The sequence below is a fragment of the Lagopus muta genome, chromosome 29 (genome assembly GCF_023343835.1).
Source record: "Lagopus muta isolate bLagMut1 chromosome 29, bLagMut1 primary, whole genome shotgun sequence".
NCBI classification, from domain to species: domain Eukaryota; kingdom Metazoa; phylum Chordata; class Aves; order Galliformes; family Phasianidae; genus Lagopus; species Lagopus muta.
In genome coordinates, this window is record NC_064461.1 from 985,080 (window position 1) to 1,116,722 (window position 131,643).

General features: G+C 56.9%; 15 protein-coding genes across 47 annotated transcripts in view; 10 read left to right on the forward strand and 5 right to left on the reverse strand.

Annotated features, from left to right (window-relative positions):
* The first annotated feature begins 1,592 nt into the window (after positions 1-1,592).
* Positions 1,593-3,646, forward strand: S100A10 (S100 calcium binding protein A10). Of its 2 annotated transcripts, XM_048928946.1 has the most exons (3): positions 1,593-1,697; positions 3,107-3,255; positions 3,447-3,646. In XM_048928946.1, exons 2-3 carry the CDS (start codon positions 3,124-3,126, stop codon positions 3,606-3,608), a joined length of 294 nt encoding a protein of 97 aa, XP_048784903.1. In that variant the 5' UTR covers positions 1,593-1,697; positions 3,107-3,123; the 3' UTR covers positions 3,609-3,646. The 2 variants fall into 2 exon arrangements, with proteins under 2 accessions (XP_048784903.1, XP_048784904.1); XM_048928947.1 differs by lacking the exon at positions 1,593-1,697 and having other exon boundaries at positions 3,082-3,255.
* A 439-nt stretch (positions 3,647-4,085) lies between these two features.
* Positions 4,086-7,023, forward strand: LOC125685670 (acyl-coenzyme A thioesterase THEM4-like). 2 transcript variants are annotated; one of them, XM_048928943.1, is made up of 6 exons: positions 4,086-4,807; positions 5,740-5,869; positions 6,031-6,199; positions 6,267-6,380; positions 6,587-6,711; positions 6,886-7,023. In XM_048928943.1, exons 1-6 carry the CDS (start codon positions 4,739-4,741, stop codon positions 6,936-6,938), a joined length of 660 nt encoding a protein of 219 aa, XP_048784900.1. In that variant the 5' UTR covers positions 4,086-4,738; the 3' UTR covers positions 6,939-7,023. The 2 variants fall into 2 exon arrangements, with proteins under 2 accessions (XP_048784900.1, XP_048784899.1); XM_048928942.1 differs by having other exon boundaries at positions 4,088-4,807; positions 5,716-5,869.
* A 5,516-nt stretch (positions 7,024-12,539) lies between these two features.
* Positions 12,540-16,294, forward strand: RORC (RAR related orphan receptor C). 3 transcript variants are annotated; one of them, XM_048928932.1, is made up of 8 exons: positions 12,540-12,665; positions 13,083-13,412; positions 13,691-13,812; positions 14,242-14,320; positions 14,685-14,792; positions 14,868-14,978; positions 15,423-15,532; positions 16,009-16,294. In XM_048928932.1, the coding sequence occupies exons 1-8, from the start codon at positions 12,653-12,655 to the stop codon at positions 16,162-16,164; spliced, it is 1,029 nt and encodes a 342-aa protein (XP_048784889.1). In that variant the 5' UTR covers positions 12,540-12,652; the 3' UTR covers positions 16,165-16,294. The 3 variants fall into 3 exon arrangements, with proteins under 3 accessions (XP_048784889.1, XP_048784890.1, XP_048784891.1); XM_048928933.1 differs by lacking the exon at positions 12,540-12,665 and having other exon boundaries at positions 13,219-13,412; positions 14,188-14,320; positions 14,603-14,792; XM_048928934.1 differs by lacking the exon at positions 12,540-12,665 and having other exon boundaries at positions 13,219-13,412; positions 14,603-14,792.
* A 543-nt stretch (positions 16,295-16,837) lies between these two features.
* On the forward strand, positions 16,838-21,352 carry TDRKH (tudor and KH domain containing). 13 transcript variants are annotated; one of them, XM_048929064.1, is made up of 14 exons: positions 16,838-17,058; positions 17,234-17,340; positions 17,414-17,603; positions 17,708-17,847; positions 17,928-18,165; positions 18,462-18,628; positions 18,708-18,880; positions 19,017-19,081; positions 19,161-19,312; positions 19,394-19,513; positions 19,643-19,751; positions 20,142-20,525; positions 20,632-20,695; positions 20,810-21,050. In XM_048929064.1, the coding sequence occupies exons 1-13, from the start codon at positions 16,935-16,937 to the stop codon at positions 20,649-20,651; spliced, it is 1,989 nt and encodes a 662-aa protein (XP_048785021.1). In that variant the 5' UTR covers positions 16,838-16,934; the 3' UTR covers positions 20,652-20,695; positions 20,810-21,050. The 13 variants fall into 13 exon arrangements, with proteins under 13 accessions (XP_048785021.1, XP_048785027.1, XP_048785022.1 ...); XM_048929070.1 differs by having other exon boundaries at positions 20,440-20,525; XM_048929065.1 differs by having other exon boundaries at positions 20,939-21,049.
* A 159-nt stretch (positions 21,353-21,511) lies between these two features.
* Positions 21,512-24,274, forward strand: MRPL9 (mitochondrial ribosomal protein L9). The gene is made up of 7 exons (XM_048929203.1): positions 21,512-21,645; positions 21,780-21,939; positions 22,490-22,614; positions 22,754-22,801; positions 22,981-23,082; positions 23,234-23,317; positions 24,038-24,274. Exons 1-7 carry the CDS (start codon positions 21,565-21,567, stop codon positions 24,167-24,169), a joined length of 732 nt encoding a protein of 243 aa, XP_048785160.1. The 5' UTR covers positions 21,512-21,564; the 3' UTR covers positions 24,170-24,274.
* A 62-nt stretch (positions 24,275-24,336) lies between these two features.
* LOC125685791 (uncharacterized) lies at positions 24,337-27,012 on the reverse strand. Of its 2 annotated transcripts, XM_048929202.1 has the most exons (3): positions 26,952-27,012; positions 25,425-25,501; positions 24,337-25,036 (listed from the first exon to the last, which is right to left on the reverse strand). In XM_048929202.1, exons 2-3 carry the CDS (start codon positions 25,445-25,447, stop codon positions 24,337-24,339), a joined length of 723 nt encoding a protein of 240 aa, XP_048785159.1. In that variant the 5' UTR covers positions 25,448-25,501; positions 26,952-27,012. The 2 variants fall into 2 exon arrangements, with proteins under 2 accessions (XP_048785159.1, XP_048785158.1); XM_048929201.1 differs by lacking the exon at positions 26,952-27,012 and having other exon boundaries at positions 25,425-26,709.
* A 14-nt stretch (positions 27,013-27,026) lies between these two features.
* Positions 27,027-36,524, forward strand: CELF3 (CUGBP Elav-like family member 3). Of its 3 annotated transcripts, XM_048929198.1 has the most exons (13): positions 27,027-27,909; positions 28,832-28,914; positions 30,501-30,549; positions 31,086-31,214; positions 31,475-31,554; positions 31,822-31,965; positions 32,456-32,594; positions 32,875-33,024; positions 33,097-33,162; positions 33,736-33,834; positions 34,200-34,343; positions 34,921-35,051; positions 35,141-36,524. In XM_048929198.1, exons 1-12 carry the CDS (start codon positions 27,765-27,767, stop codon positions 35,046-35,048), a joined length of 1,356 nt encoding a protein of 451 aa, XP_048785155.1. In that variant the 5' UTR covers positions 27,027-27,764; the 3' UTR covers positions 35,049-35,051; positions 35,141-36,524. The 3 variants fall into 3 exon arrangements, with proteins under 3 accessions (XP_048785155.1, XP_048785156.1, XP_048785157.1); XM_048929199.1 differs by lacking the exon at positions 33,736-33,834 and having other exon boundaries at positions 27,029-27,909; XM_048929200.1 differs by lacking the exons at positions 33,097-33,162; positions 33,736-33,834 and having other exon boundaries at positions 27,030-27,909.
* Positions 36,525-37,759: 1,235 nt separating this feature from the next.
* On the reverse strand, positions 37,760-53,493 carry SNX27 (sorting nexin 27). 3 transcript variants are annotated; one of them, XM_048929266.1, is made up of 13 exons: positions 53,179-53,493; positions 46,526-46,757; positions 45,591-45,783; positions 44,814-44,878; positions 44,348-44,452; positions 43,848-43,926; positions 42,493-42,656; positions 41,260-41,349; positions 40,362-40,511; positions 40,073-40,201; positions 39,583-39,642; positions 38,638-38,700; positions 37,760-37,893 (listed from the first exon to the last, which is right to left on the reverse strand). In XM_048929266.1, the coding sequence occupies exons 1-13, from the start codon at positions 53,451-53,453 to the stop codon at positions 37,846-37,848; spliced, it is 1,653 nt and encodes a 550-aa protein (XP_048785223.1). In that variant the 5' UTR covers positions 53,454-53,493; the 3' UTR covers positions 37,760-37,845. The 3 variants fall into 3 exon arrangements, with proteins under 3 accessions (XP_048785223.1, XP_048785225.1, XP_048785224.1); XM_048929268.1 differs by lacking the exon at positions 53,179-53,493 and adding an exon at positions 46,861-46,883; XM_048929267.1 differs by lacking the exon at positions 38,638-38,700.
* Positions 53,494-54,233: 740 nt separating this feature from the next.
* Positions 54,234-67,161, reverse strand: TUFT1 (tuftelin 1). 5 transcript variants are annotated; one of them, XM_048929381.1, is made up of 13 exons: positions 67,063-67,161; positions 63,628-63,702; positions 62,639-62,743; positions 62,320-62,406; positions 61,038-61,118; positions 60,440-60,511; positions 59,481-59,594; positions 58,399-58,527; positions 57,517-57,611; positions 56,897-57,002; positions 56,457-56,540; positions 55,760-55,860; positions 54,234-55,350 (listed from the first exon to the last, which is right to left on the reverse strand). In XM_048929381.1, exons 1-13 carry the CDS (start codon positions 67,132-67,134, stop codon positions 55,296-55,298), a joined length of 1,176 nt encoding a protein of 391 aa, XP_048785338.1. In that variant the 5' UTR covers positions 67,135-67,161; the 3' UTR covers positions 54,234-55,295. The 5 variants fall into 5 exon arrangements, with proteins under 5 accessions (XP_048785338.1, XP_048785337.1, XP_048785339.1 ...); XM_048929380.1 differs by having other exon boundaries at positions 59,481-59,597; XM_048929382.1 differs by lacking the exon at positions 67,063-67,161 and adding an exon at positions 64,170-64,545 and having other exon boundaries at positions 59,481-59,597.
* An 886-nt stretch (positions 67,162-68,047) lies between these two features.
* CGN (cingulin) lies at positions 68,048-81,143 on the reverse strand. Of its 4 annotated transcripts, none has more exons than XM_048929035.1 (21): positions 80,944-81,143; positions 75,720-76,577; positions 75,504-75,604; positions 75,205-75,274; positions 75,039-75,134; positions 74,836-74,966; positions 74,555-74,654; positions 74,271-74,483; positions 73,717-73,865; positions 73,496-73,637; positions 73,224-73,424; positions 72,817-73,002; positions 72,284-72,541; positions 71,620-71,790; positions 71,368-71,529; positions 70,637-70,726; positions 69,542-69,625; positions 69,082-69,200; positions 68,893-69,001; positions 68,610-68,773; positions 68,048-68,473 (listed from the first exon to the last, which is right to left on the reverse strand). In XM_048929035.1, the coding sequence occupies exons 1-21, from the start codon at positions 81,019-81,021 to the stop codon at positions 68,332-68,334; spliced, it is 3,624 nt and encodes a 1,207-aa protein (XP_048784992.1). In that variant the 5' UTR covers positions 81,022-81,143; the 3' UTR covers positions 68,048-68,331. The 4 variants fall into 4 exon arrangements, with proteins under 4 accessions (XP_048784992.1, XP_048784995.1, XP_048784996.1 ...); XM_048929038.1 differs by having other exon boundaries at positions 75,720-76,572; positions 80,944-81,005; XM_048929039.1 differs by lacking the exon at positions 80,944-81,143 and adding an exon at positions 77,094-80,918 and having other exon boundaries at positions 75,720-76,572.
* Positions 81,144-81,223: 80 nt separating this feature from the next.
* On the forward strand, positions 81,224-83,719 carry PSMB4 (proteasome 20S subunit beta 4). Its single transcript, XM_048929040.1, has 7 exons — positions 81,224-81,385; positions 81,590-81,796; positions 82,224-82,370; positions 82,546-82,627; positions 82,721-82,837; positions 83,179-83,267; positions 83,599-83,719. Exons 1-7 carry the CDS (start codon positions 81,264-81,266, stop codon positions 83,609-83,611), a joined length of 777 nt encoding a protein of 258 aa, XP_048784997.1. The 5' UTR covers positions 81,224-81,263; the 3' UTR covers positions 83,612-83,719.
* A 110-nt stretch (positions 83,720-83,829) lies between these two features.
* On the reverse strand, positions 83,830-112,033 carry POGZ (pogo transposable element derived with ZNF domain). Of its 4 annotated transcripts, none has more exons than XM_048929033.1 (18): positions 111,930-112,033; positions 104,768-104,892; positions 96,648-96,823; positions 95,970-96,078; positions 95,090-95,383; positions 94,139-94,345; positions 93,469-93,578; positions 92,792-93,126; positions 92,104-92,258; positions 91,780-91,880; positions 91,169-91,315; positions 90,206-90,340; positions 89,704-89,873; positions 88,999-89,139; positions 88,440-88,499; positions 88,032-88,144; positions 87,297-87,321; positions 83,830-87,182 (listed from the first exon to the last, which is right to left on the reverse strand). In XM_048929033.1, the coding sequence occupies exons 2-18, from the start codon at positions 104,889-104,891 to the stop codon at positions 85,610-85,612; spliced, it is 3,975 nt and encodes a 1,324-aa protein (XP_048784990.1). In that variant the 5' UTR covers position 104,892; positions 111,930-112,033; the 3' UTR covers positions 83,830-85,609. The 4 variants fall into 4 exon arrangements, with proteins under 4 accessions (XP_048784990.1, XP_048784991.1, XP_048784989.1 ...); XM_048929034.1 differs by lacking the exon at positions 111,930-112,033 and adding an exon at positions 105,923-107,622; XM_048929032.1 differs by lacking the exon at positions 111,930-112,033 and having other exon boundaries at positions 95,204-95,383.
* Positions 112,034-114,781: 2,748 nt separating this feature from the next.
* LOC125685825 (methanethiol oxidase-like) lies at positions 114,782-123,840 on the forward strand. 2 transcript variants are annotated; one of them, XM_048929256.1, is made up of 14 exons: positions 114,782-114,934; positions 115,050-115,088; positions 116,870-116,923; positions 117,496-117,608; positions 118,445-118,630; positions 119,769-119,889; positions 120,284-120,466; positions 120,567-120,745; positions 121,033-121,111; positions 121,526-121,647; positions 121,764-121,856; positions 122,876-122,994; positions 123,155-123,321; positions 123,408-123,840. In XM_048929256.1, the coding sequence occupies exons 2-13, from the start codon at positions 115,085-115,087 to the stop codon at positions 123,315-123,317; spliced, it is 1,416 nt and encodes a 471-aa protein (XP_048785213.1). In that variant the 5' UTR covers positions 114,782-114,934; positions 115,050-115,084; the 3' UTR covers positions 123,318-123,321; positions 123,408-123,840. The 2 variants fall into 2 exon arrangements, with proteins under 2 accessions (XP_048785213.1, XP_048785214.1); XM_048929257.1 differs by lacking the exons at positions 114,782-114,934; positions 115,050-115,088; positions 116,870-116,923 and adding an exon at positions 116,962-117,082.
* A 2,207-nt stretch (positions 123,841-126,047) lies between these two features.
* Positions 126,048-130,250, forward strand: LOC125685735 (methanethiol oxidase-like). Its single transcript, XM_048929058.1, has 12 exons — positions 126,048-126,216; positions 126,765-126,845; positions 126,968-127,080; positions 127,261-127,455; positions 127,614-127,734; positions 128,064-128,246; positions 128,419-128,601; positions 128,732-128,806; positions 128,918-129,039; positions 129,134-129,226; positions 129,364-129,482; positions 129,597-130,250. The coding sequence occupies exons 1-12, from the start codon at positions 126,213-126,215 to the stop codon at positions 129,757-129,759; spliced, it is 1,452 nt and encodes a 483-aa protein (XP_048785015.1). The 5' UTR covers positions 126,048-126,212; the 3' UTR covers positions 129,760-130,250.
* A 1,301-nt stretch (positions 130,251-131,551) lies between these two features.
* The window catches only part of LOC125685648 (methanethiol oxidase-like), a 9,194-nt gene continuing 9,102 nt past the window's right edge, over positions 131,552-131,643 (forward strand). The window contains exon 1 of the mRNA XM_048928904.1: positions 131,552-131,643. This exon is cut by the window's right edge and continues 20 nt beyond it. Coding sequence (XP_048784861.1) covers positions 131,552-131,643 — 92 coding nt within the window.

A 131,643-nucleotide genomic window follows, 5' to 3' on the forward strand; every position in this document is an offset into this window, starting at 1 on the left:
GGCGCGGAGCCATATTGGATATGGGCGAGAGGATGAGCACTTCCGGAGTACGGGGCGTCGGCTTCATCGCTATTTCGGAACATATGGGACTGCCGCCATGTTGGGTAAGGGCGGGAGGGGTGTGAGGAGGCGCCGCCATCTTGAGTGGGGACAGAGGAACAGTGAAGAGGATAGCGAAGAGATAGGAGGGGATCACGGGGATAACGGGGGGGCAGAGTCTCAGTTTTTGGGGAGGCCTTTGGGGAGTGGGGGTGAGATGTGGAGAATGGGGACCATTTGGGGTAGGGAAGGGCTGGCCCTGGGGGCAGGGCGGGGGCTGAGAACTGGGAGGGCCCCAAGAAGGCCCCGTTTCACTTCAGGGCTTTTTTTTGGGGGGGAGGAGGGGGGGAAGGGATTAGGGCAACCCTCCGGTAATTAGCTACACTAATTGTCACACGTGCTGCGTGGGCAGCGATGGCAGAGTGCCTGCTGGGCACTGCCAGGCACCAGCTGCAATCAGTAGTAACAAAGGGCATGTGCGACCTCAATGGGAGAGGAAGCTGTCCTCAAAGGGATTGGAGCCGTCACTGTCCCCATGTGCGGCCCTGTCCGTGTGGTGGCGCTGTCCTACAGGTGACCCTGACACCAGCTGTGGTCCTGTCCTCAGAGATGGATCTGCCCACAAGTGTGGCTGCATCCCCAAAGACAGTCAGGTCTCCAAATATAGCCTTGTCCCCAAAAAGGGTGGCCATGTCCCCAAAGAAAGCCATGTCCCTAAGCACATTCCTGTCCCCAAAGGTGTCTTTGACCCTAAGGATGGCTCTGTCCCCAGGAGTGGCCATGGCCCCTGAGGTGGTCCTGTTCCCAAGCATGGCCCTGTCCCTAGGGTTAGGGCCACATTTAGGGACCTGGCTCAGGGATGTGGCCCTCACCCTGGGGATGGCCCCGTACCCGAAGGTGGCCTTGTCCCCAAGGTCAGTTCTGTCCAGAGCTGTCCCCATCCCAGGAGTGTCACGAGGAGGAATGGCATTCACAGAATCACAGAATTGTAGGGGTTGGAAGGGACCTCCAGAGATCATCAAGTCCAACCCCCCTGCCAAAGCAGTTCCCTACAGCAGGTCGCACAGGTCGGCATCCAGGCAGGTCTTGAACATCTCCAGAGAAGGAGACTCCACCACCTCTCTGGGCAGCCTGTTCCAGTGCTCCGTCACCTCACTGTAAAGAAGTTCTTGCGCATGTTTGTGCGGAACTTCCTATGCTGCAGTTTCCAGCCATTTCCCCTTGTCCTGTCTCCACTCACCACTGAAAACAGTCTGGCCTCGCCATTCTGCCCCCACACCTTAGATATTTATAGACCTGGATCAGGTCCCCTCTCAGTCTTCTTTTCTCAAGGCTGAACAGACCCAGTTCACTCAGCCTTTCCTCATAGGAGAGATGCTCCAGGCCCTTCACCATCTTCGTGGCCCTCCGCTGGACTCTTTCCAAGAGATCCCTGTCTTTTTTGTACTGGGGAGCCCAGAACTGGACGCAGCCCAGAACTGGACGCAGGTGACACATGGGGGGGGCGGAGGGCAGGAAGGGGTTAAGGCGCAGCGCTGCGGGCGGGAGCGGCTGAGTCAGCCGGGCCCCCCCCGGGTCCCCCCCCGGGCTGTCCCGCCCCCTCCGTGCCTATCCCGGGCGGTGCCATCGCCCCGCAGTGCCCTGATCTGCGCTGCGCGGTGAGTACCGACCCTCCCCCGGACCGAGGGGATCCCCCCGGCTCTACATCCTCCAGCGGACCTCCCCGTTGGACCCCCTCCCTTGGCAACCCAGCCCCCCCCAGGCATTGACCCACACAGGGGTGAGGGCCCCCTCTTATTGAGGACCTCCCTACATGCTTAGAGAGGACGCCCATTCATAGAGGTTACCCCCATCCCACCCCCTCCATAGGAGTACCCCACTCCATCATCATCTCCATCCAGAGGGGGGGGGGTCCCATCCTGCACTCCTCTTAGAAGAGCTTGGCTCTTTCCCTCCCCCCGCCCCCCCATCACCCCATAAAGTTTGGGGTCCCCCTCACTCCCTCCCCCTTCACTCCATAAACTTTGAGGGCTCCTCACGCCCCGCACATTGCCCCATGAAGTTTGCCTCCCTCCCTATATGCTCTCCCATCACCCCATAAAATTTGGGATCCCCCAGAGATGCTGCAGCTTTTTTTTTTTGGTTGGGGGGGGGGGGGGGATTCAGTGCAAAGGGTGGGACTCCCCCATTATTTTCCCTTTGGGGTGGGATGCCATTTTCCCACTTTCCTCCCCCTCCCTTCCCCCCCCATTTTTTTTCCCCTTTACACGCACAGAAGAGCGGTCCCCAAAATTGAACTGTATCCCCCCCCCTCCCCAAAGCACCAACGCTGAGCCGGAGGGACACCCCCGTGCCCCCCCCCCCCCAGGGTGGAGTCTCCCTTCCTGAAATGGAGTCGGGGGGGCACAGGGGGAAGCAGCTCTGGGATGTGCCCCCCTCCCCACTGTTGTAGGGAATCCAGGAGGGCCCCACCCTGGGAGGAGGGCCGTGACTCAGTGTGCCCGGGGCGGGGGGGGGGGGGTCCCGAGGGTGTCCATAGGGAAGACCAGGGCGGGGCGGGGTGGGGTGGGGGGGTCGGAGGGGGGACACGGCAGCACATCCCGCCCCGCCCTGTGGCCGTTGCCCGGAGCTGAGTCACCGCGATGGGACAGAGGGTGCGGGGCGGGCGCTGAGCCCCACACACCGCATGGAGCCCCACACTCCCCACGGAGATGCTCCAGAGCCCCATGGAGCCCCACAAATCCCCTCTGACCCTGCATCCCCACCAAGTCCCATGCACCCCGCAGAGACCTGCAGACCCTATGGAGCTTTTAGCCCCATACGTCCCACTAAACCATGTAGACCGCAGAGAGATCCAGAGACCCCACTGTACCCTTCCAACTCTGCAGACCCCACTGGATCCCCTCTGACCCCATTGAGCCTCACACAGCTTTTGACCCCACAGACCTCACTGACTCCCATAGATCCCACTGTACCCTTCCAACCCTGCAGATCAAACCAAGATCCTCTGACCTCACAGGACCCCAGTAGCTCCCACAGACCCCACTAAGCCCTTCTGGCCCCACAGACCCCACAGCCGCTGCCATGCCGTCCCAGATGGAGCACGCCATGGAGACGCTGATGTTCACCTTCCACAAATATGCGGGTGACAAGAACTACCTGAGCAAGGAGGACCTGCGTGCACTGATGGAGAAGGAGTTCCCTGGATTCCTGGAGGTGAGGGGTTGGACAGCGGGGTCACACCCACCCCACGGCCCTATAACCGCTGGATTCCATGAGGTGGTAGGGGACAGAGCAGGGACACACCTACCCCACGGTCATATAACCTGGAGGGGGGCAGAGCGGGGTCACACCTACCCACAGCCCTGTAATCCCACTGTGAGGTGCTGACAAGCTTGTGCCCCCAGAACCAGCGTGATCCCATGGCTCTGGATAAGATCATGAAGGACCTGGACCAGTGCCGGGATGGCAAAGTAGGCTTCCAGAGCTTCTTCTCGCTGGTGGCCGGACTGACCATCGCCTGCAACGACTACTTCGTGGTGCACATGAAGCAGAAGGGGAGGAAGTGAGAAAGGGCCCTGCAGCCCCAATAAAGTGTTTTGTATGACTCTGCTGTGGCCTCTGCCTTGGGGTGGGTCCCCTCAGGTTCTCTTCTCTATGGGGTTTTCATCCCCATATCCCCATCAGCATTGGGTCTCCATCTCCATGGGGTTCTCATCCCCAAAATCCCTTCACTGTGGGGTTCCCAGCCCCATATCCCCTTCCCTATGGGGTTCCCATCACCCCATGTCCACATTTCCGTGCTTCCACCGTTATGGGATCCCTGTTCCCACGTCCCCATAGTTCCCATCATCATGGGGTTCTCTCTTTCTTGTTCCCATCATTCTGGGCTGCCCATCTTCGTGTCCCAGTCTCCACATTGCTACCACTCCGAGGTCCCCGGCCCCATATCCTCACCGCGGGGTTCCCATCTCCACGTCCCCATCAACGCCGGCTCACCTGAAGAACCTCCAGGGGCCCTTTGGGGGCAGCATGGAGCTGCCTGAAGGCTGTGCGAGTCTCCATGAGCGCTGCGCGGCGGTATAGGGCTGGCGTGGGCCCGTGCGGTGGTTTATGGGGACCTATGGGCTGCTTATGGGGATCACGGGGCTCTGCAGCGTTCCGCAGGGGATGTGTGGGGTGGCACAGCGCGGTGTGAAGGAGATCAGCGGGGGCAGCGCGGGGCTGATCGGGGGTCTGCGGTGTGTCATGGAGTCTAGTGCTGCGGGCGGCTGCACGTGCTCCACAGGAGCTCTGTGGGTCTCTATGGGTTCCTGTGGGCCTCTGTGGGTCTCTACGGGTTCCTACGGGGTTGTGCTGGGCCCCGCGGGCCCCGCGCGCTCTGTGGGGCGGGGCCGAGCCCCGCGCTCACCGGAAGCGGCCGAACGGAGGCTCCGCCCCCATCCCCGCCCGCGGCACCTCCCGCGCGGGGTCGGCGTCGCGGTTCGCAGCGCTGCGGTGGGGCGGGGCGCGGCAGGGGGCGCCGGGGGGGACGCAGCGGTGCGCGGAGATCCCTGACCTCGGGGCCCGGCGCGTCGTTGTGACGTAATCGCGGCGGGACAGCGGCGAGGAGCGGGGTCACGCGGAAGGCGGAGTGACGTCAGCGCCGGAGTGACGTCGCCACGGGAGTTGCGTCATCTCGGTGACGTCACCTCGCGCCATGTGGCGGAGCTGCGGGGCAGGGGTGCGCGCGGTGGTGGCCCACGGGTTGTGCCGGGTCCCCCCCACGGTGAGTGCGGGGCGGGGGGACCTCGGTGGGACGTGGGAACATCATGGGGAGATGGGGACATTGCAGGGACGTGGGGACATCGTAGGGACATGGGGACAGGTGGTGGTGGCATCGGATAGAGGCATGGGGACATCAGGGGCGAAAATGGGGACACAGAGCGAGGACATGGGGACGTAGAGCAGTGACACGGGGGCAACACAGGGACAAGGGGATGTGGAGTAGGGACACCAGGACATGGAGCAGCAACATAGGGACCCAGGGACACAGAGCGGTGGTGTTGGGTAGTGGCACAGGGACATGGGTCAACGACACAGAAACAGCATAGTGACATGGGGACATGGAGTAGGGACACCAGGAAATCAAGCAGTGACACTGGGACATGGGGCGGGGCATGAGGACATCAGGCAGCGACACAGACGCCAGGCAGTGACATGGGGACACAGGGTGGTGACATGGGGGTATTGTTTGGTGACATGAGGACATTGGCTGATGACATGGGGACAAGGGGAGGTGACGCAGGGATGTGGGGCAGTGACATGGGGATAGGGGTGGGAACATGAGGACATAGGGCACTCCAGGGCAGTGACGGGCCCAGGCTTGCTGTGGGTGTTGTGACACATGGGGATGACATAGCATAAATGTCCCAACCCTGGGAACCTGGTGACATAAGAGGGCCACTGGTGGGAGGCAGGGGCAGGAGGGAACAGAGAAGGATGGGCGGGATTGGGACTGGTGATCCAAACCCCAAATGTCCCCAGTGATGTCAACCTCCCACAGCTGTGCCACCAAACCCCTGGTGTCCCCACTGCTGTCCTTGTCCCCACACCACACGGTGCCACCATGGCCCCACATCGCACTGCCATGACTGTCTGTGTCCCCCCCATCCCCGTTGCCGTGTGTCCCTGCAGGCTCTGTGCTCGGTGTCCCCGCAGGACTTGGCTGTCCCCAATGCTGGGTGGAGCGTGGCCATGCGTGAGCAGTTCCAGCATCTGCTGCGCTGTGCTGCTGACGGCTCCTGGCGCCGCCTCCCCTCCTACCGCCGCGGCCTTGACCACCTCCCAGGTGACCACGGTTGTCCCTTGTGCTGTGTCAGCACGCTGTGTTGTCAGCACCATCACCGGTGCGGTGGGCACCAACACCATGTCACCAACGTGGTGCCACCCACACCACACCCTCAGCAGTGTCACCAACACTGTGACACCAACTCCACGTCCTGTTGGCAGAGGTGCTGCAGATGGTGGTGGGGCCGGTGACGGGGCCGGGGCCACGGCTGTTCCTGCGCAACCTGGACGCAGAGGGTGCTGGCTTTGAGTACGCCATCTTCCTGCACGCCTCCGGCCACCGCACGCAGTGCCTGTGCCAGCTGGGACCCTACCTGGAAGGCCACCATGGGTAGGTGATGCCGTGTCCCCATTCCCGTCCTCATCCCTGTCCCTGTGTGCTCACCGTGTCCCCACAGCTTCGCACACGGTGGTGCCATCGCCACTCTCATTGACACCACGGTGGGGACGTGCGCGCTGGCGGTGGCCAAAACATCGGTGGTGACGGCCAAGCTGAGCATCAGCTACCTGGCGTGAGTGGCACTGTGTGGAGACACCACTTCAGAGTGTCCCCACACTTCGCGGGACTCTGCGTCATTGTCCCCCCGCCCCATTCCTATCCCTTTTCCCATCCCTGTCCTTATCCCCATTCCCAGCTGTCCTTACCCTGCTCCTCTTTCTGCCTCCGTCCCTATCTCTGTTCCCAGCCCCACACGTTTGTCCCCTCCTTGTCCCTCAGCCCCATGCCAGTGGGTGCTGTGGTGGTGGCCGACAGCTGCATGGAGCGGCACGAGGGACGCAAGATCTTCCTTTCCTGTCGTGTGCGTGACACCAAAGGGGACACGCTGTACGCCGAGGCCACTGGTGAGGAGCTGTGATGCTGCAGGGACGGGGCCAGGGACACTGAGACCATCCCAGAGATGTGCTTCTGGGTGACATGGGGGCTCCCCATAGCACATGGCACTTGGCAGAGGGCACTGTGAGCCTGCTGCCACGTGTTCACATCGTCACACGGCGTCACTCCTCTTTTTCTTCCAGCGCTCTTCATCCAGGTGGAGGACACCAAGCCCTCCCTGGCCGCCTGTCCCTAGCAGTGACGCTGTAACGCTGGAGGGGGGTGGCAGCGTGGTGTCCCTGTGTCACCTTCTGGGATCAGAGCGTGGCACTGCAGTGGCATCGGTGTCCTGTGATGGTTTTTTGGGGTTTGGCTGCGTCTGGGGGTGGTGTCCCCTTGGTGTGTGTTCCCGTCCCCATCCCTGTCCCCAGTCCCACTGCTTTCTGCCTCTGTCCCATCGCTGTCCCCAGCTGCAGCCCCCTCCCCTTGTGCTGCAGGCAGGAGGGGATGTGGAGGGGGGGGGTCCAAGAGCGTGGGCGGAGCGAAAGGAACCGGGAGGGGTGGGGGAGCTGTGGCTGCGTGGGCGGGGCCATGGGGTGGGCGGGGCCAAGAGGCAGGCGGAGTCTCCCCGCCCCACCCCTCCCGAATGTCACCAGGTCCTGGGGATGTGGGGACCTGGGGACACAGGGATGTGGGACATAGGTATAGGGGGGACAGGAGGGGGGACGCAGCCCCAAGCACACTGCACTCAGGCATTCCTAAGGCTGTGCCCTCCCATCCCACCCCTTGGGGTCCCTGGGGAACCCCATGTCTGACCCTGTAGCTCACCCATGGATTTGCCTCATGGCTGACCCCATGGCTGCACCATTACTGACCCCATGGCCTTGTGGCTGCCCTGTAGCCGACCCCATGGCTATCCCCATTGCCAGCCCATGAGCGAGTCCCTGACCCTATGGCTTGCACCACTGCCAGCCCTATAGCTGCCCCACAGGCACCGGGGGTCTCATTGGTGCCCCCATCCCCGCACAATAGGGGACTGCAGAGCCCACATGTGGGGGTCCGACCCCTCCCTCTGCCACCACAATCCTATGGATCCCCTCCCCCCCATAGTTCTGCAGCCCACAACTTGGTGACCCCTCATCTCCAAGGGCTGCAGCCCCCCCTCCACAACACCCTGGAGACAGCAGGGAGGCAAAGCGGGGTCAGCAGGGTCACACGGGGGAGGGAGGGGGTCACTCTACATCCCCCCTGGTTCCGTGTCTCAGTTCCCCCCCCACCGTCACCGTGGAAAGTCGGAAATTTCCAGTGCGTGGGGCCGGGGGGGGCAGGATGCTGGGGGGGGGGGGGCAGGATGCCGGGGGGGCCCCGCGCCCTTATAACGCCTGGCCGCACCACCGCGCCCCACACACCACAATGCGAGGTACGGGGCAGGCGTGCAAGGGGAGGGGTTGTGCAAGGGGTGGGGGGGTGCGCAGGGCTGTGAGCACGCGAAGGACCCGCGAGGTGGGGGGCAGAAGTGCAAACGGCCGGGGTGGGATGCGTGGTGGGTGGGAGCGTGCGTGGGAAGGGCAGGAGTGTGCAAGGGCTGTGTGAGTGTCTGTGCAAGTGTGTAAGGTGTAAGGGCAGGCAGGGGGCATGCAGTCCTGCAGAAGTGGGGGGGGGGTGCAAGGTGCGGCTGCTGCAGGTGTGCGAGGTGTGAGTGCAACGTGTGGGGAGTGCATCCATCTGCAAGTGCGGGAGGCATGCGAGGGTGTGTACAAGCAGTGGGTGCCAGTGAGCACAGAGGTGTGCGCGTGGTGTCCTGCAGAGCGAGGGTGAGCATGCAATGTGTGCACACGGTGTGTAATGAGGGGAGAGCATCTGCGTGTGGGAGTGTGCAAGCGTTTATGCGAGTGCACGAGCAGAGGCGGATCAGGAGAGTGGAGGTGTGTGCATGCAAGCTCACAAGAGCAAGGATGATCGTGCAAAATGTGGCTGATGTGCATGCGCACAGTGTGAGTGTGCAACCTGTGTGTCTCTGCAGATATGGAAACGTAGGTGTGTGTGTGTAAATGTGTGAGTGTGCAAGCAGTCGATGCTGCCGAGCGTAGAGGTGTGTGCACCCAGTGCTGCAGGAGTGAGGATGAGCATGGAACGTATGGCTGCTGTGCATGTGCGCAGTGTGCAACGTGTGGAGCGTGTGCATGAGTGTGCAAGGGGCCTTGCAGGTGTGCAGTCAGTGTGTGCAGGTGAGCGCAGAGCTGTGTGCATGCAGTCCTGCAGCTCCGGGTGTCCAAGATGTGCTGTGCTCAGTGTGCACAAGTGCAGGCAGTGTGCATGACACATGCGTGTGCAAGGGTTGGTGCTGCACCCCGTTCCTGCTCCCCGGCCCTCCCTGCCCCCAGTGGTGCCCCTGCGCGGCTCCGGGGCCCTCAGATGTGGTCAGGGCCGGCGCAGGTGGCGGGGATGGGGGCACGCAGGTGGCACCGCGCAGCAGCCGCCGTCTGTCACCATGCTGTGTCACCATCAGCTCTGCAGTCCCCGTCTCCCCATGGTATCCCTGTGTCCCTGCCATGTCCCTGTGTCCCCACTGATATCCACATACCCTCCTGTCCCTATGTCTCCATGTCCCATTGATGTCTCCCTGTCCCCACATCCCCATGTCCCCATCCCCACTAATGTCTCCATATCCCCATACCCCTGTCCCTTTATCCCCGCTAACATCCCTGTGTCCGCATATCCTCCTGTCCCCATGTCCCCATCACTGTCCCCGCTGCTGTCCACATGTCCCCACGGATGGCCCCATGCTGGGGTTCTCTCACCGCAGCCACCCCCACATCATGTCCCAGAGACCCCCTGTCCCCATCTGACCCCGTTGTCAGCCCTGTGCCAGTGTGGTGGGGATGCTGCAGTCCCATGGGTGGTGAGGAGGTGCCACCTCACTGCATCGCGGCGTGCAGGGACGTGTTGTTCCATGGCATGACGTGTTACCCCATGTCCTGATGTGTTGTCCCATTTTGTTATGTGTTGTCCCGTGTTTTTACATGTTGTGACATGTTGTCCCGTGTCATGGTGTGTTGTCCCTTGTCCTGACACGCTGTCCCATGTCGTGGTGTCTTGTCCCGTGTCTTGACATGTTGTCCCAGTGCTCCTTTATGTCATGGCACATTCTCTCATGATGCATTGTGCTGTGCCCTGCCATGTTGTTGTATGTCATGCTGTGTTTTGCCGTGACGTGCGGGGCAGTGCCGGGGTTGGAGCGTGGCTCTGATGTCGCTTCACTGTAAGGTCAGTGGGTGCCCATGGGGCACTCGAGGTCCCCATGGGACTTATGGGAGCTATGGGGTTCCCTGTAGGGCTGAGTGGATTCTGAAGGGTCCCCATGGGGCTGATGGGTGCTATGGGGTCCCTATAAGGCTGAGCAGATTCTGTTGGGTTCCTTGGGAGCTATGGGTTGTTACTGGGTCCCTGTAGGGGAGCAGGGTGCTATGGGGTCCCTGTAGGGCTGATGGGGGCTGTTGGTTCCTCATGAGGCTGTGGGGTCCCTGTAGGGTTGTGCGGTTCTTTTGGGCTCCTTTAGGGCTGTGGGGTGCAGTTGAGTCTCCATGGGACTGATGGGTGCTATGGGGTCCGTATAGGGCTCAGTGGATTCTATTGGGGCTGGAGAATGCTACTGGGTCTCCATGGGACCGGTGGGTGCTGTGGGGACCCTTTAGGGCTGAGCGAGTTCTGTTGGGTTCTCCATGGGGCTGGGGGGTGCTGTGGGATCCCCGTGGGGCCAGCAGGGGCTGTCGGGTCCCCGTGGCAGCGCCGTGGGAGCGCTGGTTCCGCCTGTGGGGGGAGACCTCACCGACCTCTCACTGCTGCTTCCCGGCAGGAGTGGCCCCAAAACGGCCCCGAAACGGAGCAGCGCTTCCCGGCAGCGGCGGCGCGTTGAGTAATGCTGGGCTGAGTCAAACGCCGCATTCCCAGCGCCGCGCGTGCCTGGGTGTGCGCCGGAGTGCACAAGGGCGCGTGTGTGCGCGCACCAGAGCGTGCAAATGCGCGCAAACCGGCACAGCCCCGTGCGAGGGCGGGAGGTGCGAGCTTTCACGAGTGTGCACAGCGTTGTGCAGATGCTGGTGGGTGGCACAGCCCTCTGCAAGCGTGCAAGAATGCGTGCAAGGCACGCAGTGACGCTGCGAAGGCCTTGGGGCTGGAGCTGCCCCCCATCCCCGTGTCCTCTGCCCCCAGTGTCCCCATCCCCACTGTGCTTCAGTGACACCACATTCAGTGTGTCCACCCGTGTCCCCCACCCCTCTGTCCTCATCCCTGCGTGCCCCCAACCCAAATGTTGTCCCCCTCCTCATTGTGCCCTCCCTGGGTGTCCCCATTGCCCCCACCTCGCAACCCTCACCCCACTGTTCCCTCCCTGCTGTCTCCCTCCCCATTATTCCGCTCTCCATTGCCCCCTCCCCACCATCCCCTCCCTGTTGTCCCCCTCCTCATGGCCCCCACCCCGCTGGCCCCTTACCTGCTGGGTGTCCCCTCCCTGTGCCGGTCCCTTCCTGCCCCCCCCCCCCCCCCCCCCCCAGGGCTGTGTCCCAGTTGTGGCTTTGCCGCCGTTCGCTGTGGTTTCAGCATTGCCGTCACTGTGCCCCCCCGGACTCCAACGCCCTATGGGGCCCTATGGGGATGTGAGGACGTGGGGATGATGACCCACAGGGGTGGGGGACATGGGGGGAGAGGGGGATGTGGAGCCCTCAGGAACTCTTGGGGCAGCGGGGGCACAGGAGCTATAGGTAACAGTTGGTGACACGTGAGCCCAGGGTGACACGTGAGGCAGTGTGGGGACACGTGAGCACGTGAATCTATAGGGACCATGAGAGCCTGTAGGGACTGCATGACCTTATAGGGACTAGGCAACCTCATAGGGACTGCATTAGCCTAGAAGGACCATGGCATTCTTTAAGGGACCGTGCACTCCTATAGGGTCTGTGGAAGCTCATATGGGAACCATGTGAACCTATGGGGACAGCGTGAGCCTATACGGACCATGGGAACCTATAACAGACCGTGTATGACCCTATAAGGGACTGTGGGATCCTGTGGGGATGGTGGGAGCTCATATAAGGACCGTGTGAGCCTGTAGGGACTGTGTGAGCCTATAGGAAGTGTGCAATCCTATAGGGACTGTGGAGTCCATATAGGGATCATGCAAACCTATAGGGACTCTGTGTGAGCCTATAGGGTCTTGGAGAGCTTGTCTGGGCAGCAGGTGAGCCTGCAGGTGACACGTGAGGTCCTGTGGTGACACATGGGACATGTGAGGTCCCACAGTCCATGTGACATCACAGGCACCACGCGTGGTCTGTGCGGTTCCCACAGGTGACATGTGAGGGGACACAGGAACTAGGAAGATTACACGTGAGCTGTGGGGACACGTGAGGCCACAGGGGACGTGGGGTCCTATAAGGACCCTGTGAGATTTCGTAGGGGCACCGTGAGGCCTATAGGTGCCCCACAGTTGCCTTGTGAGCCTGTAGGAGCCCAGAGATCTTATAGAGGCCCTGTGAGCCCATAGGGCTCATGAGATCCCATAGGGACATTTTGGAAACATGAGATTCTGCAGGGACCTTGTGAGCCATAGCGGCTGGGGGATCCCATAGGACCTGACCCCCAATTCCCCCCCTACCCCACAGCCCACATCGAGGCGATCCCCTGCAAGATCTGTGGGGACAAATCCTCGGGGATCCACTACGGCGTCATCACCTGTGAGGGCTGCAAGGTGAGCGCTGGGGGGAAGAAGTGGGGGGGGAGGTTGGTAGTTGGGGTTGGGGGATCTCAGGTCGGTGACCGCCCTCCTCGTCCCCCTCCTTGCAGGGCTTTTTCCGGCGCAGCCAGCAGAGCAGCCTGAGCTACGCCTGCAGCCGTCAGCAGAACTGCCCCATCAACCGCGCCAGCCGCAACCGCTGCCAGCACTGCCGCCTGCAGAAGTGCCTCCGCCTCGGCATGTCCCGTGATGGTTCGTGCCCCCCGCCTCACCTCGTGGCCACAGTGCCCCCCTCACCACTGGGATTGTCCCCCCCCCATCTCCCAGCGCTGGGTGTACCTGTCGCATCAATGGGTGCACCCCCTATATCACCCAGTGCACCCCTTATCACCAGGTTCCACCTCACCTCCATCCGTACGCGTGCTCCCGTATTATGGGCTGCCTCCCGTCACTGGCTGCCCCTCAATATCACTGCACGCAGCCCTCATTAATGGGTCCTCCCACCACCGGTGCCCCCCATATCCTTGGACACCCCCACAGTAAACACTTAAGTGCCACTGCCCCGTGCCCCATAACGCCTCTGGGGACAGCCGGTGGGCTCAGCCTGAAAGCCACACGTGTGTCCTGTACGTGAACATGGCTGAACACGCGCGTGCACCTGCCCCATAGCCGTCAAGTTTGGCCGCATGTCTAAGAAGCAGCGGGACCGACTGCATGCGGAGGTGCAACAGCAACTGGAGCAGCAGCGACGGGACCGGGACCGGGACCGGGACCAGGACTGGGAGCGGGCGGCCCAAGGCACACCCAGCTTTACCATAGGGCTGCCAGGCTGCCGGGGCCACCCACTGCCCCCCAGCAGCCCGGGGTGCCCCAGTGTTACAATGGAGAGTGAGCGGAAGGAGATGGCCACGCGGGATGGGGACGGAGATGGGGACGGTCCTGGTGTGTGCCCCCACCCCGCGATTGGGAGCATCCTGGAGTCACCTGCATTGGAGATCGGTGAGCGGTGGTGGCACAGGGCTGCGAGCGTCACCCAGGTTGTTTGGGGGTGGGGGGACATCACCGTGTCACCTGCGGGTGCTCAATGGGTTCAGGACCAGGCTCCATCACCCGTGGGTGCACAGCACTAATGGGATCTGGCTCCGTCACCCATGGGTGCCACATTCTGGTGGGACCTGGCTCCATTCGCAGTTGGCAGTGGGACCTGGCACCTTGGGGACCGTGTCCTCGGTCCCCCCCCCATCCCCATTTCCCCATGATGTCCCCACGTCCCCCAGAGCTGCTCACACAGAGCGTGCTGGCATCGCACCGTGAGACGTGCCAGCTGCATGCCGAGGAGCTGCAGCTGCACCGCGGGGAAACCTTCAGCCGCGAGGAGGTCTGTGCCTTCCAGAAAAAGGTGAGGGAGCATCGCGGGTCCCCACTGGGGGGTGGCAGTCCCAGGGTCTGACTGGAGAGCTGACAGTCCCCAGGGGTCCCTTTAAGGATGTGTGACAGTCCCAAGGGTCCCACTGAGGGAGTGACGGTCCCCAAGGACCACTCTAACCTCACTGGGGAGGTGACAATCCTGTGGGTCTGACTGGAGAGGTGGCAGTCCCGTGGGGAACCACTAAGGTGGTGTGACAGTCCTGAGGCTCCCACTGGGGAAGTGGCGATCCCTAAGGGCCACTCTGAGCCCCTGGGGAGGTGACGGTCTCCGAAGGTCCCACTGGGGAGCTGACAGCCCCCAGGGACAGCTCTGACCCCGCTGGGGATGCGTCCTGGGGTGCCGCAGCCGCCGGAGGAGATGTGGCAGCGCTGCGCCTGCCGGCTCACCGAGGCCATCCAGCGCGTGGTGGAGTTTGCTAAGCGGCTGCGTGGCTTCATGGAGCTCTGCCAGAACGACCAGATCGTCCTCCTCAAGGCGGGTACGGGGCTGTGCCCTGTCATTATCCCCTGTCCCTGCTCCCTTGTCCCCAGCCCCACAGCGATGGGATGCCCCGGTCCCAGTGGGAGGTGGCAGCCCCTACGGGGTGCTCTGGTTCCACTGGGGAAATGACAGTCCCCAAGGACTGCTCTGAGCGCGCTGATGTGGCAGTCCCAAGGGTCCTCCTGGGGAGGTGGCAGTCCCATGGATGCCCGTCTGGGGGGTGACAGTCCCCTGGGGTCCCCACTGGGGAGGTGGCAGTCCCTGAGGGCCGGTGCCACAGGGACACAAGCTCAGCCCCAAGCTGCACTGCGGGGCCAGTCCCGGTGCCACCCTTGCTGTCCCCATCCCGGTGGCGATGGCAGGTGCCATGGAGGTGGTGCTGGTGTGGATGTGCCGGGCCTTCAACCCTGACAACCGGACTGTCTTCTTCGAGGGCAAGTACGCTGGCGCTGAGCTCTTCAGGTCACTGGGTAGGGCTTGGGACAATGGGACGCTGGGGACGTGGAGACGTCTTGTTATGGGACTGCTAACGAGGGTTCCCACAGGCTGCCCCGAGCTCATCGGTTCCATCTTCGACTTTGCACAGAACCTCTGTGCTCTGCGCTTCTCAGAGGGGGAGGTGGCCCTTTTCAGTGCCATCGTCCTCGTCAATGCTGGTGAGGGACATGCCACCCCTGTCCCCCCTGTCCCCCCTTGGGGTGTGCCCAAACGGCCCAAGTTTTATCCCAGAGTGGGTGCTGGGTGGTGGGGCTGGGTGTTTCCATCGTGTGCTACCATCTCTGGTGCCATCCAGTGGATGTCACCATTGACAGCCCCATGTCCTGTCCCCAGGGCTGTCCCTTTTCTGTCCCGTTGTCCCCACTGCAGTACCCATCCCATGATCCTGTCCCCATCACCAGCCCTGCACCAACCTCATCCTGTCCTCGTCCCCATCCTTGGCCATCTCTGTCCCCATCCTGTCCTCGTCCCTATCCATGTTCCCCCCATCCCTGTCCCCATCCACAGTCCCCATCTTCGGCCATACCCATCCCTGCCCATGTCCCCATCCTGTCCTCATCCCCATCCCTCCCCAACCTCACGTGCAGTGTCTATGTCCCCAGCCCGCCCATGGCTGCAGGACCCAGGGAAGGTGGCCCGGCTGCAGGGACGCCTGGAGGTGGCCTTCCGGCTGCTGCTGCGCAGGACGCAGCGTGAGGGGCTGCTGGCCAGGGTGGGGACACAGGGGGGGCACAGCGGATAGGGTGTGGGTGCTGTGGGACATGGTGTGCTGTGGGGTGCCATGGGGTGCCGTGGAAAGTGGGCTGCCATGTGCCATGGTGTGTCACGGTCATTAGGGTGTCATTGGGGTGCCTTGGGACGTGGAGTGTAGGGTGCCAGGGGTTGTGGGGCCATAGGGGTGCCACTGGGGTGCCATGGGACATGGGTGCCATGGGATGGGAGGCATGGAATCCTTGGGATATGGAGTTTCATGAGGAGTGGTTTCTGTGGCAATTGAGGCGCTGTTGGGGTGCTGAGGGACATTGCAGGGCATCATGGCATGCCGTGAGCATGTCACGACCGCCGGGTGCCATCGGGGTGTCAAGGGGCACAGAGTGTGATTGGTGTCCGGGGCATTGGGGTGCCGTGGCTGGGTGCCATCAGACACGTGGTGCTACGGGGGTCCCACTCTCGTCGTCGTCCCCCCAGCTGCCGCCGCCGGGCCGCCTGCGGGCGCTGTGCTCTCAGCACGTGGAGCAGCTGCAGACCTTCCGCCGCCTGCGCCCCGCCGCGCCGCTCACCGCCTTCCCCCCTCTGTACCGGGAGCTTTTTGCCCCCGAGCCGGAATCTCCTGCTCCCCGCTGAGCCCCGCCTTCCTCCCCCTTCTCCCCCCGCTTAACCCAGGGGGCACCTATGGGTGCTGCGTCGCCCTCCGGAGGCTGCAGGGGAGGCTGCGAGACCCCCGGCATCATGGCAGCAAATAAAACGTGTGCTGAAGGGAACGGCGTCTTCCAGAGTGCTGGGGCTGCGATGGTTTGATATGTGGGGTGGGAGGGGCCCGGGGTGCCACGATGGGCTGCAGGACGTCAGGAGTCGGACGCAGAAGAGCCTTTGGGCACCGCGAGACCCCCTCGACCTCCTCCTCTCCTGATCCCACTCTGAGGGCCCCCTGCTGCCCTCAGGCCCGGGCCCTTGACCCGCAGACCCCCCCTCCCCCCCACCGCAGCCCACCCTTGCACCTTCTCTCCCGGATTTAAGCAACGTCCGTCACCTCCCCCCTTCCCCCCCCTTCCAGCAACTCCCCTTCCCCGCAATGGTCCGTTCTGCCTCCAGGCCGCCCGATGATTGGCTGCGGGGCACCGGCCGGCGGCGTCGATTGGCCGCTTTATTCCTAGGGCAGGCGTTCGGCCCCGCCTCCCTTCCCCACCGTGCTGAGAGCGGACTGGCCATCTCCTGGCGGGCGCTGATTGGCTGGGAGTAGAGGAGAGAAGGTTTTGATTGGGTGGATGGCGGTCAGGGGCGGGGTCTGAGGCGGCGGCGGGCTGCGTGAGGTGGCGGCGCGACGGATCCGGGCCTGGTGAGGCCTGGCTGCTCTGAAGAGCCCGGAGAGCCGGAGGCCCAGTAACGGCGCAGTGATGCCGTCAGAGCGGGGCGTCTGGGCCGGGCTGAGCGGCCTGCAGAAGGTGGCGGTGCTGCTGGGCCTCCCCGCCGGGGCCACTGTTCTCTACATCGTGTACCGGCGATACCGGGAGGGCCGAGGTGGGTGCCCCGAGCCCTCCGTGCCCCCCGAGCCGTGCCCCCCGTGCCACCCCTCTGCCCCTCCCCCCCGTGCTCTCCGCGTTCCCCCCCGGGCTGCACCTCCTCCGCATCCCCCGGTTGAAGCCCCCCCACCAGTCCCTCACCGGGCCGCCTTCCCCCCCTCCCCGCCCCCCAGAGCTGCACGTACCCGCCATTGGAGCGGAGGAACTGCGGGCGGAGCTGCGCGTCCCGCGGGCGGCGGTGAGAGCCATCATCGGCCGGAAAGGAAGCACCATCCGAAGGGTGAGAGCCGCTCCCGAAGCAGGGAGGGGGGCGAGGTGTCCTAGAGGGTCGACTTATGGAGCGCCCCACGCAGCTGCAGCAGGAGACGGGGGCCCGCATGGAGCTGGAGGGGGAAGGTGACAGTGAGGAGAGGCTGCTGCTGATCTGGGGTTCCCCCAGCCAAGTGTGCAGAGCCAAAGCTGCCGCGCACCAGATTGTGGTGGAGAGCACGCCGGTGTTGGAGCAGCTCCACGTGCCGCAGAAAGCTGTCGGGAGGATCATCGGTGCGGCCCGGATCCCTTTGAGCAGCCCCCCTTAGGGTGAGGGTGCGGCAGGAGAGCCCTGGCGTAAATCCTCCCTGCCTCTTGGTTCTCTCTGCGCCCTGCAGGCCACGGCGGTGAGACGGTGCGCAGCATCTGCCGCAGCTCCGGAGCCCAGGTGCAGTGCCAGCACCAGGCCGAGGCCATGCTGGCTCCGACACGGCTCATCCAGATCTCGGGGACGCAGCAGGAGGTGGATGCAGCCAAGGTGAGTGTGGGGGCAGCCTCCCAGCCCCCCAGAGGGCTGATGGTACGAGACCCCCATGCTCTCCTCTTGTTTTCCCCCAGAAACTCATCATGGAGAAGCTGGTGGAGGACACAGTGTTCCGCCAGGAGCTGGCTCAGACCATGGTGCTGCGGAGCCACCGCAAGGAGCTCCTGGGCAGCCGTAGGGAAGCGTTGCTGCAGCCCAGCAGGGAACACGGTGCTGGGAATGGGGGCTCTCTGCCAGGGGGGGCAGCCATGGAGCTGCTGTGGGATAAGAGTGAGGCAGCGGAAAAGCTGGCAGCGGTGCCAAAATTTGAAGGTGAGAGGTTCTGGTATTGTCCTTTGGTTGCAATGAGGAATCTCTGCTGGGAGGGAGAAGGTTTTCCACACCTCGCCAGGCCCCCCAAGGTGCTGGACTGTCCCATGGGGAGTGAGGACTTGGTGGCTCCGGTTTGCTCCCTCCTGTCTCATTCAGGGTACTCCACGATGCGTCCTTGGGTGGGATCCGCTTTGTCATGGAATCACAGAACCATTTAGGTTGGAAAAGATGACTGAGATCATCCAGTCCAACCATCTGCCCCCTACCTCTGTCCCCTGCTGGTTCCTATCCTGCAGTCCCCAGTCCCGATTTTAGCTTCCACGCAGATGAGCACCTGGAGGTCTATGTCTCAGCCGCCGAAAACCCCAACCATTTCTGGATCCAGATCATTGGCGAGCGCAGCCTGCAGCTGGACAAGCTGATTTCTGAGATGACGCAGCACTACGAGGGCAGCAACTGCGTGGTGAGACTCCCAGGGGACACCATTCTGATCCCCCCTCCCCTCCTGGCACTGCAGGACGTGGCGTGCCGTGTCCCCGCAGGCAGAGCTGGCAGCCGTGCAGGCAGGGGACATCGTGGCTGCTCCGTATGCAGACAGCAGCAATTGGTACCGGGCCCAGGTGCTGGGCATGCTGGAGAACGGCAACTTGGACCTCTACTATGTGGATTTTGGGGACAATGGGGAGGTGCCCCGCGAGGCTCTGCGAGCGCTGCGGTGAGTGTGGGAGGAAGGCGAGAGGACGCAGCGGGGCTGGGGGGATGTCCCCAGGAGGGCAGCGTGCAGCCCAGCGAGGCCGCGAGGCGGGATTCGGGCTGCCCTTGCCCTCAGCCTGCCGCTTTCTCCCCACAAGGAGCGATTTCCTGAGCCTGCCGTTCCAGGCCATTGAGTGCAGCCTGGCTGGGATCGTGCCTGTGGGTGAGTGCAGGGGGAGCACGGGTGGCTCTTCAGAGCCCACGTCCCTCCTGGTGCTGCTCACCCCTCAGCCCTCCCACAGGGGAGCAGTGGGATGAGGCAGCGCTGGATGCTTTTGAGCGCCTCACCTGCTGCGCCCAATGGAAGCCACTGGTGGCCAAAATCTCCAGCTACACCCAGGCCGGGCTGTGCACATGGCCACGCATCACACTGTTTGACGTCCGTCATGGCGAGGTGAGTCCCGAGCCTCACTGCTCCCCTTCTTTCACCCCACGAGGGTTTGGTGTCCTTCATCTTCCTCTCATTTCCCCACAGAGCCTTGACATTGGGGCCGAGCTGGTGCGGCTGGGCCATGCTGCCCTGCAGCCCCACGAGGAGGAGGAGGCAGGGGGTGGATTCCCACTGCCAGCGACAGAGGCTGCAGTGGAGACACCGGTGAGCGGAGCTGCAGTGGGACGGGGCACAGCAGGGCTCTGGTGGCAACTCGTCTCTCCCCAGATTTTGGCTTGGGTCATCCCTAGAGTTAACTCCACGTTGTGGAGTTAACATGGCTCTTCCTCTCAGCCCCGTATGCAGGAAGACATGGTGTGCACCTCCCTTGAGAGCCTCCTGTCTGAGCTGCCACCGAGCCCCAGCGCCACACCGCTGACCCTCTCCTGCATCAGCCTGCTGGGTGAGCTCTGTGGGGCCAACCCCAATTCCAGTAATATCCCCGAGTGCAAAAGGGCTCATTTGGGGTGGAAGGAGACACAGGGGATGCCCCCTGGGGGCTGCTCGTAGTCCCTCCAGGGCCCTGGAAGCCACTGAAGCTGTGCTTCTTGGCCTCCAGGTGCTGAGCTCAGTACTGGGGGCCGTGCAGAGCCTCCTGCTCACGTTGTCTCTTTCCAGCTCTGGGTGTAGGCACCTGTAAGAGCCCCAAAGGGGTCTGTGAGCCCTGGGGAGCACAGTCTTCCATTGAGGTGCCATGAAGAGCAGCAGCAGGAGCTGCGGGGTACAGGGCTGAGCTCTGCAGGGGAAGCAGTACCTGAGCTCCGCTTGACCCATCCCCTCCTTTGGCCCATAGATGAGAGCCCCGAGCGGCTCCGGGGCAATGCAGAGCCCCCAGCCCCGGGGCTGCTGCTTGGCCCTTCCACTTCCTCACAACCTCAGAGGGACGACAGCGAGGCCCAGCCCAGCCCCGGCTCCTGGTGCCCCACAGTCCTCGGGGGCCCTGGAGCTCACCACTCTGTGACCCCTGAAGTGCCACGTCCAATCGCCTGGAGTGGAGCCCTTTCCACCAGCAGCCACCCATCCTCTGATGGGAACTCTGGTTCTGTCTTCTGCACCGACTCTGTGCGCTACACCAACTGTGTCTTCTCCAGTAGTGCCCAGCCTGGGGTCAGCCCCTTCCCCGGCCCCGTTCCCATCTGCTCTGGCGGTGAGGAGGAGGAGGGCAGAACCCCACAAGGTATGGCTGCCCCATGGTGGCATGGTAGGGCCATATCTCTGTGCAGATGGCACTGTAGGGTGGGTGTGTGGGTTGTGACACTGCTGTGGGGTTTGTCACTGTGCAGGCAGTGACCGGCAGCAGTGACAGCGCAGTGCCAGAGTGGAGCTCCCTGTGATGCTCTGACCTCGGTGAGCCGCACCGTCCTCTCTGTAGAGCTTCCTCCCTGCTCCTGGGGCTGGAAATGGGACAGTTGGGGCACAGAAGGGGGGAATGTCGCTCCCCGAGCCCAACCCTGCCTCCAGAGGGGGATGACCCTTTGTGAAGGGACGCTGCCCAGTGCCACCACACAGACGTGATCCCAAAGCTTCGGGGACAGGGGCTGATGGTGTGCACAGACCCCACAGAGCTGTTTCTACCCTTGCTGGCCGCAGTGTTGGATGCACTTCGAGAAGCTAAGTGCCTGCCCCGTGTCACAGCACTCCCTGCATTGACAGCGCTGGTTTCACCACCGCTTTCATCTGCACACTGACTTTGGTTTCCAGCTGCCCTCTGTAACCACCAGACGAGACAAAGCCGGCCCCGGTGTCTCCAGATCTCACCGGGAATGCCTCAGCCCCTCTCTGGAGGCCATGTGGGCACTGCTGTGTTCACAGGGCCCCTCCGTGCCTCGTTTCTGATGTGTCCCGTTGGGTCGGTGATGCTGTGGTCACCGTGGGGGTGCCTTTCACATTGTTGTCTCCACATCGTTGTGGTTCGGTTCTTGTTTTCACCCTGCTGAGGGGAAGAGCTGTTTGGTTTCCTGGTTGAATAAAGCCCAGAGGGCACAGGGGGTGCTGCTCGGTGCTGCTCGGTGCTGCTGGGACAGATGGCGTGTGGGGGGAGGGGGGGATAGGGCGACACCCCACGGTTCTCGGGTGGGGAGGGGGAGGATGAAGCGAGACCTCTATGCGCAGGCGCAGCGGGCAACTCTCCGTGTGCTTTTCTTCGCAGGCGCGCCGCGGGCAGCCCCGTGCGGGGTCCTCCTGGGTCCTCGGGCCGGGCCGGGCCGGGCGCCGCCATGTTGGGCCCGCTGTGGACGCGGGGCTGCGAGCTGCTGCTCGGGGCGGCGGGGCGGGCCTTGAGCCTGAGCCATGCGCGGGTGAGGGTCGGGGGGACCCGGGAGGTGTTACGGGGGCGGTTCTGGGGTCTGCGAGGGGAACGGGGTTCGGAGGGGGGGTGGGGAATGGGCCGTAACGGAGCGGGGTTCCCGTCGTGACCCGTTTCCCCACGCAGGACACGGTGGTGGTGGAGCGGTGGTGGAAGGTGCCGCTCAGCAAAGAGGGGCGGCCGCCCCGCGCCCGGCACCGGCGGTACCGCGTGTACCGGCTGGTGGAGGACAGCAAACATCTGCCGCGCGGGGAGCTGGAGCTGATCCTGACGCAGGCGGTGGAGGGTAGGCCGGGGGACTGTGGGGGCGGAGGGGGGGCACCGCAGCGTCCCGCCGGGCAGCCGTGGATTCATCTGGTTGCCGGCTGCTGGGCAGCCAACTGCCAGCCGGGACCCCAGGTCCTTCTCTGCCGAGCTCCCCTCTGGCAGCTCAGCCCCACCTGTGCTGATGCTGGAGTTGTTCCTCTGCTGTAGGCCCCGGGGGGCTGGTTGGACTCTTCCACCCCCCTGCACCCTTTTTCTTTTCAAAAGAAAACGTGATCTGTTGAAAAACAACCAACAAAACGCCATAAACAGGAATGCATGGTTTCTTTTAGATCTGCTTCTCTGAGTAGGAGCTTGCTGCTTGGGCAGGAAATTCGATGCCCGGACAATAATTTCCACTCAATTTCTGATTTCCCCATTCTGCTTTTTGCTCTTTTCCTTCCGATTTTCATTTTTCCCTTCATTTCCCCTCTACTACTATTTCTACATGCTGCCACAGTGGGATTTTGGATGGGGTCTGGGCTCCCCTCCCCCAGCAGGATGTGGGGCACTGCCCCTTGCTGTCCCCACAGGTCTGGGGAGCCGTGGGGACATCGTTTCTGTGAAGAAATCTGTGGGGCGCAACCGGCTGCTGCCGCAGGGCTTGGCTGTGTACGCGTCGCCCGAGAACCGCCAGCTCTTTGAAGAGGAGAAGCAGGTGAGCCACTGAACGCGCTGCTTCATTAGCCGCCCTGCTGTTAGTTAGCAAGGGGGTGGTGGTTTGGGGCAGGGATGGCTTTGGAGCACGGGGAGCCGCTGTGTTGGGTTTGTTCCTGATCGTTCTCTTCTTACTGCAGAGCCAGGAAGGGCAGATGGAGGCCGTCCAAACGCAGAGTGGAGAGAGGGTGAGTGTGTGGGGTGCCCCATGTTGACCCCCCCACCTCTATCCTGCCCCACGCTGATCTCTGCTCTCTACACATCAACTCCTGTCCCCCACACTGACGCCTGCCCCACGTTGCCCTTGGCCTCATACGACCCCCGCACTGCATCTGCCCGCTGCCCTTCACCGCCCCCTGCCCCACAGACCCTGCAGTTCCTGCGGAGCTGCCGCCTGGAGGTGGGCATGAAGAACAACGTGAGCTGGGAGCTGAACGCTGACATCGTGGCGCGGCACTTCCTCAAGAACGTGAGTCGTGCCCTCAGAGATGTGGGGGCTCCGTCCCCACGGCACGGGGTGGGGCTCCGTGTGCCACGGGGCTTCAGTGAAGGCCTTGAGAAGATGAAGGGAGCGGGACGCTGCTCCTGTGTGCTGCCCTCTGACTCCCGACCTGTCACAGCTGCGGGTGTCGGTGCCGCCCCACGCGCTGAAGCTGCCTGATAAGCCCATCACCCGCTGGGGCGAGTACTGGTGTGACGTGACGGTGAGTGCACAGCGCCCCACAGCCTCCCCATCCCCTGCCCCGTAGTGTGGGAGGTGTGGGGAGAGCCCCGTACCTGTGCCAGAGAGGAATCTGCAGTCCTAGTGGGGAGGCTGGGAGGAAAGATTTGGGGTTTTTCACAGAAAAAAAAACCTGGATTCCATCCCTGCCACCTACGTACGCGCAGAGCTGACCCTCTGTGCCATCAGTTGTTATCCTTCGGTTTCTGAGGTCCCCAAATCTGTGTCAGCGCCATGGGGCTCATTAGGGTCCTGATAATTGGAAGTGAAGCACTGACTGGGGGCGAGGATGGGGAAGGGGCTGCATTTCCCTCGCTGCGTGTGTCCTGGTGCTCCCACCAGGCTTGGGGGCTCGGTCCTGCCCCACATCAGTGGGATTTGAGGGGATGGGGCTGAACTATTTCAGTAGGATTTAGGGGATGGTGTTCCCACCCCTCAGTGGTATTTGGGGAATGGAGCTGCCTCACGTCAGTGGGATTTTGGTGGGATTTGGGGGATGAATGTCTAATATTTCAGTGTGATTTTGGTCCCCTTGGGGATTTTGGGGCAGGGGAGGAGGAGACTCCCTGCTCCCCCCTCCACTTTGTAAGGTTCTCCTTGGAGCAACACCAAAATCCCTGAGTGGGGGGGGTGCCCCCATCAACAGCAACATGTAGGGCTGCCCCCAGCCCCCTCAGCTCCCCTCCCTCTCTGCACCCCACAGGTGAATGGGGTGGATACGGTGCGGGTCCCCATGGACGTGGTGGAGTTCATGCGGCCGCGGACGAAGCGGCGCCGGCACTGGCAGGCCCAGCAGGCAGCACTGCTGGCGGCGCGGCGCAACGAGCTGCTTTGACCCACAGCCCCCTCCTTCTAGGGTGGGGGGATTTGGGATCCCCCGCTGGAGCAGTTCCCTATCGCTCCCCATCCTTGCTGAGTGAATAAAAGTGGTCGGAATGTGGGGTGGTGCATGTGGTTTGGGGGCTGACTCCAAAGCATCTGGAGATGACCCCAAATGGGTTTTCACGAAGTGACTCGAGAGGGCAGCAGGGTTTTGGGGGTAACCTCAAAGGGATTTTCGAGGGCTGACTCCAAAGGTGAGCGGCTTGTGGAGTGACAGCGCTGACAGCACCACAGCCCCAGCGCTGCTGTAGGACACACAGCACCACAAGCACCGGGTTCCTGTCCCTGCTGTGTCACACGGGGCGTCGCCATCACTGCGGCTGCTGTGGGGTCCCCAGCTGATCCCGAATCCTCCGCGGCAGCTCTGGGTCCGTGAAGTACCCTGCAATGGGTGGGAGCACCGTGCTCCGTGATGCTGTCCCCAAATGGATCCGTGCGCTTTGGTGGCGCTGCTCCCAGGTAGTTCCCCCACACCCCTCGGTGTCGTTGCCCCAGTGCCCTCTTGCATCCTGGTGCCACTGTCCCATCGTGTGCCCCCCACACCTTGATGTCCCTGTCCCTAAATGGTCCAACTGCCCCCCACACACCTTGGTGGTGCTCCTCAAATGCTCCCCCTGGTTTAGGGGTGTTGCTGTCTCTGAAGGGATTGGGCCCTGCTGTCACCATTCCTCTGATGCGTCCCCCCCATCCCCACTGTTCCACTGGGGTCCCCTTACACTCTGGGGCTGTCACTGTCCCCTTAATAGCTGTGGGGTCCCCTGGTGTCCCCCCACCTGCAGCGAACTCCAGGACGTTGTGGGGCCGTCGCATCATCACCTCCCTGCAGTGGGGAGGAAAGGGGGTCACCCCAAAAGGCAGTGGGGTTGGAAGGTGGCCCCTAGTGGGGTTTGAGAGGGTGGGGTGGGGGGATAGGGGTCCAGAAAGATTGTGGGAGTTTGGGGACGAGAAGGGGGACGGGGGGATCTGCAGGTAAAGAAGCTGTGGGGTGGGAATGGCAGAACCCATCGGGGGTTTCTGTGGGGCTGAGTGGGGATGGCCCATAGCATTGTGGTGTGGGGAACCACCCCGAGGGTTGGGGTTTGGAAACGGGGAGGAGAGGAGGGGGGTCAGAGTTAGGAAGGGGGCTGCGGGGGAGAGGGGGGTATGGGGTCGAGGGCGGGGGGGGATCGGGGTTGGGATGAGAATGGAGTCGGGTTTGGGGGTCTCACCGCAGCAGCCCCCGCAGCAGCATCGCCACCTCCGGCCGCTCCCGCAGGTACCGCTCCACGGCCGGGCGCAGGGACGGCTGCGGGAGACGGGCGGACATACGGACACACGGACACGGGTCACCGCGCCATCCCCCCAGAGTCCCCCTCCCCCCCCCTCGCTCGCACCCCCGCTCGCACCCCCCGCTCAGCTCCCGCTGCCGCCGGTCCGGGCGCCGCCATCACGGGCCGAAGTGCGGCGTCTCGGAGGCGGGGGGAGGAACGGGTAACGGCCGGCCGGGTGTGACGGTGCGCGTGTGACCACGTGACTGCGGGTCACGGCGAGTGTGCAACGGCGGGTGTGCGACCCTGTCCTGTGTAACGGGTGTGAGATGGGGGTCATGTGTGGGTGCGCCCCAAAACCGCCGTGTGAGAGTCGCTGTGGGGCTTCAGGGTGTGAGTGTGTGTGCAACCGTGTGTGTGCAACCGTGTGTGTGCAACCGTGTGTATCGGTGTGCGTGTAACGGGGCGCGTGTCACCGCGTGTGCTGTGTGTGGCCCTGTGCCTGCGGTGTGTGGTGAGGTGCGATGCTGTGTGCGGCGATCCTACAGCTGTTGCACTGCGTGTGACGGTGTGTGTGGTGTGACCGTCACTGTGTCACTGCGTGTCACAGGCTCTGTCCGTGTGTCCACACCCCACGTGTCTGTCTCTGTGTCCCATCTCCATGTACCCGTGTGCCCCTACGTCTGTCTGTCTGTGTCCTCACATCCCCACATCCTTGAGTCCATCTGTCCGTGTCTCCGTGCATCCGTGGCTGTGTCCTTCTGTCTGTCCCCATGTCTGTGTCCCCATCTGTTCCCACATCTGTCTGTCCATGGCCATATCCTCATGTCCGTGTGTCTGTCTGTGTTCCCGTGTCCCCAGATTCCTGTGTACGTCTGTCCGTGTCCTCTTGTCCCCGTGTCCAAGTTTCCATCTTTTCCCATGTCTGTCCATGTCCTTATGTCTGCATCCTCACGACCCTGTGTCCGTCTGTCCGTGTCTCCGTGTCCAGTTCCGCCCCACCGGCGCTCCGCTCAGCACCGCGGACAGCGCCCGGGGGTGCTGCGTGTCCCAGCGCTGCGGCGGTTCCACGCGCGGTCGCCTCCCCTGCGCCCCCCCTCCGCCCCGGCTGCTCCCGACCCCATTCCCGTCCCCAGTTCCCGTTCCCACTATTTCCCATTTTCCCATTTCCGTTCCCGTTCCCATCCCCCCCCTTCCGTACCGGTGCTATGGGCGGGGCCAATTCTGACCCCCCCATATCCCCATTCCACCCCACACCTCCCCCACATCCCCCCCACACCCCCCCATATTCCCCCCAATATCCCCACCCCATATGCCCGTATCCCCCCTCACACATCCCCCCCAAATCTCCACCCCACATCCCCCATAAAACGCCCCCATATCTACACCCGGCATCCCCCTCACGTTCCCCCTCCATATCCCCACCCCATATCCCCGCATCCCCATATCCCCACCCCCCACCCCCTGTATCACCCCGCACGACGGTACCCGGTGGCTCCGGGCGGAGCGGCGGTTGCGGGAGAAGCGCGGTCGGGCCCCGGAGCGCCGCCCCCGGGCAGAGCGCAGCCCCCGCCCCACCGCGCCCCGTCCCCGGAGGAGCCCTCAGCCCCGGGGCCGCCCCTCCTTTGTGTGCGGCGCCGCCGTCACCGGCACCGGAGCGCCGGGAGCACCGAACCGGGCGCCGGGAGCCGAAAAAAAGGGCACCGGGAGCGCCGAATTGGGTAACGGGAACATCGGGAGCACCGGAACGGACACTGGGAGCGCCGAACCGGCATCGGGGGTGCCGGGAAGACAGAACCGGAGACACCAAAAGACGGGAAAGGAGAACCGGGAGTAGCGGGAGTGGGCAAAAGGGGAACGGGAGCTGAGAAACGGGCGGCGGGAGCACCGGATCCGATCGCCGAGAGCACCCGAAGCACCGGATCCAATCACTAAGAGCGCCGAATCAGGCACTGGGAGCGCCGGGAGCGCCAGGATTGGGGCCTGGGAGCACCGAACCGAACACTGACAGCACTGGGACCACCAGGATCGGGCATCGGGAATCAGGAAAAGGGCATTGGGAGCACCAGGAGCACCGGGTCTGAGCATCGGCGGCACCGGCACCACCAGAACCGGGCAGCAGGAGCTCTGGGAGCACCAGAACTGGGAGCCAGAAGCAGGGAAAGGGCAGCGGGAGCTCCAGAACCGAACACCGACCGCTCCGGGAGCACCGGGATTGGGCACCAGGAGCAGCAGAACCGAACACCAGGAGCACCGGGAGGGCACCGGGCGGAGGGCGCGGCCCTGAGCGCCGGCGGCCCCATGAAGGAGCCCGACGCCATCAAACTCTTCGTGGGGCAGATCCCGCGGCACCTGGAGGAGAAGGACCTGAAGCCCATCTTCGAGCAGTTTGGGAAGATCTACGAGCTGACGGTCATCAAGGACAAATACACCGGGATGCACAAAGGTGGGGTGCGGGCAGCAGGAATGGGGAGGGGGAACAGGGGTGGTGAGCGGGCGCCAGGAGCTGCGCGCAGTCGTGGGGCCTGAGGGTGGCCTCTGGACACTGGGGATGGCCCTACATACAGTCCTACATGCAGCCCTATGGACAGGGGCAGCCCTACATACAGCCCTATGGCACGGGCACAGCCCTGAGTACAGCCCCATAGGCCCAAAGCCCCACAGGCAGCTCTGGAGCCCAAGAGCAGCCCCACGGCTGCAGAACAGCACTACAATCTGGGTACGGTTTGGTCTTACAGGGTGGGGGCTGTGCTCTACAGGGCAAGGGGTGCGGGTGGGCCCTGTGGAGCTCTTAGGACTGTGGTGGGGCAGCGCCTGTATGGATGGTGTGGGGTGTGATGGTTGTATGGGGCACGATGTCGTGCGATGGTTATGGAGGGTGAGATGCAGTGTGGGATGTGTGCAGGGTTGTGGCGAGAGAGCTGGGTGTGTGTGGGATCTGGTGGTTGTGTTTGGGGCGTGCAGCAGTTGTATGGGGTACAGCGGTTGTGTGGGGAGCGTGCAGCGGGCATCTGGGGGCGTCGTGGCTGTGTGTGGAGTGTGGGATGGTTGTGTGGGCTGTGATGGTTGTAGATGGAGCTCAGGGTGGGCACATGGGGGATGCTGGTTGTATGGGCCATGTGATGGCTGTTTGGGGCTGTGTGGGGTGTAACGGTTGTAGGGGTGCCTGGCGGTTGTGTGATGGCTGTATGTGGGGTGTTGTGCTGTGGGGTCTGAGCAGGCCCTGAGGCCGTGCTGATGGACACCACAGCTTGGGGCGGGGGGGTGGTGAAGGGCTGTGGGGACCCCACTACCACCCAAACTGCGGGCTGTGGGGTCGGGAGTCTCTGTGTCCCCCCCCCCCCAACACCCCTGTTGTTCCCCCATAGGATGCGCCTTCCTCACCTACTGCGCCCGTGAGTCGGCCCTGAAGGCGCAGAGTGCCCTCCATGAGCAGAAAACGCTGCCGGGGGTGAGTGCCCCCCCAAAAAAAACCCCCTTACGCCTCCTTTGGGGTGTAGCGTCCCCCCCTCCCCAATTTGCACACCTCGTGGGACGTGCAGGGGTTCCCATCCCGATGCACACACACACGCTTTGAGGGTGCACAGCACCCCATGTGCGCACGTTGGGGTGGTACAGTGACCCCCCCGCCCCCACTCCATATGGGTGCCCTTTCCCACTTATTATGGCCAGCGACACCCAACCCTCTCCCCCTCCCCCCCCCCCCCCTAAAAAAAAAAGATCTCTTTATGGGAGAGTTTAGTGGTTCCTGGGGACAAATGTGGGGAGGGGGAGTTCCCAAGTGTAAATACTGGGGGTACGCAGAAACCCTCCCCCCAATTGGGAATCCCAAAACATCCCCCTCAGGGCCAAAAATCCCAACAGACAGACAACAAAAGAGGTCGTGGGGAGGAAATGCCATTTATATGGGGGGGAGAGCAAAGCATTTTGGGTGGATTCTCCTCTTAATTATGGCCAGGGACCCCTAGACACCCCCGTCCCCACAAAGACTCATTTCTAGAGGGGAATTATGGGGTCCTCAGATATTACGGGGGGTTGGAAGCCCAGGGGGAGGTCATCACGCAATCCCCACCCCGAACAATCCCTCCCCTCACTGTCCCCCCCTTCAGGTCCCCCCCATCAGAGCCCCCTGGGATTTACCTTCTTTGGGATAATCTGAGGATTTGGTGGGGTTTATGGGGTGGGGGGGGTGGGATTATTTGCATGGTGGAGGGGGGTTGATGGAGGGGGGGGATTAAGGAGCGGCACGGCCCCAGCAGCTGCCCCCAGTGTGATGTTTTATGTGGAGGGGAACACAAATGTCACCCACTGTCCCCATCAGTGCCAATGGGGGAGGCTGTTAGATGGGGGAAGGATTTAGGGGGCTGTTATACTGGGGGGAGAGGGGGGGGGGGGGGTGATTTAGGGTGCTGGGAGCCCCTATTAGCAGCTCCCCCCCCTCCATTTCTCCAGTTCCATCCCAGGATAATCCCGGGATTAAGGAGGATTAAAGCAGGGAGCGGGGGGGGGGGGGGGTGCCATCTGGGCTTTATGGGGGGGGGTTGTGGGGCTGGGGGGGGCACCTTCGCTTTCTGCGTGGGAAATAGGGGGGAGGGTGGGGTGAGATGGGGACAACACCCCCCGCCCCTCCCCCACCTCCTTCAGCCGTAGGGGTTTCGGGGGCCCCCCCAAATCCACCCCCTCCCCCCCCTCCGGCCTTGTCATTGTTTATCGCAGCGCTGCTGATGTCAGCGCCGTTGCCAGGCAACGGGATGGGGAAATTGGGGATGAGTGGGCGGTTGCCATGGAGCACGTCCTCCCGTTGCCATGGTTACCGGGCATCTGCTCCCTGCCCCCCCCACGTTGCTCTCAGGGGGTGGGGTCAGCCCCCCAGCCCCCCCAGTTAATGGGGGGGGGGGGACGAAGGTGGTCGTTGCCATGGTGCCCGCTGCCTGGTAATGGGATGCAGGCAGCATTGCCATGGTAACGCAGGGCATCTTTGGGGTACCCGGGGAGCTTTGGGGGGCTGCATCCCCATCGCTCGCTGTGCCCCCCCAGATGAACCGCCCCATCCAGGTGAAGCCAGCGGACAGTGAGAGCCGAGGAGGTACCGCCCCCGTGTCCCCAAATGGGGCCCCCCAAGGGCCACCCCATGTCCCCCACAGGGCTGGCGCCAACCCCTGCCCCCTACCCAGTATCCCCAGTGGGGGTGGCTGTCCCCATCCCCGTGTTGTTTGTCACCTTATCCTCGTGTCCCCCACACATGTCCCCATGTCCCCTCTTCCTCCGCCCGTGTCCCATGGTGGGGATGGCCCCATCCCTGTCCTCCTCCCGTGTCCCCCATCCCGTTGGTGTCCCAAGTCCCTGGGGAGGCTCCAGCATAGCACTGTCCCCATGTCCCCAACCTGTACCCAAGCAGCCCCATGAGAGGCGTTCCCCCTACCATGTCCCCATCCCAGGTCTCAGCCTATCTTGGTGTCCCTGTGTCCCTGGAGGGGGGACACTTGTCCCCATCCCCATGTCTCCAGTACCATCCTGGTCGGGCACTGGCTGTCCCTGCACTGTCCCCATCCCTTGTCCCCATCCTGGCTGGGTGAGGGGGTGTCCATCTCCGTGTCCCAGTGTCACCACGCTGTCCCGCAGAGGACCGCAAGCTGTTTGTGGGGATGCTCAGCAAGCAGCAGGCAGACGAGGATGTGAGAAAGATGTTTGAACCCTTTGGGACCATCGATGAGTGCACAGTGCTGCGCGGCCCCGACGGCACCAGCAAAGGTGTCACTATGTGGAGATGGGGACAGGATGGGGTGGGGGTGAGGTTGGGGTGGAGGCAGGGGTTGGATGGGGATGGGATGGTGATGGCAGTGGGGACGATGGGGGTGGGGACAAGGATGGGGATGGGGATGATGAAAGTGGAGTTGGGGATAGGATGGGGAGGGGGATGGGGATGGGAATGGAGACAAGGATGGGGGCAGTCAGGGTGCATTGGGCTGGGGAGGGCCGGGCATTGTCCCTGCTGACCCCGCCGTCCCCAGGCTGCGCCTTCGTCAAGTTCCAGAGCCATGCAGAGGCCCAGGCTGCCATCGCCGCCCTCCATGGGAGCCGCACTCTGCCGGTGAGGGCCACCAACCCACCGCCAGCCCTGACCGCCCCACTGCCAGCCCCACCACTGTCCCCATGGTTCCCACCACCACTGTCCCTGTTGTCTCCATCCCGCCCCTCCTGTCGTGATTCCTATCATCCCCACCGCGGTTCCCGTTGTCCCTCCCAATATCCCCACCATTGTCCCACCATTATCTCAGTGCCATCCCCACATTGTCCCCACCATCCCTCCAATTGACCCCACCGTCAGCCCTCCGATTGACCCCTCCCGTCCCCACAGGGCGCCTCATCCAGCCTGGTGGTGAAGTTTGCGGACACGGAGAAAGAGCGGGGTCTGCGGAGGATGCAGCAGGTGGCGAGCCAGCTCGGCATGTTCAGCCCCATAGCACTCCAGTTCGGGGCCTACAGCGCCTACACACAGGCGGTAGGGGGGGCATGGGGATCGGGGGGACGTAAGCGCCTGGGCATGGGGTGAGGGCGTTGTGTTGTGGGGTGGCAGCTGAAAGGATGGCCCTACATTGTGGTGCGGTAGGGGCGATGGGGTGGGGGACATCAGTGGCGGATGGTCTCGGAGGGCTGCGCTGGGACATGGGGTGAGCTGATGGGCGCCCATGGGGTGAGGTGGTGGGTCCCCACATTCTGAGATGGCCGTACTGCAGTGATGGGCAACAGGAAATGGTGAAACCCAGTGATGGTGGATCCCGTAATCCAGGATGGGGTCACTGGGTGGAGTGGGGAAACATGGCCCTGCGTGGTCGGAGATGGGAACGGGATGCTGTGAGGAGACACCGGGTTCCCAAGTTGGGCATTGTCAACCAAATGGGCGACACCCACTGGATCACGGGGGTCTCGTGGGGACAACGCTTGGGAAAGGACCCTGGTGGCCGTGTGCGGTGCCAGCTCTGTCCCCACAGCTGATGCAGCAGCAGGCGGCCCTGGTGGCCGCCCACTCGGCCTACCTCAGCCCCATGGCCACCATGGCCGTCCAGATGCAGCATATGGGCACGGTCAACCCCAACGGGCTCATCGCCACCCCTCTGCCCCCCTCCTCAGGTAGGTGGCACTTGGGGATGTGGGGACATCAGGGCTGTGGGGGTCATCTGGGGTGGGAGATGTGGGACGCAGGACACGGGGGGTTGGGGGCATCAAGGATGGGGGATGCCAGAGGTGGGGACGCTGGAAATGGGGACACTGGGTTGGGTCCATGTTGGATGGGGACCCCAAAGATGCGTCCGTGTGGGATGGCGATGTGGTGGCCACCAGGGGATGGATCCACAGCCAGATGGGGACGGCGTGGTGCCAATGCCAGGGTGGTGACCCCGCTGTCCCCCAGGAACCAGCACGCCACCGGCCATGGCTGCCACACCAGTCCCCGCCATCGCAGCCCCACTGAGTGTCAATGGGTACAGCCCGGTGCCTGCACAGCCCGCGGGGCCGCCCGCCCCTGAAGCCGTCTACGCCGGAGGGGTCCCCCCGTTCCCAGGTGCTTGCTGCCCCCCAGCTGCCCCCTCGTTGCCCCCCGCCTCCCCTAACGGCCCCCCACTCTGTCCCCCAGCCCAGAGCCCCGCTGCCCCTGCGGACCCCCTGCAGCAGGCATATGCTGGCATGCAGCACTACACAGGTGGGGGCGCTGGGGGAACTGGGAGGGACTGGGAAAGCATTGCATGGCACTGGGAGCTGGGTGGGGACTTCGTGGCACTGAGGGCGCTGGCAGGTACTAGGAAGGAACTGTGTGACACTGGGGGCACTGGGAGAACTGGTGTGTACTAGACAGGCATTGCATGACTGGAAGTGGGCACTGGAAGGCACTGGGATGGCATTGAATGGCACTGGGAGGATAATGGAGGCTACTGGGAGCCAGTGGGAGGGCAATGGTTGACACCGGGAAGGCATTTTGTGGCTCTGATGGGCACTGGGAAGCATTGGGAGCACTGGAGAGTGCTGCAAAGGCATTGCATGACATCAGGGGAGCACTGGATGAGCACGACGTGGCACTGGGGGGAACTGGGAGGATACTGGGGAGAGCTGCATGGTTTAGAAGGCCACACCTGTAAAGGACTGGGATGGCACTGGGGGAAGACTGGAAGCACTGGGGGGCACTGGGAGCACTGGGGGAGCTCTGGTGGTAGTAGAGGGCACTGGGATGTGTTGGGAGGCACTGGGCTGTACTGGGCTGACCCAATTTCCCCTACAGCCGCCTACCCTGCCGCCTATGGGCTGGTGAGCCCAGCCTTCGCCCCCCCAGGGCCACTGCTGGCCCCCCCGCCCCCTCCCCAACAGCAGCAGCGCGAAGGTGAGGAACTTCCCCAAGCCTTCCTGGGGGCCTCCTGGGACCCTGAGACCAGCCCTGAACTCCCTCAAACCTCCTGCGACCCCTTAGGACTCTCTGAGACATTGGGACACCCCAGAACCTTCCTAGGACCCCACAATCCTGGGACCCTCTCCGAGTCCCCAGGACTCCCCCAGGATCCCCTAAGTCACCCAATGGAGCTGTGCTTGGGGTGCCCGTAGCCACGGGGAAGCCATGGAGCAGTGGTTTTGGGGTCATCCATTGGAGTCTGTGGGTGCCCCGTGGATGGGTGCACGGGGTTGGGTTGGGTTTGGGGTTTTTTGGGGTGCCCCGGGCCTGTGCCCGCTGTGACGCTGCTCCCTCCGCAGGCCCCGAGGGCTGTAACATCTTCATCTACCACCTGCCCCAGGAGTTCGCTGACACCGAGATCCTACAGATGTTCCTGCCCTTCGGCAACGTCATCTCAGCCAAAGTGTTCGTCGACCGCGCCACCAACCAGAGCAAATGCTTCGGTAGGGACATGGGATGCGATGGCCGGGGGTGGGACACCGCGGTCAGAGTGTGGGGACATCATGGCCATGGTCAGGACACAGGGACACCACAGATGGGGTCACCAGAGCCGGAAATATGGGGTCACCATGGCCAAGACATGGGGACACTGTGGTTGGAGTATGGGGATGTCATGGTAAGAGCATTGGGACGCTGTAGACGAGGACACTATCACATGGTCAGAGACAAAGGGGCATCACAGATGGGGTCACCAAGGATGTCCACTGACATCATAGATGTGGACACCATGACCAGGAATATGGGGACACAATGGCCAGAGCATGCGGACATCAGGGACTTCACAGATGGGGTCACCATGTCCAGGGACACGGGGACATCATGAGCAGGATATCAAAGTACCGTGGGGACACCGCAGCTGGAGCCACCAAGGCCAGGGGCACGGAGTTATGGTAGCTGGGGACATCGTGGGCCAGCTGCAGGGCCACTTCACCACCGTGACCGTGTTCTCACTGTCCCCACGTCCCCATTGTCACCACCATCCCCGTGTCCCCATTGTCCCCATGTCCCCGCTGTTCCCAGGCTTTGTCAGCTTTGACAATCCAGCTAGCGCGCAGGCGGCCATCCACGCCATGAACGGGTTCCAGATCGGCATGAAGCGCCTCAAGGTGCAGCTCAAGAGGCCCAAAGACGCCAACCGGCCCTACTGAGGGGTGAGCCCCCAGACCCCTAACAGCCCCCCAAGCCATTGGGGTCCTCCCCAGCCCCACTTAATGCCCCCCATCCTCTCCTTCCTGCCCAGGTCTGGAAGTGCAGCGCAGCACCCATGGGTGACCCCAAAGGTGGAGCAGCCCCCCTGGGGTGGGGAGGTCGGTCCTGCCGGGGGGGGCACACAGACCCCCATATGCTCAGGAAGGATGGCCCCCCCCCGGCAGGACCAGATGGATCCCCCCTCCCGGTCCATCCCAGTCCATGGGCTGAGGAGGAGGACCCAGCAACCCCAGCACTCCCCCCAACACCCCCCTATTTTGGGTAGGGGCACTCCTCTGCCACCCAGGTCCCCGCTTGGGGCTTCTTTCTCACCAAACAGGACCAAACCCAGCCCCAAGCTGGGGACGTGGGAGGCACCTCACAATGTGGGAGGAACATGGCCACCTCCCCCTTTCCCCCCAAATACCACCCCATGGGCGGCTGCGCCAGGGCAAGCGGGACCCTCTTCACACATACACTGCCACTCCGCTCTGCCCGGCCCCCACCTGCCTCAGTTTCCCCTTTTCTATGGGTTCCGGGGGCTGCACTCCCAGCACGGCCACAGCTGTATGGACATGGAGTGGCTGCACATGGGATAAGCCGGGATTGGGGCGAACTGGGATCAGGATGCTCCAAGATTGGGATGTGCTGGAATCGGGATGCTCCAAGATCAGGATGCACTGAATTTGGGATGCGGTGAAACTGGGATGCACCGAGATTGGGATGCTGCAAAATGGGGATGCAACAAAACTGAGATACTGCGAGTTTGGGATGCAGTGAAACCGGGATTCCGTGCTGTTGGGGTGAGCCCAAATCAGGATGCACTGAATTTGGGATGCCGTGAGAATGGGGTGCACTGTAACTGCCGTGTGCTGAAGTTGGGATGCGCTGGGATTTGGAGGCGTCAAGTTTGGAATGTGCCAAATGTTGGATGCAGCAAAACTGAGATCGAGATGCAGCAAAATCAGGATGCGTCGCATCTGGGATACCGAGAGATCCGGATGAGTGAGATTGGGATTTACTGATGTTGGGTCGCATCGCCATCGGGATGTGCCAGGATCAGGACGTGCCGACACTGAGACGCACCAAGATCAAAATGCAGCAACGTTGGGATGCACCGAGACTGGGATCTGCCAAAACTGAGGTGCAGGAAGACCAGGATGCTCTGCAATCAGGATTGCGCTCTGGATTGGAGTGCACAGAAACTGGGGTGGATCAACATTGGGACGCGCCAAAACCGGGGAGTCCTGAGAGGGGGATCCCCGCCCTTGGGACGCGGATCTCGGCCCCACACCCCCCGTGCCCCACGATCCCGGAGCCCGCAGCCCAGCCCGGCCGAGCGGCACCGCGGGGCCTCCCTGTAGATAATCCGTGAGCGGCACCGCGGGGCCGCTGCTCTCCTCCCCTTACCGGGGCTTTGGGACCCGCTGAGTCGTTGTGGGGTGGGACGGGTGGGGGGTGGGGGGGGGGGGCGGACCCCCAGGAGTCGCCGTCTGCGGTGGCGACACCGGCGCTTAATTTATTTGCTATTTATTGCGGTTCCTTTGGATAATTTAATTTTTTTTCTCTTATTTTATTTTTCTGTCTAAATAAAAGTTACCAAAAACAAAACAATCCCGAATGCTGGATCTGTTTTTGCAGGGTGTTTTTTCGTGTTTCTTTCTCTAGGTTTTTTTTTTTTTTTTTTTTTTTTTTTTTTTTTTTTTTGTGGGTTTCTTGTAGGGTTTTGTGTTTGTCGCCGTCGCCCTTCGCAGCGCTGTCGGATCCGTCAGACGGCGCTGGGGCCCCGCGGCGCTTCCTGACCTACTTACAGCGCCGCGCTTTCGGTTTCCTTAAGGAAAAAGGCAGAAGAAAAAAGAAAAACGACCCCAAAAAGCCCAAATGCCACCGCGGCGGATGGCAGTGGGGGCGCATGGGGCGAAACGGGGCTCCGTGCAGAAATGGGGTCTGGGCTCCGCCGCGGGAAGGACGGCGGGGCGGCGCGCGGGCAGCTGAGCCCGAACGGGTCCGACGGCAGCGCGAGCTGCGCCCCCCGCCCTGCGCCCCACCGACGACCCTCCGGCCCCCGCTGCCCCCCGGGGCCGCTCGCACCCCGTTCACGGAGCAGCGCAGCGTCAAACTCTTCATTTCACAGCGCCCATCCTCTTCATTTCTTATTTTTTTCCTCTTTTTTTTTTTTTTTTCCCCTCCATTTTTTCCCTTTTTCTCCCCCCCCCCCCCCCCCCTTTTCTTTTTTATTTTTTGTCTTTTTTGCTTCCTTTTTTTCCCCTTCCTTTCCTCCTTTCCTTTTCGTTTTTTCCCCCTTTTCCTTTCCCTACCCCTCCTTATTTTTCTTCTCTCTAAAATGTTCAATTCTTAAAACCAGAGTGGTTGGATGGAGGGACGTGTGTGCTAAGGCACCTTAACGAAGGTGCTGCCCCTGAGGCAGCCAGGTGCGTGGGGATGGGATCAGTACACACCACTTTTTCATGGTTTTTTTTTTGTGATTTTTTTGCCTTTTTTTATACATACATACATACATACGTCCAAACAGTGCAAATGGATGAATTCAATTTCCAGTCGTAAAAAATGGGATCAGAGCCGTCCATGGGTGCAGGGCTGAGGGGACGGGACGGGGCCGAGCCCTCCTCAGCCCCACAAAGATGACGTTGACAAATGGTGTTATTATTAATAATATTTAGTTTAAGGGCTTTAATACAATAACAGAATTTGTAAGTGTTAATTTGGGGTTGGGGGTTACGCTCTGCTGCGCCGCGGTTAAGTGGCTGCGTCCCTCTGCTGTGCCCGCACCGTCTGGAAGATGTTCTGCAAGAGAGGAGAAGGGAGCATCAAAGGGCGGCCTGCGCTGCGCCCCAGCAGCTTTGTGTTCGCTCCGCTGCTGCCCACTGCTGCATTTCTGGTTCAACTGGGGGTGTTCTGGAGCTCTGGGATGGCTCTGCCCCTTTCCCTAAACACCAAACACCCCACAGCACAGCCATGAGCAAGCCTATTAGCAACCCAAGCTCGAGCCCCCGATGCTGCATTTGGGGGGGGGGCTCCGTCCCGTCTTTATTTCACCATTTGCAGAATCGCTCCCTGCCCCACTCGTGTGAGGCTGGGGGGGGATGCATCAGCCAAGGCAGGGAGCTGCGAGTTGCCCCACAGAGCTGTGATGTGCATCAACAGAATGGGACCCAAAGCTTTGGGCCCGGCCAGGGGATGCTCAGTGCACACACAGCCTCCGCCCCACAGCGCTGGGGGTTGCCCTGCTGTTATCGCTTGCTCGGCATCCGTGGGGCAGAGGAAGCGGTGCGTGGGGCCGGGGGCTCCCTCTGCAGCAGTGCCACCATCAAAGGGCTCTGGGGGTGTTCCGCCCCAGTGAGCACAGCCGCGTGCAGCCCAGCGCAGGCGCTCACAGCCAGAGGCAGCAGCCACAGCCGCACGCAGCAGCACAGCCTGCAGCCATGGCAGGGCGCAGAGCAGCGCTGTGTGCGACAGGAGCCGTGCTGGGCGCAGCAGAAGGCGCTGCTCGGCGCTGCGGAGCTCCTGCAGGTGCTGCAGCGCCGTTACCTTGCTGCACACCGTGTCTGTGCTGCAGTTCTGGTTATCCTTGTCTGTTGCCTCCTCCTCCACCTTGACGAGGGAAAAAGACGGAAGGGGATAAATAAAAAAAAGGGGCCTGAGGGCTGGGAGGGGAGCGAGAGGCAGATGGGAGCGGCAGGAGGGGCGATGGCAGCACTTCTGCACAGCAAAGCAGCTCCAGCACCACCAGAACTTGCAGCCCAGCACAACCAGCAGCACTAAGCACCGCTTCCAGCTCCACCTCCGGCAACCAGCTCCAGAAATGCAGCTCCAGCTTCACCACCACCAGCTCCACATCTCTATCTCCATCCCACCTCTGGCCCCAGAGCTTTGGCCCCAGATTGCTGCCAGGATGCAGCCCTGAGCCACACAGAGGGTGATGCTGAGCCCAGGGCAGGGGCAGTGCCATCTGCAAAGCGACAGCGATGCCACGCAGCAGGGTCATGGAGCCCAGAGCTCGTGGTGCCTACGAGGACAGGGATGTCACACAGCGGGACCCTTCGTCCCACTGCAGCATCTCACGCCTAATGCTAGGCCCAGCCCAGGAGCTCCCAACCCCACAGCATGGAGAGCCCAGGGCAGAGAGGACGAGAGAGCTGGGTGGCACCAGCAGGCACAGGCAAAAGGATGGACCCATGGTGACAGCACGGCTCTGAGCAAAGAGAGCCCTCTCTGAATAGTTCTGCAGCCACAGAACTAAGGTTTTGCCACCTGCGGGCGACAGCAGAGCCCACCAACCCCAGGAGCTCCTCTCCAGACCGTGGCACACAGCACCCTGCAGCTCTGCAAACAGAACACCGCGCTCCCAGCAGAGCCAGCTCAAACACCTGCTGCTCCCTCTTCAACCTCCTTGCTGGGGACAGGCAGGAGCGACCGCCAGCAAAACGCTGCTGTGGGAGGTGAAGGCAATTCCCTGCAGCCACAGCTCCTTACCTCTTTCCTCCACTTGAGCTCACAGAAAACCCGCTCGAAGCACTCATGCATGTAGTTGAACTGCAAAGAGAAAGTGGGCGCAGCTCAGATCTCCCGCAGCACCCAAAGCCCAGCCTGTGCTGCTGGCTCCTCCTGGCGGCCGCGTCCCCACCGCAGTGCTGGGGCCGTGCAGCTCCCACGGAGACACGGGACGGCTGGGATGGAAGGGACACGAAAGCACAGAACCATGGGATCACAGAACGGCTGGGCTGGAAGGGAGCCTACAGGTCACACAACTATGGCATCAGCACCACTGGGTCGGAAGGGACCTCAGAAACACGGAGCCGTGGAACGGCTGGGTTGAGAGGGACCTTCAGAACCACAGAACGGCCGTGTCACTGACAAAGTGTTGAAGGTCACTGCTCCCAGGATGGGCTCCTGGGTGACACCACTTCACCCGGACGCAGAGCGGTTCTGGCTTCTCAAACCTGCCAGGAGTTGGGCTACTTACGTAGGGGGTGAAGATTTTAACCCATCGGGGTTTCTTCTCTCCTCGGGCATACTCAAAACAAAAGGCCATTCCCTCTTCGTCCGTGTCCCACCGCTGCATTTCGTCCCATTCGAACGCTATTACCTGGTTCTGAGGGGAGACAGAACCCAGGTGAACCCCTGGGGGGCAGGGGGGGCTCGAGGCACATTGGGTGGTGAAGCGAAGCCGCATGAAGAGACTCATGGACCGCAGCCCAGAGCTCCAGGCTTCCTACAGAGCCATGGGGCTAAGGGCAGAGCCCTGCTCTCACCTCCAGCTGTCCCTCCTCGGTGCAGGCGTGGAGTTTAAAGTGCTTAATACTGATGGCTGTGATGACATGTCCCTTCCGCCGAGAGTCACAGGAGCAATGAGGGAAGATGATCTCGTTGTAACCCTCGCACGTCCGCAACATGTTCAAATACTGCGGAGAGAAATGGGCGCCGGGTTACACCTTGGGACGGGGACACGGCCCTCCTCAGAACCCTGCAGCCCAAAACAGGGAACCCAAGGGCAGCAGGGCTCCTCAAAGCGTGTCCCCATCTGGGGGAACCCCTACAGCTGCCCGCGTCCCAGGACTCCCCAACTGGGCTCCATCCAAGGACTTCCAGGGCTGTGATTTCTCATTGCAAGGGAAGGTTTTCATGGAGCAGAACCACAACATGCAAGAGGGGACACGGAGGCGTGGCTTTTCCAAGAGCCACATCTCCCTTTGGAGCCACAAGTGGCCCAGTGCAGGAAGTGCCTGCTTGCTGGTCCTCCTGTTGGTTAATCATTAAGAGGTTTCAGCATCTCAGGTGACGCTTCCAGGGTCCGTGCTGGGGGATGTCAGAGCTGCGTATGGGCTGTGGGAGCCCAGCGTGGGCTGAGCCCTGGACTTCTGCCAGGCTACAAAGAAATGAAGGCACAGCAGCGCTGCAGCTGCACTGCGAGCAGCCGGGATCCACTCCTCTTTGTGAGGCCAATGCTGCCACCTCTGGGGCTTTTTGGATAGAAAAAGACCTTTGCCTCCTGATGACTGCGGAGCAGCAGCTCTCCCTGGAAGCTTCAGGGGACGGACTGCTATGGGCACCTCTCAGCACAAGGTTTTGTCTCTGCTTGGAGCAGTGCTGGGTATGGCACTGCAAGGTGCTCACTGGAGGAAACAAAGCAGGACAAGTGGGACGACTCACCATGACCATCTTTCTCTGCTCACAGAGCTTCTGTAGCTGGTAGGACTTCTCCTCTGCTTTGATGTAGCCTTTCTTGACATCATCAACAGCCTTAAACAGGGAAAAGTAAAAAAGGGGAAAAAAAGGAAAGAAAACCCAGCAGTCAGACTGCAGGATCCCATCAGCACACCCCAGGGCCATCATGAGCCTTCGAGCTCTGTCCAGGAGGACTTTGGAATAACACTCCTGGAGGAAAAGGATGGACCTGGACATCTGGCGCTTGGCATCCTGCTTTGCCTTTGGTATCCCCTGCCTTTTGCCCACTGTGCTGCTGGAGGGCAGCACTGGCATGGGATCCTGTCACCCTTCAGACTGAGCGGCCTTTCCTTCAGCCCTGCGCACCCCAACTCCTGCCTGGCAGCTCCCAAAGCTCCCAGCCAACAGAAGAGCCAGTCTAGGAAACCATACAGCTTGCCAGCGGCTATCTTTATTTCAGTGTCGACCAGGGGGTGGTACTGGCTCAGTCTGGAGTGTCAAGGGAGCATTTCTGGTGGTGGAGACAGACAGAGCAGGACCCATCTTACTGAAGTTGGCAGATATCTACCTCTGGGCTGGTCATCCTAGCCTGGCTTTCTACAGTCAAGGGAGAACACGGCTCTTCTCAGGCTCACTTCATCCTATAGGGCAGCAGCATAGGAGGGGGCAGGTGAAACGACAGAAACATTGTGGTTCTGCAGAGCAGGGAGAAATCTGCTCCCCCACCGCCCAAAAGCTTCGTGCAGAGCTGAGGACAATATCCCACCCCTGGATGGCAGCCACTCGGGATCCCTTCACTCGCCCTGGGAAGGGGCAGCGCTGAGGGCAGCGTGAGCCCCACCGTGCAGCAGGACGCAGCCAGGCCGCGCACTGCTGCTCCTCAAAGCCGTGCAGCTGAGGAGAGCAGCGGCTGCAGTCGTGGTGGGAGCTGGGCCCTTGGCTGCCAGCAGCTCACAGGATCATTAAGGTTGGAAGAGACTACTAAGATCATCGAGTCCAACCCCAACCCACCCCACCGTGCCCAAAACCGTACCCCAGAGTGCCACATCTCTGCAGCTCTTGAGCCCCTCCAGGGACAGCACCTCCCCTCACTCCCTGGCAGCCCGTTCCAACACATCACCACTCCTTCAGAGAAGAAACTTTTCCTGATACGCAGCCTGGGTTGGCTTACCTCCAGCACAAAGCTCCAGCTCTCCCAGGGAGCAATTAGGTACCCACCTGATGGAAGAAGTAGGTGACTGCCAAGTCGTTGTCATTGAGAAGAGCCTCCTCCTCTGTCGTGAAGAGCCATTTCCGGATGGTCAGGCATGTCCCCGGCACCGCCGAGGTGTAGTTCTGCACGTAGAGTTTGTGGGGAAATTCATTGGGTGCCAGCTTGCGCACTGCAAGAAGCAGAGCTTAACTCAGCACCTGCCTCCATGGTGCTGGACCCTGCCAGTCCATTGCAGTGGCCCCCGGGGCACAGACAGGAATTTCACAGCACTTCCCCCTGCATGACACCATGACAGTGGTGAGGGCCATCTCTGGGTCCCAGCAGCGCAGTGGGGCACACACTGCCATGTCTCTGCATTGCCCTCAATGAAGCAACGCGCAGCTGGGATTCCTGGCAGCACTGCCAGCAGCCAGCCCTGCGCTCAGAGCTTCACTGTGATGGATCAAGAAAGGGTAAGGCCACCACCTCACCGCAGGCAGAGCTAACAGCTTCCAGGGAAATGAAACAGAGCCTATCCAGATAGGAATAAATGGAGATGTTCCCATGAGCGTCCAGAAAGTGCAAGGGAGAAAGGCTAAGTGGAGTTTTTGCTTTTCAGAGTGAGGAGCACAGCGCTCAAGGATGAGGAACTAATAGCTGTGGTTGGAGTCCGCGTGATGCTGTGCCAGCACAGCCCTGTCCCAGTGCTAACACCTGAAAACAAAAGCACCTGGCTAGGAGTGAGAAACATGCTCAGTTCAGAACCCATCACAGCGGAACACAAACCCATCGCTTCCACTCTGTGGTACAACAGGCACACTGGGGACAACGTTGGTTTAGTGAATCCAACACAAAGCTGGGGGAGATCAGAGCTCACCAAGACCTGGCCAGCCCCCAGCGCAAGCTGAGATGGAAGGAGAGAGTACTGAGTGCCAAAATCCTACATTCCAACCCCAAATCCCATCAGAAACTGAAGGACAGATGAGATGGCAAGCTGCAGCTTATGGCCTGTTGCAAGACTGGACCCAGCTCTATGTGTGCACAGAGCAAATCCCATCTCCTCTGCAGCCCCTCTGCCCTGCGCTGAGATGCTGCTTGTGTCTGACCTCCAGCCATGTTTCAGTGATGCTGGGCACCACCTCTCTCTGAACCAAAGTAAAACATATCTGTTCAACAGAAGTGTCTCCTTGAACAGCTTAGGAACAGGAAAGTCAAACAGCAGCAAAAAAACCCCCCAAAGCCATAAGATTTTGAGGGCTTCTCATTATCAGTGCTGTGCCTGCCCCGTTCCTCCAGGGCTCTTGGTCCTGTGAGTGCAGATGAGAGCTGCAGGAGCGCCCTAGGGCTCTCCAGCACTGCCTTGGCTGCTGTCGGCACTTACCGAAGGAGTGATTGATCACTTCAAACAAGGCAAAGTAGTTGGCGGTAATGCTGTCCATTCCAACTTTAGCAGCCACGGCCTGGAGAACAACCAAAGGGAAGGTGGGGTGAGCGCAGCAGGAAGGCTGGGCCAGCTCCGCATGGGCTGCCCCCGAGCACTGCCTACCCCGAGCTGCTGACAGCAAGGAGAATGGGTGCAGGACGCACACAACTCCTGCGCCAGGCACGCTGTGTTAGAGCTGCAGTGCTCCCAGCTATCCGCCAGCTTTAAGATGTTATCGGGGACAACTAATTCATCCCTCGCTCTGTCCTTGCAGCCAAGCCAAGGAAATGCTGTCTCAGCACAGTGTGAGGTGGGGGCTCGCCATCTCCCACCCTCCCTGCCACAACGCTAGTGCTCAAGGAGGGGCAGAGGAGCCACTGAGCACCTCCAGGGCCTCAGGGAGCGCATGGATCGCACGCATCCTTCATGTCCTGAAGAAAGAAGATAAAGCAGCCCACCTGGTACACCTGGTCTGTAGTGCTGTTCTTTTTGACTCTGACTGTCACTGTTGTTATGTCTGGTAATGCTACCCGAAGCTCCACGTCTGAGACGCCGTTGTAATTCTGAAGAAAGGGAAAAAAGAGGACAGGAATCAGCAAGGCCCTCGGTTGAGGGGTTAGGGGTCACCCCTTCCAGTTCAGGCTGAGCCAGGAACTTCATGGACCAATTACTGACTGCCTTGCACTGCTAATTAATGTGGTCATTTGTACACCATTGCACCCAACAGAATCCCTTTTCAGGCTGCAATGGGGAATTCAGAAAGAAGTGGCACCCTGCTCAGGTGTGGGGCAAGGAGCCCGTGGCAGGGCTCAGGGGGCGGCCTTGCTTTTCTGCTGCTGCTTTCTATGTGGCTTTGGCAGCGTCCCTGCTCCCCGGTGCAGTCTCCACCACAGCAGAGCTGCAGCACGCTGCCCACGTGCCTACCTCATCCGACTCCGACAGGAACTCCTGCATGATGTCGCTCTCCCCAATGACGCGGATGGAGCACACTGCAGGACACAGAGCACAAGTCAGGGGCCGACCCAGGGGAGGCAGCCACCCCTCCAGGAGTTGCCCGAAGGACAGGGTGACAACGCCGGGCTGTTCCGCAGGCAGCCAAGGGCAGGGAGAGCCTTCTCAAAGTGAGCTGGGGCACGTGGGCTGGCATCCAGCAAAGAGTGCAGCAGTGTGGGATATTCCCCCCGGGCAAAGCCCAGGCTGCAGGCAGTCAGCCAACGGAGGTTTCAGCTGTACTTAAAAGCGGCGTGAGATTTCATAAATAGTTATTCCAGAGGGACTGGAGCTATTTGGGAATTCAGGTCAAGTTCAGGAAATAATTTGGAGCCGAAGCGCATCATGCTGCATCTGAACACGACCAGCCTGCCCCTTCCTGCAGCCCGGAGGAGGAGGATGACTGAGCTGTGTGGGGCGGGGAGAACCTGACCTACGTCCCACTGCGGCGCTCACAAAGTGATGGAGCTCAGCGCTTCAGCCATAAAAGTTCTGTGTGAACACGAGGGCGGAAGAGCCCTGGAACTGAGCCCAGAGCAGCACAGGGTAGTTTCCTTCTCCGGAAAGATTCAAACCCACATGGATGCGAACCTGGACAACGTGTTGCAGGGACCTGCTTTAGGGTTGGCCTGGGGGATCTCCAGAGGTCCCTTCCAACCCCTGCGGTGCTGGGACTGTAATGCTGTGCAGTTCACACTCTCAGCTCCATACCTTTCTCCAGGTACTCCTCCAGCCCTCGCCGCCGGGCGTCCAGCTGCTGTTCCGACAGGGAGAAGGGCCACTTTCCAGGGAGACGTGGGAAGGTGAAATTGGCAAATTCCCGCTTCAGGTTCTGGTGCAGGATGGCAAACTCACGGTACCGCTTGGAGCAGAGCTGCCGGCCAGCCATGTAAACGTTGTACACCTGTGGGGAGCAGAGAGGAGCAGCTCAGAGTGCAGCCAGGAGGGCTAGAGCTGCAATGAGAAGTACGGCTCGATGCTTCCAGCACCACCTTGAGAGAGGAGGAGCTGCTGCAATGGGGTCAGGAGGTGCAGAGAGCAGCAGCTCCAGTGCAGAGGTTCCTCTGCCCCCTTACAGCCCCCCAGCATCACCCTGCACCCTCCCAACAGCAAAGCCCCAGCCTAGCTCTGCAACAATGAAGAGGTCTTTTCCAACCCCTATGGTTTGGGTTTTCCCCCAGCAAGGGCAGGCAGCAAGCGCGGGGCGGGCAGGATGAGGGTCCTGAGGTTTGCAAGCTGGGTACCTTTCTTTAATTCATTTCCCCCCACATTCTGCAGAGGGAAGAAGATGATGAAAGGGAAAAGGAATGTCCCAGATGGGAAGCAGCATGTCAGGACATTTGTTCCCTCTCACCTCAACATTTGGTGTAAAATGAGTGCAAATGTGAGCAAAAGCTCACACGAGCAGAACGACGGCTTCCTACCTCATCTTCTATACTAGTGCTATTAACAAAAACGTTTGCAGTGCACAAGAAATAACTGCAAAAGAATAACCAGGCAGAGACGAAACAAGTCAGTATCAAAAGCAGCCAATAAATTATGAGTTATTTTCGAATTATTGAAGGCACAAAGGGACCACTGCCACCCACTGCCCCCAAGCAGCACAGAGCCCCGTGCACGGGAAGCGCCGTCCGGCCAGTACCAACCACAAACTTCTCTCCATTCTGCTCCACGTGCTTGTAGGTGGGGATGGAGATGGGCACGGCCTGCTTCTCCGTGTAGTCGTAGAAGGACTGCCCCAGGGAGTCGTCGCTGGGGTCGAGGTTGTCGGCCTCGTGGGGAGGCACCGACAGCACCGTCAGGATCAGCTCCTTCTCCCCAGCGCGGATCAGGTCCACCACCTGCTTGTGTGTTGCTCCTTCAACGTTCACTCCGTTCCTGTAAGACAGTGGGGAAGCCATCAGCAAGGCTAAGGGGATGCTCAGAGCCAGCCCAGAAATCCAGCACAGATCTGCCTCCCCACCAGCAGAAGGTAACTGACATCTCCATGGCTTCAGCTCCCTTCCTGCTGTGGGTTACACCAGCAAGAGAGAAGCAAGAAAAACACCAAAAAACCAAAACAGCCCACGTAGTTCCCATGTTCAAACTCTGCAAGTTCTGCTTTGGTGGGAGTAGCTCTGCAGCTCAGCTCTGCCAGGAAGCAAGCAGAGCCCAGCTGCACTGCTCTGCTCTCACGACATCAGGTTGAAGCTTCATCCATTTCTCCCACTGACAGTTTATTGAGTTATCTGCTATGGTACTTTGTTTAGGAGCTTCCACCACAGCCAGAAGTTCTTTAGGGGCTTTGCAGAGCCAGAGAATGCTTTAGATTGGAAGAGACCCTGTCTCATTCCAACCCTTACAATGGGAAGGGACACCTCCGTGGGTCTTCTCTGGATTCTTTGTGCTAAGAGGGCCCAAGAGCCACGCACAGCTCTTCCAGTGGAGTAACAATGCCACAGAGCTGAGAATTGGGGAAATACCCCCTCTTGTCACAGCGAAATGGAGCCATTCCTCACTGCAACACAGCGCCGTGTGGCACTCGCATTCATTCCAGCTGAGCGAGGCTCACGTGCTGCTCACTCATCCCAATGGGAGATTGTTTCCATTCAGTGGAATTAAAGCCAGGCTGTGGAGTCCTCCAGCACTGCTGCCCGCGTGGGATTCGGGCGGCCCAAAGCAGGACTTCTCCCTGCAAGCAGAGACTGACGGCTCCGCTCACCTCAGTGCTCTGCCAGCCGAGCCCCTGTAACGCAAGGGCAGCTCTGCAACAGAGTCACCATAGCAACTCTGCCTGTAGAAATCCTGCACAAACCTTGGGGAGAAAGGGAACGGGAAAGGAGCTGCTGTGTGCAGAGCTGCTGTGTGCAGAGTTGCGGGGAGCCCAGCCGCGCAGTGCGGCCACAACACGCCAACAGCCCATCTGCTTTTCCTGGGATGCTTGGGTGCTTTTCTCTTCAAGCTCCTGCTTCCATTTGGAGGCAACAGAACTCAACTCCACAGGTGCTACCCTCACCCTGCCCAGCTCCAACCCCCTGTCCAGCTCTGGGGGATGCCGAGCAGGCCAGAGGTAAACCTACACAAACAGAAAGGTTGGAAAAGACCTCCAAGATCATCAGGTCCAACCACTGACCCATCACCACCACGGCGACCCACAGGACCACAGACTCATTACAGGATCACCGAATCCACCCACCAGCCCATCCCCATCACACCCCAGACCGCACAGGAAGGGCCAAAAGGAGAACTTCACTGCAAACCACTGCGGGACGGAGCGCAGAGAGCAACTTCCCCTGTGAGGTCACTTCTCCAGCCAAAGGCAGATGTGGTAAAAGCAGGAATGAGGTTCTGCCCCTTCCACTCTCAGACGCCGATCATTGACCTCTGTCAGCACCCAGCTTCCTCCTCACCTCATGGAGCTCAAGGGGCCCACAGGCATCACCCGGTCCAACCTCTGAGCACGCCGTGCTCCCCAGGGCCATCAGCAGAGCTGCACAGAGCCAGAGCTGCGGCACGGTGCTGTGAGCTGAGGCATGACTGCTGCCACCGCCCAGCCGTCAGGGCTTCCCACTGCCTGGATCCTGCTGGGTCCCCTCCAACCCAGGACGCTCTGCGATTCAGAGAACCATGGGATCACAGCGTGGTTGGGTTGGAAGGGACCTACAGACCACAGCACTGCAGAACGGCTGGGTTGCAAAGCTCCTCACACCCCAAACCACCCCGCCATGGGCTGGCTGCTCCCCACCCACTCAGGCTGCCAAGGGTCCCATCCATGGCCTGGGGCACCTACAGGGATGGGGCACTCACAGCCTCATTGTCCTCTCTCTGAGTAAAGGATTCCAATCCTCACGCCTGACCCAAATCTTCCCTCTTTCAGTTGAAAACCAGTGACCCCAACTCTCGGGATATCCCACGTTAAATCCCAAGGATGCAGCAGAACTCCCCAACACACCAATGCTAAGGAAGCTCTAGCACACAGAAGAGCATTTCAGTCCTCCCATTTGTGCACCAAACGACTCATCTTCTGTGAAGACTTCAAATTTCCTGCCAAGAGAAGGGAAGGGAATTGGCTGCGGAAAGCCTGCACGACGCTGCCCTGAGATGAGGACCTTAACACAACTCCAAGCGCGGCCTCCGCCACGCAGAGCCTCTCCCAGCCCCTGACCCTCAGCTCCAGCACAGAGCTCAGTGCACCCCCAGCAGCTCCGTGCACTTCTGCATCTCCTGCAGCACATCAGTTCTTACCAGTCACGGGCACAGCAAAGCATCCCTCCCTGCTCTGGGAAGGGCAATATTTCCCCATTTCTTATCACCCCAATGCTCTTCCTAGATGGAAGCCAACTCTCCTCTTAGGGCTACAAAGCCCAGACCTCGCTCAGCATTCCTCCAAACATAAATAAACCTCAGAAGGAATCACCAAGTGAGGTTCCAGCGACGTTCCCACTTCTGTGCAGAAGAAAGCAGGAGCCTGGGAGAACAACCACTTTCACAGCAGCCTCTTAGGACGCCTTAAGGAAGTTTAATACCTCTGTGCACATTTATATGCTCTGCTCTAGCAAACTGCAGCACCGCCATTCATTCATCTGCTCCAATTACATGAGCAATGATGCCTTGCAAACGAACGCTTTTTAAGCACTCTGAGAGGAGGCAAAGAACAGCAATGCTTCCGAAGGTCCACGACTAAATACCACTTAAAAGAAAACGAAATATTGACTTAACATGTAGCCTTGCTGAAAAAAGAAAAAGCATTTTTGGAGCGTGGTGGTCCTTGGGGTCCCTTCCAACCCAAACCATCCTATGATCCAAACGCTTCAGAAGCTCAACCTGTGCCAAACATAACAGCAGACAGCTCCCAATGCTGCCCATGCCAGCCGCAGCAGGAGCAATAACCAAAAGAGTGACTCCACACACCCTGAGAGCAGCCAACCTCCAAGAGCGCCATGACCAGCTCCGAGCTGGAGTTTTGGGTGCAGCTTCGTAAGCTAACATCAAAGCAAGGATTTGTATTGGCTCACGCAGACCCCACCAACCCCTCCTTGAGGGAAGTTTAGGAATGGTGGAAAAGAGAGAGGGAGAAGGAAAGGCACACGAGGAAAGCGGTGTGGGATGCTGAGTGTGGTACACTGGCTGCACGGATGGAGCAGAGGCAGCAGATACTGAATTCCTCCAGCTTCAGTAATTGAACTCATCCCCATGAGCACACACAGCATTCTATCGGAATAGACTGCAGAAGTGTTAAGCCAAGGCAGATAAAAAGGCTCTCTTATTTATTTAATTGCACACTTAATGGGAAAGCCAGCAAGCGAGGGCTCTTCATTTACCCACCGCTGTTATCTCCCGCCAGAAAAGACATCAATTTGCAGCTTTTTCCTTGGACGTCCCTCGAGCTTTGTGCACAGCGAGAGATGGGGCCACAGTGAGAACCAGGGAGTCCAGAGGAAAAAGAAAGGATGCTCCCCAAGCCACCTGAGCTTAAGGAGACATCCTTAAAGCCTTTGGTGCAGGTAAGCCTGCTGACCGCCCCGTGGTTTTCTGCTAGCACGCCCCTCGCACGAGCAGCACAGCGCTGCCACGTCCCCCCTGCAGACAGCTCCATGCTTTCCCAGGCAGCACCAGCTTCTTCTGGGCCACACTGACACGCAACGTCCGACTTTGGGCCAAGAGAAGAAAAAGAGTTTCACTTCCTAAAGGACAAAGCAGAGGTTCTGCACAACCACGTGGACGTCTCGCCCGTTAAAGAGCTGATGGGGCGATGCCATGCCAAAGTCTGAAGAGAAGAAGTGTGGAAAGCCTGTCAGCAACACACCAAACATCTCTCCTGTTCTGCAGGATGGGTGGGAAGGAGACCCTGCGGCATCGCACCCGCACCAGGGTCTCACTGAGCTCCTGTTATCGTGAACCACATCCTCACCAACTTGTTCTGAACCAGCTCCCTGCAGACAGAGCTAGCAGCAGCACAGAGCTCCTCCCCACCGAGATTAGTTATGATTGTCATTCAGGGTGATAATCAAGAACTAAATGAGCTCTCATTGTCTGACTCCAATGCCCTCAACACCCACAAACACACATCGAGCTAAGGAGATTAGAGAGCGTGCCATGGCTGTGTTGCAAAACCAACCTTGGAAAGCAAGAGCTGCACTTGAGGTGCAGGAGTGTAGAGTGGATGGTGAGGAAGGACTCTGAGAGCCCAGGAACCCAAAGAGAACCTCCACCACACCCTGGGCAGAGCTTGGAGCAAGACCCGTGTCCCCTAGCTCTGCGCAGGCTGCTCAGCACAACCACAACGCAGAGCCTGGAGCCCTGTCTGCCACGGCGCAAGGGACGGGAAACCAGAGCTATTTTGGGAGGCTGTTTTATTGTTTCCTGCTCGGCTCACGAGCGCTCGGTCTGACTCGCAGGAGCTGGACTCTAATTAATGCCCACGTCCTGCTGAACACACAGGCAGCGCAGGGCCGGCAAGCTGACTGAGGCATCGCAGCTAACGAGCGCGACAGTCAATACGGGGCGAGGGTGAAGGCCAACTGGGTGCTACGAGATGATCCACGGGGAAACGAGGAAGTGGCCTCGCTCTGGCGATGGGCAGGGAGAGGAAATCCCACTCCTCAGCAAGACGGAACAGGCTGCCCAGAGAGCTGGCGGGGTCTCCTTTTCTGGAGACACTCAAACCCACCTGGATGCGATCGTGCTGCAGGGCACTGCTTCAGGGGGTCTACAGAGGTCCCTTCCAGCCCCTACGGTCCTGTGCCTCCTTCACAGACCGCATTTTAAGCATCTCCCACAAGACAGAGCTCTTCCAACCTGGCACCTTGCAACGCAAACAGATATTTCCCTGGGTCAATAAGAGCTGTTCTCACGTCGCTCCTCCAGGTGCAGAATTCAGCCCAAACGCTTCTGCTGCGCAGAAAATCAAAGTGGGATGGATTTGGGTCACTGGGAAGAGCCGAATCCCAGGGCCTGCTGCAGGGCACAGCCAGCTCCAGCCCTGTGCTGTCCTTCACAGCCCGGCAGCAAGGCATTCCTGCTGCTGGGAAATCCCTGTAATTAATAAGTAATTGAGCTTAACCAACTCAGCACCAAGTACAAAGGTGTAAAGAACAGCGGAGATTGCTCAGCGCGGGCAGAACCAACCCAAAGAGCTGCACGGCAATGTGCCTGATGCTGGCCCACAAAATCAACACTTATGAGATCTTTTAGGAAAGAGAAAAGGAGGGGTTTCAACACACCGAAGCATTTCTATGGGAAGACATTCCCTGTAATTCTTGCAAGGAACAACCAAGGGGTCAGGATCAGGAACCAGCAGCAATTCAACCCCATCCCCTTGGCACCCACGTGGACCCCAGAGCTGTCCCTGAGCTCACTGCTGAGGGGAGAATCCCTGCACACCATAAAGAAAGGGAACCTCAAAATGTCAGCACAGCAGAGATGGAAACGGCATCCCCACACCCCAAAGGATCCCCCAAAGCTCTCAGATACACCACTGGCGCAGCATCCCCTGAATTGTCCCTAAAAGCCCCACGTGGGGTGGAGAGGGGAAGCCCCCTATAAGTGCCTCCAGCGCAAGGAATGGAGCACCGCCCCATGCAGAGCCCCACAGGGGAACAGCAGACTCAGACCCCTCTTTGGGGTGTACACAGCGCTCCCTAATGATCCTCCACGAGATGTGGGGAGTCCCAAGTGACCCTAAATCCTTGTGGGAAATTCCCAGCCTCCAACCCCTCATCCAAAGCACCCTCCTCTATGAAGCACCCTCCCACAGCCTCAGTGCAGAAATGGCCCAGATCCCATAACCCCTTCTACATGTCCCCAAACTTCAGTGCGCTCAGTCCTCTCAGGACTCCCACAGACCTCTCAGGACCTGTGTGAACCCCCTCAGGAATTCCCTAAGGCCCTTCAGAACCCCTGAGGCCCCTCAAACGCCCCCACGACTCCTCCTCTCAGGACCCACCCCAAACCTGTCAGCTCACTCAGGACATCCCTTCCAATCCCCCAGACCCTTCAGAACCTCCTCAAGACTACCCCAAAACCCTCAGCCCATTCAGGGTACCACCCGAGACCCCTCAGGTCATCCCCACAACCTCTCGGCATCCCCCCAAAACCCTTCAGGGTCCATCCCAAACCCCGCAGCGCACTTAGGAAGCCCTCAGCCTCATCAGGCTCCCCCCCAAGCCCCCTCAGGACCCCCCTCCGCCGCACCAGAACTCTCTCAGGACCCCCCACCCCCACCCTCAAGCCCCCTCAACACCGACGCAGCCACCACACCCCCCTCCACACCCGCCCTCCCCCGCAGCCCGGGCCCGGCGGCGGCCCCCCCCGTACTCACACCTCCAGGATGCGGTCTCCTTTGCGGACCCCGGCGCGGTCGGCCGCCCCCCCGCCCAGCACGGCGCTGACGTGCTGCAGCGGCGCGTACAGCTCGCCGTTGATGCTCCGCAGCTGCCCGCCCTCGCTCACTTGACCCCGCACGTTGAAGCCGTATCCGGATTCGGATTTCACGATGCGGACCACCCGCGGTCCCCCCGGGGCTCCTTCATCGCCGCCGTTCCGCTGCGGGGCCGCGGCCGAGCGCGGCGGCCCTTCACCCTCCTCGTCCGCCATCTTGGCGAGCAGCGCCGGGCCGCGCCGTCACGCGCGCAGCGCCCCCTCGGCCACCGTACGCGCAAGGGGTGATGGGAAACGTAGTCCGAACCGCCGTAGAGCGCGATGGGGCGCGGGGAGCGATGGGAAATGTAGTTGGCGCGGCACTGCGGGAGCTGCGGGGGGGGCAGCGGGGCGGGGAGATGAGAGCGGCGTGCGGGATGTAATGGGGCGGGAATGGGGCTGTAAGAGACGGGAATGGACTGTTCAGCAGTATGCGTGTGTGATAGGACGAGGGAAGCGGTTTCCGACTAAAAGGGGGAGATTTAGGCAGGGTAGAAGGAAGGGTGTTTCTATGAGAAGGGTGGGGAGGCGCCGGCACAGGTCCTGCGGGCAGCGGCGCCGATCCTGGAGCTGCGCGGCCGTTCCTCCAGGCTGCGTGGGGCTCTCAGCTCCTCACGGAGCTGCGGGTGTCCCCGTTCATCGCAGGGGGGTTGGACCAGATGGCCTTTGAAAGTCTCTTCCAACGCAAACGATTCTGTGGTTCTACAACCTTAATGATCAGCCACTGCACCACGGCACGGTTGGGTTGGAAGGGTCCTTAACGATCATTCTCAGAACCACAGAAGAGGTCGGACTGAAGGGGGTGGGCGCAGATGGCCTTTAGAGGTCCCTTCCACTCCAAACCACTCCATGATCCCACAAAAACCACGAACTCGTGCCGCACCCCGCCATGTCTGCGCCGCTGGCACCACCCATTAACAGAGCACAGGCGGACAGATTAACACAGGAGAATTTCTGTATTGACAGATGCGAGGTGTACATACAGCACTCTGCCTCACCGCCCCGCTCAGCACAGCAGCTCCTCCGGGCTGACCCAAAATGCGGGCACTGCGTCACGACGCACCGATGGAGCGGCCGGAGGAAGCAGGTTGGTATTTTCCAGTTCAAACGTGGGACAGGCAGTCCTCAAACGCTCCCCTGGAGCTGGACAGCAGCAATCATGCCTGTCGCCACATCCTTGGAAGACACCAATAATTTATTGAAATAAATATAGGTACAAACCAAACCGCCTCTGGGTTTAAACACGAGAGGAACACCGGGCACGATTTCTGTATGCTCGAGAGAGGGACTGGGAGGAGGTCTGTGCCGATCCACTGGTTGTGTTGCTGTGCCAATTGCGCCAGTTGTGTTGATTGAGTCTCCGCCGACTGCATCGATCCGCCCACCGCGTCGGTCGCGTTGATCCGGCATCGAGTCTCTAGACTGTGCTGACTGTGCTGATCCACCGCCTGCGTCGATTCTGTCGATCCACCGATTCTGGCCGCAGGAGCCTCGCCAGGTTCGGAGCAGCAGATGTGCTGGAGATCGGAGATGGAGGCTCCCAACTCATTGGGCTTCATTGTAGGAAGGAGTCCAGTTTCAAGAGGATTTCCTGGTTTGTAAGTGAATTTTTATTATTTTTTAATAATTTAAACCCCGAGTCCATGTTGGCAAGCTACAGTCTGAAGAGGCGGCTTCGCTTTGATGAGACCCTTCAGAAGCTGCTCACATAGCAGCCTCAGTGAACCCAAGGCTGAGCAGGGAAGTGAGCCCAGCCCTGCAACCCGGGAGCACCTCGTCCTCAATGTCCCCACCAGCTCCAGGCTGGCATCCGTGGGACCCCAAGGGACAGCAGCGTGGGCACCTCGCAGCCCTCCTTCCTCTGCCAGCACCGCCCTGGCTGCGTCTGTCCTCCGGGACGCAGCCCTCCGCCAGCAGCTCCAGGGCAGACGGAGCACAGAGGCCAGAGAACAGTCAAGCAGGGAAGTCTGGTCAAGGAGAACAAGGGGAGAGTCTTCATCTCGCTCCAACCCTCGAAACTCATGTTTCCACCACTCGGATGAGAGGCAGCGGTTTGGGGCCCATCAGTCTTTTGCTGCAAGAGAAAAAGGGTTTGTTCAGCTGGGTGGAACTGGGAGGAAGGTTGTGAATGCTCCATCCTTGGAAGCACTCAACAGGTCGGATGGGATCCTGGGCAGCCTGGTCTGGTGGATGGCAACCCTTACTGTGGCAGAGGGTTGGAATGAGATGACCTTTTATGTCCTTTTCATCCCAAGTCATTCTATGTTTCTAGAAAAGCTGTGAGATTGGTGATCCCAGCACTGCTCTGTGAACATTTCCCATAAACCACCCCTATGGAGAACCTTTGCTTTACTGCATCGCCCTAAAGAGGAGCAGAACAACACCGCACCTTCACGAAGGTAGAGGGAGCAGCCCCACGCCCAGCACCACCTCCCAGAGCCCCAAAATGAGATGTGGAGCTGTGGGCTCAGCCCCAGACCTACCTGCTGACGTACTCTGACTTGGAACGTGCTCTGGAGCTGTGGCCGCCCCGGCTGACCTGCTTCTCAATCAGGTGCTCAATGCGGTCGTGCATCTCCAGGTTCTACAAGAGATGGGAACCACAGTGAGCAAAGAGCAGCTGGCACAGATCTGTGCTGGGAAACGTGGGGCTGCTCCAGCATCAGGGAGAAGGAAATCCAGCCCTAGACAGGAACCGCTGCCCGAAGGAACCAGGGAGGACCTGGAATGTGGGAGTCCTCAGTTGTTCTCTGCCTTTTCGCTCAAACACTGCCCCAACAAAGATTAGCAAAACAGATCACCACGGAGGGAAAAAAATGCCTGAAGTGCTGATGCAAGCTCAGCATTTCTCCAAAAAAGGAGAGAAGTTTGACGCTTGCTACGATCCCAGGGGCTGGAATGCAGTTCTGATTTCTGACATACGTGCAGCTCTGTGAGCAAGCTGGGCACTGCTGCCAGAGAAATGCACGAGATGAAGTTATTTCAGATCCCACCGGAGCTCACAGCATCCCTGGCTTCGCTGGGAGCCGCCACACCACAGCACTTGGTGACACCGAGGTGACACCACCAAGTGGCACCGCCAGGGGACGGCTGTGCTGCTGCTGCCCTTCCCAGAGCTCTCTGCACCCAGCAGTGCGCCAACCCCAAAGCAGACCCCAGAACGACCCTGCTTGGACGCACCTCAGCCTCCAGGTAGGCGACTTTCTCCTTCAGCTCCTGGATCACAGCGTCTTTGGCCTGAATCACCGTTTTGGAGTTCTGGAGCTGCAAGAGAATGTTCATGGTGGCTTAAAAAAGAAAACCCTTTTTATGTGTGCATGGGTTAAGCAGCACGGAGGAAGGAGGGCGGCTCAGCCAGCCTCACACCCACAGCATTAACTCCACAATCTGCATAGAAAACAATTAGAAAAGCCTCAAATTAAGTCTGTGAATTCAGCCCTGGGTGAGGAGCTTCTGTTTGCACCGTTTGAGCCTCTTCTCTTCCAGAGCCCTCTTATTACCTTCCTGGGGCGCCACTGCCACCACCGTGCAGGGTTTGTCACTGCTCCAGGCGGTGACACAGGGCTCTGGGCCGTCCCCTCGCTCAGCCCCACGCAGCCACGCTGCGCCCATCCGCTCACCTGCTCGATCATTTGGCGGACCTTGCGCTGCTGGCTCTTCAGCATATCGTCCAGGTGGTGGATCTTCTCCCGCAGCATCGCCACCTCCTTCTCCAGCTTGGCCGACCTGGGAAAACACAATGGGAGAATCCAGCCGCCGTCAGACCCCTTTCCAGGAGGGCACAACCGCGCTTCACCCCACTTCCATCCCCCCCACAGCCATGCAGGTCTGAAATACTTTGACCCGACGAGGTGAGCAGACACAGAGACAAACCCAATCCAAACAGGAGCCACAAAGCCTCCCGACGGCAGACCGCGGGGACACAGGAACATCAGGAAGAGTCAGCCCGCAAACGAGGCCTGCCAGTAACGACTCGCTGCCAATTAACCCCCGCGGCACACGGATACCGCCTGGGCGAAGCCAGCCGAGCACCCAGGGCAGGACGGCAGCCGCTAGAGGTCCCCGGCAGCGCCGGGCCGCGCTGCGGGAGGTATTCGGGGATGAGTCAGCTCCCGGGAGCTGTTTTGCAAGCCGGAGACGAGCACGCCCTGCGCAGGAATGTGCAGTCATGCCCCGGCGCGCTGACACCCCGACCCGGCGGCGTGGGCTTGCTGCGGCGTTGGCAGAGGCTGAGCCTCACCGGTCCTGTTCGGCGAGCTTGTCACCTTCCACGCTTCTCAGCCGTGCCAGCTCTGCTTCGCTGTCTTTCATCTTCAGCAGCAAAGTCCTGTGCTCCTGCAGCGGGCGAGGGGCAGAGTTACGCGCGGGGGAAACAAGTCGCAACAAATGCTGGCTGCCTCCCGAGCTGAGCAGATGCGGCGCAGGCTGCCGCGGCGCCCGCGGGTTGTTTGCGCCAAGCCTGCGCTTACACACGGGACAGACGGACGGACAGACAGACAGACAGAGGCACCGCGGAGCGACCGACGGCAGACGTCCCGCTCCTTCACCCTGGGATGCAGGGAGGCACAAAGCAGCTCAGTGCTTAAAGGGAGCCCATAAGTAAGAGGGAGAGCGGCTTTGTACGCAGGCAGGTGGCAATGGGATGGGGGCTGGTTTTTAGGGACCCCTCCGACCCAGTGATTCTGTGCTCCCGTGGCTCTGTGGTCCATAGGGTCCCTTCCAACCCATGCATTCTACAATTCTATGCTCTTTGGCTCCACTTTTGGGCTCACGAACACAATCTTACGTTGCTTCATGCTGTGCTGCACTGTTAGATTTATAAATTTAATGCTACTATGAGCAGCCCACAGCTGGATAATTAACAACCCAGGCTGCAGGCTGTGTTAATGCCCCCACGAGAAGAACCGGGCAGCTGTCTAGACTGTGTGCTCATCTCTAGGATACCCAGCAGGAAGGCTTTGCACAGACCAACCAGATCTTCTAGACCTGGGGAATGCAAGCCTAAAGCAGGACCAGTCGGAAGGAGCCGTTCCCAGCAGCTGGCTCATGAGGGCTTTTGGGATAAACCAGCAAGGAAGCCAAGCTGTGCACAGGGCAGAACACAGGACCGCAGCACTGGTACCTTCTCCATCCCTGCCAGCAGCCTCTGCAGTTCGTCCACCTGCAGCTCCTTCTCCACCACGCTCCTCTCTGCTCTCCGCAGAGCACAGCTCGTCTGCTCTGCCTCCTCCCGGTACCGTGACACCGTCCTCTGCAAAGGGGCAAAGGGACAGAGAGCCCTCAGCGCCCACCCAGCACAGCCTCCGAGCCCTGCTGTGCTCTGGGGTCTCGGCAGGAGGGTTTTGCTGAAGGCAAGCAGCCTGGCATGCTTCTGAGAGAGGTTCTTTGCCAAGCTCCTCAGCTTCAAAGCACTTCAAAGGAGCGAGCGCCTAAATGCTTTTGCAAGAAACACACCTCCAACATGAGGAACATGTTTGTTCTGAGCCACGTGCGGCGCGGGGCCATCATCCTGCTCCGAACCAACCCTGAGAGCCAGCACCAATGCTCAGAGTGGCGGAGGGACAAATGTGCCCTGTGCACAGCGCAGGAATTGGGCTCCAAGGCAAGTGGAGAACTTGCCTTGTTGGAGATCCCCAAACCCATCCCCAATGCTTCTGTCCAGGCTGAGAGCCCTTGACATCACATCCAACCAAAAATGCCCAAAAGATCCTTGTGTGGCACTATGACACGTGGCTTCCTGCACAGAGGACAGGACATGTGTCACCACTGATGTCCCTGTGCTGGAGGATGTGGTCGCTGCTCCAGGCCATGCCCCCAGAGCCATTCAACCAACTTCAGGGCAGACCCTGAGCTCCTGGGACCAGTTTGGTCTGTGGGACAGGATGGGAGCTGGGACGTCACAGGAACACAACCTGAGGGGCCACACAGCATGGCAGCTGTGCCAGCAGAACTTGGCAGAGGGCAGCTGTCATGTGGAGGTGACAGCAGCCATTTGGTGACAGTGGCACAGCCTCTGTGTCCTAACCCGTCCCAGGGAAGGGGACAGAAGCTGCAGTGGCACTGAACTCTGGAGGGCAGGAGCCAGGGCACAGCACTACATGGATGGAACAATGCTGGCTGATGGGAGAGCTGCCTGTGGCTTCCAAAATGAAACCAAACCAACTCGAATCCCATTCTGAATGGGGAAGTGCCCAATGCACTCACCTCGAGGTCCTTCTTCTCCAACTGATGGCACTTCTCAGCCTCCTGCAGCCTCGTGAACAGCCTCCTCACTGTCTGCCGCATCTTCTCTACGTCATCTCCTGAACAATCCTCATCCTGCTGGGACATTAACAGGGGAGACTCAGCATCAAGGAGGTGCCCAAGGAGCCCCCTCAGCTCCCACCCTCCTCTCCCACACCCAGCTCCAGCCTCCAGCCCTAGAGGCAACGCGCCCTGCCCCTGAGAGAGCCAGGCGGAGTGGAACCTGATGGGATTCTGCACCCAGGGAGGAAAATCACAGCATCAGTGCAGGCTGGGGGCTGCTGGAAAGGGGCACTGCAGAGAAGGATCTGGGAGTCCTGGTTGATCAGCAATTGACAAACGGTTGACCTATGGTTGGCCAACTGCTGACCATGAGCCAGAAGCATGCCATGCTGGTGTCCAAGAAGACCAATGGTGTCCTGGTTGGCTAACAGTTGGCCAGTGGAGAGTTAACAGTCGACCCCGGGTCACAGCAGTGTGTCCTCATGGCCAGTTGTCCTGTTTGACCAACAGCTGGCCAGCAGTTGATCACAAGCCGGCAGTGTGTCCTGGTGGCCAGGAAAGCCAGTTGTTCCCTGGCATGTGCTGTGCAGAGCAGGGCCAGCAGGGCAGGGTGGTACTCCTCTCTTCTCTCTGCCCTGGGGAGGGCATAGCTGGAGCACCGAGCCCGGTTCCAGGCAGACAGGGAACTGCTGGGGGGAGCCCCATGGAGGCTGCAGGGATGGTGGAAGCAATTCCTTCCAATCCCGATGGTTCTATGACTTTTGTTGCTCTGGGCCGTACTCAGTCCTGACACTGATAAAACCCTACTGCAAGAGCTTGCTAGAGAAAAAGCAGAAGGGCCTGACCTGATCCTGAGGACAGAAAACTAAAGCCAGTGCTCCTACACACAAAGCTGATGTCCCCTCTGTTCTACCTACCTGCTCCTCCCAGGGCTCAGCACGGAGCCTTTCAGGATGCAGCCAGCTCCCGTTCTGCTCCTCCAGCACCACCTGCGTGGGACAAGCAGCACCAGCCCTGTCACATCATCGTCACAGCGACGCACCCCCAACAGCCCCGCAGCAATCCCGGCCCCGATTCTGGCAGAGGAGCATGCAGAGCGCGCACGGTGCCAATGCGTCCCACGTCCTGACTCCTCACCCACTCGTGCAGGTTTCTCATGTTACCTGTAGGTGTCTTCTCAGACATAGGGTCTGATTTTGGGGTGGTTCTTCGTGGAGCCACAGGCTGGACTCGATGATCCTTACGGCTCCTGTCCAGCTTGGGGTTTCTATGAGTCGGACTCAGTGATCCTTATGGGTCCCTTTCAACTTGGATTTCTAACAGTTGGACTCAGTGGTCCTTATGGGTCCCGTCCAACTTGGGATGCTCTATGATTCTATGGGTGTTGCCAAGCGGGTGCCACAAGCACCGTAATCTGTAAGGCCCCTTTTGTTACTTTCTGGACCCAAAGACGACATCTTTTTGTTTGTGTCACTAAGCGCGTGTCAATCAACGCCCAAGACGCGCTCCCGTTACCTGTGCGTGCTCTTTATCTCCTTGTCTGCTCTCAAGTTTACTACTTAAGTCTTCCCGCAGCTTCTTCAAAAAACTTCTAGCCTGGCAAAGGCAAGTCGATTTAGCTCAACCACACCACAGAGTTCTTCAACCCCAAAGAAACCAAACAAGGGCGCGGGGGCCGCGAGGACGCCCAGCACCGACCCGCGATCCCTCGCGTCCCTACACTGCGTGCTACGGGAGCTCTGCTGTGAGGGCGCCGTCCTTGCCCAGCGGCTTTCTCACACTCATGGGCAGAAGAAACCCAAAAGATAGCAACAATGGGGAGGATTTTTCCTGCGTTACTCATCGATCACACCTTTGAAGTGCTGGGAAGACCCTTGTTCCTCCCTGCAGGACTCCGACATGCACAGTCTTGATGTGCAGCTCCCCAAATTAGTCAGAGAAAGTGAGCAGGGCAGTGCTGCGCAGCTTCGCCCCAGCCCTTCACCAAGAAAAGCATTCCGATGGCACAGCAGCGCAGCTTCAGCCCTGCGCCCATAAGGCGCTGCTTGGTTTTGGGGCCGGAGGTGCTGAGCTCCATTCCCAGTCACACACCGCTCGGTTGTATGTCTGGTTTCGGGGCTGGGGATGGCGCAGTGGGGCAGAAAGCAGCCCATCCTCTCCGCTCCATCCCCCCCAACCCCGCAGCCACCATCGTGGCTCACGGCTTGAGCTAATTCTTGTCTCTTCATGTACAGGATTACAGATGTCCTGGGGCCAGCAGAGAAATTCAGCACAGAAATTCATGTGAGAGCAAACCCAAATTTAACCCTCTCCTTTTTTGTTTCTTTTTTTTTCCCCTTCAATTTTTTTCCCCAATTCTTTTCCCCAGTTTTTAGCTAAGTCATGTGGCCCAGAACCACCACACAACCACTTCCATGTCTTGCAAGCTCTTTGCCTCCCCAGCAGCCGTGTCCCAGCAGGAGCAGAGGAAGGGTTAATGGGCCCAGAGCTCATCAACCAGTTTACTTTGGGAGATGAGACATTCCAAAGAAACTGCCTTTTAACGAGAGGCACCGCCGCACCCAGGCACGCAGGGGACAGCCTTGGGGGAAAGTCATCGTGCAATTCTCTTCAAATTCAGTCCATATAGCAGAGCAATTAGTCAGGCTGAATTAATTTATGGCACTTGATTAGACGACTGCCCTGTATGGGCAAGTCAACAAACTGGAGGGTTAAGCCAGTTTGCCAGCGCGGTGCGGCACAGCTTGGCACAGCACGGTGCGGCAACGCAGCCCGAGCCCCTGGGGGTCTGGGATACCTCCTGGATGTGCCGAACTTCGCTCTTCAGCTGGCTGACGTGCTCCTCATGGTTCGCACTGCCCTCGGCCCTCGCCTTCAGATAGACCTGAAAGACAGAACTGTCCGTGCCGACCCCAACCCCTCCGGTGCACTCTGCACGCTCCCACTTCGCCGTTCTCTTTCCCCACTTTGTTGGAAGCCGACAACTGCCCTTCCTCTTCCAACACTCTCTTTCCCCATTGCATTCGGAAAACAATGGGTGCCCCTCAGCCTCCAGTACCACCTTTTTTTCCCCAGTTTTCTTACTGCTGAACAAGCCCCGAGAACTGGGAACCCACCTTGATGATCTCCTCATCGCCGTCGTTGGACTTGATGCGCTCGGATGCCAGCGCGTGGCCATTGCTCGACCTGTTGGCCACCATGGCGAAGGCTTTTCCCACTGGCTGTGAGACACAAAGAGCAGAGCTCTGGGACCAGCCTGGCTGGAACAGCTCGCCTGGCACTAGGCAAATCAGTACTGTGAGCTGCAGCAAAGCAGCACGGCATGAAGTGCTGAATGCACTGGGAGCTGCAATTCCAGCACACAGAGCTGGAATGAGGATGGAACGATCTATAGGATGGAACACCTCCCCTGTAGCACAGGCTGAGAGCTGGGCTGTGCAGCCCAGAGAGGGGAAGGTTCTGAGAGAGCTGAGGGCAGTGTTCAGGATCTAAAAGGCTGTAAGAGAGACAGGGATGGACTCTTCAGCAGTGTGTGTGTGTGACAGGACGAGGGGAAGCGGTTTCCTACTAAAAGAGGGAGACTTAGGCAGGGTAGAAGGAAGAAGGTTTTTACGAGAAGGGCGGTGAGGCACTGGCACAGGTTCTGCAGGGATATGTGGGCAGCGGTGCCGTGCCTGGAGACACCCAAGGTCAGGCTAATGGGCTGTGAGCACTGACGAAGCTGTGGGTGTGGGTTCATTGCAGGGGGGTTGGACCAGATGGCCTTTAAAGGTCTCTTCCAACTGAAACTATTCCATGATTCTACAACTTTAATCATGATCAGCCACTGCACCACGGGATGGTTGGGCTGGAAGGAGCCTTACAGATCACCTTCAGAATCATGTCCAAATAAATGGTTTGGGTCGAGGGGACGTTGTCCCTGCTCATCACAGAGGGGGGGACCAGATGGCCTTTAAGGGCCCCTTCCAATCCAGACCACAGGTCTGTGATCCCCTGAGGGCCAGTCGCCTCCCCACAGCCCCATTCGGAGCGCCCACTCGCACTCCTGCACTGGGTCACACGGACGCCAACCCCTCACGGTGTCCCTGAGCTGATGGGAGCTCACCTTTTGCTTCGCCTGCTCGCGCCGCTCGCCTGGGAGCTCATTCGGCAGCGTCAGCCTCAGCACCTTCACACTCTCCTGGAACAAGAGGGTGGGATTTGGGTCACGGCCACCCGGAGTGGTTGGGAAGCTGCAGCCCTCAGAACAACACCCAGCTCCAACTGAGCGAGTTATCGCACAGCAGTGACACCCACCCGGCTATTGGAGCTTGGAGGAGCCAAGGAGGAGGAAGTGCAAAAGAGGAGCCACTGGACTCATAACGCGGCCACCGTGCCAGGGACCCTTCCAGAGAGTGGCAAAGCAGCTCAGGTCCTCCTCCTCCCCTACCTTCTCCACACAACCAGAGCCAGATCGACCCCTTGGAGCTGAGGGGAGGGACCGTGGCCATCAGCAGCTCTGCTGCTTGCCCAAACCCTCCCCAGCAGCACAGCCTCCCAGTGTGGGCACTCCGGTGACATTCGGCACAGAGGACACAGAACACCGTAAAGCGGCGCATGACACCCAAACCGCCCCATTTTGGCCCCCAAAACCCATCCCACACTGACCTCACCAACTCCAGGGCCACTCATGCTCCCGGCAACCCCACAGCAGATCGCAGTGCTCTGGGGCTGCTCAGCACCCCACACCCAGCCCCATCGGTGCCTGCCCCACACCACGCCTGGCCACGTCACCCTCGGAGCAGCGCCAAAGGATTGTGCCGCTCCGCTTCCAAGCGCTCTGCACCGCCCAAGTCTCGACAAGCCGTGGGTTTGTTTCCAAAATATTGTGTGTACGCTGCTCTCGCTTTGCCTGGGCTGCTGGGAGAGGAGGTTCCTCCTGCAGGGACCCCTTCGTTCTACCCTGCACAAAGCACTGACTGCTTAACCCCACAACCCCTTCTCCAGGGAAGGTTTTCCTATGGAAGAGACAAGAAGGTCGAAGCGGTTGGAAAAAATGCCAAGTTGGATGCGCAGCTCACACAGCAGCCACAGCACCCACAGCATTCATTTGGTGAGGTCAGAGGAGCGCCCATGGTTTTATAGGGCAGGGAAGCGGCTCACAGCAGCACCTGCATGCAGAACGTCCCGCATCTCTCCACGGACATAGGAAGCAAACAGGAATCACGGAGTCAAGGGGTCACAGCACGGTTGGGTTGGAAGGGACCCCGTAGCTCACAGAATCATGAAATCATAGAACGGCTGGGTCAGAAGGGATCCTACAGACTAAAGAACAGTGGGGTCAGAGCGGTTGGTTGGAAGTGACCTCAGAGATCACGGAATCACGGAACTATCCGAGCGAAGCGATTCCGGTAGCCGCCCCACGTGGCCCCATTGGCAGCGTTGTTTACAACCAGAGGATCCCACGCCGTCCCTGGCCCCATAAGCCCACGCGAGGGTGCGGCGCTGCCAACGCTCCGAGGGAATCCCGCTCCCGGGGAAGATGCGCCGCGATAAGCAAGGAGCACAACGCCGATTTCCATCACTGCCTTCAGAGCGACGCAGCCGTCAGCATGAGGGTGCTTCTGTCACGATAGAACCCAATTCTGGATGCAACGCAGCCGTCAGCATGAGGGTGCTTCTGTCACGATAGAACCCAATTCCGGATGGATCCAGCACAGGGGTGACGCAGATGGGTCGCAGCGAGGAGCCACGGGCAAGCCCTGCAGTCCCAGTGCTGTGTGCCACAGATTGAGTATTGGCTGGGAGTTGTAGGGCTGCTCTGGGAGGAACCTTCTCTGCAGCATTGTAAGCGCTCCAGTGCAGCCAATCTCTGCCTGCACTGCTCCTTCCCTACTGCACCGCAGTGTGCGGCACCGCGGCGGCTTCTGGGGACGCCCCTGAGGGGCTGCGAAGCACAAACTCCTCTGTAAGGGGATGTTGGATGTCACGATGCACACTGGAGGTGCTGCTGAGCTCTGGTCCCTGAGCTCCGCCGTGCTCCCACACCAGGATCCTGGGGCTCCGAGCTCACCGCCGTCCCCATGGTGCCTCGGTTTGTGATCAATCCCTGTGGCAGTGGGGGTTACCATCGCTTTGGCTTGGGCTCCAGTAGGAAGCACAGTGCTGCAGGGATGCCCCATGCTGGCTCCAGCACAGAACCCCAGAACAGGAGGGCAGCAGATTTGGGCATTTCCCACAGGAGGAAGAGTGGTAATGGGGCACCTCGTGCTCAACTCATGCTTGGACAGAACCCAAACCCCATATGGCGCCCGCTCCCCCCTTCGCACCGCGGTTGTCTGATGCTGGCCACGCAGATCCACCGGGACCCAAAGCTCTCCATAAATCCACACCTCTTGTTTGGGACCAAACACCACAAAAGCGGAGACCCCCTACAAGAGGTCGTTCCATGCAAGAAGCAATTTCCCTATAGATGAAGTCAAGTGATCCTGATGAGGCCAAATCTCCAAAAGACCATTTTTAACCTTTTGGCACTTTTCTCATCCCCAAATTCAACACAACCCCACGGGGCCGATGAACACCGTGAGTCCCATCCCAAGGCTCGGCAGGAACAGGCCAGACCTGACCTAGGGGCCATCACCGGCACTAATTAGCAACGAGCTCCAGAGATGCCCGGCGTGACACAGGCACTTATCACCCTAATAACCCATTAACCAAAAGAGCCCAACGCCGCCGCCGCCGCTCCTTATAAGGCCGGGAGGAGGCTGCGGGAATTGGGGCTGACTCACCCAGTGGGGCCGGGCACGGGGACGCCGCAGTGCCCCAAAAACTGACAGAAAGCCGTGGGGTGAGCGGCGCCCGTCGGCCCCACACCAGAGCTTCACCCCGTGCTGGGATGGAGCTGCGGTGTTGGGTCACTGCCAGCCCCACCCGGAGCCCTTCCGCAACTGCCTGCAATGAGGAAAAGTGAGCGATAGGGGAGGGAAAACACGGGTGGTTCTGTAAGCAGTGAGTAATCCCAAAACACGAGCCGGGAACGGGGCCTCTCGACGGGAGCACACAGCCACGAGCTTAAAGAATTCAGCACCAATGACCAATGGGGAGGGCTGGGGGTCCCCAGGACCCCATAGATCCAATGGGGTGGAGGTGGAATTGCACAGCTCAGGAGCTGCTCCTCTGTCCCCATCCACTCAGCCTCTTTAGGGGCACTTTAGGGACACAGGGATACAGGAATGGGAATATGGGAAAGAGAACCATGGAAGTAGGAATGAAGGAAAGGGGATAGAGGGAAGAGACGCAGAGCAGCTCACAGCCCACCCAGGCCAGGTTCCACTGCCCCACAGCCATGGGGACAAACCTGGACATCCCAAAGCCTCATCCACCCTGAAACATCATCCCAAAATTCAATCCCATCCCACCTCCCCATCCTACTGCCTTATCCCACCCCACCGCCCTACTGCGTCCCACGACCCCCTGACCCCACCACCACTCCCCAGCGCCGTGGGGAGACCCAAAGTCAGGGGGAGGACTGAGGGGATGCCCCAGGAAGGTCCCCGCTCACCGGGCTCTCTCCGTGGGGCCGCACGTCCAGCACTGCGCACCAGCCCCGCATCCCGTTCATGGCCCCGTTCATGGTCCCGACTGCGGCCCCGCGCCGCACACCGCCCCTATATACGGCCACACCCCCTCCTGACCACGCCTCCTCTGCGCAGAGGCCACGCCCACACCGAATCACGCCCCTTCCCCGAAGCACTCCGTATCCGTGATGAGGCCACGCCCCTTCATCCTGACCACGCCCCCTCACTTGCCACACCTCTTCCAAGCCACGACCCAATCTACGCTAAATCTGCGTTCAAACCACGCCCCCTCCTTCTGACCACGCCCCCTCCTCGTTGGCCGCACCCACGGGGCCATTGGGCTGCGTTGGGGGCGCTGGGTACAAAGCTGTGCCGAACTGGTGCCAAAGCAGAGCCAAGCTGCAGCGTCCTGTGCCGAGCCGTGCCAGGGCAGGTTGTGCCCCACTCATCCCCACCGATGACCCTGGTGTGCAGGCACCCATTGCCACTCGGCAGTGCCGTCAGCTCACTGGGCCCCATCCAGCAGTGGGGCCGCGGGGTCCCACCCGGAGCCTCCCGTGGTGTAAGGAACAACGCCAGGAGCCAAACGGCTCCACTGCACGGTGCAGCGCCGCGCTGCTGGGAAGAGCCAGCCTGGTTGTGCTGCAGTGGGTGCTGGGTTGGGTGCGGGGTCCGAAATGTGGCACAGGGACAGGATGGGGTCCCCCTGGCCCCACTGCCACCACACTGAGTTCAGGTGGGGAAACTGAGGCAGCGGGGACAGAGGCGGCACTGGGACAGAGGCAGTGTGGCCCGCTGGAGGCCATGGAGGGGAACTGTGGTAACCACTGCCAATCAACACAATGGTGCTAATTAGCACCTGGCACAGCTCCCATTCTCGTTAATTAGTGATAATGAGGATGCATCTTGGAGCAGGACCCAGCCTGGCAGGAGGGAGCCGCATGCCCCCACCCTGCACCCCAGTCCTGCACCGCCGCCATGGGCTCTGCTGGTGTTGGCATGGTCCATTTTATTGAAAACAGCACTTTGAGAGGGAAAAGAGCGGTGAGGAACAAGGGAGATGATTGCATATAAAAATAAATTGGAGCTGAGGGGCGGTGGCATTCCCTGGGGACCACAGGCTCCATCCTCACAGCCACCAACCCTGGGTCCCCCAGGGGCAAAAAGCCACGCAGGAGAAGAGGGCCGACAGCCGACCCCAGCGGGCCGGAGGTCTCTGAGCAGTTCCCGCAGCCCTGGGGGCTCCGTGGGGCTCAGCAGGAGCTGGTCTGCAGGTTGGCCTCGTTGAGCAGCGAGGCAATGGAGGAGGGCCCATAGGCACCATCCAGGTCCTCATCGGAACTCAGCGCGTCTTCCTGCAGCGAGGAGTCGGCGGCCGCGCGGGCAGCTCTGCGCCTGGGGAAGGAGGAGGGGGCTGAGTGTGGAGCACGGAGGGATGGAGCTGGGGGCCAAGCCTCGGTGGGGCTGTGGGGCACGGCCAGGGCATGGGGCCCATCCATGGGGCAATGGAGCACGGCGAGGCTCTCCCTACCAGGCCTCCTTCTCCAGCGCCTTGATGCGGCCCTGCAGCTGCTCGTTGAGCTCCTGCTGCTCCTCCAGCTCACGCTGCGCCTTCTTGCGGGCAGCCTCCAGCCGCTCGATCTCCTCCTCGGCTTCGTCCACCTGCCGCTTCAGCGCCTTCACACGCAGGCTCAGCTGTGGGGATGTGGCCATTGATCACCACAAACCCCCGGGTGTGGGGCCACCACCACGCGGTGCTGCGACAACAGGGCCACCAACCCACGGCCAGAGGTGGCCGCATGCCCACCGCCCACCTGGTCCTTCTGGTCGTTGACGTGCTGCCGCTCGTCGTCGATCTGGATGGTCAGCTCCTTCACCTTGCGCTCCAGCTTGCGGTTGGAGGAGTGGAGGACGCTCTTCTCCCTGCCGGGAGGTGTGGGGTGCAGTGAGGACCTGATGGTACGGCTGGCCCACGGTGGCGGTGGGGACAACGAGGCCACTACCTCTCCTCGGCCTGCAGCCGGTCCTGCAGCTCCTCCAGGCGCGCCTCCAGCTGTGAGATGGAGCCGCCCGCCTTCTGCATGCCTTCGGAGCTGGCCAGGCGGCTCTTCAGCTCCTTGTTCTGGGGAGAAGGGGACATGGAGGCCACCAGAAGCACCAGGTCAATGCGAGCCTTGGCCACCGGGTCAGCTGAAGCCCAGCCTCAGCCACCGAGTCAACACCAGCCTCTGGGGAGGATGGCACGGTGCTGGTGGAGATCCCAGCCCAGAAGCCTCTCCCAAGGAGTGGCCGCAATAAGGATGGTTATACAGCGGCAATTATCATCCAACGCAGAGGGACGTGGGCATGGGGAGGTGCCCAGGGCGCAGCGTAATGGCGCAGCATGGAGTTCAGTGCCCATCACCACTGTGTTCCCATCACTCGGGGCACGGAAGGATGAAGGATGCGGTCCCCAGTGCCCACCTGGCGCTCCAGTGAGACCTTGTCACACTCCAGGTCCTGGCGGCTCGAGCGCTCCTGCAGCAGCTCAGCACGCAGCTGGTCAATCTGGGGATGGGGATGTTGGCCACAGCCTCAGTCACAGCAACGCCGGTCCCAACTCTTTCCCACTGGTCACACATCCCAATGAGCGGCTGCTGGCTCCCTCCCCAATTAGCTGTCCTCCTTCTATTCCTAACAAGCAGCTGCCACGCCTCCCGCCCCTGGGTGTGCAGGCTGCAATTCTCCACTGGAGGGTTGAACTGGTTGGACTGGGAGTGGGGACCTTTGGGCACCGTGGTGCAGCCGAGCTTGAGGCCAAAATGGATTTGGTGCACCAATGGATCAAACCCAGTGCCCCAGGGCTCAGTCAGAGCCAACCGTACTGCTTTGGGTGCTATTTTGAAGTCGTGGGAATGGGATTTTGTGCAGCATTGTCTAAATGATAAGTCAACAGCCCCGAAAAAATCACACGGTGACTCTGTCAGAGCCAAGCTTCAGTTTCACTGCCACCTACACACTGCATTGCTCAATTTGGACAAATTGAGGACACGTGGAGCAAAGCTCCGCTGGGATGTGCCCTGTTTGGGGATGAGAAATAGGAAACCCACCCAAATCACCCACCCCGCTCCCCAACCCCCAGCCCCACAAGGTGCCCCTGGGGCCCGGAGAGCCCCTACAGGTGATGGGGCCATCCATTGGCCAAGCCAATACCGCAGTGTTGAGAGGTCTGGCCACGGCCTTGGTCACTGTCATCACTCATCAAGCTCTGCTGAGATGTGCTTCTTTTGGGGATGAAAAATGGGATAACCCACCCCAAAGCCCAGCCCCAGGGGGCTAGATTGCCCCTGTGTACCCCACGGAGCTGCAAGCAATGGGGCCGCAGCTCGCACAACCCATCGGCAACGCCAGCACCACCCGTGCCACAGCTCCTGCGTCAGCTCCGGCTTTGAAGCTAATGAGCAGTTGGGTTAATTGGGAGCTGACAGCTCCAACTTCCTGCACAAACACCAACCTCCCCCCATAATTTGGGGCATTGTTTTTGCATCACGCTCACGGGATTTCCGCTGGCCGCCCCACCTGGTCACGGCTGCGGTTGACGCGCTCGGTCAGCAGCTCGGCCGTGCTTCGCTCCTCCTCCAGCTCCTCCTCCAGGCGCTTGGACTTCTCCTGCGGGCACATGAAAGGTCAGTGCCAGCCCCACAGCATCGGGATGGCAGCAGGGTGGTGGGAGAAGGGCTCTTCACCACTATTTGTGGGGTTTCATTGCACAGGGCTGGAAATACGGGTGCAGTCCCGCGGCACCGCAGCCCCGTGCAGCTGCAGGATGGCTGAGCACGCTCTGCCCCTCGCTGTCAGTGCTCAGCACTGCAGGGAGCAGGTGGAGGTGTGGGTTTGGGTGCCTTTTTGGATGCTTTTTGGGCACTACAGACCCATTGGTTTTGGGGTGCCAAAAATTGGCTTTTGTGTGCCAGGGGCTGGTTTTGGGGTGCTGTGACCCCAAGTTTTGGGCACCATTGATTTTTCAGGTGCCCCAACCTTCATTTTAGACACTCTGACCCAATATTTTGGGTGCCTAACCCCCATTTTCAGGCAATCAGACCCCGGATTTTGGGTGCCCCGACCCAGTGTTTGGGAAACTATGACCCCTTTGGTTTTTAGTTACCCCAACCCCAGGATTTTGGATCCAACAACCCACTCTTTGGGCACCACCACCCCTGGATTTTTGGTTACCTGTGACCCCAGATTGCAGGTGCCACAGCCTCACTCTCTGTGTGCCAACAGCCCATTTTCCAGGTGCCCCAACCCACCTCCAGCGCCTTGAGCTGCCGCGAGCGATCATCCTGGGAGCGCCTCTTGGCATCCACCTCCTCCTCGAGGCCACGCAGGCGCTGCAGCATCACATCCCGCTCCAGCAGCGCGCCGTCCCGCTCCGCCTGGCTGTCCTGCAGCGCCTGCTTCAGCCTGGTGACCTGGGGACAGAGGTGAGATGCGGTGTGGGGACAGCAGCCTCACGGCCACCTGGGCCACAGTTAGGCTGTGGCCACCAGTCCCTGCTGTACCTCGTCCTGCAGCCGTCCCACACTGAACTGCATCTTCTCCATCTCGGCACCGCAGTCCTTGGCTTGTTTTTGGGAATCGGTGATCTCCTTGCGGGATTTCTCCTTGCATTCCTCCAGCTGAGCCTTGAGTGCAGCCAGTGAGCGGTTGGACTCCTCTGTCATCTGCTCCAGCTGTGGGAGAGCAATGGGACCACAGGTGGGAAAAGAGGCATGAGGCTGGGGGGACACTGCTGCTCATGGCACTGGCAGGAGCCCATGGGATGGGAGCTGGGAGGCATTGGGACACTGCAAGTGCACCAAAGCAAAGGACAATGTGATCCTGGATGCAGACCGATGGGGACAGAGTGGATTTAGGGAGTGTGAGCACAAACAGGGACATCCCAGCATAACGGGGAAGGATCAGACCAATGGGATGAGCACATCCAAAGAGTGGGGCAGAGTCCTGCAGTGCTGCACCCTGCCCTACCCTGGCCAGGGCACCTCAGAGACCAGCGAGACATGGGACACTTCACTTGGAGGAGATCCAAGAGGACCACCACCCTCTGAGACCTCCCAGTGGGATGGGGCTGTGGGTTGTGGGATGGAAGAGATCTGTGAGGACCACTGCCCTGTACCCACACCCCATGGAGGGGTGACGGAGCACTGAGGCGCAGACGCTCCCCACCTCTCTGTTCAGTTTCTCGGTGCTGCGGTCCAGCAGCCGCTTCTGCTCCTCCAGCTCACTCTTGGCACGCTTCAGCTGCTCCTTCTGCCTCTGCTCGTCCTGGAGGGACGCGCTCAGCTCCTGCTGCTCCTGTGCCAGCCGTGCCATCCCCCTCTGCGCCTCATCCAGACGCATCTCCAGCGCCCGCTGTGCCCGCAGCAGCTCCTGCTCACGGTCTGTAGCTTCGCCCAATGACTCTTCTGCGCGTCTGCGCTCTGCCTGGGAGGGAGAGAGGATGGCACCAGGGGACAGCACTCTCCCCATGATTCCCACTATCCCCAGTGTCCCCCTGGTGCCATCTGCTTCTGCTGTGATCTCATGTCCCCAAACATCCCCCAGATGTCCCAAAGTTCCCCAACATTTCCCACACCTCCCAGTGCCCCAGTGCTCCCACTGTCCCTCTGTGCCACCTCCATTCCTCCAAGTCCTCGCATTCCCAATATGACCTCATCTCCCCAAACCCCATGTCCTTCCTGGACCCACAGCCACAGTACCTCTAATTTGGTGACCTTCTCACGGAGCCGTGCCTGGGAGCCCTCCCAGTTTTCCCCCATGCGCTCATAGTCCTTCAGCTGCGTCTCCATGCCCTGCACCTTCCTCTGCAGCTCCTCGTGCTGCTCCTGCAGCTTCCGTAGTGCCGCCTCCGCTGCCTCCCTCTCACCCTCCAGGGAAACTTTCGCCTGCAACGCAGCCACACAACAGGATGGGCCACCTGGCCCCACGACCACCAGTCCAGCCCAGGAGATGTGGTGTGAAACTGGGGCCTCATTGCAGCAGTGTGGTGAGATTGCTCCTTGGCTCATGGCTGGACAGCACTGAGCCCTTCCCCATTGCACCCCAGTCTCATTCAGTCTCCATCCTCTTCACTCCAATGCCATCACCGTCCCCATCCCCCCCTCACCCTGACAGCCTCGTCCCTCTCCTCCCGCAGCCGTTCCATGTCACGGTGGCACTGCTCCATGGCTCCGCTGTGGCTCTGGGCCTCATCCCGCACAGTGCTGCGCAGCGCCTGCAGCTCCTTTTCCCGCTGCCTCACCACCTCCTCCTGCTGCTTCTTCTCCTCCGCCAGCTCCCGCTGTGCCTCCCGCACCCGGCGCAGCTCCTGGGTATGGGATGGGCTCAGAGACCCCGACAGAGCACACACGGTACCCAGATCCCCCCTTGGCTACGCACCGTGCGCAGCGCTTCCACCTCTCCGGGGTCAACTGCGCTGCTCCGCGCCCTCTCCACCTCCTCCCGCGTGGCCGTGAAGCGCTCCCGCAGCTCCCGCAGTTCCTCCTCGAACTCCTCCCGCTCCATCTTCACCTGCAGCAGTCTGGTAATGGGAGTATGGGATGGAGGGGTCTGGCAACCCACTCAGCCCCAAGCGCACGCCCTGATTTGCCGGGACGCACTCCTGCTTGGCAGCACGCAGCTCGTCCTTGTTCCGCTGGAACATCTCCCTCCAGTGCCCTGTTTCCTCGGCACTCTCCTCCAGTTCACGCTGGAGGTTTCGCACCACCACACCGATTTTCTGCTTCTCCGACTCCAGGTCGGCCCGGTTCTGGGGAACAGGGGGAAACATTTGGAGTGGGTGTCCTTGGGGGATGCTGAGCCCCTGCGCAGTGGTGCACTGCCCAGTGATGCTCCACGGATGCTCTGGAGATGCTCAGACCCTGCCCGGGGATGTTCTGCCAGGGTTCTCCAGGGATGCTCTCAAGGATGCTCAGGCTCTGCCTAGGCATTCTCTGCCATGAGGATGCTCAGACTGTGCCCAGGGAATGCTCTGGGAACGTTGAGGCTCTGTCTGGTTTAGCGCCACACAAAGCAGCCCCCCAGGAAGTGACCCAAGGACGCAGGGGGCCCCTCAGCATCGGGCAACACCGATTGCTCTAGGCTCCTCCAAGGATGGAGCACAGAGAGATGGGGCAGGACACAGAGCCTCGGGTCCCAAACACAGAGCCCTCACCTGCGAGATGTCCTCCACGCTGCGCCGGAGCTGCTCCATGTCGCTGTGGCACTGCAGCCGCACGCGCTCCAGCTCGCGGTCATGGTTGGCTACCTCTTCCTTCAGAGCCCCTTTCAGCGCCGTCAGCTCCCGTTCCCGCTGCCGCAGATGCTCCTCCAACCGCTGCCGGGAGCTCAGGGCCTCTTCCAGCTCCTCGCGGGCCTCGTCCAGCTCCTGGAACACAGAGGTCGCTGTGGTTGGTGGCACAGTGAAGGATGGTTGTGGAGCGGTGCACGTGGCCATACCTTGTACAGAGCGTCTGCGTCCACCTCCGTGCCCATATCTGTGCGCACTGCTTTCAGCTGCTCCTCTGCTCGCGTCTGTGCTGCCTTCGCCTCCCTGAGCCTGTGGGCACAGCAGCCCTGAGACCCCGCAACACACAGCAGAGTCCTCAGACCCCCCGATGGAGAGGGAAATCCAGACCACATCCGCAGCTCAAGGGATGATGAGCTCCACACCACTGGATGAGGACAGGGCCCACCACCCAACACAGCGCTGCAGGAACACGACCCCATGCAGCCCTTACTCCTTGGTGCTCCTCTGCAGCTCCTGCATTCTCTTCTCCAGCTCTGCCCGCAGCTGTGCACTCTCCTCCTGTGCCTCCTCCAGCGCCCGCGTGGTGCTGCGCTCCTTGGTCAGCTCCAGCTTCTGGCGGAGCTGCATGGGGGGGATGGCAGTGACAATGGCAGCCTTACCCAAGGGACACCCACCTCCACCCAGCGGCCTCACCTTGCTCTCCTCGTCCAACCTTTCCTGCAGCTCCTCCACCCTCTGGGCCAACGCGTGGTGCTGGGGCTGGGAGCACGCCTTCCCCTTGGTGGGTGCCTGGGGACACCGCTGGCTCAATGCCACCCCCTGCACCCCAGAACCTCAACCCTGCCCTTAACCCACTCACCGCCGCCTCCTGCAGCTTCTCCAGCACCAGTGCAGCCTTCCTCTTCAGCATTGTGCCGCTGTCCCTGCTCCTGGGGACACCATGGCAGAGGGAACGTGTTGGGTGTGGGATGGAGCAGGATGGGCACAAGGACGGAGGGGGCACCCCAAGCACTTCACTGCATTCCCCAAATCCTCGGCACTCAACCATGTGGCACCAACTGCTGTGTTCCCAACCCACTGACACCCAACCACGCAGCATCGCCATTCCCAGCCGCCCTGCAACGTGGCACAGCCACGCCCAGGTCTGGAGATGCTCACCCCTCCTTCAGGATCCCATAGATGAGCTCTTTGGGGTCCTCACTGCTGCTGGGCTGGGCCACCTCCTGCTGGTCCCGCAGCAGATCCGGCGTTGACTTCAGCTGCCAGCGGGATGGAGATCTCAGCACTGGGCACCAATCCCACACTGGAGTTCCACTCCCACCCCACGGCCATGGGACACCGAGTGCTGCCACCACCGCCCAACACCTCCTGTACCTGCAGCTCTGTCTGGGCTTTGCTCTGCGGCCGCTCCTCAGTGCTACGATTCACCGTTCCACCTCTGCCTGCCCTGGTGGGCAACGGGGACGGGGCGCCCACAGCGCGGCCATCAGGAACGGAGCTGCGGGCATCCAGGCTCTGCGAGCGCTTCCTCTCCTCCGGGGCCACACGGGATCGCCGCGCCGCACGGCCGCGCTGCGGCACTTTGCCATCAAATTTACTGATGAGCGAATTCACCGAGGAGAGCGGCTCGGTGTCGATGTCACCACCTGCGTGCCGCGACCCTGGGCTCTCCGAGTCTGAGGAGGGCGCAACCCCAATCCCGGAGCCTTTGCGGTGTGTGGGGTGGGCAACGCTCAGCGTGCTGCTGCTCCTGGAGCCGGTGGCCATGGGCTCATCGGCAGCAGCCAGCAGATTGCTATGGGACTGCGTCCGGCGCAGCTCGGCTCCCATCTTGCTACGGGGTTTGTGCCGGGTGGGCACCGGGGCAGCACCGTTCTCTTCATCCGACACGCTGTGGGAAGGCTGTGGGCGCACATAGGGGTTCTCAGGGAGGTCCGGCTCAGGGGGCGGATCCGGGGGCCGAGGGCTGGTGGTCCCTGCAGGGTAGGAGCCGTCGCTTTTGATCTGCACCCCGAAGGAATCTCCGCCCTTATCACCGCTGTTGAGGACGACGAAGGGCTGCCCCGCGATGCCCTGCACGCGCACGGCCACCCCGTAGGAGCCCGGCTTGGCGCGCGCCTTCGGGGCCTTCTTGGGCTCCTGTAGGTCATTGATGAAGCGGATCTGGACACCGTAATCCACCGGGCTCTGCTTCTCTGCCGTGCGCTCCATGCCGGGTGTGGTGCTGCTGTTCTAGGGAGAGGGCAGAGTCACAGTGGGACCCACAGTCTGCACTCCCCAGTGCTGGGGGGATGCGGCTCCGTATGGCTGACATGGCCCCATAGGACAGATGTGGCCCCATAGTGGGAATGCAGCCTCACAGGGACAGGCATGGCCCCATAGGGTGTACACAGACCCACAGCAGGGAGACTGCATCACAGAGCGCACACGGTCCCACAAGGCAGATGTAGACCCATGGGGTTGATGCTGCCCCATTAGACAGACATGGCCCCGCAGTGCAGATGCGGGGATGCGACCCCATCTGCTGTGGACCCGGTGGCACTGCTCCCACGCACAGCACAGCCCCCGATCCCACTGTGATTACAGCACAGACGGAGCCCTTTCCTCAGATCAAGCCAACAGTGAAACACTCACAGAAAGCACCGGTGGGCCGCCAGCCCCACACAGCACCTCAGCCCCACGCAGCTCTGATCCCACAGGACCGGACCGACCCCACAGCCCAGTGCAGTGCTGACACCCGGCACTCACCAACATCCTCCGCTCGACCTCCGTCACCGCCAAACCGCGGACACCACAGCGCCGGGAGCTCCGGCAGGACTGATGCAGAGAGACAGCAGAGCCCCGGGCAGCCCCGGCCCCACAGCGCTGTGCTCCTCCACTGCTGCCTCCGGGGCCGGCAGCTCCGTGCGCTGCCCAAAATAACTGCACTGCGAGCGGCACTGCGGGCACCGCACGCTCAGCACACGGCCATGGGATGGTGGCACAGAGCCGGGGTCACCACGTCCCGCACGTAGGGAGAAAGGGAGAACGGCACCAAAATCTCACGTTTCCAGCTTTCGGTCCCGATGTCACCCCAGTGCAGCCCCCACATCCATCCCTGTGCCCACCCCAAAGCCTCATCTCCAGGCACACTGCAGAGGACAAATGGCCACAGGGACCCCACGGTGCCAGCGCTGAGGTTTTGCTAAACCCAACACATGGCAGAGGGTCGGTGCCAAGCTCAGCCGCAGCAGGGAACCAGCGCTGAGCAGACGGTGGAGGTGGCAGCACCTGGCACCCAGCAGGGCAGCCATGGGGACGTGGGCCACTGCCATGAGCTTGTTGTCCCCATATGGCATCACAGGAACGAGATCGGCACCAGATCCCAAATGTCCTCATGGTCACCCTGCGGTCACCCTATGGTCAAGTTATGGCCACCCCACAGTCATGGTTTTCCCATGAACACCGTGTCCCTATGGTCAACCACGGCACCATTTCCCTGTGGCCATCCTATGGGTTCCCCACAGTCATGCTATCCCCATGGCCACCCCACTGCCACCCTATGGGTGCAGCAGTAAGGATGGATTCTTTTCCTCCATGGGTACGCAGTGGGTCCAGCCCCACAGCTTGAGCCAGGAGCAGGTGAGCACTAATCCCCGGGAATGCCCCATCCTGGCTGGGCTCCAGCACTCAGATAAAGGGGAACAGACTGCATTCCAACACGGGAACGCAGCGCTGATCCCACAGCAGCACACAGCCCCCAGGAGGGGATCGCAGTGCAAACGAGGGTGACGAAAAGGGGGACCCCGTTTGTTGTCCCTGGGGGCACTTTGCCCGCAGAGCCCGATGGCACCCAGCTCTGCCCGTTGGGTCCCTGCAGCCGCGTGTGGCAGGCGGCCAACTCTGCTCATGCAGATACGGAGCACAAAGGGCCCTTTGTGGGCACCGCAGCCCACAGAGCTGTTGTGCAACGGGTGGGCAGCGCCGGGAGGGGAGGAGAAAGCCCTCGGCACCGCACGTCCCAGCCCGAGGCACGGGAACGGGGACAGCGGGATCCAAGCACAAAAATCTCGCTTTTTCCGCCCGTTTCCTGCGCTTCAGGCTCTCTGCACCACAGGCTCTGCTCCACCTGCAGCACCGATTGCTCAATAGGTACAAAGTCTGCACGGTTCTGCGTGCTGGCAGCGCCCTGCCTGCAACCAGACCGACACCAGGGCTGCGCAAGGATCCGAAACCCGAAACCAGGAGCGCGTCACGGGGCCGCGTCCGCCCCACACCCCAGGGACGTCACCTCAGGTTAATCATCAACCGGGCACCGATGGCCCCGTCCCACTCCCTGCCCCGCTGCAGCGGGCACGCAGCCCTAAAACCCAACAGTTGTTGAGGAAAGCCGTCCTGGAATGAATGGTTGCCAGTGGGTCACAACCCAGTGCCCCACGACAAACCCCAACAGTCCACACGTGCGGCCAACCCCAATGGCCAATCCCAGTGGTCAACGCCGTGGTCCACAGAAGTGGCCAAACCCAACAGCCACCCCAACAGCCAACCCAATGGCCAACCCTAGAGGTCAGATCTATGTCTATGGGGTTGGGACTGAAAGGCACACGCTCTATGGGATCACTGCCAGAAAAGGAGGTACTATGGGATAGACATCTATGGAGTCAGGGCTGGAAGCCACGTTCTGAATGGGATTGCTGCCTACAGGAGCAGGGCTGGAAAACGTGCTGTCTGTAGGATCATTATCTATGGGATCTAAGCTGGAAATCACACTGTCTATGGCATTGATCCCTTATCTATGGGATCCAAGTTGGAAGCCGTGCTTTCTGTGGGATTGTTATCTATGGGATCGGGCCTGGAAGCAGCACTTTAAATGGGATCATGTCTAAGGGATCAGGATCCTTATCTATGGGATCCAAGCTGGAAGCCCCGCTATCTATGGAATCGTTATCTATGGGATCCTTATCTATGGGATCCAAGCTGGAAGCCGCGCTCCAAACCAGCCTGACTGGTCAGGGTGGTGGGGAGCAAACCCAGCCCAGAGCAATCCACACGCTCCGAACAAAGGGTTGGAACAGCGGGCACGGAGCACAGGGACGGGTCACCCCAGGGACAGCTGAGCTGGGCAGCCCTGCCCCGCACTGCAGGGATGGAGGCAGCGCCAAGCAGCATTTAGGGCTCCATGGGCACCAGCAGTACTGGGGCGGATCGGGGTGGGCTATTGCACCCCACCACGCACACGTTTGGCATTTCTCTGCCACCGAAGCTGAGTGCCGGGCAAAGTAGGGCAGCATTAAAGATGCAGGAGGTGCCGCGTTACGCTGCCCGCAGCCAGGAAGGGTCGGCCCCAGTGACGCCGCGAGGTCCTGGAACAACTGTGGGATGAGGCAGGATGGGGCTCAGCCTTGGGCAGCTCCGAAACAATTATCTCGGTCCTAACAAGGTCTGGAGGGAACGGACCCACAGTCCCAGAAGTGCTTGGGGTAGGAGGAGCAGGGCTGGGACGTGGCTCTTATCAGCAGAGATAAGGACGGAGCCACAAAGGCCGCATGGAATTTACAAGCAGAGCAGCCCTGAAAGGGACAGGAATGGGATCTGTGGGGCTCTGGGGCCCTACAGAGCAGTGCCTGTGGGAACATCACAGTGGGGCTCTGTGGGAGGAGGACGGCACCGCCTGTAGAGAGGTTCATGGGGACCCAGAGAGTCTATAAGGAAATGCAGATCTCCTATGAAAGGGGCAGAGTACCTACAGGGGCAGGGAGGGGGCTATAGGGGACAGGGGGTCCCCGAGGGATCCTACAGATGGAGGAGGAAGACCCAAATCAGAGCAGAACCTTTACTGGGGGGCATCCTACAGGATGCGCTGTGGAGCACATCGCACTCCAGAACAAGGACTTTTGGGGAGTTCTGTGGGGCACAGCATCTCCCAGCAGAGTCAGCCACTATGGGATCTGTAAGGGAACCCTATGGAGACCGTAGTGTCAAGCAACCCCTATGCAGCCCCAGCGTGACCTGCTGCAGGGCTCCATCCCTATAAGCTCTGCCGTGGGGAAGGGCATGGCCCAGGAAGGGCAGCCCTGCAGCCCAGCCCTATAGGCAGTGCCACAGGGCACAGCACACCCAGAAAGGACAACACCAGCAGGCGCAGCCCTATGGGCTCCGCCATGGGGCAGGACAAGCTCCAAGGGCAGCAGCCCTATGAACCCAGCCCTATATTCTCTACCATGGAGCAGGACGGGACTCACAGCCCCCAGCCCCATTGGGTTCTGTCATGGGGCAGGACATGCTGCACGGACCCCAGTAACTCTGGACTCAGAACCTATAACACCCCATCATAGGGCAGGACACGTTCCAAGGACAACAGCCCCTATGACTCCGGCCCCCGTGGGTTCTGCCACGGGCCAGAAGAGGCTGCACAGACCCCGACCCCTATAGCCCCATACCCTATAGGCTCCAATGCAGGGCAGGACACGCTCTAAGGGCAGCAGCCCCTACAGCCCCAGACCTTATATGCTGTGCCACAGAGCAGGACAAGACCCGCAGACCCTGACCCCTATGCCCCGGCCTCTCTGGGCCCCGTCGTGAGGTCAGGACCTCCCGTCCCCCCCAGCCCCGCACTCACCGTTCCGCACCGCCCCGCACACCTCCGCCGCCGCCCCAACCTGTTACCTCCACCACGCACCGCCCCCTGCGCTCCCATTGGGCCGCTCCGCTCCAGGCCCCGCCTTAAGGTGGGGCAAAGCCGTACAAACCACGCCCATAATCACGCCCTCTCTGTCTAGCTCAACTCTGCCTTACTTCCGCCACTCCCAACATGGCGCCCTCCACCCTCTCCATCCCACGCCACCCTCAAGATGGCGCCACCCCGCCCCTCGCACTACGGTGGCCGGCGGAGGCCGTACTTCCGGCGCGCGTGCGCAGCGCGGCGGCACGGTGACTAAGATGGAGGTCCGGGGAGCGCGCGCACCGCCGCCGTTCTGGGCCGGGGGTCCCTCCCCGGGGGCAGCGTACAGCCCGGGGGGGATCGGGATCGGGGCCGGGCTGCGGCCCTACAGCGGCACCCTGTGAGCGGGGGCGGGCCGGAGATGGGCGTGGGATGGCTGCGGGGTGCGGGGCGTGCGGGCAGCGATGGCGATGGGAGCACGGGGGGCTGCGGGATACACGGGGGGCGGGGGGCACCGGCAGGGGCGGCGGCCACCGGCAGGGGCGGCGGCCCTGGGGCTGGAGGGGGGGGGCGGTCGGGGCGGCACTGACGTGTGGGTCCGCAGGAGTCCCATGGTGACGGGCACGTCGGTGCTGGCCGTCAAATTTGAGGGCGGCGTGGTCATCGCGGCGGACATGATGGGCTCCTACGGGTCCCTCGCGCGCTTCCGCGGCATCTCCCGGCTGCTGAGGGTCAACGACAGCACCGTGCTGGGCGCCTCCGGCGACTACGCTGACTTCCAGTACCTGACGCAGGTCATCAACCAGATGGTGTAAGTCCTGCTGCTTCCAGGCACCGCATCTTGAGTTTGAAGGGACTCGCTGGGATCGTCCAGCTCCTTGTCCTTCATTCACTGCTGGCCTGGGGCCGCCTCTCCTGGTGTAAGTTCCCGTTTCTAGGCAGCCCACAGGGAGTTGGTGTGAGGTTTTCAAGAGAAGGGTGGATGTGGTTTAGTGGTTACAGATGGCTTCATGGTTGGATTTGGTGATATTGGAGATCTTCTCCAACCCTAATGATTCTGAGCGGTGATGGGTTGGGGCTGCGCCTGATGATCTTGGAGTCTTTTCCAAACTTCATGATTCTATGATTCTATTCTGTGATCCCTTGTCCTGCTCACAGTACGGCTGGAGGTGGGCTGGTGGCTGGCCAGGTGGCTCCCGGCTCCTCTGAGTTGAGCGATTTTTTTCTCCCTGCTTTAGCATTGATGAGGAACTGCTGGGAGACGGCCACAGTTACAGCCCCAAAGCCATTCATTCCTGGCTGACCAGAGTCATGTACAACCGGAGGTCCAAGATCAACCCACTGTGGAACACTGTTGTTATTGGAGGGTTCTACAACGGTGAGAGGTGAGGACAAGGGACGTGAGACACTGGGGGTGACCCCACCAGCCCAGTTCTGTTGGTTGGGAACATCCTTAGAGTTTCTCCGAAAAGAGGAAGATGTAGGGTTCCCCTGGCTAGGAGTTGTGCTCTGGGTGCCCTCCCCTCATGCAGCAGTGATGCTCACAGCTCTGTCCTTCAGCTTCCTCGGTTACGTGGACATGCTTGGTGTGGCCTACGAAGCCCCAACGCTCGCTACGGGGTACGGCGCGTACCTGGCGCAGGTTAGTGCTCACAAGTGGGAACATGGAGCACATTGAAGCAGCAACCTTGGTGCTGGGTGACTTGAGCTGTTGGGTTTGATGACTTTTTTTCAGCCGCTGATGAGAGAAACCTTGGAGAAGAAGCCCAGCCTGACCAAGGAGGAAGCCCGCGACTTGATCGAGCGCTGCATGAAGATTTTGTACTACAGAGATGCTCGGTCCTTCAACAGAGTGAGTGCTGCACGTTGGCTGCAGAGCTTTGTGCTTAATCTCCCATCTCCTTCACAGTGACACCCAGAGCTGAAATCCTGTAGCTTTGGGAAGGTTCTCACCAGAGTGAGCCAACTCCACTGTCCACGCAGGACGAAGACAGACATTACTGAATGCAGAGCCACATTAAAGCAAATGAATCATAAATCATCAGATGTCCCAAGTTGGACGGACCCGTAACACTGAGTTGGACTCAGTGATCATTATTGGCAGTGAATAATGAGGGCTTTCGTAGGGCCCATCATAAATCCAAGTCTGGAGGTCGGACATTACTGAAAGCTTCTACTGTTTCTTCTCTTCAGTATGAAGTCGCCATTGTAACAGAGAAGGGAGTGGAGGTGGAGGGACCACTGACCCTGGAGGCCAGCTGGGACATCGCACACCTCGTCAGGTAATGGGCAGGCGACAGAGCTCCGTGTGCTGTCAGTCTGCAAAAAGCAAGGGCACAAAGTGGTGAAGGTGCGGGTGGGTGACAGGCGCCTGCTGCAGCTCAGCATCTCTCCCTTATGCTGCAGTTGAGGTCTCACCGATTCCCTGCTGCAGCCACATCCTCTCTTGGCCAGGGAATGGCTGGGCAGCAGAGAGCTTCTCGCTGATGGGCCTTCCGAGATTTTGCTCTTTGCACCTCTTCAGCACAAAGCTCTGCTCTGGTTGTGGTGGTGCGCGCGTGGGCCACGTCCCCATTGTGTCACACCCTGACCCTATAATCACTCTTCTTGCAGTGGCTTTGAGTGATCTCTGCAGAACTGCTTTGTTGCGTCCGTGCTTCTGGGTGATGTACATCAGAAAACGCCTTCTGAAGTTCCCGTTTCTTTTGGAGATGAAATAAACCTGTTAAGATGACCTCTGTGTTTGTGCTGTGTCCAGAATTGAAGGTTCTGACTCCTCAAAACACGCCTGTGCTGCAGGAAGGTGTCTGAGAGCTGAGTCCTTTGTTCCTGGGGAAGGGCAGCAAAAATGTTCTTTTGTTGTTTGTTTGCCGAACCGTTTTCTGGTAGGCGTTGTGCTCCACTGAAGACAATTACAGTCCTCCTCCCCTTGGCCGTGCCTTTATCAGACCATCTTGGGTCAAAGTGCTCTTTCACTGCCTCCTTTTACACCGTGAGCTCATTTCTGCCAAAGGTGACAAAGCTTTTTCCCCCTCTGTGTTGTAGTGGAGGTTTCTGTGTTCCCAGGTGGCGCTGATGGCAGCTGAAGGACTCACTGTGGGACCTGAGTTGGTTCTGGTCCTGGCTGATGCCTGTTCACTTCCCATGTGCTGAGTCCTGAGTGAAATGCACAGCTGCTTCACCACTTGCCCTAATTAAAGAGAAATGTACGGGAGCACGAGTTGCTCCGGCAGTGGGGCGTTGCAATAACCCACTTAGTGCAGCTCGTGCCACATCCTCTGGAAGTGGGAATTTCTCGGCCCCACACCGTTTATGAACGCTACGGGTGGCATTGCTACCACCGACAGAATCCTGCCCCAGGCGTTACGCCGCGCTCCAATCTCGGAGCTCTGCTCTGCTCCACGTCCTCCTGAGGCACGGCGGCATCCCAGCGGCTGGGCAGCTCTCCGTAATAAAAACGCGTGTTTATAAATCCATTTCCCTGGTTTTATTAAATGTTCCACGTATGTACATTTTAAAGATGAACCATTTACAGGTCTGCACATGCTGCCTCCTGCTTTCCTTAGGTCATAGGGCAGGTTCACAAAACCTCTATGGAAACAGAAAGGTGCAGGTGCTTCCGAATTCTGTATGTCAAAATGCTTCCGCTTATACCGTAATACATACAATTAAAAAACCCTCAAACATGCAAATTGTAGAAAAATTTAAGCTGGCAGTGAAAAATAAAAACAAACGTCTTCTTTTTGTGCATGTCACAGTTTGTTTCGTTAAATCAGATTTCTAATGCTAAGGAACGTAGTGTCTGATGCCACTGCTTAAAGCACGTTTATCAACTACTCGTCGTTAATCAACGCTTAATGGTCCATACATTTAGCTCCCATCTACAGGGGAAGACCAAGGCAGCCTCGGCTTCCCTCCTCCATCTGCACTCTCGGGACTCTTTGGAGCGCGGTGCTGCCGGTGGCTCCCATGGAGGACCGACCCGACCCGACCGCGCAGCAGCGCCGGGGCTCCACAACCATCGCCGGCGTTGCGCAGGCAAAACGGTTCCGCTTGTGCTCGGATCCCGCGTCCCAGCTCACAAGCCAAGGAATTACTCTTTAAAAGAAAATAAAATTAAAAAGAAAGAAAAAGCAAACCAAACCCAACTCGCAAGGGCCAACTGTAGGAGGTTCACACGCTAAAGCAATCGTTCATACCTAAATTCAGCACAGAAACCTAAAGCTCCGGGTCAAGTGTTAAAAAAAAACAACCTGTGTTAAGACATCCAAAAGGTTTATATACCGGTTCGTCAGCTACATCTGTTCTCCTTTCTTTAGAAATGGTCACATTGACAATGTATAATTCAAAACATTTCTGCACAATAAAAACAGAAAACTATGATACAGTGAGGTAAAGAAAACGCAAAAATATTCACCCACAATATATTTTCAGAAAATACCAACACAGTGATTTTTCTTTAAAAAAGCACAAAACTTATAAATGAACAGCATAAATGGCTATTTATCTGAGTGATCGCCTACAAATTTCCTAAACCCACAAATCCACAGGGAAGTGTAATGGTCTCATCCAACATTTATTGAAAAAACAACCCTTTCCAGATCACCAGCTCGCAGATCAGTGCTCAGATTTCCATCAGATCCAACTCGGCGTCTTCGAAGCCGTAAAACGACTCAGTCTCGCTCTCCCCCTCGAAGAGCTGGTGCAGGATCTCGGGGTCGGCGCACTCCTCGTTCTGGGGCTGATCCTCTCCCTCCGCCGCCTCCTGCGGCTGCTGCTCCTCGCCCAACTTCAGCTGCTCCTCCAGCGCCGCGATCAGCTCCTCCTGCATGTCGGCGTTGCGCGTGGCCGAGTTGGCCGTGCCGTCCGGCCCCGGCAGCACGCTGGCCACCAGGAAGGACTGCTGCACGAGTTCGGGAGAGTCACTGATGACCTCCAGCACCTCCGCCAGCCAGCACAAAACCAACTGGAGAAGGATGTCCGAATCGCACGTGGAGTCCGCCATCTCCTTGGCCTGCTCTTTCCACTTTTTATGCAAGAAATTTTTCACAGTCCTTTTTATACAAACATCCAGGGGTTGGATTTTGGAGCTGCAGCCGGCGGGCACGACAGCCGGGAGAGTGCTGGAAGCACTCAGCAGGGACAGTACCTCCTCCGAGAGGTGCGTTCGGTGGCAATCCAGCACCAGCATGCCCTTGCTGTTCTGGCACTCGGTGTGCTTCTGCCACACTCGCGATGCCCACAGCTCCATGACTTCGTCGTCGCTGTAGCCGTTCTCCTTCGCTTCCAGTATGATGGATTCAGGCACGTTGGCGGGCTGCTGGACGTGACCTCTGTAGAAGACCAACGTGGGGAGAACGCTCCCGTCGGCGAGGATGGTGAGGACCACGTCGCACCAGGGCTCGCCAGTCCCCACCGTCTGCAGAGCGTTCTCCTTCTTGTCGTCGCTGCTCAGCACCTCCACGTCGAGGAAGAGGGAGATCTCGTCGATGGCCGCGATCATGGAGAGGGGCAGGTCCTGCGTGTGGATCTGCCGCTGCACGAACTCGATGAAGCAGCTGGCGTTGTCCTCCACCTCTTTGGGGAGCGCGTGGGCCACCGCCCTCCGCGCGTGCATGCTGAGGTTGTGCCGCAGCATGAACCGCACGGCCCACTCGTAGGAGATCTTGAAGCCGCCCTCCAGGGAGCGGCCGAGCTTCGTGGCCTTCTGGAAGAGCGTCTCCTCGTTGACCGGGAGCTGCTGCTCCCGCTGGGTGAGCACCCACTCCGCCAGCTTCTCCTCGGCCTCCAAGCTCAGGTATTTGCCCTCCGACAGCGACGCCAAGTTCTCCTCTTGGAAAGCCTGGAACCTCCGGAGCCAGCGCTTGATGCGCCGCTGCGGGTTCCGGAAGTGCTCGGCCGCCTGCTCGGTGCTGCAGCACAACGCAAACAGAACCACCCGCAGCTTCTTCACCGACAGCTGCTCCTTTCTGCTTGCAGCTTCCGCCTCCTTCATTGGCTGCTCGTCTTCCTGAGCATCGATATTCAAGCACTCTTCCTCCTGGCAGAGCAGGGGCCGGGTGTGGGCTGCCAGTGCCACTTCGGGCTCCAGGTCATCCTTCGCGGGTAACACGGACTTAGTTTTCACAGTAGCAGCTTTACTGGGGGAATAGGCAGGGCACGTGTTCTTCATGCTTCTGTCCTGGGGCTGGATGTGCCTTGGGGAGAGAACACAGTGCCTTCTTAAAACCAAGGAAATGAAACCGCAGGGGGAAAACAAGCAACCGACCTCCAGACTGAACAGATGACAGGAGAGTTCACAAAGAGTTTACCTGGAATGTGATATCCAAGTAGGCCCTGCAGAAAAAGACAAAGACGGTTGCGGCTTTGCAAACAAGCAGGAAGTCAGTGCAAACACACAGCGCTCTCGCAGAGATAAGGCTCAGGCATCCCCATCTGCTGCAAGAACCTGACGCACATTCAACCCCTTCCCTTCCCCAAGAGGTCTTGCACCCACATCCAAACCAATGAGAACTGCCCACTAGCAGCACCAAAACCCCACGGAAACCCAAACCCATCAGAAATAAACACCGGGAATTTGCTTAGGAAAGCTCAACTTCGGCCAGATGCTGTAGGCAATGACCTTCAGTTTTGCAAATTGCACTAATGGCAACAAATGGTTGGAGCAGCAGCTCCGGGCCCCATTCAAAGCCCAACATCAGCAGCTGCTCCAGGCCTCTTGGTGTCACAAAGGTACAATGATGTCTCAAAGGAACAGAGCAGCTCTCTGAAGCCCTCCGCATTGTTCCTTCCTGGGAATATCTCCTGAGATCTAAGATGCACGGCTGAGCTCAGGCTGACAGCCTCACTGGAGACTTAGCTCTCATCTCCATAACAATTGCGACACATTAAGCAACTACAGAAGATCCCCAAGCTGCATTTCACTGATGCTCAGCAGTCAGTGAGTGCTGGGACAAACGGCTGCGTTTGAGCTGGGCTCCAGGAACTCATGCATTACATCTTTCACTAATTATTCCAACTCTTCTGCTCCTTTTCCAAACTCCTACCTCGGAAAATAATGTTGCTGAACTCATGTGATGGGTTGAAGACCAAATGCTTGGCCATTACATCACCCTCCGACGATGCAAAGAGGCAGGAGGAGCAGCACAGCTTCACACCACTGTACAACAAGAAGAAAGGGAGCTCTGTACAAACGTTAAGCTATTACAAGAGGTGCGTGCCCACATGAGGGAGAAAACATCACCCTTGAGCGCTGCAGTGTCCCCTCCCTAAGGAACTGACCTCCCTCTGGAAGGCAGCGGTGGTTGCCTTCACTTGATCTACGTTGCTGCATTGCAAATATTAAGTAGTGCTTCTTAAGAAGCAGATGTGAAAGTAAAGAACAGGACAGATCAGGAAATGAATGCACACCGGATCCCTGGGTGATTAAAGTGAGAGGACAAGTCTTCCCTTACCAGGCAGTGTAGTTCTTGAACAAAGCCAAGTACTTGGGACTCTTCCTGGGAACGTGGTTGCTGTATGACAAAAAGGTTAATGAAACGTCAGAATTGTTCCAGATATCTGAAGGTTATAAAGTCATATGAAATCTGGCATGTTTACAAAGACAGACCCAACCCTGGCTTCAATCCTCCTATTTTGTCTTGTATTTAAAGAAGCAAAAATGCTAAAAATTTTTTGCTAAAAAAGCAAAAATGGGGTCTAACAAAGGTCCTGTACAGTCTTATAAAACCACAGCATAACTTCTTTTCATTTACTTTTTAATGGTATTTTTCATGTGAATATGGGACTTTAGCAAGAAATCCTAGAAGCACGGAACAACGAGCTTGCAGGACGCATGCTGTTAGCCACAGCAGCACGTGGGGAACGGATCCTTCAGCTCTCACACCCAGTTTTCCCATCTTATCCCAAAGCTGTCGCCCACATCTGTGCAGACACAGAACGCACACCTTACAGACCAGGCACTGGTGTGGAACCCCTTTGTGGGACGCCACGACACTCAGCCATCACACCTACTTGATCATGTGGTTGGCGTAGGCTCGGGAGCAGCACGTGCTGTAGCGGCACAGCGAGCAGTGGACGTAGGTGGGGAAGTGGTTCGGGAAGTCAGGGATCTCAAAGCTGCACTCCAGGCAGGTCTGCCTGCCCAGGACGCTCCTGAGAAGAGAGGGAAGTGGCCGTCAGTGGGAAAGGCATCTGCAGCTACAGCCACCATCAGCACACACGTTTAGGGACACGCGTCAGCTTCCTGAAGTTAAACTGGTCTTGTCCTGCACCAAAGCTTTTGGGTGCCTCAGTGCCAGGCTCAATGCCTCCCGCATCACAATGGAGTGGATAATAAATGAAAATAAATGAAGACAAAGAGGCATGGCACAGGGTGGGCAGAAAGCCCTTTGGAGATGGAGTCTCACTGTTTCTGTCAAATTGCCCACCTAATTAATCATCACAGAATAGCTTAAGATTGGAGGAGCCCCCAAAGATCATCAGTTCCAACAACCCCTGCCATGTGCAACCCCCTGCCACAGGGAATTCTGCCTTTCAGTTTCATCTGAAGAGCTTTCGTAACATGCTTTAATGTTGTTTTGTGGGAAGCTAGATTCTCCTGGCATAACATTTCCTTGGCAACCAGCGAGACACAGACCAGCCATCGCTGCAGCACAACAAGAGCCACCACACTGCCCTGAAAATCTCTGCAATTTGAAATTGAGCAACAAGTCTGACATTTTTTTGACGGCTCTTTTCTGGACGCTCCTCTGGACGGGCGGATACAGGAAGATGGGCTGCGGGTCAGCAGAGGAGAGCGGCACGGCGTCCTGCCCAGCACTCTGCCCCATGTCGTTCGAAGAGATGGGCACCGTCCGGGGCTGTCCTCGGGATGCTCTGATTGTCACCTGTATAGAACAGAGCACTCTTACAGCACAAGGGCAGAAGCGAGCTATCTCAGTTCAGACTCCTCTTGGGGCAGTTTGGGGCACTTAAGGGAATAAACGGGTCTACGACACAACTCGTTCCACCCAGAGCAGGACAGAAGGCTTGAGCCTGTTTGCACCGAACAGAAGGCATCCAGTCAACAAGTTGAGGCACCTTCAATTGTAGATGCCTTGGCTGGGCCAGCAAACGTGACGTACTGGATGCAGATGAGGCAAACATCTCTTCTGCCCACACCCATAAAGACACCACGGACGTCTCCCAAGGAACCAGGATTGACACTGGGGTTTCTTACCTTGGTTCCAGGCTTCAATCCTTCCAACTGTTTGGGCTTTCGGAACGTTTTGTGATGCTGCAGCTTGTGTTCAATTTTATCCTTGGCAAACAGGAATTGGAGTCTGCACTTGTTGCAATGATAAACACTCTTCTTCTAAAGCAAATGCAAACGAAACACATTCCGTGTCAGAGGAACAGGACCCACAGCAAGCAGGTCGTTTTGCTTGTTAAAAAAGAGAAGAAAAGTAACACTATTCCCTCCTATAACCAAAGCTAGTCCCAATTTTTTAGAGCCTGAAAGGGCTACCGGCACAGCATTCCCTTCCCACTGACCCCATCTCACTATTTTTGCATATTTTTTAATTAAAAAAGCAGTACTTGACTTAGGGGGAAACATTCCTTCCAAGCTTGCCTTGCTTTGCCTCCTCCAGAAGCCAATGGAGGGCTTTGGGGGCAAATAAATGCAGGCACTTGGTAAGCAGGCCACACTTCTGCATTCTGCAAGCACGCTCCAGCTACACCCACATCAAATATGTTGTCAATACCACCAGCACACATGGAAACAGAACGCTCAGCTACCAGGCTGATTTGCATTTGCATGTGTACAGCATTATTTATTTATTACCTGAAGAAAAAAAAAGTTAAACCCCCAATGAACACAGAGCTGCCGGTTCACCACCACACGAAGCACACACACAGCCCAGCAAAAACGCATTTCTTTCTGCAGCAATCTGTGCTGCTCCTAAAGGAGCAGTGCCTCTTCTCTGCAGCACAACCCCTGTGAAACATCCAGAATGATAGCGTGCAAATTGCATTTGTTACAGAGTGAACACAGCTTCCACCAAAACCCCTCTTTCAAACAGGTTTTCTCTCCTTTCTTCTCTTTTCTCCTTTCCTCTTCTCTTTCACTTGAACCTCGCCCCAGCAGCTCCTCGCGCGCCCGTGACGAATCTCTGCAGACAGGCGAGGACAGACACAGTACCTGGTGCCTCATGAAGTGCTGCTGGAAGGCGTTGCCGTTCTTGAAGACCTTCAGGCAGTAGGGGCAGAGCAGGTGCCGCGTGTCCTCGTGGATCATTCGGAAGTGGCTGTCCACCTCTGAGTACAGCGAGGAGCGGTACTGGCACACCTGCAGACGTGGGCAGAAACAGTGCTGAAAGAACCTCAGGATGCAGCTCCACTGCTGCAGGATGGGGATCCAGTGGCACCGTGCAGATCCCCAACAACCATCAGCGGGGTTTTGGAACCAGGTTCCAAAGAACTTTCTCATCCCGTCAGCGAGGCGCCGAACTGGGCAGAGCAGTCAGAGCAGCTTGGGGAAACTGACTGAAACCTCTCACAAAAGAAAGGGGTCACAATTCAAACTCCATGAGGAAAGGATCCATGAGGAAAAGGAAGAGACAGTCAATGCGACACAGCTGGAACATTAAAAATCGTTTTCTCAGGGCCTTTCTTTTGGAGGGACAGCGCCGGGCCCCTGGGTGGAGATGTTATGTTCAGAATCCGGCACAAACCTCCCGACGACAAAAGGTGTTGCAAAGCCTCACCTCCACCAGAATGACACCCCCTCTTTTTTAAAATGGCTTTTAGTACCTGGCAAACATAGGGCATTTCCCCCGGCTTGTGCGTGTCTTTCATGTGCTGCAGGAACATCGGCTCGCTCTCAAATGCCCATTCACAAATCTTGCACTTTGCTGCAAAAGAAAAAAGAAAAGAAAAAGCAGCTAACAGCTGGAGGTCAACAAAGACAACAAGGCAAAACACACCACCGCTTACACCAAGTTCCTCTGAACAAGAGTTCCTTAAAGAAATCATTACCACTCTTTTTTTGTTAAGGTACTAATCTTAACAGGTTGGCTATCAACCTAAGACAAAAACCCTCTCAAACCCAGAACTACAGCAGCAAAACCAGCTTACTTGTTGACTCATAGGGACTGTGGACGTTCTCTAAGTGGCACTGGAGCTGAAACGGAGTGGAGAACTGCCTGTAGCAGTGCTGGCAGATGGTGTGCACGTCCACCTCTCCGTTCTGCTGGTCCAGTTCCACGTGGTGCTTCATGTGGTTCATAAATCTTATGAACAGAAAGGGTGTGAGCAGAAATCCACACATTTTGCACCTGTAGTCCTGGCAGCACCAGGAATGCTACACCAGGAGTTTTTTTAACGCATTTTATCATTACTTTTAAGGGCCCAAAAGATTGAATGATAAAACCAAAGTAACCTTTGACTCAAAAGAGCACTGAGGAGGTTCCTTCTCGCTCTTCCCAACACCAGCACACAAATCCCCTATCCAGCAACCCCCTGTTCTGTAACTCCAGAAGTTACAGAGGAGATGTCGTAGTACAGCGCTTTGGAGCACTTCTGACCCCAACCACTATTCTTCTCTTCCACTCTTCTCCTCCAGCTTTCCGTTCTTCTTATCCATTCTACCTTTCCCTGACCCAGTGTGTGATGACAGATGAATCTCCTCGCTTTTCTGCTTTGGCTCGAAGCACACCCACACAAGGGACACCTGGGACACTGCTGCTCCCACCTCATTTTCACTCCTGCAGATCTGAGGCACCCAGAACACCGCAGCCTTCTTGTGGCCCGCTGCATCCCTTACCGTATGTTGTTCTTTAGCCTCTTGGTGCAGTGCGGACACCGGAACGAAGTCGGAACCTTGGGGAAGTTCAGCAGCTGGCTCACTTTGCCACCGTCTCTGCCATAGTAGAAGTCATCCACCAACATGATGAGCTTACTTTGGGACGAGTCAACCACGCCTTCACTTGGCTCTGGAGCTTTAGCAGGTGGGGACAGTGCAGGGATAGGAGTGGAAGAGGGTGGGGAAGCAACAGCTGTGTTTTTTTCTGGAGATGGAGGCTTTGCAGATTGGATATTTGGTTCAGAATCGAGAGATTTTCTTTTCTTGAGGAATTCCACCATTTCAGGGCAGCAGTACTAAAAGACAAAAAAAAGAAAATAAAAGCCACACATTCAGAAATATCCAGGAAGAACTACTGATGCTATTAAGGGCAAACAGGCAAAGGCTAACCAGGACTAAAAGGAGGCAGATGCACTCCAGGAAACTCTGAAGGAAAAAATAACGCAGATTTAACATTCAGATCTCTGCTTGCTGTCAGTAGGATTGAGAAACAATCCTGGCACCAGCAGGACATCCAATTGAGGTCCTGACATCCTGAAGGATGCTGTGGACTTTACAGAGGCTCTCCTTTGCTATTTTCTTCCCTTTCACACAACCCCTGATCCAGGAGAACTGCTCATCCCAGAGCGGTTACTTACGCACATATGTCCTCTTAAAGCTTCGGTGACTCGGAACTGAGCATCGCACCGTGGGCAGACCTTCCTGCCACCATCTTGCAAGTCAAAGGTGGGGATTGGAGATGAACTGACTGTAGCAGGAGGGAGAAAAACACCACAACACAAAACAAAAAGAGAATCGTTACTTGTCTCGGGTCCAGGATGCAAACTCCCCACAATCTGTATGCTGAAACACACCCTCGTATCTTTAACATGGAGTATCTTAACATTACACTAATTAAAAACAAAAGGCTCAACTAATCTTTCCTTCTTCGGCCATTTCACACTTCAGTTTATAACCCTGTTCCTCTCCATCACCTTCACCTCTACCTGTACACAGAAACTCAGCACAGATGACACAAAATGTGCATTCAAAGAACCACAGGACTCTGAGACTCCTTAAGGAGGTGATGGAACAGCAGCCAGGATTTGGTTCTTTCCCCTCCTCGTGCAGAGTGCTACGGCTGTGTGCGTTTCCAATATGCACGTCAATAATTTTGAATGCAAAATAATGTATGCAAGCAATATCCACAAATGAAATACGGCCACTGGATAAAAAGTGACATATGGATGACAAAGATTCAGGAATGAATGGGAAAGCTTTTCGAGTGCCCATGGAAACAATGAGATCTCAGCAGTTTCATCACCACACCTTTCAACGACGACGATGACGACGACGATTCCGACACGCTGGATCTCTGGGAGCCATGCACCGGGCTGCTGTTGGACACCACCATCGGGCCAGGGCTCTGCCCCAGCGAGGGAACAGTGTTCAGGGTGTTCACCAGCTTGGCAACCTCGTTGCTGTTCTCACCAGTCACTCCAGGTCTCTTCACGGTCACAAAGCTTGCGATGCTCACTGCCAAAGGCGGATAACAGAGGAGCATTAACAAGAACTGGTAAGAGCTGATGCACTGGGTGAAGCCTGCCCCCACTTGCATGTCTCTTGTCTTGCTCTTCTACCTTTCATCTTCTACCAGCCATCGATTCTGTCCAGCAAAGCGAAGGGGAAAGATCGGGCAAGTAAATTTCCCTTCCAGATCGTGCTCTAAGACACGAGCCATTCCCTACAGTGGACTGAACAAGATACTGATGGTCACAAAACCACTTGTACTTCTTTCCTACATGCAGCTGTAGGCAATTAAGGCCACTTAAAGGTAAAAACAAAGTGAAACTTGCTGCATGAAGAAATATATAGTTTTTTAAGTTGTCTGTTGCTATTTTTGAGCGATCCTATCGCTCATGAACTCAGCATTAAAAAAAAAAAGCCCTGTGCCTAGTTTCTGTTAGTTGTCTGCTCATTATCTTTCAAAATCACAAGCAATTAACAAACAGTACTTTCCCCTTTTGGGGACTTCTAACTGATGGTCTCAGAACATCCTCCAAAACACGAAATCTAAGGGATTCTCAAAGCAAACTGGGCACTACGACACAATGCTCGTTGTCGTCCAGGCTGGTAAGGAGATGAAGCATGAGTCAGTGCCCAAAGCAAAAATAGAACCCAGGAGCTCTGACTCAACTTCTGCGTTTCAGCTCTAAGCTGTATGTTTGAAAAGCAAATTACAGACAGCGTTACGAGTCCCCTTGCTTCTCCAAGTCTTACCTAATTTGGGGTTAGTAGCTTGACTGGACTGCCCTGGCTGCTGCACAGTTAACTGTCCCAGAGGTGTTGGCTGCGTTGCAGTAGGAGTTGTGGAGGTGCTGGGAGAGGACTTACTTTGCTGTTGTGACTGGGACTGCGGCACTGTGCTCCTGATGGTGAGCGTGGCCGGAATGACCGTAGTGAAAGTGTTGGTGGTGGGTCGGACCGGCATGGTCGTACCTGGTCTCACCTGGGCCACCTGGGAGAACACCTGAGGAACGCCAACTGCTGGTTTGACAAACTGCGTACCTGGGGCTTCAAACAGAAATGAATAAAGGGAGGTCAAATCAACAAAGTCCACCCCTTGCCCAGGGTAAGACCTGTTTTCTAACACTTAGAGCCAAGCTCCCCAAATTCCCACTCATTTCAATGAAAGTTTTACAAGTTCAGCACCTAAATTTTCTTTCCCAAACAGCCTGAATTGAACACGAATCAGAGCACATCGAATCATTACCACTGGAGAAGACCTCCAAGACCAACAAGTCCAACCCCAACCCACCTCCACTAAACCACATCCCCACATGCCACACCTCTCAAGACTCTGTGTGGGATTTTGAAAGAAGTTACAATGTTCTGTGGGCAGGCACTCCTTCCACTTGAAAGACCCCCATCTGCCCAGTGGTTTATTATTGCTGCCAAAGGGTCCACTCTCAGCTGCACACAACTGGCAGAATTGGAGCAACTAATACACACATTTCATCAACTACAGAACTGGAAAAGCCCCTTCTTTAGAGCTCCAAGGTTTGCATTTCAGCTGCATATTTCAAATATGTAATATCTGTCCTTGGTACTCAGTAAAGAAAGATGACAGAAGCATGGCTTGGATCGTTTCAGTCCTTACCTGGGACGAGGGTGATGGGTCTGACTGTCTGACCCTGCTGCACATTCAGAACGATTCCCACTTGATTCATGGTGTTTTGCACAGGCCGCACGTTCCGCACAGGAAATCCCTGCATTCAAACAGTAATCACTGACATACCAAAAACACACCAAGCACATTCAATTTGAGGTTTCTACCCTACAAAAACAACCAAACAAAAATAATCAAAACCACAAATGAAACAAAAAAACCGCCAATCTAAAGAGCACCCCCCAGCACTATCATCTATGGGATCAACTGAATCAAGGCCATACTGTTTGCAGGCGGCACCTTACCCAACAGCAGGACCTCCTTCCTACTGATTTACAGCCTCTACTCTGACCTCTCCTTCCCTAAGCACCTACTGAAGTCTTCTCCCAGCTCAATTTGAAATGCTGTACTCGCAGCAGCAGTTTTTTCCTGAGATAGGTAAATTCTCTGCTTTGTGGAATCACAGAATTATTTGACTTGGAAGAGACCCTTAAAGGACATCTTGTCCAACTCCTCTGCAACGAACAGGGCACCCACAGCTCCATCAGACACTCAGAGCCTGGTACAGCCCAACCCTGAATGTCCTCATTGGCTGAAATCTGTAAGGATGAGCGCATCAGACCTTCCTTCCCAGCCTGCATGCAGGAGTGGGGCTGCGAGGGCACCCACCTGGGTGGTGATGAAGATGGGCTGGCTGGTCACCGGGGAGTTCGTGACGTGGTTGGCATTCTGCATGATCTGCACGGGTCTTAACACTGGCTGGGTCACCATGGTGCCCAGACCCGAGCTTGGGTTCTGGGTGAGGATCAGGGGCTGCCCGCCTTGCTGAACAAGAGGGTTGCCGGCTGGAAGAAACACAGAGATAGAGCAAAAGTTGTATTCGTCAATGAAAAAAGCTTCTGCAGAACTGGAATGACTTTTTCAGAGCATGCTTTAAAAGTAAACTTGTGAAACTATCAGACCCTTCTATCTGCTGCGTTAAAACTCCCTTCTGAGCTGCTAAGAACAAGGTGATCAAAACTCTTTGCTCCGAGCAACCTCAGAGATTGATTATCCTGGCTCTGCACGCCCTTTGAACACAACCACAGCAGCTAAAGAAAATATTTTTTTTAGTCTCATTAACTATTAAGCACAAATTCACCTGCTGGCAGATACTGGGAAAATTTATGCTCAACCACTCATTCCAGCCCCTGGTGCAACGCTGTGCAAGTTTGTGAAGAGCATTGCCAATCCCAGGCAGCTCGGTGCCAATTAACCAGCACCAGAAGGACACACGAGTTCTGACCCCCCTAAAGCCATGTCCAGCATCCTCCGACTTGAAGAGGACTGCAGCACTGAACTTCCACGAGGCACCAGACATGCTTCAACAGCACAATTACAGAACATGTGACAACATCGGGCTCCCACCGAAATCATAATATGTGTCGTAAGAACATCTCAGAGTGGCTTAAGTGCTTTTTCTCTTAATTTGAGTGACGCGCCCTGACTGAAACTCAACTCCAAACATCCCATGTCCACCACTAGAGCCACCCGACTCCCCATTACCTACAGACAAAAAGCATCCCACAGCTCTCTGCACTGCCAGCTGTTTGGGTCAAGCCTCCCATGACGGAGATCTGCCTCAACTATTTTCCATGATGAGCTGCAACCACAGAGCCACAGAACGTCGTGAGTTGGAAGGGCCCGCCAAGATCACAGAGTGAAAAACAAACCATGCTTCTTCTGATACTGCTCTGCCTTGTAACATTTTCCTTACGAATCCCAGAACCTCTGCATGTTTGCCCAAGGGACTTTGTGGCCCATGATCACCCTAAAGAAAATCCATACAGTTGGGTCCCTCTGTTTCCAGCAGCTCATTATTGTTGTCCGCATCCTCCAGCCAAGATCCCATTTGTTCCACAGGCTCTCACTTGCCAACCAGAAGAAACATTTGCACAGGATGAGGAAATCCAAAGCCTGGAATACGGCCCAGTTACTTCTGGGGGCACCAAATGTGGCACCAAAGCAACAGCTGGGAGGATTTCTCGTCTACTGGCAGCGCTCACTGACAACTGAGCACTGGGGAAGTGATAAAAGGAAGGGAAGAGAAGATGAAGAAGGACATATGCTAGGGAAAGGAGGCAAAATGGTCTACAGACACCAAAGCACCCATCCAGAAAACCAAAGAACCACACAGTCATAGAATACTCCAAGCTGGAAGACCACTGAGGCCAACTCCTGGCTCCACAAAGCACTACCAAAAATCAGAGCTCACACACAGCAACAGATCTGCATAGATAAAACACAACACATTTTCTAAATATCATGTGGGAGGGATAATAATAACAATAATAATAATAATAATAATAATAACAATAATAATTTAAAAAATTCAGGCCATGATTATTTTGAACAACCCAGAAAATGAACACAACACTTAATAGGGCTTCAGCTCCTTCTTCCTCTGCACCATTCTACCTCTTGGCATAAAGCTCTTCCACGTATTCATATTTACCCAACTCAAACCATAGTGAGGAACATCAAAGGGATTCTTATAGAGGAATAATAACGTCTAGGTTTTAAAAGTGTATGATTTATTATTTTTTAAAGACCATTACTACTATAATTCATGTCTTGAGGGCAAAAGGCTTCCATACTGGAAGGGGAAAACCACACAGGAATCTTCCCACTGTGCATTTCATTGAATCAGAGCACAGCTGGGTTGTGAAGGACCTTAAAGATCATAGAACCATGGGATCACAGCACAGTCAGGGCTGGAAGGGACCCTAAAGCTCACAGAACCAAAGCACAGCAGCATGGTTGGGACAGAAGGCTCCTCACAGCCCCAGCCCCAACCCTGCCAGGGTCTGGCTGCCCCCCACCTGCTCAGGCTGCCCAGGACCCCATCCACGGCTTTGGGCAGCACCAGGGATGGGGCCCCCACCGCTCTGCGCAGCTGTGCCAAAGGACTGGAATCATTACTCAGCGCTTACGAGACGGAAAGAGCATCCAGACTGCTTCAGAGACGCAAAATGGTCCAACACCACTGAAACTGCTGATGTTAAAAGAGAATGTTTCCTATGCAAATGTGGAAATCCAGGAAAAGACCTGCTGCGTGCCAAAACATTCTGACCCACAGCCAACACAGCTTCTTTTAAATGAAGATGCTCTGCACTGACAGTCTGGATGCTGCCGACTGGCACTCCTCACCGTACGGGATCCAAACACTTCCATGAAGCTTACACCACGCAGAAGCAGCCTATCCTGCACCATTTGCTTCTTTAGGGTCAGAAGCAACGAGCGCAAACCCAGTGTTGCTGTCTGAGCTCCAGGGTCCAAGTGAAAAGGATGATGTGATTCCGGCATTCACTGTTTTTGTAAGGAAAGGTCTTGGAGGAGGGATGGAGAGGAGGGAATTGGAACCAGAGAACAGTGGGTTTGGCAACCTTTGTAATCCCTTCACAACGCTCCTGAAAATCATCTAGGAAGACTTGCGCTCATTTAACAAAAGACAGCTTTGGCTTTCAGTCAATTTAAAGCAAAGAGTGGTTGACAAGGATGCTCTGATCAAGTCAGTCTGGTGATCTGGACCCCTTTCCCTGAGTACGGACCTGCCACGTTGTTCTCTCCAGAAACGCTGCCCTTTATCAAGCAGTTCCTTTACACAACTCCTTTTATTGTGGCCAGGAAGGACACAGCTGTATGCCCAATTTTCTGTAGGCTCTTATTAGTGAAAATGACAAATCTGGAGCAGTGCATCCGGGAGCATCAGTGCTCCTCTTAGATTGCTTCCATGGAGATCCACGAGGCTTCCGCAGGTCCTGGAACACCTAGAGCTCACACAGATGTGCATAGATTCACTACTTCACCTCAGGGGAACGAGAAGATCACGGCAGAAATCAGCTGAGGAAGAACAAGTTACATTCTTCTCTTTCTCCTACGGCCTCTCACGTATTCCATCCTCCAGGCAGCTCCTGGGAATGGTTTATTTTGCTCCTTTGAGGGGAGCGACACCAGCTGATGAAACAAGCTTCTGATTGAAGCAAGTTTCAATGCCTCTTGAGCTCCAGCAGCTCAGGTCCATCCCACAGCCTTCTGGGGCACAGCCTTTCCCTGACACCCAACTTCACAGCAGCACAACCTCCCTTAGAAGGACACCAAAGCCTTCTCAGAACCACCCAGGAGTGAGACTGGGGCTGCAGTGCAACACCCGCCAGGCCAAGGCTCCTGCTGGCAACACAGTGCGGATGCAGACGGTGATTAAACCAGATGAAGGTTCTTTGCTTCCCATCTAACCCAACTTAACCTCACACTGCCCCGCATTCACCGCACGGTCTGTGGAAGCGCAGAGTTTCCTTCCATCATTTCTGCATTTCCAGGATCAAAAGCACTTTCTGATTTCTGCAAAAGGAATTGCAGGAATGTAAGCTGTATTGTTATCTGATGGTGGAATTATTAGAAAGGAGTCATGCTGTCAGGGGGACATGCAGCAGGGCTCCCATCTCATTTTCTTGTCAACAACAGTGCTTTTCTGGATACTGGGGCACTGTAACAACAGAGACACACACCAGCGAGCTGTGCACACACACAGAATGTAGCAAACTGGTTTGAGTGGGAAAAGGCACAGCTAACAGCACAGCAGAAATTAGGAAAAGGAAAAATTAGGCCGAGCGTCACTTCAAATATATTTAGCTTTCACTGTTTTTTTCCTTTTATGTCCCAGTAATTTGAGACATTTTAAAACTAATCTGCAGGGAACAAATCTGAAGATGAAATTCAGGAAGATGGAAAAAGATTAGCTAAAAGAGACTTCTGCCTTCAGTGAGGAAATCTTCCTTCTTGACTTTTGGATGTGGGACCGTTCCCATCCAGCCCGCTGCTCTGGTCGCCCCGAAGAGCTGCTGGTCTGACACAGAGCCATTAAGGTTGAGAAAGGCCTCTCGGGTCACCAAGTCCAGCAGCCAACCCAAGCTACCATGCCCACCTACAGAACTGTTAAGGCTGGAAAAGAGCTCTGAGATGCCCAAGCACAACCCCAACCCATCCCACCATGGCCACTAATCATGCTCCCAATCTTGGACGCCTCCAGGGACAGCGGCTCAACCTCCCTGCTCCAATGCATCACCACTTTTGGAGAGAAGAAATATTTCCTAATATCCTACCCGAACCTCTGCACTGTTGAGCAGTACAGCACGCTGCAGGGACATTTAGGTGCATGTTTATCACCGTATGGTCAGTCAGTTTGGGAGTTAGATATTTAGGATGCAGGAGGATGCTGTGGTTTAAGAAAGCAATAAATGTTAGGGCTCCAGGCTGGCTCACAGTGATTTACATCCTGGAGGGGAAAAGCAAAACAAAGCCTAACAAAACCTTACACTGAGAGAATGGGTAGATTTAATGGGCCTTTTTCAGCCCTAGCTTGTAAGTCTTCTTAATTAACGTAAAACAAAATGCAAGATGACAGCCATGAGCATAAAAAACCAGACTGCCCAAAGCCGGGACAGCTCAGACACAGCCCACGGCTCTGCAGTCAAAGTGAGGCTGTGGGCGATGTGACCCCTGGTTACTGGGCCAGCATGGGCTGCAGAAAGGACCGATGCCCCCGGGGCACTTGGCCACCCCAAATCCTCACTGGCAGAAAGCCAGCAAGGATTCCCTGCAGGACAGGAGATGGCAGCAGCTCAGAGAACATGGAGCTCTGAAAGAAAAAGCCACGTTGCAGGCTGAAGAGTTGTGTTTGTGTTGGTCCCAAAGACCTCCAAGATCATGAAGTCCAACCATCAACCATCACCACCATCACCACAGTATCGTTAATGATGGAAAAGACCTCTAGGATCAGTCCAGCCACCAACTCATCCCCATCAAGCCTACCCAATCCTAGAATCATTAAGGCTGGAAAAGACCCCCAAGATTTCCAAGTCCAACCGTCAGCCCACCACCACTCACAGGATCCATCCTCTGCTGCATGGATACCATGAAAAGGAGGATTAATTCCACCATCAAGCTGAAGTGCTCCACAAAGATTCACAACCAAGCGTGTTTCCCTGCTTTACCCTGCAGAATCTCAGTGTCTATCACCAAACCAAGGGCAAAGCTGTGCATTCCTGCATGTTTTCACACGGCCTATCAGCACCACGTTCCTCCTGCCAGTCTGCAGCAGATAAGAACAACGCAGAGCCAACAACCCACAGCACCAACCTCAGCTTGAGACAAACGGCTCCAAGATGCAGAACATTTTGTCTCAGCAGCACAACCAGAGCTGGCCTGGCTCTGCAGCCCCGAGTTCTGTGCATCTGCAAAGCAACGCTGCCTCAGGGCTGCAAAGGTCACTGCCCTCCCTCCTCCCTTCCGAAGCAAACCAATGCACACCTCTGAGGTCTGCAGGCATTTCCAGTTGCATCCCTGCCCATACCTTTAATTAATGATTAAAGACCACAGGTGTTACCTCTCCAACTATTTCTGACCACAACTCAGAATACAATTATCAATAAGATGAACACAAATAGCCTGTGATTCCACTTCTCCAGCACAGAGTAAAGTGATAAAGTGCAGCATGGCTGGGTTGGAAGGGACCTTAAAGATCACAGACCACGCAGGCATTGTCACTCAGTGCATAGCAAGGGATGGAGGAAGGAAGATGGAATCAACACCACTTGTTTTCCTTTCCCACCCTTCCTCACTACAGATTTGAGGTAGATGCTGGATCTCCAAATTGGCTTCCTAAGCCAAGATTTCTGTGATTCTGCCTAATCCTTCTGAATCTAAGAGGTGCAGGAATCCAATCTGGATGGGTCTTTGTCACAAATTCCACCAGTTTTACAGGGTCCAGGAGTCCTTCGGATAGCAGATCCCATGGATAGCCGATTCCATCAGCAAGATCCTTGAACTTTACTAGAGTACTCAAATGTTACAGTGATAAACAAAATATCTGCTAACGATGTATTTTAGTAGCCATGCACATTCTTCCTCTTTTTTTAAGCAGTAATCTAACTGGCACACTGTTATCACCAGGTCTTTGTTAATTGTAACAGATTTAAACACCTGTCTCCGTTCACTTCTATTAGTAGAGCTATGAAATATCAATCACCAGTGCACTACACGGTGACACCTCGTGTGCTCGCAGTGCCAGGCATTCTGAAGACATTTCCAAGAGGGGCTCTGAGCACCACCTGAAACCGATGCGCTTCTCATTACTTGTGTCTGATCAAATTTTACTAACAATGAAGCGGTGACTTTTAAGTGAGTCTGACAAGCAGATCTACACATCCCAAAGGAACTTAAAGACACTTTCGATCTCAGCACTGAGTTATGCACAGAGGTTGCTTAAGCTGCCTCTGAACTGAAGCCACAGAACCCTTTCACAGCTAAAGAAATGGAATTATTCACCTTGGAACTTGGTCAGCACAGCAGTTAGAACACGTTACTCATGCAAACACATCTCGGTGCAGCACGGTGACCATGAGCAGTCATTGTTTTTAATTCTTACCTTGCCTTTCTCTTTACAAACATCCTCCTACCTTACCAGCTCCAAACACCCTTTGTCAAAGCAAGCTCCTCACGGACCTTTCCCTGCATGAAGGCCAGAAGCAGGAGCTGACAGCAGTCAGCAAACCCTCCATAAGCTCACCTCCAATTAGCAGCTCCAATTAGCAGCCAGCTCTCCAAAGCCCCAGGTGCCAAATCCTTCCACAAACACAGTAAGTTAGCAGCCAAACGTTAACAACACCAACCTCCAGCAATGCTTCCATGGCACTGCACACTGGATCACGGCAGGACCATGAGACACGTGGAACCCCAGGCCTACAACAAGATGGCCCCATTTCTTCTTCTAGATATTAAGCTGACGCACGCTTAACCTCAACTAAAAGAGCAAGAAAAAGTAATTGCAGGGGCTAAACAAAAGCCTAACTTATTACATGGGTCAGTCAACTTCACCCACACGCTTCTCTAGGGTAAGTGTTCTTTTCACCATGCACCAGACCCAAGTACTTGGGAAGAACCAAAGGGACAGTAGAATGTTTTTTCCTAATGACAGTCATGCTTTAATTCCTAAATCGTAAAACGTTAATTGTTGAGTTTTAGTTTGTACAAAATAGGTGCAATAGCCCAACTCAAGGCACTGATACCAACAGCAATCCGACAGCGCTGCTCTCACACTTTACTCAGAGCTCCTTACAAACAGAGTTATCATCTTCTGGAAAACAAAGCCTCCACACCCCCAATTACTGCTCTGCACGTCTGACACAGCCAGCACATAACGACGTTTGCTGACCTGCACATTAAACACAAACTTTGAACATCAAAGCCAAGCATCTTTCCATTTACAGAAAGCAGGTGACAGTAAAAGAATGGAACCGATTACCCCAAATAATGGGCTAAAGAAGGAACAGTGATCAAGCTTCAGTCTCACTGCTGTGATTATGTAAGTTAAGACAGAGGAAACACAGTTACCCACTGAATCCTTGTCAACCTCACCCACTTCACAACTGCTAGGAGGACCTGAAAGAGTCGCTGCTGGGTGCTGACACCTCCTGAAGCACCCTGTACAATGAGAAGCAACGCCCTGCTCTTCTTTTATCAATTCTGCAGCACTTTGGCCACATGGCATGAATCTCCCCCCAGGTCTCTGCACCTCCTGAAACCTCACTCCTGCACAGCTGGAACAAGAGCTCAAATATGGGCATTTATTACATTGTTAACAGGATTCATAGCTATCAAACGCGACTACTTACTGATAGACATAACCAATCACTGCCATTTCCCCTTAATACCCAGAGCTGGAATAATTCCGGACTAAAATAGTTAATTACCCGTAGTAGTTTTATCGACCGAGTTATAATCCTCAACCACAGAATCTTCAATCACATCACTGATCTTCTGCCATGGCTCCAGCTCCTCCTCCTCACATTCCATAAAAAGGTCCGTGTCCGCCATCCTGCAGAAAAAAGAAAACCCTTTATGGGATAACTGCATTTTGTCAGGCAGCAAAAGCTTTATTGTAAGTACGACTCTAACAACAGAATTATTATTTTCAGGAAATTCAGCGATCTTTGCCTAGCAAGCCTTTGGTTTTAACTTAAAACTGGAGTGCTTTCGCCTCTCCTCTTGCATGACAAAACCAACTTACCTGCTTCAAAAGGAGAATCCACTGCCCCAACCGCAGAACCTCAAAATAAGTGAGGAACTGGGGTAAATAATCACGGCTTTTATTCTGTTCATGGTTCTGAGTACTCTAAGATTACTGCCAATACACAAAGGAGACCAAATATCCCACCACAACCCCTAAGTCTGCTCCAACCCAACCCTGGGTGGGCGCACCACTGCCAGTGCAGGGCATCACAACCCTCAGCACTTCTTGCCATGCTCTCCAGGCCTTCCCAGTTTGTTGGTACTTCTGAGCCCACTGTGCACCAAACAGGTTTTCTGGATCTGCCTGCAGTGACAGTCAGGTGTTTTCTGCTGGGGTTGCAGCCAAGTCAGACATCACTGAAATATAGACCTGAATGCACTTGAAGTTAAGGGTTCCTTCAGACATTCCAACCACCCAGTCAGAATTACACCCACAGTTCACAGTTATCAACAGCCTCCAGTGCCCTGCAGGTGGAACGAGATCTGGGCTGGAAACAAGGACCGAGTGTTCAAACTGAAGAGCAGAAATTCCACGTTAGCCCCAAGAAAAGCTTCCAGCACAGCCCAGGGGCCACGGAGCTCCAGCCCTGGATCCCTAAGAAAAGACAGATGGGCAAAAAGAGGCGCACGCAGCATCGAGTCAGAGCAGTGCCCTCCTGAGGACACTGAAGGACCCGTCTTGGTATGAATTACACCCCTGTTAGCAGGCAGTTCTGCACTTCAGCTAACAGCAAGGACACTCCGCTTGGGGAAACAATTCAAAACTGACAGCCATTAGCTCTTGTGAATACACAGAACACCCCTAACCCAGCAGAGGCCACCTCACCCCAACGTACCCAAATCTCTGCTGATCAGCACAGTGTGAGCACAACGTTTCACGTTGGGCATTTCACGTGCCCAGAATTCTCGTGATCCATGAGCCAGAAAGAACAGCCAACAGAAGAAAACATGCCGGTCTCTCACCAAATGAAGTTCATTCTACAACAAAAAATCACAACTCACTGTCATAATCCCAAGGAGCAATTAACCACGTGCACCGCACGGCGCTCAGAAAGGCTCTCGTTCTGCACGTCATCCGGCACCTCAAAGACATCTCCGGCTCCTTTTACCCACTGCAGTTTTGTTATTAGGAAGAGGAAAAGCAGTAACGGCATTTTAAGGGTAGGAAGCAGGAATTGAGCCGTGAAAGGCTCTACAACAAGTGAAATAAAACTCCCGATGCTCAGCCCTCACCCACTGCACCAAACACAAATTTCCTTCTGTTTAAGACAAAAGAAAAACAACACAAAAGAGGCAGAAATTATTTCTGGCTGACAAACGAGATGGGAACAGCCTCCAGAAATGCAGCTCCGAAATGGGGGTTTGTGCACAAATCTGCTACAGGGGAGGCAAGAACCAAAGGAGCCACATCTCCCCTCTGCCCGTTAACTTCTGTTTAATTACAAAATCTTATCAAACCCGGCAGCATCTCCTAGGAGATGGACGCGCTGATCTCCAACGCTGACCGACCCACGATACATATTTATGGTTTTCTGTATTCCTGCTCTGCAGAAACCTCCAGAATCAAAACCGTGGTGGGGAATCTCCTCGCACAAAGCTTCTCCTCCTGCAAAAGGCGACACTGACAGCAGGAGCCGCTCCTTACGGCATGGCCACGGGGATGGGCAGCTCCAGACAGGATAAATAACCCCATCTATTAATTAAAGCGCGCACAAATGTCTCCGCAGGAAGGTTAGGGAGGCTTTGCGCAGATTGGGAGAAATATATTATTCAGCAGCTCGTAATTATTCAGAAGATGCAAAGACAAAATGCTAAAGAGGCTGTAGTTACACGAATCTTCTGACACCAACTTGCATTATGCGCAGATATTTCATCTGTTCTATCAACCGAACCAAGAAAATGTCTCCTCTCTTCTATAATGCAACAGCTTTGTTTTTCAGAGCTTTGATCTCGAATATTTCGGGATGTAAGAAGCCTTTGCTCAGTAAAATGATTAATCCCAATGATAAATGCTCCACGTTTAGCTCTTCAGCACACAGTTGGCAGATGTGCAGCTGAAAATACAGATGCCAAAGAAAAAGAGAGAGAAAAAAATGACAAAGTGCGGAGAAATCGAGCCTCGCAGAAAGGTGCTTCCCCTCCCTTGGGTTGGAACCGCCGGTCTCAGCCCCACACAAACACCAGCAGGACTGCAGGACACACATCCTTCATTTCCATCAGCTGTGGTTTGTGCTCATTGTCGCCACACAAGGGGGAAAAGCCAACAGCCATCACACTCCTGAGGCTGATCACAGCAGCTGATCGGAGCGATTGCCATTGGCAGGGGAAATCCAGCAGTGCTGAATCGTTACAGATTTCCCCACCCTAAGGGAGAAATCCTCCTCTCCAATGCCTCCTTCAGTAGTAATAGTAAGAATCCTAGCCAACGGTAATTTCAGCTGAGACTGGGAATCTGGTCTGAGATCCAATGATCTCATTATCAGTGAACGCTCTCACGTGGTTGGAAAGGTATCAGACAGCCCTGACTGGGGGCTGCTCTTGGATTCCCGGCACCCAACAACTGGAAAGAGACGACAAACCTCGCACAGGGCATCACTGCACAGCATCGCCAGCTCCCAAGCTTCCAAAACACAGAAATAAACCAAACAAGCACTAAATCCACCTCACCGAGGTGGCAAACAAAGCATCCAGCTTCCATCCCACGGGTTTCAACTCAGGGGATTCACCTCCCAGCAGCGTGAGCAGGGAGGATCAGGTGGGAGCGTTTCCCATTACCTGTGGGTAGCAGGTTGTGCTCAGAGCCGCACAGCTGCATCCCATTGAAGCCATCTCCAAAGGATGTGTGTCTGCATTTACAGCTTCATTCACAGCTTGATTTATCTGACACAAACAAACAAGTTATGACATACTATGTTGGGTACACACACACCACTTTTAAAAAGGACTTCAAATTAATGCCTCATTCAGAATTCACACGATGGGACGCGCTATTCTTGCTCTACGAGCTTCACTTTCTAAGCCTTTTAATTAAAAAAAAAAAAGAGAAAAAGAAGTATAAATACATCCGTACTTGTCAGGGCACCACTGGTGGCCCAATTTCTGCTTACTGGGTGAAGCCATCTGCAGCACACGCAGCCCTGAGGGCACACCGGCAGGTCAGGAACAAGAGCATCCTGCCTCGTACAGGTGAGGAGGTGAAGCAGAAAGAGGAGCTTTGCTCAGTGGGAACCAGCAGGAGGGGTGGGCTGTTACCAGAGGGGCAGGGGCTGCCGCCACAACAGCCTGCCTTCCCAGCACTGAGTTAACACAACCGCTCCACAGCTCTGCTCCAAAGTTCTGGGAGCAGCGAAGGATGCAGGCACCTCAGTGCTGCTCTGCGCTCTGGGTTGGTTGCGCTGCCTTCGCTGAGATAGGAACAAACTCGTGTTCAAACACATCTGTACTCCACGCACCACATGGAGTCATTAACAGCATTAACACTGCAGGATGCAGCCGGTCTCACAAAAAGTCCAACTTACAGCTCTGTGTGCGATTGCACAGAACCACCACGGCACAAACGCTGTACAACCACTGCAGAACAAACCACTGGAGAGCCAGCCAAAGGAGCAGCACGGGGCCTGCCACTGCGGGACAGCTTGGCTTGGAAGGGAGCTGAGAGACCATTCCGTTCTAGCTCCCCGCTGTGCATCTGACATGAATTTAGGACCCAAAAGCACCTGAGCAATCAGAGCCAACCAAGCGGCAGCACACAGCACTACCAAGCAAGCACCCAACAGTCTCAGCCACCTCCAGCGCAGCACCCACCGCTGACCAAGGAAATTATGGGATGGTTACGGACCTGACAGGACGCCACACATCTCCTAGCAGTGCATTTTAGCACAGGTAACTTGCAGAGCCCCACACGCAGCACTGCAGGGGCTGGGGACAGAGCCAGCCCAAGGAAGCCAGAAACATCATCCCTGCAATCCACCCCACAGGGGATGGGAGCTCTGCAACGGCTGCTTGGAGGAAAGGGCTGCAAGACGGGGGCATGGGGAGCGCAGCTGGGGCAAAGCGCCTCCCTGTGCACTGAGCCGCACGAATGTGGCACAGCTGTGCTGCACTGAGCTCTGTGCATCAGCTGCAGCCCAGGAAATCCCAGCTCAGCACCAAACTTTTCTCAACTCCTTGCCAGAGGTTTGTCAGGCTTTACGCCAGCCTGGATTTGCTAGTGAAGGTTTAATTGCAGCGCGGTTCAAACGCTATCAATGTATCAATCCTTTCCCCCAACTCCCTAAGGAAAAATATCAGTGAGAAAAATACATATTAAGAATTAATTGACCCTTCAATTTTCCTCACCACTTGCTATAAAACAACCTTCATGCTGAGGGTCCGGAGAAGAAAATCTAAGACGTAAAATCAAGGATCTGCTCCTAAGAGACCTACAGACGAACTGGAGATGACTCAACACACTGCAAGGTAGAAATTAATACATAAACCAACTTCTGAGTGCCCGCTGCTCTCCATTTTGTCCAACCTTGGTGGACGTGCAGGCTCAACACAATTCCTGTCTTATTACTTTTCTCACTCACTTTTAATAATGCTCATATAGAAATACTCAATGGCAAGGAACGCACCTTCACTTTTTAAGAACCCGACGAGGTTACATTAAATGCAAATGAATCCTGTGATAAAGGTTCCTGCTGTCAAGACACGCCGCGATCCCTTCCCTGAAGAAAAGATAATGTTCTTCGGTGGCTCTTAATGAATAACTGGCACAGCTTCGAGCTGATATAATCTCAGTGATGAAAATGTTGGATGATGTTTTCATTAGTGTTTATTTGGCCATTCATCATGAGCAACACCTCTGAAAGAAGGGAGCAGGTGGAGGCTGGGCAGCCAATCCTTCACACTGAGGTGAATCTGCTCTGCGCTCTGCTGGGTACCCAACTTCATCCACAGCCGTATTAAATTTGCTATGAATGCCTTCATTTAAAGTCCTCTGTATTTTATTAAAGGCTTTGATGTGTGTGACGCTACTAATTAAAATCTATTATTACACTCAATTTTAATGATTGTTATCTACCTTAAAGTTGGAAGTGCTGAGTGATGAAAACAAACCGCTTTCTGCTATGTGTCTCTGCAGCTCTGCTGAACATTTGGGACATATTTTGTGACCACGGTACTACCCTGAAGCTGCTTCTGGAGCCCACCAGCTGTCTGCAGCTCCATTCCTGCAAATGGCAAGGAGCGTGGGGCAGGTCTGTCAGAACGAAGGCAGTCGCTGGTCCTTTGACAGTCTCCAAGCAGCTGTGGGATCGTGCACACAAACAACACAGCCATATATATCCACAACACGGTGCCATCTGTGAGCAACATGTGCAGAACCCCTGGCCCAGACAGAGCTCAGCGCTGCGGGACGGCCCCACTTCTGCTATTAGGCACAATACGACTGCAGATAAAATTATACCCAGGCATGGCATAAACTTCCCATCTGCAGCAACCTCAAACCATCAGCACACAGCAAGGCTCAGCGCAGGGAAGATGCAGAATTCCTATTTCCCCACAAAGCCTTTCCTAAAAGAAAAAACAGATCCCCAAACCTCTACCCCCATGTCAACCTGCGTGCTCTCCCCCATTTCACCATGGGTGACAGCTGCTACCACAGCCAGGCTGATAAAACTAACGCGATGCATTTTGTTGTGTGACATGAGTTTTGTGCAGGGCAGTGCAAGCCTGCACACATTTTGTGACACAGCACAGAGTGGGGCAGGGGATGCAGAGCTGGGTTGTCCCACTGCAGCCACCAGGCTTCTCTGGGACTGAAAGGCAGCACCACAGCGTGGTGTTGAGTAAAACAGTGCAAGCAGCTCAAAAGCAAATACCCAGACTCAGCAGGTGCAGCCAGGAGAAGTGTGGGACCAGACAGACTTGGAATGGGTTGTGTCGGAGGGGAGCCCTTAGCCAATAGCTCAGGTTGGAAGGGATCTCATAACAAATGGGTTGGGAGGGCTCGAGTTGGGTTGTGTTGGAAGCGACCACTTTGTGACCAGGCTGGAAGGGATGCCTCAGCAAACAGCTCGAGTCAAGAGGATTCCCATAGGGAATGGATTGGGTTGCAAGGTACTGCTTAGCAAAGGGGTTGGATGGGAACTTCTAGACCCCTCAGCGAACGGCGTGGACTGAAAGGCTTGGTCTGGCGGCTGCGTTGGACTGGAAGGGCCGCTCCTGCAGCCCCACACTGCTGTGCCTGCAGCCCCGAGCTCGGTCACCACGGGCACAGCGCAGGGGCGCTCCGTGTCACCGACAGCCACGGACACAAAGCAGCGCTCAGCACCGCCCCGCTCCCGGGGAGGGCTCCGCGGGGACGGCGCAGACCGGAGGGCCGCGACCCCCATCGATACCACTGAGCGCCGGTGGGAGGGGAGGGGCCGAAGGCCGCAGCGGGGCTCGGGGGGGCGCGGGGCCTTCGGGAGGGGCCTCTGGGCATGGAGCGCGGCCCCCGCCAGGGCTGAGAGCGTCGCGCCTGGGAGAAAGGCAGAAAAAATAACCCCGGTGCCAACATGGCCGCCCACCGACGTGGGGGGGGGCGGCGGAGCTCCGGGGGGGCGCGCGGGGCGGAGGGATCGGGGCCGCATCACCGCGGGGGGTGTGAGAGGATCCCTCCGCCCCGCGGCACGGCGGCTCCTCCCCCCGCCCCCCCCCATTCCTCCCCCGCTTTGTGTGCGCCCCTCTTCCCCCCCCCCCCCCTCCCCCCATCCCCGGGCGGTTGGAGCCGGTTCACCCCCGACTCCCCCCGATCCCTCCGCCCACGGCACATAACGGACCGCGGCCTCCTCCTCCCACCCCCCGCCCGGCTCTCACCTTCCCCGCTCCGCGCGGTCCCTCAGCCCCGGGAGCGCAGCGCAGGTGGCATCGGGCGGCGGGCGGAGGGCCGGGGGGGGCGGGAGGAGGAGGAGCCGCCGCGGGGGGATACACGCGGAGCCGCCGCACTACACACACACACACACACACACATACACACACACAAAAAGGGGACCGGGCGGCGGAGGGAGACGGTGACGTCACTTCCTGCCGGGCCGCGATGCGCCGCGCGGATTGGCGGGCGTTGTGGTGACGTCACTCGGAAGGCGGGGCTTCCGCCGCCGCCTCCTCAGGGGCGGTGGAGCGGCGTGAGCGATGCGCGGCCGGCTGCGCTCGTCCGCGGAGACCCCGCGGCCACCCCCGCGGCCACCCCAGCGCATTCCTGTCCTCAGCCCCAGCCCGTCACCCCATCCCCGCTGTCCCCAGATGCCACATCTCCGTGTGAATTAGAGAAGTGGTGGAATCGCCGTCCCCGCAGGTATCCCAGGACCATGGAGATGTGGCACGTGGGGCCGTGGTTGGTGGGGACGGGCTGGGCTGGACGCGGTGATTACAGAGGTCTTTTCCAACCTCAGTGATTCTGTATTCTGTAGTTTTTGGCTTTGAGTTGGTGGCTTGTTGAGTGCCCACGGCCTCCGTTGTGGTTAGGGATTTGTGGGGAGTTCTCAGTGTCTCACCACCAGCAGACAGCTGTTTTGGTGCTTGGCAGTGCTGTCCGGAGCCAGGCCTCCACTTTTAACCTTCAGGTTTTCAGGAGAGAAATGCTGCTGAAACCTCTCATCCGTTAGAAGAGATGTTGCACAGCCAACAGCATGGGGCTTGAGTTCTATGGTGTGGCCAGTGATGCAGTTCTGGTATCTCCAAGTGACAGGAGGTACATCTGGTGATGGAGGAGGCTTACAGAAGATGTGGGAGACCTTATTAATGAAGCAAATCATTTCATCTCTCTTCTGTGAAACTCGTAATTACATCAAAAGTGGACACAAATGTCACTTCTCAGTGACAGCTTCAAGATGAATGCTTTGGATTGAATGGCCATCAGCATCTCCACAGGTTCCTGAACACCATTGCTGAGGTAGATGCAGCAGGAGAGTGCCTTCAGGATCTGTCCCCGTAGGGTCACTGGGCTTGGAAAGACCTCTAAGATCACCAAGTTCAACCCCAACCCACCCCCACCACTCTGCCCACCCCCCACATCCCTCAGTGCCTCCACATCCACCCTCCTCTTGAGCACCTCCAGGACAGTGACTGCACCACCTGTGCTGAGCGGTGTGTCCTGCAGCCTGAACCCAATGTTGTGTCTGTAAGCAACCCAAACATAACCAAAGCAACCACAGAAACGCTCACAGTTGTGCATTTCCTTCGCTATGTGTTTGGATCGGTGCCTCCCGAGTGCCCCAAGCCGTCAAGCCAACAGATCTCCCTGGGATTCTCCCTACGTTTCTCCCACGGATGATTTCAAATGATTCATGTCTTTAATAATAAACTTCTTATTGTGAATAATTCAGTCGTGATGGGCCACACAGCTTTTAGCTGCGTATGGTACAGACTGAATACTGAAGGTAATAAGGTGAAAACTGATAATGCTTGTTTTTATTAACAGCCAGCATATTCTTCATAGAATCATAGAATAGATTGGAGGAGACCATGAAGATCACCCAGTTCCAACCAACCAACATCATTTTTAAGACACACAAGTGCGCTCTTCAAAACTGATAGCATTTACGTCTCTCACATCCTTTGAAATGTCGTTTCCTTCATTCTCGAAACGTGATTTTGGTGAGTCGGGTGCTTCCCAAATGGACCCCCATGGTGCGATGCTGCAATGTGATTTATGACGCCGCACTTCGTTAAGCAAGCACATTAATTTCCTTGTGATGGCCTTCTGAGCTCCCCGTCATTCTCCCTCATTTACACAGCTCGCTGTGTGCACAACACTTCTGTCCCCTGTAAATCATGTGTGCAACTCAAAGGGTCGCATTTCCTCCCAATAATAACAACCAACATTTTCACCAGCGATGTGTTTGTGTTCCTGGTGGTGCCTCTGCCTCAGAGCAGCATTATTTAATTACTGAGCATTAATAAAAGCACGTCCCGTTGTCAGGAAGCAGCAGTGAATAAAAAATGATTTTTCTCCTGAAATGCCACTCAGGCTGGCAGTGCTATTGAGGGGAAAAGTTGGGAGTTTGTCATTGGAATTCAGATGTCTGAAAGATCTTGCAGCTAAGTTCCATTTACTGATGACTGATGATTGTATTTACCACCAAAAATATTCCCTCTGCCAATCCCCAACTTGATTTCTTCCTTCCTTCTGTGCTGATGTTGTGCATCCTTGCCTTGAAGCAAGGAAACAAGCTCTCTAGAATGCCCTGCCTACCTGGGCTGCTTCTCTCCAAGGTAATTTCAGGCACTAAGGAAATGTAGAACAATTTTCCAGGATTTCACACTTTCTTTGTTCCAACAGTTGGCTGTGATTGACTCTTTTCTGTCTTCTGGAACCCAGTTTAACCTCCATGATTTTCCTGAAGATAACTTTTGTTTTCCCCATTGACTCCAGAGTTGTGGATGAGTTCCTTAAGTTCATGGGAACAGTAATTGAATGTTTTTCATTTTAGGGCACTTGGCATCCAACATTTGCACCAAATTTGCAGTGCAGACACTTAAAGGAGTCTTTACTGTTAGGAGTTTTTACTGTTTTAGAACGGGGCATTCATATTTACTGATTGCTTTTGGTCAGTGGGATGACAATCCAGATTTTCACATCAGTTTTGAAAGCAACTGCTGTAGAAGTGACTTGGTGAGCGTCCCCCCCCCCCCTTGGAGCCACTTTGTTTACAGGGCTGAAGCGCTGAAAACACAGCAGCTGCCAAAGGGGCGAAGATATTCAGCACAACCACTTCCTTCTGTGCTGCTGGAAAGCGTTCAGGCTCAGCTCAGGGTCACAACATCCCGCCCGTTCCGCTGGGACTCAACTGGAGCCGGAGGCGAACAGAGCAGAGGGGGAGGTGGGTTCAGTGCTTCCAGACCATTGGGCTTTCAGTGCATTCGATCCTCCCCCGGGCAGCTCTCTGCCCTCCCCTTTGCTCTCTGTTTATTCCCTTCTGCTTTACTCCATTCCAGGCGCCGTGCTTCCTGCTGCACACCTCGGAGCCAACATGGGTAAGAGCTCCAGCAGTTGATTTGCTGCTTTCTGCTCTGTTCTGCGCTGCGAAACTTTGCTGCGTTTGCTGGCGGGGCTGAGCTCACCATTTTTTGCACAGCTTTGCTCCGTTAAATGCTGCCCCCGTTTTGCACAGCGGCAATGCTCTCTGGGAACACTCCTTACACCACGATGCTCATCGCTTTGAGCGAGTTGCTGTCAGGAGCTGATGCAGCTGGGCTGTGCTGCCCCGAGCGGGAACGGGAACGGCACTTTCAGGAAAGCCAGGAGCAGAGTTTCATTTTTCACTTGCATTGTTGCTATGGGCTTTTATTTCCTTCTCTGCTGTCCCAAATGAAGGGGAGGGCACTGAAATAGATGGAAATGACTTTGCACGTCCATAAATTGTTGTGTAATGTGGAAGCGAGCGCCGTTCCTTCGCCATTTCCAACAGGTTTGGGGGTAGAACTTAGAGAAACATTTCTCAGCAAAGCCAGAGCTCATGATTCAGCAGAATGGCCAGTTTGGGTTATCTCCTGTGCTGAGCGCTTATCTTGGTGCCAAAAGCACAAAGTGAAAGTGCTTGCTGTGTTCCAATGGCTAAAAAGCATGGAGCGGCAGCTGGCAGGCTGTGATAGTGGCCTTTTTGTGGGAATGGTGGCGGCAGGGAGTCACCAGGTGCTGCGGAAGGAGTCAGCTAAACATTGCGCTGCAGCGCTGGCCGCCACCAGGAGCGATGGATTGGCTGAAAGCCCTCAGCAGAGGTCCATACATCCTCACCACTTCTCTCCTAAACTCCCTCTGAGGCGTGTGGGCACTTCCACGGTTTGTCTTCGAGGGCTGAGGAGCTGCTGGTGTACAATAGCAGAGATAAAAGGCAAAGCTTCAGGCTCCTGTATTTCCAGCTGCTAAACCCAAACAGTGGAAGAAAGTGCTTCCTTCTTGTGTTTACAGCAACTGCATTTGCTATGAGACAGCCCTACGCAGGCTGTTCAGCGGGCAGGGAGGGCTGAGGGCTGGACCTGGTGATCTTGGATGTCCTCTCCACTGTAATGATCCTCTGAGCGGACACGGAGGTGGGGATGGGTTGGGGCTGGACGTGTTTGAAAGACAGCAGAGGGAGAGGAGAAAGGAATGGGAGAAGCGAGGAGGAGATGTTTGTCATTTGCTGTAGGTTTTCTCTGGAAACGAAATCTTTGTGCTCAGAGCAATCTGCAGAACGCTGATTTGCAGTGCTAATTAAGCTGTGGTCTAACGCAGACTGCGTTCCTGCTAATTTGGCTGATTGAGAAAATTGGAATAAAGTTTCAATTATGGTGTACGGAACAAAGCAAACTTTCCACGCTGTGTTTTCAGACAAAAAAAAGAACCAGCAACATTTCACAAAGAATGTGAGATTAAACCTAATGTGCTGAGTTTCTCTATTTGAGGAGATCTTCTATTTGGAATCACAGACCTCCTCATGCAGCGTGCACTGCTGGATGGTTCTGCCTGCAGAGAAAACTCCATGAAACGGGCAGGGGGGCTGATGCTGCCTCTGCGCTGGGAATTGTGAGGCTGAATTCTGTGAGATGAAGGCCCAAATTTCCCATCATTTTTGAGTGTGGAGCATCGCATTCAGTAACTCAAGGAACCTCAGCACTGACCCGACTCAGAGAGACTTACAGATGTCTGGCGATGTCGATTGAATCTGATATCAGTCCACCTTTGAATGCAGAGCCAGTGTCCTCTTAGAGATGAATTTTGAAAGAATGTGGAGACTGAAACCTCTCTAAAACCTCTCCTTTGTTTCTCTCACCAGCAAAATGTGGAGCATGCGGCCCAGGATACGCGACTCCCCTGGACGCCATGAAGGGCAAGTGCTGCAGCACCCCCTAAATGCAGGCCCTGCATGTGAGGGATGGTTTTCCAGTTCAGTGAGAACTGTTGGTGGCCCATTAATTAGCAAAACCAAGAAGATTTTAAATATCAGAGGAGATTTGGTTTCACTCTGAACTCAATCCTATGAAGCGCTGTGAGTTTGGTGAAGCTGTGTTAAAACAGAGATAAATGCATGGCTGTAGGATGCCAACACGCAACCAACTGTTCTGGGTTCTATACTGCAAAATAGAGCTTGCCTTTAAGTATACTGGGTACAAATCCACATGACTTAGCCTCCAGAAATGTTTCAGGGGTGTTTTTGGGTAGACTTATATAGACGCCCACAGACTCTCATAGAAGTGCTGTGAGAGAAGAATGGGAGAAGAGGAGAAAGGACCCAGATGCTCCATGGGGCATTTAATGGTATTGAGCTCTGGCTTCCTGATTACGGGTGAGGAAGAATCATAATTCACAGACTCAGGGATTAAAATCAGTGTATTTCAGAGTTAACCACAGAATTTTACCAAAATGATTCTTTCTGACCATGAAATGACTTCTGTTTGGAAGGTCCCCGGGAGGAGATCGTCTACCTGCCCTGCATCTACAGGAACACCGGCATCCAGAAGCCGGACTACTTGGCCACCGTGGATGTTGACCCCAAATCCCCACACTACTGCCAGGTACTGCGTGTGGGACGGCCGGAGCCTCCTGGTGCTCCTGAGACATTTTCAGAGCATTTTCTATCACTTGATGATTTATACTGAGCGTGAAATTAAACCCTGAAAGGTGGCATGGCCTGAGTTTGTCACGTAGCACCTGTGAGACCCTGGGAAACGTGCATGTGGGGCAACAGAAATCTGCTCCATTTATTTTGCAACGGGAAGGTTGACCGACTCGAGTCGGTGAAGATGTTTTGGACTCTGATCTCCGTATCTTTAAGGAACGCTGATTCTGGTTTGGCAGCAGAGCTTTTCGTCATTCGTTCTCCTTTCTGTTTTTTATAGCTACCATTTAGGTTTCTATTGTGGAGGAGTGGAGGAAGCAAATTTCCTGAGACTCTGACAAATCTTTTTGTTATCTCCAAATCCTCTTAGTTCTAGGGGAGAAGGGTAAAGTCAGGAGCAAGAGTGCAAATTAACGAGCCAGTTAGCAGCAGTCCCAGATGCAATCAGGTGAAACTTGTGAACTCTGAGACTTGCAGCAAATGGACAATTGTTTTTTTTCTGTTTTTCTGTTTGGTTTCTGTTTTCTGTGTAATTACTCCACATCTCCTTAATTAGTTGGAAATCAATTTAACAGCATACAGCATTTAACAAATGCCAGGCGATCGCGATGTCCAACTTTCCTCTCCCAGCTTCTCGCTTCAGCTCTTTGTATCCCGCCCTGACTCCGCTTCCTGAATCACAAACAGCCGCTTCCTTCTGCTCTTTATTAATTTATGCTTTGACACAAAGACCCATTTCTTTGCCTGGGGTGAAAAACGATCCCAGGCTGAATCTCAAGTCTGGTGCTGCAGGTCATCCATCGCCTGCCCATGCCCAACCTGAAAGACGAGCTCCATCACTCGGGCTGGAACGCCTGCAGCAGCTGCTTTGGGGACGCCACAAAGAGCCGCAATCGCCTCATCCTCCCGTGCCTGATCTCATCCCGCATTTACGTGGTGGATGTGGGCACGGACCCTCGAGCCCCCAGAATCCACAAGGTACACTCAGGTGACTTAAAATGCCTTTTTCTTTGTTGTGACGTTGACCAAGATTGGCCAAGATGGTGGTTGTGACCAAGACAGTAATTTCGTGGCTTCCAGCTTCAGATTAGAGTGATGGAGTCTGAACAGCTCTGGAGGCTTTTGCCACATAATAGGAACTTGTGTGAGTTTTGAAACTCCTAATTTACTGATAAATTACACGGCAAAACCTTGTGCTAATTAATACCTGATACGGTTGACACATTCAGGTGAGCATATGTAGGTAATATGTGAGGGATCCCAGTGGCTTCAAACTCGATTGGATTTCCACTGAGCTAAACCAGATCTTTGCATAAAGGACACCTCCTTGATACTTAATCCTTTAATCCTGGGTTCCTGAGCTCATGATGTGCTGATTTTTTAACTTTTTGAAGAAAAATCGTTGAGTACAAAAGAAACATAGAAGACCAGGCTGGGTGCAGACGTACAGGTTGTCAGTCCACACTTGTGTGCTGGTTTCAGCTGTGGTCGAGTTAATTTGGTTAATCCTATACCACTGTGTAAAGCTCCGTACAAAGGGCCAGAAACAAACGTGGTGTCCTCATCAAGAGGGACGTTCAGGGGCGTAATGTGCAATGCAAGGAAGCGTTTACGGGCTCTGTTGTCCCCCCGCCTGCCTGCAGACACATCCATTCATAACCTTACAGCTCTGAGATCTTAAGAACGTTGCCAGACTTTAACTGTTACTTCAGCGGAATAAAAACCCCCAAAGGGCTTTTCTTGTGCAGTGGATTTTGTTTCAGGCTGAGCTTCCAACGAAGCTCAAAGACGTTTTTTCCTCTGAACTCCAGAGGAGTGCGACGTCTGAAAATGGCACAGCGGTGTTTCTGCCACTGATCCTAATTAAACCCATTCTGACCATTCAACTGTTGATGTTTTGGAGAAGAGCAGATAAACCTGTGATGTTGTGGTGGTGGTGCACTATTGGGCTGAGGAGCAGGGAGGTGGCAAGTACTCGAAATCCCCAATGCAGCCACCCCCCTCTGGCACGCATCACACCCACAGCTTCCTCGTCCTTTGGGACTTGTCCTCTTCGTGGTAAAACTGGAGTTCTGTGACTGGACTGAAGGTCTGACTGCGTGTCCCCTCATTGCAGACTGTGGAGCCCGTGGAGCTGTTCTGGAAGGGGAACGTGGCAAATCCCCACACCTCCCACTGCCTGGGCAGCGGTGACATCCTGATCAGCTGCCTGGGAGATCCTTCTGGCAATGGGAAAGGTATCCGTCTCGTTGTTTGTCCAAAATTAATGCTAGAGGTGTGTCTGGCTGCAGGCTCACAGTTCTTTGGTGCACCCAGCAGTTGCTTGTTGTTGGCAAGCAAAAGAAAGCAGAAGTGACTCCTCCAGGATTGCCTCTATGGTACTCATTAATGGAAAGCTACTTAGGGAGGATAACCGGTGTATCAAAATGCCTTGAGTACCTGTAGAGCAAACTGGAGTTTATTTAAAAATGTGATTCTTTAAGAATCTTGCTTTGATCTGCTTTGTCCCATAGAAGTGATACAAATAGAGTCACGTTTTTCGTAAGGTCACATTTACAGCGTTTAGCAAACAGATGCCAAATATTGAGATGTCATTGACCTTATTTAAGGCGTTCCTTCTGCTTCCTGCAGGCGGCTTTGTTTTGCTGGATGGAGAGACCTTCGAAGTGAAGGGAAACTGGGAGAAAGGGGGGAAGTGCCCCCCCTTTGGTTACGACTTCTGGTACCAACCGCGGCACAACGTCCTGATGAGCACCGAGTGGGGGGCCCCCAAAGTCCTGGCGTATGGGTTTAACCCGGTGGATGTTGAGAAAGGTGAGGGACCACGGGTTTAACCTGCTAAAGTAAAAGTGGTTCTTTGCTAAAGCTGGAATAATCCCTTCTGTGCTTATTTTTGCCTGACCTGACCCACCAGGGCATTACGGCCGCCACATCAACGTGTGGGACTGGAGCTCCCACACCTACCTTCAGGCAATTGACTTAGGGAAGGACTCCATCCCGCTGGAAATTCGGTTCCTCCACAACCCCGATGCTGCAGAAGGATTTGTTGGATGTGCTCTAAGTGGAACAGTGCATCGCTTCTACAAGACAGAGGTAGCGACAGCCACGGTGATGCTGGGTGTGTTGGAAATCCAGTGCTCACCTTGGAAGCGGTGCAGTTCTGATTAAAAAAATACATCTCCTCATTCCTATCCAACTCTAGCCAAGCAATAATGCTGTGCCAGAGAGCAAACCTTCCTACCAGCCCATGCAATGGCTTTCTGAAGCCACCACATGGCCCCTCATTGCTGAGCAGCCCCATCGTGTCCATCCCTGCCATTCAGACTCGTGGCTGACATCAGGGCAGTCACAACGCTGCGTTCGCTCCTCTCTTTCTGCAGAAAGGAGACTGGGCAGCAGAGAAAGTGATTGAAGTACCCAGAAAGAAAGTGCAGGGATGGCTTCTCCCCGACATGCCTGGTGAGTGAGCGTGGGGGGAGAAGGAACGGAGCATTCTCCTCTTTGGCTCCATGGTGCCGTGCAGCTCTTTGGGAATTCTTATCCTCGAGTAGCAAACACTTCCCTTGTCAAACACTAAAGTCTGTTTGTGTTCTTTGTATGATACTTGAAATATACCCAATTATTCTTGCTTATGAGCCAGCAGGTGGGAGAGGCTGTCAGGGCTCTGCTCCCGCACTGCTCAGTGCTGAGGTCCATTTCTCTGGGAAATAGTTTGAGTCTCTAAACAGCAGACATCCCGTGGAGATTATCTGCCCAAAGTGTTCAGGAATGGTCCTGGGGATGCAGCTGCAGCCTGAGCAGCCACATCCAGGGGTGTCTGTGCCTGTTCTGGCACCATCCGTCTCATGGCTCTGCTGCTGAACTTTCATGCAGGTCTCATCACTGACATCCTCATCTCACTGGACGACAGATTCCTCTACTTCAGCAATTGGCTGCACGGCGACATCCGCCAGTACGACATCTCCAACACACGCCGGCCCAAACTGGTGGGGCAGGTGAGCAGCACCAGAAGAGCCATCCCACACAGCAGCACAGTCCTGTTTCCCCCTTTATCGCTTTCACCTTCCTTTGGTACCTGCACCATTTCTCACTTCTCCCCCCTTGGCTGCAGGTGTTCCTGGGAGGCAGCATTGTAAGAGGTGGGCCTGTGACTGTGCTGGAAGACAAGGAGCTGCAGTGCCAACCGGAGCCGTTTGTGATTAAGGTCAGCTCTCCTGCTATGCACTTACAGGTTGTCAGTGCTCTGCTCATTCTGATCTGTTTTGAATCTCTGCAGTGCAGTCAAACATAGAAAGCAATACATGAGCTATAAAGCATATAAAGCAGTATCTGAGCTGTAAAGCCTATGAAGCAGTACATGAGCTAGCTTGTGTCTTGGCTCCCAGCCTGGGCTGCAGGTATTGCATTTCAGCACGAGATGGAGTAAAACCTGGTGAGCCTTGTGGGTCCCTGTGGAGTTGTACAAGCTGTTCGGTTGCACCAACGCCCGTGTAATGACACCTTCCCTGCTGCTGTTAGTGACTGGAAGCAAATGCAGTGTGTGTTCATCGCTCCTCGTGATAACCATGCAGCAACCAATGGCCAAAGCTCTCCACCAGCTCCTGCTGATCTGCAGCGTTCCTTGTGGGTGGGTGGGTGTGGGTTCAGGTAAAGAGTTCAGCAGCACCTGGCGTCATGATAGAAAAATTAAAGAGCATTAATTATCCCTGGTTATCAGCGATTATCAGCCGTCATCAGCGTTCATTAACATTATCACTGTCAGGGCAACTACTTATGGAACCTCTTATGGGATGTGCAAGAACTGCATGTGCTCATACGGAGACCTGTTGATCAGAGGATGGTTTCGGGCTGAAGATCATCCCAGGAGGTCCCACAAACTCCTTCATTTCATAGCGCAGATTGAAACCCAGCTGCGGTGGAGCTGGGATGGCAGCTCTGTCGTGCACCCATCCATTGCTTGATTCCTGTCCGTCTGAGCACATCAACACCAGCCCTTCACCCCTCATTTTCTTCCTGGTTCCTGGTTCTCACCTTCGAGGCTTTGAATAAGGAGTTAGGCTCCCAATAAAGAATACTTTGTCTCCGAGGCAGATCTGCTGCTCCTGTGTGCAGGAGTTCCAAGTGATGGATGCTCCTCCAAGCAGCAGAACCACTGCAATGCTTTGTTCCTCCCTGCTGTTGCCCAGCATGCCTGGAGCACTCTGTGCTCTGTTCCCATTGCAGGGGAAGAGGGTGCCGGGCGGACCGCAGATGATTCAGCTCAGTTTGGATGGGAAGAGGCTGTACGTCTCCACCTCTCTCTACAGCGGATGGGACAAACAGTTCTACCCAGATCTTGTCAAGTAAGAAAACTTGGCTGAAAGAGGAAGGCTGGGTGACCCCGTGCTCAGGATTCCTGTCTCAAATCAAGGCGCGCGCGCAGCACGGGGCCAGGTTCTGTCTTTGTCACACAGAGACCCAACAACTCCGAGTCCTCTGACGTCTCCTGGGTCCCTTTTCCAGGGAGGGCTCCGTTATGCTGCAGGTCGATGTGGACACTGAAAGAGGTGGATTGAAAGTGAATACAGACTTCCTGGTGGATTTTGGGAAGGAGCCCGACGGGCCGGCGCTGGCTCACGAGATTCGTTACCCCGGTGGTGACAGCACCTCGGACATCTGGATATAAGAGTGTATGGAGCCATTTTCTTGGCTGGTTTGTTGTTATTACTGATTTCTTGGTTGATTTTCTATATTCCCCCCCTCCTCTTTCCTGCAGGTGAATCAGTCCAGCGAACCACTTTCTGAACTTCACCTTCCATTGGGGTGAGCCACAGAAGCTCCGCTTTATGCTCATTCTCTGAGGCAGACGAGTAAACCTGAAACACATCCTGCATCTCTTTTATTTCCTTGATCTTTGCCTTCATAAAGAGCTGTGCAATCACTGCCTGCCTGCAGGCCAACCTCACAGCTTCTAAGGACTGATTGCTGGGTGGTGGAGGAGCCGCTCCTGGGTGACTCCAGAAGCAAACATTTCACAGAGTGCCCTTTCCCTGCAAAGCTTAATTTGCCCGTTAAGTAATCAGTGATTTACAGCACAAAATCACGCACTGCTAACCCAAAGCCTTGTGTTTCCGGAGCTGGATTACCTTTTAACATTTGTGCACCGATGCTGTATAACAAAGCCAACAATAAAATCATTCTTTGAATCAGGTGGAACTTCGCTTTCTTTTTTTTTTCTCTTTAGCACTCCAGCATTATTTTGTTCCAAAGTGCATAAATAATACAAAATAATACAAGATCTCTGCAGGGAGCAGCAGTGTCACCTGTCTGGAAGTCACTCGGTGGGGGATTTCTCGTTGCTGCAGCCACTGCTGTTCCCACTGAGCAGAGAAGCACTCAGAAAGCACTCCCGTTGTGCATGGAAGGCACTGATTTGTTAGGAAATCATTTGCTGCACTCAGTGCTACCGGAGCCCATTTATTTATGCCTTTGTTTATCTGCTGTTTCCGCGATTTCCAACTGCATGGCCGGCTTCTGAGCGCGGCGATCCGCCCCGCGGCCACACGAGGGCAGAGCGCACCGTGCATCGCGCTGCAGCGCGTCCGTCCGCGCGGTACGAAGGCGCCGCGCATCGAGTCCCCAAATCTCAAACTCGAGAAGGAAGAGAGAAGCAAAGGGGAAGAGCTGACCGAGATTAAAACATGTCATTGTTTCCCAGCAACTGCAAAGCTGGATGCTGAGAAAGGTGAGCAGTGATGGAGAGCTTTTTCAGGAGGAAAGCCGATGGATCTCACTGCACTGATGGGATCTGTCCCATAGCAGATTGGGCCAGGTGGGAAGGGGGAGAAAACTGCCACCCTGCAGAGCTGGAGGAGGACTGGAGAGGGCTCCCATCCTTGGAGGAGTTCTTGCTTGGGTGCTTTGCGCAGCCACAACGTCCTTGGCGATGCAAGGTCTTCTCCCAGCACCCTCAGTGTGCTGTGCTGGTGTGCACCAGATTGCATCACCTTCCCATGCCCATTATCCAAATTACAGCGTGTTCTTCCTTATCAGGGTAGGAAGTGATGGGCAGGAGAAGGGAAGCAGCTGCCACCTTGCTGTGGGCTGTCCTGAGAAGCCCCAGTTGCTCTCCATGCTGTGGTTGCCATCTCTGCTGGCCACAGGGAGCTTTTCTTGGCTCCATGACAGCTCATGCCGATGCTGCTCTCCACTAACCATTGCTTTCTTGCTTGTTGGTGTTGCTGAGCCTGCTCTTCCCCTTCCTCCTATCAGGTTTAATTAGAAAATTCTACGCCCCACAGCTTGGTTTTGTGAGGGATGCCAAAGACGTCACCAAGAAAAGCCAAATGAGATGACCAGCAAACTTTATTAATGTGTAGAAGGCAAACGATCTTTCTAATTAGCAGTTGTGCAGCTGCAAGAAGAAGGTGCAGTGAGGCATGCAGCAAAAGCATGGTGTCAGGGGCCACAGCTGATGCCTGTAGCTGCCTCTGATGGAGCAGGAGCTTCTTGTGCAGGGCTGTGCCTTGTGCCATCCAGGCCAACACCAAGCATAGTGAGCCAGGTCCAAGGCCTGAGCCTTTGCTCCTGCTCTTGGGTCACAACAACCCCCTGCATCTCTATGGAGGAGGGGCAGAATGTATGAAAGCAGCACAGAGGAGAAAGATGTGGATATGCTAACTGACTACTGAGCCAACACGAGCCAACAGTTGTGCTCACATGGCCAAGGATGCCAAGGCCATCTGGGCTGATAGCAGAAATAGTGCAACCAGCAGCAGCAGGAGGTGATCATGCCACTGGAGTCAGACTCTGTGCCCAGGTAATGATAGGATGAGAGGTGATGGCCTCAGGGTGCACCAGGAGAGGTCCAGGTTTCATATTTGGAAAAAGTTCTCTGAAACAGTGGCGATGCATTGGCACAGGAAGCCAAGGGAGGGGATGGAGTCACTGTCCCTGGGGTCGCTCAAGGTGCAGCTGCTACATGGGGCTGGATTGCCCCAGAGCTTCATGGCCTCATCTCAGCCCTCTGACAGAGACGTGCTGTGTGTCAGGGTCCAGATTTCGGTGGCCACACTGAGATCAAGGCTCGTAATTTCCAGAAGCTGATGGTGGGGCAATTATCTAGATGGGCTTCTCATCGCTCACGTGGAATTTGCAGGCTCTGCACATTGGTAAGGCAAGAACCCGGGGATGGGGGACAGCGTTAATTAGCTGATGTCCTGCCTGGGCCATGGAGGCCAGCAGAGCCTGGCCAAGTCCCACTGGGGATGAGCAGAGCCCCGCAATCTGATCGCGTGGCTTGTGCTTGAGGAAAGGACCTGCATGGAACAGCAGATTTTTCCTCTAGATTGCTGGGTAGCAAGGCGGAAACAAGCCACACTGCTGGTCTGGCACCTCCCAACGCTTGGGAGCATTTGCTCCTCCCTTGGCAGCTTGCTTGCTGCCCCCCACCCCTCTGCCATGTATATAAGGCCCCTCCGAGCCCTGCCACTACACATCCACTCCAGCGAGGCACACAGCAAGCTGCTCCTTCAGCTCCAGCACCTCCGTCTTGGCGACAGTCAACCAGAAGGCCTTCAGCATGGGTAAGGAACGCTCTGCAGCCTCCCTTAGCGCTGTTCCCAGGGGCCTCTTTGCGCTTTGACAATCGATTTCCATTTGGCTGTGGGATCTGTGCTCCCCTTCTGCTGGGGAATTGCTCCAAGAGAAGCTGGAGTTATTTTCTTGCTAGGGCTTCAATGCTGACGTGGTTGTCCACATCAGCTCCCTGTCCATCCCTGCTGATGGAGCCGGGATGAGTGCAGGATGCAGAAGGGAATGGAGCAGTGCTCTGATCTGTGATACCCCATGGTCATGGTTTAGTGGGCATGGGAGCGATGGGTCAGAGGCTGAGCTTGATGCTCTCGGTGGTCTTTTCAGCCTCAAAGACTCCATGGTGCCCAGTGGCACCTGGAGGAGGATTCCTCTGCTGTACCTGAGATCTGTTGGGGCCACCGCCAACAGAGCTGCTGGTCATGGAGTCCTTGTTGGCAGCCAGGGTGGGAGAAGTCCATTGAGTGGGACAGAGTCTTCTGAGTCGGCACCACTGAAGGACGTGGACACTTCCCATTTCGTTTTCTTTTTCTCACCACAGACAGATGCAGAGTTCAGTGCTACGAGTACCCCAGCTGCCCAGATGTAGTGAAACCCAAGTGCTATCAGCCATGCTCTGAAGGTGAGTCTTGGCAAAGGAGCTCTGTCTTTGCTTCTGGCTGTATCTGAGGGTCTCTTGAAGCTATTATTTGCCTTTATTGTTATTTCATAGCACGTTCTAACACAACATTTCCATGTTCTTAGCTCCCAGAGAGGAGGTTGCGTACGTGACATGTACTTACCGAGAAACAGGCATTGACCAACCTGACTTCCTGGCCACCATCGATCTCAACCCCAGGTCTCCATATTACTGCCAGGTCAGCACCTACCTGTCTCTGATGGCTGCTCAGGCAGATTGACCACATCCGCTGTGCTTCTTTGAAACGATTCCTTACTTTGAAGCTTTGACCTTTCCACTTCTAAGCTGCTGGCTGCTGAAGGTACCTGTTTCCACCCATCTCCTCGACTAAACCCTGACTCTACCTTTGGCTGCCCAGGTGATCCACCGCCTGCCCGTGCCCAACCTCAAAGACGAGCTGCACTGTTCGGGGTGGAGCGCTGGCAGCACTGGCAGCGTCTGCTATGACAATATCACAACGAAAAAGAACAAGCTGATCCTCCCTGGTCTGATTTCTTCCCGTATTTATGTGGTGGATGTGGGCACGCAGTGCCGGGCTCCCACAGTGTGTAAGGTATGAACACAGCACAGTAGGTCTGACTTCTTAGTAGGAAAGCTCCTGCAGTCACCAGGTCTTTTCAGACAGCTCCAGCAATGGAGGGCTCTGCCATGCAGTGTGCAATGAGCTGATCAACCAAGAGACTTATCCGTGCGCATGTCTGCTTCTTCCAGATGATTGAGCCAGTGGATGTCTTCTGGAAGTGCAACAAGGGCCACCTGAGTGCGGTTCACAGCCTGCCCAACGGTGACATTCTGATCGCCAACATGGGGGATGCAGCCGGCCGTGGGAAAGGTACTGCCTTACTGTAACAAGACCAGGAATAGTTCTGGCTGGAGGAAGAACATCTGGGGAGCAAAGCCAACATGGGTGTCCAGATCACTACATGCACACTAATGTAAAGCATTGTGATCTGAAGTGGGGATAAATTTTTGGTTCAGAAAATTCTGCACAGCTCAGATGGAAAGCTGTACTGCACAGGTTCTTATGAAAACAGGAACCTGCAGAGCCTGTGCAGCTCAGTATCTAAAGGCAGAAAGTATTCAGAGGAGGCTGGTCATTGCAGCCACCATCTGACCTTCGCGCTTACAAGTGATCTGCTGTGCTTCCCTCTGGTGCCACAGGTGGATTTATTGTGCTGGATGGAGAGACCTTTGAGCTGAAGGGTAACTGGGAACACGAGTGCGAGGTTCCCCCAACAGGCTATGACTTCTGGTACCAGCCACGCCACAATGTTCTCATCAGCACCGCCGGGATGGTGCCAAGAATTGCGGGACGGGGATTTAACCCGGATGATCTGAAGAAAGGTGAGGGAACGCGGACGCAGGCGCTGGGCAGCGCTCAGCAGGCTGACGGGCGATGCAGAGGAACTCCAGGATGGGTGGGAGCTGGAGGGAGGGGACGGGCAGAGCGCCGTAGGTGTCGCCCACCTCCAGGGCTGCCCGCCCCTCCCGGCTCACTTCTCCTCCCCCTGCTCAGGGGTCTTCGGGCGCCGCCTGAACGTGTGGAATCTGTCCTGCCGTACCCTCACGCAGTGCTTTGACCTGGGGGAGGACTCGCTGCCCCTGAGCGTGAAGTTCCTGCACAACCCCGATGCTGCCGAGGGCTACGTCAGCTGTGCCCTGAGCGGCGTCATCTACCGCTTCTACAAGTGCGAGGCAAGTGCTGGGCCTGCGGCCCCGGGGCCCCCGGCTGTGGGAGCGGCTGAGTGCCCCGATGGAGGGCGGGGAGCTGAGAGCGAGGAGCGCCAGCCTCGCCGCCGGTGTGAGCCGTGCGTTTCTTGTGCAGAGAGACAGCTGGGCAGTGGAAGAGGCCATCCAGATCCCAGCCAAGGACGTGTCGGGATGGATTCTGCCCAAGATGCCGGGTGAGCCCCCCGTGCTGCTCCGCATTTCCTCCCGGCACGTTGAGCCGTGCGTGCAGGGTGTCTTCTGGGGACGCCGCCTCACCCACGGCTCTTTCTTCTCTGCCCTCCCAGCCTTCCCCAGCGACCTGGTCATTTCCCTGGACGACAAGTACCTGTACGTCTGCAACTGGCTGCACGGAGACATCCGCCAGTACGAGATCTCCAGGACCTGCAAGCCCCGGCTGGTGGGACAGGTGAGGCGGGGGCAGGAGGCTGCGCTCGCAGCTCCGTGGCAGTGGGTGGCGGTGGTTGGGTGCCAAGCCACGCGTCTCCTTGCCTTGCCTGCAGGTGTTTGTGGGAGGCAGCATCCTGCGAGGCGGGCCCGTGACGGTGTGCAGAGATGAAGAGCTGAAGTGCCAGCCGGAGCCCTTGGTGATCAAGGTGAGCTCTGCGGGCTCTGCCCCGCGGCGTCCTCTGCACTTGGGCTCTGCTCTGCGCTCCCTTTTGCTGCTCCTGCTTTTGCTTGTCTGCTGAAAGAAAGCAGCCAGCAACACCACTGCTATCTGTTGTGCCTCCAGTGCAAGCGGGTGTACGGCGGCCCCGCTAAGATCCAGCTCAGTGTGGATGGCAAGAGGCTGTACGTCACCAACTCCTTCTACAGCACTTGGGACAAGCAGTTCTACCCGAACGTGGTCAAGTAAGGAACCTCTGGGAGGAAAGGGGCCCTTTTGGGTGATCCCTCGGGGGTGGGAATGGCAAAGGTCGCGCGGCGCCGCTCTTGTCTGCAATGCTGCTCCATCGCCCCTCGCAGGGAAGGCTCTGTCATGCTGCAGATCGACGTGGACACGGAGAAGGGAGGCCTGACGGTGAACAAGAACTTCCTGGTGGATTTTGGAAAGGAGCCCTGCGGGCCTTCCCTTGCCCACGACATCCGCTTCCCTTGCGGAGATTCCACCTCCGACATCTCCGCCTAGGCGCCATGGCACAGCTCCTTTCTTCTCTCTAGTCTGTAGTGCAGCCATCAAACGGAGCGTGGGGTGATTGGGTTGGGGGTCCCATTTCTTGCTGGAATCTACATTTCTGCAGCCAGTGCAGGCAGCCTTTGCTTTCCGTGCACGCGAGTCCCTGGGTGCACTTCCCAGAGCAGAGCTCGGCTCCTTGCTGACTCTGAGCCGTGCACAAAGCACAGCTCCCTTCAGTTGCAATCTGCAGCCTCTCCGTGCTACACAGAGCCTGCTGGAGGCCGTTGAGCTCTCCGTTAGGATTCAGAGCTTGCTCACACTCGCTGATGAAGGCCACAGAAGGTGAAATGCCCACGTTGTCTGCGTTGCTGTTCTTCAGCCGCGTTCGTTGCTGGGCAGTCCTTCCCTGGCACTGGGGCACATGGAACCTGCTGGCGCGTGCCAGCGCCTGGGCCAGGAGGTGTTGCATCGCTGAAGGAGCGTGAAGTGCTTCATTCAGAAAGGGATGCCTGATTCCTGATGCTGCTTTTCTGGTGTTCTGCTTCAAACATGAATAAAACTCTTCTTTGCATCACCTTGGTCTTCACGTCTTAATTCACAGAAGCCTTTCCAATGTGAGCCCCTTCTTGCAATGGAATCCTGCTTGTTGTGCAGGACAGCAAACGCTGCCCCAGGGATGTGCTGCAGAAACCCTTCTGCACACCCCCCCATGTTCCCATTAGTCCCCATTTGCCTCGAGACTTTCCATGCAGGCACAATTTGCAGCCATAATTAGTTTGGAGTCTGCAAATGTTAGAGTATAAAGGGTATGCTTCTAAATTTCAGCCTTTCATGCTCTCCGAAGAACACTGACTTCCTCCACACTTTCCATGGTCAAAGTTATTGCACCCTTAATGGTCCTGGGAGGAAAGCAAGCCTCCAAAATGAGGTGTGCAGGAGTTCTGCAAGAACTTGTCCTCTGGGCTGGGCTCTTCTCTCCTCCATGAGAGAGGATGATGTGAGATGAGATCCTTTCAGTTGGGGACCCTCAGCTGGGCGGCATCGCTGGGTGCAGTGGTTGTGGATGTTGTGCTTCAGGTATGGGCCTGTTCCCAGGCCTTTGGGTCCTGACTAATGTGTCTGAGGAACGTGGGAATATGCATGAGTCAACCTGGGGTAGATGGAACACGGAGCATTGCAGGTGTGTGGATGAGCCGGGTGTTGGTGGAGCTGTATGATGAGGTTGGATGCTTCCTCTGTTCCCTCCAGTGGTTGGCTGGAAGATGCAGCTGAGCATTTCAACATCACAAAATGCTTTGTTTTGTGGGCACAAACCCAGCTGAGGATGGAGTTACGTGAATTGCCATGGGCATGTTTGGACTGCCCCACTCACTGGTGCACCTGGTTAAGAAAAAACATGTAGGTTGAGGACTGAAAAGGAATGTCCTGACACATCACCATGACCATGCAGTCGGTGTCAGTGCTCCATCCTGCCATCAGTCTTTTTTTCTGACCTTCTTTAAGGACCATTTCCAGGAGGATGAGGATGCAAATGTAACCACCTGGCTACTGCAAGGACAATGCATTTCTTAGAGAACTGTGCAGAGAAAACATGCATGCTGTAGAGGGTTGAAAAGGAGATTGATTCAGTAATAGATGGACAAGTCATTGAGGGATGTTTTGCTTTCACATCTGTGAATAGGATGAGCACAGAGAAGTGTGAAATGATTCTCTGGAGTGGAACCTGAAATATTCAAGTAAACAGCTCAGATGCTAATGCAGTTCTTCAGGTAGAGACACAGCTGCGCAGTGCAGTCTGGGTGCCATGAAGAGCAGAAGTTCCTCCTCATTCATCTCCCAGCTGCACGCTGCTGCCTCTCGTCTGGTGTCCTCAGGTGCTGACGAGCTGATCCAGCA

Coding starts and splice junctions, on each gene's coding strand:
- S100A10 (XM_048928946.1), top strand. CDS start 3,124: ATGCCGTCCCAGATGGAGCACGCCATGGAGACGCTGATGTTCACCTTC. Junction 3,256..3,446: donor AGTTCCCTGGATTCCTGGAG/GTGAGGGGTTGG, acceptor TTGTGCCCCCAG/AACCAGCGTGATCCCATGGC.
- LOC125685670 (XM_048928942.1), top strand. CDS start 4,739: ATGTGGCGGAGCTGCGGGGCAGGGGTGCGCGCGGTGGTGGCCCACGGG. Junction 5,870..6,030: donor CGGCCTTGACCACCTCCCAG/GTGACCACGGTT, acceptor TCCTGTTGGCAG/AGGTGCTGCAGATGGTGGTG. Junction 6,381..6,586: donor CTGAGCATCAGCTACCTGGC/GTGAGTGGCACT, acceptor CTTGTCCCTCAG/CCCCATGCCAGTGGGTGCTG.
- RORC (XM_048928932.1), top strand. Junction 14,321..14,684: donor GATCGTCCTCCTCAAGGCGG/GTACGGGGCTGT, acceptor TGGCGATGGCAG/GTGCCATGGAGGTGGTGCTG. Junction 15,533..16,008: donor GTGAGGGGCTGCTGGCCAGG/GTGGGGACACAG, acceptor TCGTCCCCCCAG/CTGCCGCCGCCGGGCCGCCT.
- TDRKH (XM_048929059.1), top strand. CDS start 16,935: ATGCCGTCAGAGCGGGGCGTCTGGGCCGGGCTGAGCGGCCTGCAGAAG. Junction 17,604..17,707: donor AGCTGTCGGGAGGATCATCG/GTGCGGCCCGGA, acceptor TGCGCCCTGCAG/GCCACGGCGGTGAGACGGTG. Junction 19,082..19,160: donor GGCTGGGATCGTGCCTGTGG/GTGAGTGCAGGG, acceptor GCCCTCCCACAG/GGGAGCAGTGGGATGAGGCA.
- MRPL9 (XM_048929203.1), top strand. CDS start 21,565: ATGTTGGGCCCGCTGTGGACGCGGGGCTGCGAGCTGCTGCTCGGGGCG. Junction 22,802..22,980: donor AAACGCAGAGTGGAGAGAGG/GTGAGTGTGTGG, acceptor CCTGCCCCACAG/ACCCTGCAGTTCCTGCGGAG. Junction 23,083..23,233: donor CGCGGCACTTCCTCAAGAAC/GTGAGTCGTGCC, acceptor GACCTGTCACAG/CTGCGGGTGTCGGTGCCGCC.
- LOC125685791 (XM_048929201.1), bottom strand. CDS start 25,522: ATGTCCGCCCGTCTCCCGCAGCCGTCCCTGCGCCCGGCCGTGGAGCGG. Junction 25,037..25,424: donor CTGCTGCGGGGGCTGCTGCG/GTGAGACCCCCA, acceptor TCCCCACTGCAG/GGAGGTGATGATGCGACGGC.
- CELF3 (XM_048929198.1), top strand. CDS start 27,765: ATGAAGGAGCCCGACGCCATCAAACTCTTCGTGGGGCAGATCCCGCGG. Junction 33,025..33,096: donor AGGGGTCCCCCCGTTCCCAG/GTGCTTGCTGCC, acceptor TCTGTCCCCCAG/CCCAGAGCCCCGCTGCCCCT. Junction 33,835..34,199: donor CCAACAGCAGCAGCGCGAAG/GTGAGGAACTTC, acceptor CTCCCTCCGCAG/GCCCCGAGGGCTGTAACATC.
- SNX27 (XM_048929266.1), bottom strand. CDS start 53,453: ATGGCGGACGAGGAGGGTGAAGGGCCGCCGCGCTCGGCCGCGGCCCCG. Junction 44,453..44,813: donor TCCTGTCGGAGTCGGATGAG/GTAGGCACGTGG, acceptor CCCTTTCTTCAG/AATTACAACGGCGTCTCAGA. Junction 37,894..38,637: donor CAGACACGGTGTGCAGCAAG/GTAACGGCGCTG, acceptor CCTCTCTTGCAG/AACATCTTCCAGACGGTGCG.
- TUFT1 (XM_048929380.1), bottom strand. CDS start 67,134: ATGAACGGGGCCATGAACGGGATGCGGGGCTGGTGCGCAGTGCTGGAC. Junction 62,407..62,638: donor GCGATGAGGAGATCATCAAG/GTGGGTTCCCAG, acceptor TCTGTCTTTCAG/GTCTATCTGAAGGCGAGGGC. Junction 60,512..61,037: donor GAGATAAAGAGCACGCACAG/GTAACGGGAGCG, acceptor TGTCCCACGCAG/GTGGTGCTGGAGGAGCAGAA.
- CGN (XM_048929035.1), bottom strand. CDS start 81,021: ATGGGAGCGCAGGGGGCGGTGCGTGGTGGAGGTAACAGGTTGGGGCGG. Junction 71,530..71,619: donor TGGGACGGCTGCAGGACGAG/GTACAGCAGGGA, acceptor CTCTGTCCCCAG/GTCACCAGGCTGAAGCAGGC. Junction 68,774..68,892: donor TCAACGACCAGAAGGACCAG/GTGGGCGGTGGG, acceptor ACATCCCCACAG/CTGAGCCTGCGTGTGAAGGC.
- PSMB4 (XM_048929040.1), top strand. CDS start 81,264: ATGGAGGTCCGGGGAGCGCGCGCACCGCCGCCGTTCTGGGCCGGGGGT. Junction 82,628..82,720: donor ACGGCGCGTACCTGGCGCAG/GTTAGTGCTCAC, acceptor ACTTTTTTTCAG/CCGCTGATGAGAGAAACCTT. Junction 82,838..83,178: donor ATGCTCGGTCCTTCAACAGA/GTGAGTGCTGCA, acceptor TCTTCTCTTCAG/TATGAAGTCGCCATTGTAAC.
- POGZ (XM_048929033.1), bottom strand. CDS start 104,891: ATGGCGGACACGGACCTTTTTATGGAATGTGAGGAGGAGGAGCTGGAG. Junction 96,079..96,647: donor CCATCTTCATCACCACCCAG/GTGGGTGCCCTC, acceptor GTTTGAATGCAG/GGATTTCCTGTGCGGAACGT. Junction 87,183..87,296: donor ACTTGGATATCACATTCCAG/GTAAACTCTTTG, acceptor TCTCTCCCCAAG/GCACATCCAGCCCCAGGACA.
- LOC125685825 (XM_048929256.1), top strand. Junction 119,890..120,283: donor TCCTTCTGGCAATGGGAAAG/GTATCCGTCTCG, acceptor TGCTTCCTGCAG/GCGGCTTTGTTTTGCTGGAT. Junction 121,857..122,875: donor CGGAGCCGTTTGTGATTAAG/GTCAGCTCTCCT, acceptor TTCCCATTGCAG/GGGAAGAGGGTGCCGGGCGG.
- LOC125685735 (XM_048929058.1), top strand. Junction 126,846..126,967: donor CTATCAGCCATGCTCTGAAG/GTGAGTCTTGGC, acceptor CCATGTTCTTAG/CTCCCAGAGAGGAGGTTGCG. Junction 127,456..127,613: donor GGGCTCCCACAGTGTGTAAG/GTATGAACACAG, acceptor TGCTTCTTCCAG/ATGATTGAGCCAGTGGATGT.